This window comes from Anomaloglossus baeobatrachus, chromosome 11, assembly GCF_048569485.1.
Source record: "Anomaloglossus baeobatrachus isolate aAnoBae1 chromosome 11, aAnoBae1.hap1, whole genome shotgun sequence".
In the NCBI taxonomy this organism is placed as follows: Eukaryota; Metazoa; Chordata; class Amphibia; order Anura; family Aromobatidae; genus Anomaloglossus; species Anomaloglossus baeobatrachus.
The window spans coordinates 150,131,540-150,275,718 of NC_134363.1; the positions used below are offsets into that span (position 1 = coordinate 150,131,540).

General features: G+C 47.6%; 2 protein-coding genes across 2 annotated transcripts; both read right to left on the bottom strand.

Annotated features, from left to right (window-relative positions):
• Positions 1-50,263: 50,263 nt before the first annotated feature.
• LOC142255880 (microtubule-associated serine/threonine-protein kinase 3-like) lies at positions 50,264-111,724 on the bottom strand. The gene is made up of 18 exons (XM_075327328.1): positions 111,503-111,724; positions 111,189-111,290; positions 109,161-109,260; positions 104,272-104,339; positions 103,843-103,922; positions 103,289-103,497; positions 102,996-103,134; positions 102,777-102,909; positions 102,438-102,603; positions 102,221-102,319; positions 101,839-101,961; positions 101,568-101,680; positions 101,393-101,484; positions 100,687-100,760; positions 99,428-99,517; positions 99,165-99,254; positions 51,078-51,164; positions 50,264-50,852 (listed from the first exon to the last, which is right to left on the bottom strand). Exons 1-18 carry the CDS (start codon positions 111,722-111,724, stop codon positions 50,755-50,757), a joined length of 2,085 nt encoding a protein of 694 aa, XP_075183443.1. The 3' UTR covers positions 50,264-50,754.
• On the bottom strand, positions 58,779-63,619 carry LOC142256673 (microtubule-associated serine/threonine-protein kinase 3-like). The gene is made up of 7 exons (XM_075328493.1): positions 63,395-63,619; positions 63,081-63,182; positions 62,342-62,441; positions 60,055-60,122; positions 59,627-59,706; positions 59,076-59,284; positions 58,779-58,921 (listed from the first exon to the last, which is right to left on the bottom strand). The coding sequence occupies exons 1-7, from the start codon at positions 63,617-63,619 to the stop codon at positions 58,779-58,781; spliced, it is 927 nt and encodes a 308-aa protein (XP_075184608.1).
• Positions 111,725-144,179: the final 32,455 nt, after the last annotated feature.

Genomic DNA, 144,179 nt, shown 5'->3' on the forward strand with positions numbered 1-144,179 from the left:
ATCTGCTCCCCCCAACCACCCCCCCCCCCCCCGACATCCCGATCCGCTCCCCCCGCGATCTGACTGCCTCCCCCATTATTTCTATTCTGCTTCTGCAGCTCCCTCTCCGGTCTCCCCCTCTGCTCTCCCCCCCTCTCCCTCTGCTCTCCCCCCCTCCCCCTCTGCTCTCCCCCTCTGCTCTCCCCCCTCCCCCTCTGCTCTCACCCCCCCCTCTCCCCCTCTGCTCTCCCCCGACGTCCTCTTACCTGTCTTCACCGGCCTGATCACATCTGCGTCCATCGCTGGGTCCTTCCTGGGCATTCTGCTGATCTGCCTGCTGCTCCTGTAAAGCTGTCCATCTCTCTGCCATCTGTTCCTCTGCAGCTCTTCTGGTCAGTGATCCTCCTGCTAGTCCTCTGGGTACTGTGAGTATAACTTTTTTTTTTTTTTCCGTATCCCCTGTCCATTTTTACACCTCATCCGTCCGTGCGTCCCGCCAAGCGCTGATCAGGGATGCAGATAACGGATCGGCATCCCTGCTCAATTTTTGGCGTGACTTTTTTTTCCGTATCCCCGACGCTTTTTGTATCGCATCCGTCCGTGCGTCCCGCCGAGCGCTGATCAGGGATGCAGATAACGGATCGGCATCCCTGCTCAATTTTTGGCGTGACTTTTTTCCGTATCCCCGACGCTTTTTGTATCGCGTCCGTCCGTGCGTCCCGCCGAGCGCTGATCAGGGATGCAGATAACGGATCGGCATCCCTGCTCAATTTTTGGCGTGACTTTTTTCCGTATTCGCGACGCTTTTTGTATCGCATCCGTCCGTGCGTCCCGCCGAGCGCAGATCAGGGATGCAGATAACGGATCGGCATCCCTGCTCAATTTTTGGCGTGACTTTTTTTTTCCGTATCCCCGACGCTTTTTGTATCGCATCCGTCCGTGCGTCCCGCCGAGCGCTGATTAGGGATGCAGATAACGGATCGGCATCCCTGCTCAATTTTTGGCGTGACTTTTTTCCGTATTTGCGACGCTTTTTGTATCGCATCCGTCCGTGCGTCCCGCCAAACGCTGATCAGGGATGCACATAACGTATCTGCATCCATGGTCAATTTTTGGCGTGACTTTTTTTTTTTACGTATCCCCGACGCTTTTTTTTATCGCATCCTACCGTGCGTCCTGCAGCGGCCGATCAGTGCACTGCGTTTGAAAAGTCAAATGGCGCTCCTTCTCTTCTGAGCCCCGCCATGCGCTCAAACAATTACTTTCCACCACATATGAGGTATCTGCGTACTCAGGAGAAAATGCACAATACATTTTATGGTGCATTTTTTCCTGTTACCCTTGTGAAAAAAAAAGCTACCTAGTTGAAGCAACCATTTTGTGGTAAAAAAAAAAAAAATTCTTTTCACGGCTCAACGCTATAAACTTCTGTGAAGCCCCCAGGTGTTCAAAGTGCTCACCAAACATCTAGAAAAAATATTTGAGGGCTCTAGTTTCCAAAATGGTGTCACTTGTGGGGGAGCTCCACTGTTTAGGCACCATAGGGGGTCTCCAAACGTGACATGGCGTCCGCTAATGATTCCAACCAATTTTGCTGTCAAATGGCGCTCCTTCTCTTCTTAGCCCCGCCATGCGCCCAAACAATTACTTTCCACCACATATGAGGTATCTGCGTACTCAGGAGAAAATGCACAATACATTTTATGGTGCATTTTTTCCTGATAGCCTTGTGAAAAAAAAAGCTACCTAGTTGAAGCAACCGTTTTGTGGTAAAAAATTTTTTTTTTCTTTTCACGGCTCAACGCTATAAACTTCTGTGAAGCCCCCAGGTGTTCAAAGTGCTCACCAAACATCTAGAAAAATTATTTGAGGGCTCTAGTTTCCAAAATGGTGTCACTTGTGGGGGAGCTCCACTGTTTAGGCACCATAGGGGGTCTCCAAACGTGACATGGTGTCCGCTAATGATTCCAACCAATTTTGCTGTCAAATGGCGCTCCTTCTCTTCTGAGCCCCGCCATGCGCCCAAACAATTACTTTCCACCACATATGAGGTATCTGCGTACTCAGGAGAAAATGCACAATACATTTTATGGTGCATTTTTTCCTGTTACCCTTGTGAAAAAAAAAGCTACCTAGTTGAAGCAACCGTTTTGTGGTAAAAAAAATTTTTTTTCTTTTCACGGCTCAACGCTATAAACTTTTGTGAAGCCCCCAGGGGTTCAAAGTGCTCACCAAACATCTAGAAAAATTATTTGAGGCCTCTAGTTTCCAAAATGGGGTCACTTGTGGGGGAGCTCCATTGTTTAGGCACCTCAGGGGGTCTTCAAACCCGACATGGCGTCCGCTAACAGGTGCAGCTAATTTTGCACTCAAAAATTCAAATGGCGCTCCTTGCCTTCCGAGCACTGCTGTGTGTCCAAACATTTGATTTCCACCACATATGAGGTATCTGCGTACTCAGGAGAAAATGCACAATACATTTTATGGTGCATTTTTTCCTGTTACCCTTGTGAAAAAAAAAGCTACCTAGTTGAAGCAACCGTTTTGTGGTAAAAAATTTTTTTTTTCTTTTCACGGCTCAACGCTATAAACTTTTGTGAAGCCCCCAGGGGTTCAAAGTGCTCACCAAACATCTAGAAAAATTATTTGAGGCCTCTAGTTTCCAAAATGGGGTCACTTATGGGGGAGCTCCATTGTTTAGGCACCTCAGGGGGTCTTCAAACCCGACATGGCGTCCGCTAATGAGTGCAGCTAATTTTGCGTTCAAAAATTCAAATGGCGCTCCTTCCCTTCCGAGCTCTGCCGTGCGCCCAAACAATTGATTTTTACCACATATGGGGTATCAGCGTACTCAGGAGAACATGCACAATAAATTGTAGGGTGCACTTTCTCTTTTCTCCCTTGTAAAAATGAAAATTTTATGGCTAAAGTAACATTTTTGTGTTAAAAAGTAAAATTTTCATTTTTTCCTTCCACATTGCTTTGGTTCCTGTGAAGCACCTAAAGGGTTAATAATCTTATTGGATGTGGTTTTGAGCAGTGTGAGGGGTGTAGTTTTTAGAATGGGGTCACTTTTGGGTATTTTCTGTCACCTCGGCCTCTCAAAGTCACTTCAAATGTGATGTGGTCCCTAAAAAAATTATTTTGTAAATTTTGTTGGAAAAATGAGAATTTGCTGATGACCTTTGACCCCTTCTAACTTCCTAACGGAAAAAAAATTTGTTTCGAAAATTGCGCTGATGTAAAGTAGACATGTGGGAAATGTTATTTAGTAACTATTTTGTGTGACATATCTCTCAGATTTATGGGCATAAATTTTCAAAGTTTGAAATTTGCGAAATTTTCAAAATTTTCGCCAAATTTCCTAAATTTTCACAAATAAACGCAAAAAATATCGGCCTAAATTTACCACTGACATGAAGTACAATATGTCACGAAAAAACAATGTCAGAATCGCCAGGATCCGTTGAAGCGTTCCAGAGTTATAACCTGTCAAAGTGACACTGGTCAGAATTGCAAAAAATGGCCCGGTCATTAGGGTGTTTTAGTGGCCGGGGGTGAAGGGGTTAAAGTGAAAGACGGATTCACTCAGAAGAATGGCAGGGATTAAAGGGATTTACCAGTACTTTTATTCTGATGGCATATCCTTTAGGAGAGTTCCTTAAGGGTGCTTTCACACATCCGATTTTTTCCATCAGGCATGATCCAGCGAAAAAACTGATACGACGAATCTGGCGAAAAAACTGAACCGTCGCATCAGTTTTTCCATGCGTTCCTTCCGTTTTTTGACAGTTCCGTTGTGATATTGAGCATGCTCAGGTCAAAAAACCAGATACGTCGTTGGATTCCGTCATATGCCGGATGACGACAGATCGTGCGCCCATAGGCTTCCATTGTACAATATGCCGGACAGCGCCGGATCCGGTGTGGTCCGTTTTTTTGCTGGAGACAAAAAACGTCGCATGTTGCGTCCCTTCCGGCAGCCGGACTAAGAAATTTCGCTGAATCCGGCGGACGGCGCATGCAACGCAAGGCCATCCGGCACAATCTGGCGCTAATACAAGTCAATGGGGAATAAAACGGATACGGCGCCGGATCCGTTCTATCCGCGTTTTGCTGGATTGTGCCTGACGGCAAAAAACGGACGCTGCAATTAATCGTGCGATTGCATTTGCGATTGCACCCGCCCCCATCGTTTGTGCGGCACGGGCAATTTGTTGCCCGTGTCGCACAATGTTGTAATCCCCCGTCACACGTACTTACCTTCCATATGACCTCGCTGTGGGCGGCGGCGAACATCCTCTTCCTGAAGGGGGAGGGACGTTCGGCGTCACTGCAACGTCACACAGCAGCCGGCCAATAGAAACGGAGGGGCGGAGATGAGTGGGACGTAAACATCCCGCCCACCTCCTTCCTTCCGCATTGCCGGCGGGAAACAGGTAAGCTGTGTTCATCGTTCCCGAGGTGTCACACGGAGCGATGTGTGCTGCCTCGGGAACAATGAACAACCGGAGTGCAGAAGTACGTTCGATATTTTGAAAATGAGCGACGTGTCAACGAGCAACGATAAGGTGAGTATTTTTGCTCGTTCACAGTCGCTCGTAGCTGTCACACGCTACGATATGTCAAATGATGCCGGATGTGCGTCACTAACGACGTGACCCCGACGACATATCGTATGATATATCGTAACGTGTAAAGCCCGCTTTAGACAGGTCATCAATAAAAATGATCACGGTTTCCAATTCCTGCCACTCCACCAATCAAGTGTTATCACAGTGACTAGATGTAACCATTGTACACAGGTGGAACAGCAGAGATCCATACACAGTTCAGTGGCTGGGTATTGCTACTATACTTTTACGACAACATTTTACAGGCTAGTCTATGTAAAATTTTTCGTTTTATAAGACGCATCCCAAATCTGAAGGAGTGAAATAGGAAAACATAATTTTTATTTTTAAAATGAGGGTCCGTCTTATAATCCTAGTGCCTCTTATATTAGCTCACCAGGGAAAAGAGGTGGTTGTGGAGTGGCTCAGGAAAGTCACAGGAGGCAGGGTTTGCGATGCTGCGGGCTTGGAGGAGGGGATGTCGCGGCTCAGGAGGGTCGGCGATGATATGTGGCTCAAGAGGATCCGTTTGGGGAGGGTCAACGATACTGCAGGCTCGTGGGGTGTCACAGCGGCGGGTGCCATTGAGCTACCGGCGGGCTCGAAGGAGAGGGTGTCACGGCTCAAGAGGGTGAGTGTGTAGCAGCGGAGGGTCGTTGATACTGCGGGCTTGTTAGGTGCCGCGGCGGCAGGCATTTTTGATCTGCTAGCAGTCTGACTCCATTGAATCTCCGGTGCTTGACGCAATGGACTGCAAGAAAATTGCCGTGCAGGTGGCGCGTGTGCAGATTGGCCTCCGCGGCCATTTTCTTGAAGTCCATTGCGTCAACCACCGGCGATTCAAAGCAGCTCTCAGTCCACCGGCAGATCAATGGCGCCTGCCGCCGCAACACCCCACGAGCCCACAGTATCGTCGACTCTCTGCTGCCACAAACTGACCCTCCTGAGCTGTTCCACTACAGTGACACCCCGTCCAACTACTCCGTTTAGCCGACCCTGCGCCACCATAGCCATCCTGGTAAGCCATATGTGGTTTGTAAGTCGCACCCCCATTTTTCCCCAAATTTGTTGGGCAAAAAAGTGCATCTTACAGTAGTTTTGGTGAGTTTGTAAACAAATTACATTACTTTTCTTGCACTCTCCATGAATTACCACTTGCGGAGCAGCATTCGTAATTCTGCAATTTTCAGACCTTTAATTGCTTGACCGTTTTGAATAGTTCAATACTTATCTGCACAAAGTTTTTTTTGTTAGATTGTCATTCGCCCTCATAAAATGTATGAAAAACTGTCACCCTACTTTGACTCTGTTACAAACTTAGCTCTGCTTCTAGCGTTGATTTAGCTTTGCCTTACTGCTGGACCAGTTTCGCCAATGAACTTCCTATTTTACACAATTCTGCTTCACTGATTTCTGGTCATTTTGGTTTAATTTTGTCTATTTTGGTACAATAGTTTTCTTTATTTCAACTCATCAGTGTCTGTGATTCCAGTTCTGCTCCACAAGTTGCCATTCAGCCACGTCTTTGTCAAGCTCCACAAAGTATCCAAATGGCGCATGGCAACCACAAGAGGGAAGGGGAATACTGCCACTACGGATAAAGAGGAACGGCAGCCCCTGACACTTACCCTAGGCAACCCTGAGCTTGCTGACGTCCCTAGATGGGTTCTTTCACCTCGTGCGACAATCATTGTCCTATCCCTGACTTACACTAAGCCCATCCCTGACTAGTGTGCAGGACAGCAGGGACACTAGTCCTGCTCTATGATAACGACACAAAGGGAATAAGACTGACAGGGATAAAAGAAGCTTCCAGGCAGCTATCTCCAGAAATAAGTACAAAGTGACATTCCTTTCCACGGCTCACACCTCTTCAACGATACCAAGGTAAAGCTGGCTATCACTGGTAATTACCCAGGCTAAGAGGTGAGCACATATAGCACAAGGGATAGGATAAAACAAAACAGTTGAAATCTCCAGAAATGAGTCGAAAGCGACGCTCAGACCTCATAAAAATCACTTGGGTCCAGATGGACATTATAGTTCTTAGAGGGCCCCTCTGCTTAGGCTGGCATCAGTTATCCAACTGATCAGTTTTCAACATTGACACTGTTTGTCTGTGCCTCAAAGTGAAACAGACACATGAATATGGGAAGAAAAATATGAACGTAGCCTCACGGTGAACACACACAGATGAGGGTCCTTGTACAAGGACAATATATGGACCCTTTGCAGCCCAATAGCTCTTCATAATGCACAATTTCACCTGTTTTGGAGGTGGTAATGGCCTGGTTACCTCTTGGGCTCCTTATGATGCTGCAAAAGTTGCACCAATGATAAAAGTGCTTTTCAATAAATTAGAATATCCTCAAAAAGTTAATTTATTTCAGTAATTCAATACAAAAAGTTAAACATATATATTATATAGAGTCACTACACACAGAGGGATCTATTTCTCAGTCTATATTATATAGTCATTACACACAGAGGGATCTATTTCCATATATTATATAGAGTAATTACACACAGAGGGATCTATTTCTATATATTATGGTATATACTGTAGAATCATTACGCACACAGTGATCAATTCCTATATATTATATAGAGTCATTACGCACAGAGGGATCTATTCCTAAATATTATATAGAGTCTCTATATAATATATAGGAATAGATCCCTCTGTGTGTAATGACTATAAAATATATAGGAATAGATCCCTCTGTGTGTAATGACTATATAATATATAGGAATAGATCCATCTGTGTGTAATGACTCTATATAATATATAGGAATAGATCCCTCTGTGTGTAATGACTCTATATAATATATAGGAATAGATCCCTCTGTGTGTAATGACTCTATATAATATATAGGAATAGATCCCTCTGTGTGTAATAACTATATAATATATAGGAATAGATCTCTCTGTGTGTAATGACTATATAATATATAGGAATAGATCCCTCTGTGTGTAAGGCTATGTGCGCACGTTGCGTACTAGCCCTGCAGATATTTCTGCAGCGATCTGAAGAGCACATGTGCGCTTTAGATCGCTGCAGAAATGTCCGTAGTGAGCGCCGATTCCATGCGCTCTGCCTGCAGCTCCTCCCATAGACAGAGCAGGAGCTGCCGGCAAAGCGCAGGAAAGAAGTGACATGTCACTTCTTTTTGCGCAGCGCTTCGGCAGTAGCCGAAGCGCTGCGCTCTTAGACGCCACGTGCGCACGGCCCCTGCACAATCTCCATAGACTGTGCAGGGGACGCAGGACGCATGCAGTTACGCTGCGCTATAAAGCGCAGCGTAACTGCATGTTTTTACGCAACGTGCGCACATAGCCTAACAGGTGCCTCATGTGACTCAGGGAACGTCATAGACTATGTTTTGACAGGAAAATTTAATCCCGCGCTTTACAGTTACTCTCCAAAAAACATGCCTTCATTAAAGTAAATGGAGCCTGGAACTACAGGTTATTAGTAGGAGCTGTGATTGGTTGCTATAGGAACAAAAGACATTCATAGTATAAGAAGCTTATATGTAAGGTAATAAGATGTAGGTGGGGAGACGTATAGAGAGAGACAGACAGAAAGACAGAGAGAGAGAGACAGACAGTGAAAGGAACAGAGAAATAGAGACAGACAAAGACAGGCAGACAGGGAAAGAGACAGACCTGGGAAAGAGACAGACCTGGAAAAAGACAGATGGGGAAAGAAACAGAGAGATAGAGACAGACAAAGAACGAGACAGACAGAGAAAGAGACAGACGGGGAAAGAGACAGATGGGGAAAGAGACAGACGTGGAAAGAGACAGACCTGGAAAGAGAAATATCTGGAAAGAGACAGACCTGGAAAGAGACAGACGGGGAAAGAGACAGACAGGGAAAGAGACAGACAGGGAAAGAGAGAGACAGGGAAAGAGACAGATGGAGCACATTACTTGGCCAATTTAGTTAAATCTGTGTGGAATATCTGTGGTGTTAAAATGTTGTGAAATGCTTCTATTAGCTTAGTTTTTGCCTTTTAATAATTACATTTCTATCTATTTGTTTTGTGGTTTGTGTGCAGAATACATTTTTGTTAATACATTCTATTTTGTTACCAGCAGTTATTAACCCGGGCGAAGCCGGGTAGTACAGCTAGTATAATATATAGGAATAGATCCCTCTGTGTGTAATGACTCTTTATAATATATAGGAATAGATCCTTCTGTGTGTAATGACTCTATATAATATATAGGAATAGATCCTTCTGTGTGTAATGACTCTATATAATATATGTGTTTCCCTTTTTGTATTGAATTTCTGAAATAAATGAACTTTTTGAGGATATTCTAATTTATTGAGATGCACTTGTATGTCTGCCTCTCCATAGCCTCCATTAGGACCATATACATGTGAGCCTTATAGAAAATGCGGAGTGCAGAATGTGTATCACAGCTGGAGTAATATATTTTCTTTAGCAATTCACAGGTACGTAGGACGAGCAACAAAAGAAATTGATTTGTAATGTAAATAGACCGCACGATGCCGGGCTGTCATTAACCTTCCAATAAGAAATAATAAAGAAAAATTAAAAATCAAATCAGAGATTAACTATACTTTATAAAACCACGAAACTCCCCAGGGAGGGAAGTAATGAAGCATATGCTCTATTGTGCTGGGTGTTAACACCGTCAAAAACATTTTATAGGATTTAAGCGGCGCACTTTTATACACAAGTACAGTAAGAGCTCTTGTAAGGAAAGCCGACACTTATAGAACAGAAGCTCGGGGGGGGGGGGGGGGGGATGGAGATATTTTAAGACAGAACATTTACATTCAAGAGGAAAGCTCTTTAGTGCATTCACAAATATGCAAAAGTTCACACACCTTAACCAAAGTTTGAGTAAGGGCTCATCCAGACGACAGATTTTCTTGTAACGTGCTCTGTGCGTTTTTCACGGATAGCACTTGAAACCATTATAGTTTTGGGGAGTTGCTAACATTTCAGTGTATTTTTGCAGATCGAGTGGTTGGAGGGAGATGTAAGTGGCAAAATGCACTTTCCCAAGGAGATATTTTGAAATAAGCACTTCAGATATGTTGTGTGTCATCCCAGAACCCAGAAGTGAAGCATCTTAATCTCTAGGGGTAAAGGCCAGATTGCTAACGACATCGTTGCTACGTTACAGTTTCTGTGACGAAACAACGACTTCACCAGCGATCTCGTTATGTTTGACACGTACCAACGATCCGCCCCCTGCTGTGAGATCGTTGGACGTTGCTGAATGTCCTGGGCCATTTTTTGCTGGTTGGAGTCCTGCCGGGCAGGATGGATCTGTATGTTTGACACCTACCAACGATCTCGTTAACGACCTAGATGAGAACTTAAAGCGTGACACGTAGGCGTGTAGTTGCGTCACCTTTTCCGCGCCCCCTCTGCACCGATTGGTTGGCGCTGAGAACAGTAAAAAAAAACACTCGGGAACGAAGGGGATGAATCCAGGTGCAGATGCAGCTTCGATCCGAAAAGCAAGCAAGAAACCGGGAACAAAGTATGAATGAATCCGGGTGGAGTCGCAGGTTCTATCCTCAAAGCAAGGCTCAAAAAGGGACAAAGGATGAAGCGATACAAAGTTGCTTTCTAGACCGGCCACCTAATCAGAATGCAGTATTGGCCACCAATCGGAGCGGAGGGGTGTGGAAAACGAGACGCATATGCACGCCTATATGGCTTATAGCATCAAACACTACACCCCTATTAGAGGTCGGAATCGTTACATGGCTGCTGTGTAACAGGGTCCCAACGACCAACGAGATCGGTATACAGGTCGCTGTATCGTTACTAAAGTCATTGGGAAAATGACTGTGTGACATCGCACCAACGATCTCACCAACGATTTAACAACGATCCAGAAACTGTGACGTAGTAACGAGCTCGTTAACGATCTCGTTATGTGTGACTGGACCTTAAGAGAATGGTTTTATCAGTTGACTTGTTGGTTCAATACAATTAGATGACAGATTATGCGTTTTCTCATAAATTTGCCAAAAGGAAACCTCCAACTGTTACGGCTGTCTTTTTGCATTTGAGACTTTTGACAATGTCAGGGCCAGAAAGCCATTGCCATGTTTATTTCTATATTTAAATGTTGTTTCCTTTCCTTTGGGGGGGAGAGGGTTAATGTCAGTATTCCTCTCCAGCAAGCAGTCTCGTTACCATCCCAGATGTTTCCGGTTTGGACCACTCTCAATCCCTTGATATACCCTCTGCTTCCAGCAGAGGGTGCCAGTTATTTTCCTTGCCATTTGGATGCTGATCCCGGTGGTGGAAGGAGCTTCTGAAACCTTCTCTTGCAGTAGCTGTAGTGGCTACAGTCTTTGTGCTGACTGCAGCAGTCTGTTGTGGTGTTTCTGTAGCACCCCTGAAGCCATCAGGCAGGTACAAGGTACTGCATCCCCACCAGGATGCAGGGCCTACCCCCAGAGAACCCAGAAAACCAGTGCCGGTAACATCCAAACACTCCAGCAATCCCTGTTTTTCCCCAAATCCCCCATAGACTGGTACCAGGCTAGGGTTGGACCAGTGGATTGCCACCTAGATGTGGAGCCAATCTAGTCTAGATGACCAGGGGGGAGTCGAGGAGTGACAGTTAAGGAAGTGAGCAGAAGGACTGTGAAGAGTGTAACAGTGACCTGCGGGCCCAGGCGGTTGGTTGCCGGTGGAGTACGGTGGAGTACTCCCGGAACTACGCACCAACAGGGTACAGTCCTAGGCTATGTGCACACGGTGCGTTTTTCGCGGCGTTTTTGCGCGTTTTTCGGGTGCGTTTTTGGCCTCAAAACTGCATGACTTTGCTTCCCCAGCAAAGTCTATGAGTTTTCATTTTTGCTGTCCCCACACAGCGTTTTTTTTCAGCTGCGTTTTTGTGGTGACCACAAAAACGCAGCATGTCAATTATTCCCGCGTTTTTCACTGCGCTTTTCATCCATTGAGTTCAATGGGATGTTGAAAGACGCAATGAGAAACGCAAATAGCTGCGTTTTGGTGCGTTTTGGTGCGTTTCTAAGACCAAAAACGCAGCTATAAACGCAGGAGGTGGGTAGCAAAGTGACGTGTACAGGAAGAGGATTCCTTCTGTCAGTAAACACAGAAGCGTGAATCCTCCCGGTACCGTCACCGTCGCTTCCACCTCCCGTCCTGTGCATGTCAGCTGCCGTGCGGCGCCATGTACAGGCAGGAGATGGAAGCGGCTGCGAAAACAAAAGTTAACAGTAGAAAAAAAAAAAAAAAGTTATACTCACCTGTCTGCAGACTCCCGGTGCCATGCCCGCTCCCATCTCCTCTCACGGTATCGCCACCCCCGCTCCGGCTGTGTGCAGACGGCCGGGAAACCTCCGATGGATGCAGGACCTGGCGATGGATCACCTGATGCAGTCACCTGACGCATCAGGTGATCGTAAGTATCGCGATGACGCGGGCGCCCGGCCGGTATCAGTGGATGCGTCAGGAGACTTCATCCCTGATAACCGGCAGCTGCTGCAGCGATCGGACAGGATCAGACTCCCGCCCCATCGCTGCAGGAGCTGCCGGTATTCAGCACATAAGTGAGTATTATTATTTATTTTTATTTTTTTTTGCGCTGATGCATCAGCTGATTGTATAAAAGTCGTTTATACAATCAGCTGCTGTGTCATGTGATTCAGGCACTTGATCCTGACACATCATCTGATCGCTTTGCCTTCCAGCAAACCGATCAGATGATATTGGATCCAGATTGGACGGCGCGGGACCCTGACCCAGGATTACTGCGGAGGGGGGCTTCTTTATTTCAATAAAGATGGAGTCACTAATTGTGTTGTGTTTTATTTCTAATAAAAATATTTTTCTGTGTGTTGTGTTTTTTTTTTTATCTTTACTAGAAATTCATGGTGGCCATGTCTAATATTGGCGTGACACCATGAATTTCGGGCTTAGGGCTAGCTGATAATATACAGCTAGCCCTAACCCCATTATTACCCGGCGAGCCACCCGTCACCAGGGCAGCCGGAAGAGTTGGATACAGCGCCAGAAGATGGCGCTTCTATGAAAGCGCCATTTTCTGGGGTGGCTGCGGGACTGCAATTCACAGCGGGGGTGCCCAGAAAGCATGGGCACCCTGCACTGTGGATTCCAATCCCCAGCTGCCTAGTTGTACCCGGCTGGACTCAAAAATTGGGCGAAGCCCACGTCATTTTTTTTTTTAAATTATTTCATGAAATTCATGAAATAATTTAAAAAAAAAGGGCTTCCCTATATTTTTGGTTCCCAGCTGGGTACAAATAGGCAGCTGGGGGTTGGGGGCAGCCCGTACCTGCCTGCTGTACCCGGCTAGCATACAAAAATATGGCGAAGCCTATGTCATTTTTTTTTTGGGGGGGGCAAAGAAATCCTGCATACAGTCCTGGAAGGAGGATGCTGAGCCTTGTAGTTCGACAGCTGCTGTCTGCTCTCCTGCATACACTATTGGATGGAGGATGCTGAGCCTTGTAGTTCGACAGCTGCTGTCTGCTCTCCTGCATACACTATTGGATCGAGGATGCTGAGACTTGTAGTTCTGCAGCTGTCTGCTCTTCTGCATATGCTGAGCCTTGTAGTTCGACAGCTGCTGTCTGCTCTCCTGCATACACTATTGGATCGAGGATGCTGAGACTTGTAGTTCTGCAGCTGTCTGCTCTTCTGCATACACTAGTGGAGAATGAAGAACACATTGAAGAAGGAAATGACATCAGACCTTTTTTTTTTTTGTTCACTGATAAAAAACGCATAAAGACGCAGTGAGCAAAAACGCAGCAAAACGCAGCAAAAAACGCACCAAATCGCGGCAAAACGCGTGCGTTTTTGCCGCGTTTTTTCGACGCAGGTGCGTTTTTGTGCGTTTTTCGCGGCCAAAAACGCACAAAAACGCAGCGTCAAAAAAACGCAGCGTGTGCACATAGCCCTAGGTCAGGCAAACGCTCCAGGCAGACCTGATAAAATCTGCACAGTGAGGGGACCATCAAGGACCTCACTGACCTTGAAGTCCGGTACACAGTAGCAACGGGAGAACCGGGAACAGGACCAGAGACTCCGACCCCACAGGGTTCACGCTACCGTCATATGGACTGCTGTACAAGACAACCAGGAGGGAACCCTCAGCGTTCCACGCCATGGACACCCACCAACCAAAGACAGGTGCAGGGGAAGAAGCCACCAGGTCACTAAACCGGCGCTGGGAATAAGGGGACATGCAAGTGAAACCAGCCGGACTCACGTGACGAGTACCAGCTTGCAGTGAGTAAAAGAACCAGTTACACTTACCCCCTTGTGTGGCCTACTTTCTTTCTAACACCCGTTACATCGCCTATCCTCTGGGGCCAACCCTGCTTGCAGAGGGCCTAACATCCAGGCTGCCACCAACACCAGCCCCAGTAGCAAAGACTGTGCAGCGGCGGCTCCATCCACCTAGCCGCAACCACAAGTGGCGTCTCGTATAAACATTTATTCAAATTATGTAAATAATCCCCCTTTTAACCCTTTAGTGATGGAGCTAATTTTCACCTTAATGACCAGACCACATTTTGCAATTCTGACCAGTGTCACTTCATGAGGTTATAACTCTGGAACGCTTCAACGGATCCCGGTGATTCTGAGATTGTTTTTTCGTCACATATTGGACTTCATGTTAGTACCAAATTTAGGACAATATTTTTTGCGTTTATTTATGAAAAAAATTGAATATTGGCAAAAATTTTGAAAATTTAGCAATTTTCAACTTTTGAATTTTTATATCGTTAAACCAGAGATTTCTGTGACACAAAATAGTTAATAAATAACATTTCCCACATGTCTACTTTACATCAGCACAATTTTGGAAACAAAATTTTTTTTTGTTAGGAAGTTAGAGGGGTTCAAAGTTTATCAGCGATTTCTCATTTTTACATCAAAATTTACAAAACCATTTTTTTAGGGACCACATCACATTTGAAGTGACTTTGAGAGGCCTAGGACAGAAAATACCCAAAAGTGACACCATTCTAAAAATTGCACCCCCCAAAGTACTCAAAACCACATTCAAGAAGTTTATTAACCCTTCAGGTGCTTCACATGAACAAAAGCAATGTGGAATGAAAAAAAGCAAAAATTAAATTTTACCTAAAAATGTTGCTCTAACCCAAATTTATTCACTTTTAGAAGAAATAGCACAACAAAATGGACCCCAAAACTTGTTCCCCACTTTCTTATGAGTGCGCCGATACCCCACATGTGGTCAGAAACCTCTGTTTGGACAAATGGGAGGGCTCGGAACAGAAGGAGCAATATTTGAATTTTGGAAAGCAAATTTGGCTGAAATAGATTGCGGGGACCATGTTGCATTTAGAGGTCCGCTAAGGTACCTAAACAGAAGAAACCCCTCACAAGTGACACCATTTTAGAAACTAGACCCCTCAAGGCTTCTATCTAGGGGTATAGTGAGCATTTTAGATCCACAGGTACTTCACAGATTTTGTTAACGTTACGTTGTCATATTGAAAATTTTAATAATTTTCTCAAAAATGTTGCTTTAGCATCAATTTTCTCACTTTTTCAAGAGGTAATTCCAAAAATTTGACCTCAAAGCTTGTTAACCACTTTTTTATGAGCGCGGTGATACCTCACATGTGGTCTGAAACCTTTGTTTGGACAAATGGGAGGGCTTGGAACGGAAGGAGCAATATTTGAATTTTGGAAAGGAAATTTGGCTGAAAAAGATTGCGGGCACCATGTCGCATTTGGAGGTCCCCTAAGGTACCTAAACAGCAGAAACCCCGCACAAGTGACCCCATTTTGGAAACTAGGCCCCTCAAGGAATTTATCTAGATGTTTGGTGAGTACCCTGAACCCCCAGGTGCTTCACAGAATTTTATAACGTTGAGCCATGAAAAAAAAATAATAAAATTTTACCACAAAATTGTTATTTCAACCAGGTAGCTTTTTTTTTTACAAGAGTAAAAGGAAAAAATTCAGCATAACATTTATTGTGCAATTTCTCCTGAGTTTGGCGATACCTTATATGTGGTGGAAATCAACTGTTTGGGCGCATGGCAGGGCTCGGAAGGGAAGGATTGCCATTTGACTGCAAAATTAGCTGGAATCAATAGCGGACGCCAGGTGGCATTTGGAGAGCCCCTGAGGTGCCTAAACAGTGGCGGTCCCCCACAAGTGACTCCATTCTGGAAACAAGACACCTCAAGGCTTTTATCTAGGTGTATAGTGAGCAGTTTGAATCCACGAATACTTCACAGAATTTGATAAGCTTAGGTTGCCATATTGAAAATTTTCATTTTTTTCACAAAAATGTTGCATCAGCATCAAATTTCTCACTTTTTCAAGAGACAACAACAAACCGTGGACCCAACAGGTTGTTATCCAATTTCTTGTGAGCACAGGGATACCCCACATGTGGCCAAAAACCTCTGTTTGGATAAATGGGAGGGCTTGGAATGGAAGGAGCACCATTTGAATTCTGGAAAAGTTGAAATAAATTGCGGGCACCATGTCACATTTGCAGGGCCCCTTGGGTACCTATACAGCAGAAACCCCCCACAAGTGACCCCATTTTGGAAACTGGATTTTATTCAGGAGTATAGTAAGCATTTTGAATCCACAGGTACTTCACAAAAATGTTGCTGTAGCAACAAATGTCTCACTTTTAGGCTATGTGGCCATGATCCAGCGACACGGCGTCTAGTACACAGTGTCAGCCTCCTGCAGAGATGTGAGTGTTGTCCACGGGAGAACGCAGCTGCCCATGCCCACGATTTGGGTTCAGGCCGCTGTGGAGCTCTATGCTACCTGCAGAGAACACTCATCTCCGCAGCATAAATTGACATGCTGAGGCTCGGGAAGCTGCGCCACAGGTCGGTTTATGCTGCGGAGAAAAGAAGCACATTGGGCAAGCACATTGGGCATGGGATTTCTAAAAATCCTTCCACTGTGCTTCTACTGCACAACGCAGCACTATGGACACAGGGACACACTATGGACACACTCTGCGCCCAAAACGCTGCAAATCCCGATTATGGGCGCACAGCCTAAAATGGTACAATGGATGAATGGATACATGTCAAACATATATAACGTCCCACCCCCTGCATATTCTAAGCTGGCGCCCTTTAGTGCCTTTCATGTGGCACTAAAGGGTGCCTAGCCTTGTATTTAGCCCCCCCAAAAATTAATAATTAAAATAAACGACGTGGGGTCCCCCCTATTTTTGATAGCCAGCTAGGGTAAAGCAGACAGCTGTAGCCTGCAAACCACAGCTGACAGCTTCACCTTGTCTGGTGATCAATTTGGAGGGCTCCCCAGGCGTTTTTTAAAAAAAACAAAAACGTGGGGTCCCCCCCAAATTAGATCACCAGCCAAGGTGAAGCGGACAGCTGGGGTCTGGTATTCTCAGGGTGGGAAGAGCCATAGTTATTGGACTCTTCCCAGCCTAAAAATAGCAGGCCGCAGCCGCCCCAGAAGTGGCGCATCCATAAGATGCGCCAATCCTGGTGCTTCGCCCCAGCTCATCCCGCGCCCTGGTGCGGTGGCAGATGGGGTAATATATGGGGTTGATACCAGCTGTAATGTCACCTGGCATCAAGCCCTGGGGTTAGTGATGTCACGGCATCTGAACAGATACCCGACATCACTAACCCAGTAAGTAATAGAAAAAAATAAAGACAAAAAAAAAATTTATTTGAAAAAACACTCCCCGAAACATTCCTCTTTCCCCAATTTATTGAAAATAAAGAAATTCCGGTCGCTGTAATCCATTTTGGAGGTCCCACGCCGACTCTGGATCTTCTAGAATATGGAGGGCACGTTCAGGGAACGTATCCCCCATTTTCTGGAAGAGCAAGCTCTCCATGAGCAGTGTGGGTGCAGTAATCTGAGAATTACTGCACTCACACTGCCCCGGTCCAACTTAGGGCAGAGTGACCTGCAGTAACCTCATTCCAGAATATGAGGGGCACGCTCACAGAACGTACCCCCCATTTTCTGGAACAGCAGTCTCTCCATGTGAGGACCACACTCCTCACATGGAGAGACTGCTGATTACTGCACTCACTCTCCCCCGGTCCACAGTGGAGCAGCCTGTGCAGCAGCGACGTCAGCGTCCCAGGGATCCAGCTGACAGCCGCTGTCTGCGCATGCGCCGCCAGCATTCAAGAAGGAGGCGGCGTGATCGCGGGACGGATCACCAGACAGGTAACGTATTACCGGGGCCTGGGGCTGGGGGGGGTGACGGGGGGTGACCTAGCGGGACCTGGGGACTTGGGGACACCTTTCTGTCGCATGTGACGTGTCACATGCGGCAGAAAGAGCAGAATGAATGCGGCCGCGCGCCGCCATCTTCCACTCTCTGGAGGGGGGAGGGGGGAGGCGGCTCTGGAGACCGGAGGGGGCTCCGGGGACCAGAGATCTCCGGTGTACCGGAGGAGGGGTCAGGGGGAGGACATTTCCCTCCGATCTGAAATGTTTGATCATTTCAGATCGGAGGGAAATGAATGCAGAGCCGGCAGCAGTTTTCTGTGCGCTTCGGCGCCATTTTGGATGTCCGGTGGGGGTAGGGGTGGGGGTGTGGGGACTCTCCGGTACCGGGGGCTTTGGGGGCACTAGGGGTTTCGATTTCTTTCTCATCTGACATGTTTGATCATGTCAGATGAAAAAGAAATCAGTTTTACCGGCCATTTCTTTTTTTTTCATGTGTTCGTCGGTATACAGTGTATACCGCCGATCACATGATCGGGGTCCAAAAAAAACACCCCGATTCATAATCTGGGGGGTCTCAGCTACCCCCGGTAGCTGAAACCCCCGAGATTTTCGGTCGCTGGGGGGAGCTACAGGGTTTTTTCGGGCCGCCGCTTTAAAGCGGCGGAACAGAATAAGTACCCTGTTTTGCCGCCGCTTTAAGTCATACGGCCGTCGTTATGAGGTTAAAAAGCACTCAGGGCACGGAACCGGGCAACGGCCACCAAAGTGACATTCCCCAGTTATACACTGCCCGGGACCGAGGACAACCTTGAGCAACACATTTCCCTCCTGTCTGTTTACCTTTGCCGGTGTGTTGTTTCAGGGCAGCAGTAGGGCTAGCGTCCCTTACCTGCCCATTCCTTAGCCAGAGACTATTGTAGGGATTGTAAGGGCTTTAGGTTCCTGCTCGGCGACTGGTGAGGAACCTGTATAGGGATTGGCTAGGAGTGCAGGGTACAGTGGCAGGTAAGTGGAGGAGGTGTCCATCTTCCCTCTCACTAGTCCTAGGGCCCTCTGTGGTTAAAGTGGCCCTGTCTCCCACTTGTTTGTAGCTGGTATAGCCCTTGTTGTGGTGTGTTCTGGCTTATTTGGGACCTTCCCCAGTACGTGTCATGACACAAACCTGGAGAATGATCCTTTCCGCAACCTTCAGGGCTCGTTTGAAAACAGCCATCTCCTTTAAGGCTATGTGCCCACGGGACTATGTACCTGCGGATATATCCGCAGGTTTCCCGCAGCAGGCCCCCGGAATCCGCAGCTATCCATTGCTGCGGGATTGCAGCGAAATATCTGCGGTAAACCTGCGGACATTCATGCGATTTACCTGCGGAACTCCCGGCCTCTATCTCCATAGTGAAGAGGTGGGAATTCCACAGGTAATTCCGCAGAAATAATTGACATGCAGTCACGTGCGGGTGCGAGACATCCGCAGCATATTCCGGAGCCGCACATATCCGCACTATTGATATAGACACTCCCCATGTCCCATAGGATAACATGGAGAGTGTCTGTACTTGCTAAAACCTGCGGATTTATCTAGAAAATCCAGATAAATCTGCAGGTTTTCGTGGCAAAATCCACGGGTACATAGTCCCGTGGGCACATAGCGTAAGAATACATTTCACCCTCTAAAATATCTTTAGGGTGACTTCATGAAATGAAGACTGGTGAAGTGGGAGAAATCGCCGGTGGGGGATGAAGTGGTGGAAATCACTGCTGCTTTTATGGATTTACTTTATTTCTATCCTGAATCCACAAGTAAATATGGGGAAAGATAAGAAAAAAGGTCAATCTATAGCTAATGCTATACATATCTGTGCCCTTTAAGTGACATTTACGTTTCCCATCTGTATAGTTTGTTTGGCTACTGTCACTTCTGTGCATAACTTGTATTTTTTATTTACTAACAGTTTAGATTAAATAGTCTAAACCTGAAACTTGAAAGACACAAGAAAGAGAAGTTAAATTCGTAAGAGTTGGGACTTGTTGGAATTTCACATTTTTTCACACTTTTATTTTATTAACTGGCTGTAGCACCTGGCATTGCCCAGGATAGTAACTGTCTTTCTGTTTCTCTCCCAGGCTCTGTCTGTCTCTCTTTGTCTTTCTCTCTCTGTGTCTCTCTCTATCTCTTTGTCTGTCTCTCTGTCTCTTTCCTTGTCTGTCTGTCTCTATCCCTGTCTGTCTCTCTGTCTCTTTCCCTGTCTGTCTCTATCTCTTTCCCTCTCTGTCTCTCTTATTTCCCTGTGTCTGTCTCTTTTTTCCCTGTGTTTGTCTCTTTGGCTGTCTGTCTCTTTCCCTGCCTGCCTGTTTCTTTCCCTGTCTGCCTGTTTCTTTCCCTGTCTGTCTGTTTCTTTCCCTGGCTGTCTGTCTCTTTCCCTGGCTGTCTGTCTCTTTCGCTGGCTGTCTGTCTCTTTCACTGGCTGCCTGTTTCTTTCTCTGTCTTTCTGTCTATCTCTTTCCCTGGCTGCATTGTGACACGCCAACATTCCATTTAAGGGCGTGGCTGCGCATTCTTCTGAAGTTTTGGCTGCCTTGTAAGGCTAGGTTCGCACACAGCGTCTTTTTGACGCTGCGTTTTTGTGCGTTTTTGGCCGCTAAAAACGCACAAAAACGCACCTGCGTCGAAAAAAACGCATAAAAAAACGCATGCGTTTTTGCCGCGATTTGGTGCGTTTTTGGCTGCGTTTTGCTGCGTTTTTGATCTCTGCGTTTTGCTGCGTTTTTCAAATGCATTGCATGGGCGAAAAACGCAGGAAAGAACTGACATGTCCATTTTTTTTTTTTTAACTCAAAGACGCAGGTAAAAAAAACAGATGTGTGCGGACAGCAAAAATGAAAACTCATAGACTTTGCTGGGGAAGCAAAGTCCTGCAGTTTTGAGGCCAAAAACGCAACCGAAAAACGCGCAAAAACGCCGCGAAAAACGCACTGTGCGCACATAGCCTAACTCCGACATCCATTGACTTTAGTGGAGGCAGGTTTTTTGGCGAATAACTGTAAAGCGCGGAGTTAAGATTTACCCACAAAACATAGTCTATGACGTTCCCTGAGTCAAATGGAGTGTTGTTAGGGCCAGGTGGACGGGCAGACCCAGGAGGTGGATCCACTGGGCCGAACACCTTACTGAAGGCAAGGGGTCCGATAGCCGGAGCACTACAGGTAGCAGGACAGTCCGTTCAAAAGAGTGGAGTGGAGAAGTCCCTGGGACCACGGAGTCTCTGATGGTAGTCCGGGTGACGGAGCTCAGGTTCGGAGGCCGAGATGTTGTCAGGCAGAGTCCGGAACCAATGGAGCGAGAGGACAGATCACCACAGGGATCAGAGATGGTACGGACTGACGGGATGGCAGACAGTCAGCGTTCGGGGTTCGGGAATCGTCAGGACCGGATGGCGAGGCAGGAGCGGCTCTAGAAGAGAGATAGGTAAGTATACCAGCAGACACAAGGAGACCTGACTCCTAGCTTAGGAAAACACGAAGAACAGGCCCCGCCCACTTGGACATTAAACCCCTTTATACCCTGTACCTGTGTGTTCAATATCCTGTCAGTGGACGCTGGCCCTTTAAGAGAGGGTCAATGACCGTGCGCGCGCCCTAATGCGCATGCGTGAGGCCCGGGTGCCAGAAGCCAGGGCAGGGAGCGGTGAATAGGAAGCAGGGGAGCCGGCCTGGAGCAGAGCTGCCGAAGGGCGCCGGGAGCGGGGACCGGGCCGCCTGGGGACCGCAGGTGATGGGGGCTGGAGGCTGTGGAGCGGGGGACGCCTAACAGAGGAGCCGGGGAGCGAAGCAGGGAAGCCGGGGAGCGTGGCAGGTGAGCCGGGGAGCGAAGCAGGGGAGCCGGGAAGCAGAGCAGGGGACCCGGGGAGCGTGACAGTACCCCCCCCCCACGCCCCCCTCCCCGCAACCGGGACAGGAAGGCACGTATCAGAAGAGTACCCACATTCTCCCGGGGTTCCCAGGACCTATCCTCAGGACCATACCCTGCCCAGTCCACCAAGAAGAACTGCCGGCCCCGGACGGTTTTCATGGCCACGATATCCCTTACCGCATAGATGTCATCATCAGCAATAGGAGGAGGAGCCGAACTGGCAGCAGCGGAGAAGGGACCAAGGACAACCGGCTTGAGCAGGGAGACGTGGAAGGAGTTGGGTATCCTCATCGTGGCCGGGAGCTGCAGCTTGTAGGAGACCTCGTTGATTTTGCTGAGGACTTTAAACGGCCCGATGTAGCGAGGACCCAGCTTGTATGATGGTAGCTTCAATCGGACGTACTTGGAAGCAAGCCAGACCAGATCTCCTGGAGAGAAACACGGAGGATCCAGACGCCTCTTGTCTGCGTGTCTCTTCATCTGCAGGGAAGCACGTCCAAGGGACGCCTTGACAGAGTCCCAAATTGTTGCAAAGTCACGGGCTACAGCATCAGCAGCAGGGACATCCGAGGAAGAGGATACAGGTAATGGGACGGAAGGCTGAAGTCCGTAAACGACATGGAAGGGAGAGCTGGAGGAGGACTCACTGACGTGATGGTTATGGGAGAACTCAGCCCAAGGAAGAAGTGTGGACCAGTCGTCGTGATGGGCGTTGACGTAGTGACGTAATAAGGAGGTCAAGATCTGATTGACTCGTTCCACTTGGCCATTCGACTGAGGATGGTAGGCTGAAGAAAAGTCCAGAGTCACTCCCAGATGTTTGCAGAGAGCCCTCCAGAAGCGGGAGGTAAACTGAGTTCCTCTGTCGGACACAATGTGTGATGGAAAGCCATGCAACCGGAAGATGTGCTGTATGTAGGCGTCAGCGAGTTCCTGGGCTGAGGGCAGTCCAGCCAAAGGGACGAAATGAGCCATTTTGGAGAACCGATCCACCACGACCCATATGACTGTGTGTCCGGAGGACAGGAGCAAGTCCATTGCAATGTGTTGCCACGGAACAGAGGGTATAGGCAAAGGCAGAAGACGGCCATATGGCAGATGTTTGGGCGTCTTGTTCCTGGCACAAGAGGAGCAGGCTGAGACAAAAGAAGCGACGTCCGTGCGAAGGGATGGCCACCAGTAGTGACGTACAATCGTAGTCCATGTTCTCTTCTGACCAGCATGGCCGGCTGTTTTCGAGGCATGGCCCCAGTGCAACACTTTTTGCCTGTCAGTCTCAGAGACATAGGTCTTCCCGGGCGGTATCTGGGCCAGGGTGACAGGGGCCACCGGAATGATTTTACTAGGGCAGATGATGGGCTGGGATGTCTCCTCCTCCTGCTCCATGGGCATGAATGACCTGGACAAGCCATCTGCGCGTACATTCTTGTCCGCAGGTCGGAAATGGAGCTGGAAATCGAACCTGGCAAAGAACAAGGACCACCTGGCTTGCCGTGGGTTCAGTCGCTGAGCGGACCGCAGGTATTCCAGGTTCTTGTGGTCCGTGTAAATGATCACGGGGTACACTGCTCCCTCCAGAAGGTAGCGCCATTCCTCCAGAGCCAGTTTGACTGCCAATAGCTCTCGGTCACCGATGGTGTAGTTGCGTTCAGGCGCTGAGAAGCTCTTGGAGAAGAAACCGCAAGTAACCATCTTCCCGGAGGAGGACTTCTGCATGAGCACTGCTCCGGCTCCCGAGGAGGAGGCATCCACCTCCAAGGTGAACTGTCGGTTTAACTCCGGACGGTGGAGCACAGGGGAGGAAGCAAATGCCCGCTTCAGAGAGCCAAACGCGGCGTCGGCCGCAGGTGTCCAGTCTTTTGGATTAGCCCCCTTCTTGGTCAAGGCGGAGAGAGGTGCAGTCAGAGCAGAGAAGTGAGGGATGAACTGACGGTAATAGTTTGCGAATCCCAGAAAGCGTTGGATTGCCTTCAGTCCAGAAGGAGGGGGCCAGTTGAGAATGGAAGAGACCTTCTCCGGATCCATCTGCAGGCCGGTATCGGAGATTACGTAGCCCAGAAAGGGAAGAGAAGACTGCTCGAAGACACACTTCTCGTACTTGGCGTACAAACGATTCTCCCTCAGTCTTTGTAGTACCAGCTGCACGTTCTCTCTGTGGGTCTGGAGGTCCGGAGAAAAGACCAGGATATCATCAAGATACACCACCACACAGACGTAGAGAAGGTCCCGGAACACGTCGTTTACCAATTCCTGAAAGACTGCTGGTGCGTTACACAGGCCGAAGGGCATCACACAGTATTCATAGTGCCCATCGCGAGTATTGAACGCGGTCTTCCATTCGTCCCCAGAGCGGATGCGGACCAGGTTGTAGGCACCCCGAAGATCCAACTTGGTAAACACACGAGCTCCTCTAAGCCGATCAAACAATTCGGGGATGAGCGGCAGGGGGTATTTATTTTTCACGGTGATTTGGTTCAATCCCCGGTAGTCAATGCATGGGCGTAGGTCGCCCTGTTTCTTCTTAACGAAGAAGAAGCCTGCTCCAGCAGGAGAGGAGGATCTCCGAATGAATCCCCTTGCCAGGTTCTCTGTGATGTAGGTAGACATGGCCCTTGTTTCGGCAGGAGACAGCGGATATATCCGTCCTCGAGGTGGTGTAGTTCCCGGGAGCAGGTCGATGGCACAATCGTAAGGACGATGTGGCGGCAGTACCTCTGACTCCTTTTTATCAAAGACGTCCGCGAAGGACCAATAGGCCGAGGGCAGTCCCGGTAGGGACTCTGGAACCGGAGGTCGTCGGATGGGTTGTATAGTCTTCAGACAGTTCTCGTGGCAAGAGGAGCCCCATCGGGTGATTTCACCAGTACCCCAGCTGACTGACGGTTCGTGTGTCCGTAACCAGGGGAGTCCCAGCAGGATTTGATGAGACGTGTGGGAGGACGTAGAGAGCGATGTTCTCGGTGTGCAGGGCACCGATACGCAGTTCCACCGGCTTGGTGATCCACGAGATGGTGTCAGAGAGGGGTCTCCCATCTACAGAGGCAATCACGAGGGGTTTGTCGAGTGGAGTAACAGGCACCTGGAACTTGTCCACCGTGGCCTGCTGGATGAAATTGCCTGCTGCCCCGGAATCGAGGTACGCCTCGGCCGTGAACCGCGTCTCTCCCGTTGTCACTTGAACAGTCCACGTAACCGGGTCTGAGAGAGTCCCAGCACCTAGGGTGGCCTCTCCTACCAACCCTAGGCTTTGGAGTTTCCCGGCCTCTCTGGACAGGAGCGTAGAAGGTGTGTACCCTCTCCGCAGTAGAAGCAGAGACCCTTGGCGAGCCGTTCTGCTCGGCGTTGTTCGGACTGCCGCAACCGGTCGATCTGCATGGGCTCGTGGACGGAGACACCAGACGACGTTGACTGAAGTACGGCGGGCTTCTGCGGAGGAGAGGAATGCCGTATCGGACGTCTCTCACGGGACACCTCTTTTGGATCGTTCCTGAAAGCGAAGATCCACTCGAGTCGCTAGGGCAATCAGGGCATCCAGGGTGGACGGCACGTCACGACCAGCCAGCTTATCTTTAATTCAGCCCGAGAGTCCTTCCCAGAAGGCGGCGGTTAGAGCCTCATTGTTCCACCCGAGTTCCGAAGCCAAGGTGCGAAAACAGATGGCATATTGGCCCACCGTCAGAGTCCCCTGACGTAGCCGGAGGAGAGATGAGGCAGACGCGGAGGCGCGTCCGGGCTCATCAAAGGTGCCACGAAATGCCTGCAGGAATTCCTGGATGTTGGTGGTCACCGGATCCTCCTTCTCCCACAAGGGGTTCATCCAGGCCAGTGCCTCTCCCTCTAGATGGGACATCATGAACGCGACCTTGGCTTGGTCGGAGGCAAACAAGTGCGGCAGCAGCTTGAAATGGAGAGAGCATTGATTGATGAATCCCCTGCAGGTCTTGGGATCTCCGGCGTACCGGGGTGGTAAGGCCAAACGAAGACTGGAGGCATCCGAGGAGGCTGCCACGGGAGCAGTGGCCGTGGATTGTACAGTGGAAACCCGAGATGCCGAGGATGTGGCCGCTGCTTGTAGCGCGTTCAGGCGGGTATCCACAGAAGACATGAAGTTCAGCATGCGGGTCTGGGTCTCACGCTGGCATGTGAGTTCCTGCTGCAAGGCCGCTAGTGCTTCGGCGGGATCCATGGCCTGTTCTTACTGTTAGGGCCAGGTGGACGGGCAGACCCAGGAGGTGGATCCACTGGGCCGAACACCTTACTGAAGGCAAGCGGTCCGGTAGCCGGAGCACTACAGGTAGCAGGACAGTCCGTTCAAAAGAGTGGAGTGGAGAAGTCCCTGGGACCACGGAGTCTCTGATGGTAGTCCGGGTGACGGAGCTCAGGTTCGGAGGCCGAGATGTCAGGCAGAGTCCGGAACCAATGGAGCGAGAGGACGGATCACCACAGGGATCAGAGATGGTACGGACTGACGGGATGGCAGACAGTTAGCGTTCGGGGTTCGGGAATCGTCAGGACCGGATGGCGAGGCAGGAGCGGCTCTAGAAGAGAGATAGGTAAGTATACCAGCAGACACAAGGAGACCTGACTCCTAGCTTAGGAAAACACGAAGAACAGGCCCCGCCCACTTGGACATTAAACCCCTTTATACCCTGTACATGTGTGTTCAATATCCTGTCAGTGGACGCTGGCCCTTTAAGAGAGGGTCAATGACCGCGCGCGCGCCCTAATGCGCATGCGCGAGGCCCGGGTGCCAGAAGCCAGGGCAGGGAGCGGTGAATAGGAAGCAGGGGAGCCGGCCTGGAGCAGAGCTGCCGACGGGCGCCGGGAGCGGGGACCGGGCCGCCTGGGGACCGCAGGTGATGGGGGCTGGAGGCTGTGGAGCGGCGGACGCCTAACAGAGGAGCCGGGGAGCGAAGCAGGGAAGCCGGGGAGCGTGGCAGGTGAGCCGGGGAGCGAAGCAGGGGAGCCGGGAAGCAGAGCAGGGGACCCGGGGAGCGTGACAAGTGTCTCTGGAACCTTTCGTGATTGTACATGCGACGGTCTGTATTCCTTTAGCGGATATGCATGCAAACATACATGCATACATACACTCAGATTTATATATAGCAGATTTCACACTTTTCTTATTTTTGTTACACATAGGCACAATGATCTTAGTGGTTTGTATTAAATTTGCTGGTTCCACTCATTTTTGGTGTGAAACTTCAACTTGAACAAAGGAATGAGTTGCAGAATAACGGAATAATAGGCTGCATTTACACTGTCTGATTACGACTCTTTAACAACCAATAGTCGCCTACATGTTTGTGCCTGTTTGGAACTGCCAACCGCACTTTCATGATTTTAGAATATCATTGTTTTCAGCAGTGCGACACTGATTATAAAGAATGATGTTCTGCCGAAGACAATGATTTTTAAGTAAGTCTAAAAATCATTTCACCCAACAAACAAGTGTTTTTCACGTTTGTTGGGTCATCAGCCTGTTTAGGGAAAAGAGAGTTCTTCAGATTGCACGCTCTCGATTATTGACCAGTATAAATCCATCTGCACACGAGGTTTAGTTCTGAACTCGTCGAGTGTCAGGGCGGCATATGACCCTGTTCACACAGCCGGGTCTGACACTGCACTCTAGATCTCTTGTTAGGCTATGTTCACATTTCTGTTGTTTATGATCAGTCACAATCCGCCACTCGGATAAACAACGCAATCCATTTGGCAGATTTCGTTTTTTTCCATAGACTTGTATGAGCGGCGGATTTCGACTTGCGTTGCATCCGCCGCCCAACTGATCAGTCGTGGAACGACTGACCATCGGGCGGCAGGAAGGCAGCATGTAACGTTTTTTGAGCGGCGGAATCCTTATGTTTTCACTGCGCATGCTCAGATCTAGTGTTTAATCATTCAAATGAATGTCTCTCTCTCGGCGGCCGAACGATCAGCTGATCTCCCGGCGGACGACTTATTTGAGCGATCAGCTGATCTCCCGGAAGCCGGCTTTTGAGAGCAATCAGCTGATCTCCCAACGCCGGCTAATGAGAGCGATCAGCTGATCTCTCGGCGGCCGGCTAATGAGAGCGATCAGCTGATCTCCCGGTGGACGGCTTCTGTGAGTGATCAGCTGATCTCTTGGAAGTCGGCTTTTGAGAGCAATCAGCTGATCTCCCGGCGGCCAGCTTATGAGAGCGATCAGCTGATCGTTCACAATAGCCGGCCGCCAATAGATCAGCTGATCGCTCGCATAAGCTGGCCGTTGGGAGATCAGCTGATCGCTCTCATTAGCCAGCCGCTGGGAGATCAGCTGATCTCTCTCATTAGCCAGCCGCCGGGAGATAAGCTGATCGCTCTCAAAAGCCGGTGGCCGGCTATTGTGAACGATCAGCTGATCGTTCTCTCTCTTTCTCGTTTTACAACGGAATCCGCTTTCTCATGACAATGAATTCCAATTCTCGTCACCCGTTGTGCAACGCATCAGTCACAAGCGTCAAGCAACGCATGTGACTGATGCAAAACAACGGAAATGTGAACATAGCCTTAGGCTTCTGAGTTTCAAAGACAAACTTGGGTGTCGACAAAGCTGTGTTCTCTTTCTTTCAGGCTTGCAGGAGTTAATTTCTGCTAGCATGGTGATTGTCTCTGGAGTCACATGTTGTGAGAGACCTATCACTATACCTATAGCTCTGCCCTGCTCTTTTTAGGATGGTGGATGTGATCCTCCCATGCTGCTTATAGCTTATTGTGATACCGGTCCTTGTGCTGTGCTGTTACAGTTTCTAACGATTTTCTGTGCGTTATTTGGTGTTTTGTGGAAATATTCTTGTTGCCTGTTTATTTCCTCCCTATTCTTTATTTCCCCCTGAGCATGTATTGTGTGTGCACTGAGTTTGAGTTTTGTTTTTTCCCTGTCTGTTTTTTGTGTGGGATTAGTCACTTCTGTCACAGCCCTCCCCGGGGGATGGGGCAGAGGGGGTATTAGAGCAGGGCTGGCCAGGAATAGGGCTAGGCTGGTGGTCCAGACCTCTTTACCATCAGAGGTACCTCTGTGATAAGGGACCGCTAGGGCTCCCTAGCCTGAGGGCCATTTTAAGAGCCACTGGTTATCCCCCTACAGTGCATGAGACAACCATTACTCCTGGCAATGAGGGCAGTACGTTTCACCACTAGAGCCCCTGGAAGGCCAGGTTGCACCTTAGATGGCTGATTGGTTTGCATTCCTCTCCAGTTTACAATAGCTCAAGCACATCTAAGAGTCCCACCCCAAACGCTAGGCCCCTACCTTCCTCAAAGACAACCCACTGACATTTTGAAATACTTGTGTTATCACGCATGTAGTCAAGACAGTCCAATACCAAAAACTTTTTAGGAACACAGCCTCCTTTAAATCTTAACTGGTTTGTTCAATAGTGGTGGACACGTTTTCTTTAGTCCTACAATCCTCACACAGTTAGAGAGCTTTCTGTTAAGACCCTTGAACGGGCCATCAGGCAACCGGTCCTCATCACAACCTGTACCCTTTTTTCCAGGTGTTATGGTTTTTGCACATACTAATTCTACAGTTTCTTCCATACCTTTACAACCATGACTAAGATTTACATGGTGTCTCTTAAGATGGAGCTGAAAACATCATAAGGGACGTTACTTAACAATATATGCCACATTTTTTAAAAGGCATACACACATATTTCTCTTAAAGAAGACTGGTCACCAGAAGTGTGCAGTTTTTGCTTTCATTTTAGTCCCGCTGCTTCCCTGAGTATTCTATTATATTTTATTTTTTTAAATCCGTTATACAGTTCCAGTGATAATGACCTTTTTATTCAGTGCTAATTTTTATGGTCTTTACTAGGAGGGTGTGGCTCACAGGGTAATTATGCAGTACAGCCTAAGGGCACGCCCCCGAGGATCTTGGGAGCTAACCCCCCCCCCTTCATAAAGAACATAAATTAGCACTAAGTAAAAAAGATGAAACTGTATGGCAGATTAAAAAAAAGGGAATACTCTTGTCAAGCTACCGCTAGGAGGCGCTGGGGTAGACGCAGGTAGAAAGAGAACTCCTGAGTGCAGTAAGACAGAAGCCCACAAGAGGTTGCTAACACAAGAGCAGGGATAGTTTATCAGTCAGGGTCTATACCAGGATGTCACGTCTGTACCGAGGAGAAAACAAGCCAGAGTCAAAGAATAGAGCCGAGGTTGGATACCGGGAGAGCAAGTAAGCACAGGGGAGGGGGTGGAGAACATGGAACAGGACCGGAGTCCAGAGGACAGGGAGGAGCGGAGATAAGGTTAGGAAGGAGGGATGGAGGTCAGGATGGGCAAGAAGGACGGCGGTCAGGACAGGCCGGGGAAAAAGAGGTCAGGTCAGGTTGGGGAAACGGAGGTCAGCTCAGGCAGGAGGGACGGAGGTCAGGATGAATAGTACCGAGTAGCAGGACAAGAAACAGAGAACTTCTCTCTTGAACAGTGCATGCAGCAGAGCTAGAAATATTACTGTCAGAGTCCTGGAGGTAGCAGCACCAAGATATAGAAGGGTTAACAGTTTTTCTATATTTCTAATACCTTATTAGTACATTTTACTACATTGTGTTTAGTACTTACCAGCATCGTAGTCTCATATTCAAGGTTCTATTTTTGTTTAAATATTTTCTTATCTCATATGTCAGCCTCTAAGTTTCTGTGTCTCTAAAGCGGGCTTTACACACTACGACATCGCTGAAGCAATCTCGTTGGGGTCACGGAATTCGTGACGCACATCCGGCGATGTCGTTGCGTGTGACACCTATGAGCGATTTTGCATCGTCGCAAAAACGTGCAAAATCGCTCATCGGTGACATGGGGGGTCCATTCTCTAATATCGTTACTGCAGCAGTAACGAAGTTGTTCCTCGTTCCTGCGGCAGCACACATCGCTCCGTGTGACACCGCAGGAACGAGGAAGCTCTCCTTACTTGCCTCCCGGCCACAATGCGGAAGGAAGGAGGTGGGTGGGATGTTCATCCCGCTCATCTCCGCCCCTCCACTTCTATTGGGCGGCGGTTCAGTGACGCTGCTGTGACATCACTGTGACGCTGAACGAACCGCCCCCTTAGGCGGGCTTTGCACACTACGACATCGCAGGTGCGATGTTGGTGTGGTCAAATTTAAAATGACGCACTTCCGGCATCGCATGCGACATCATAGTGTGTAAAGGCTCGATGATACGATTAACGAGCGCAAAAGCGTCGTAATCGTATCATCGGTGCAGCGTCGGCGTAATCCATGATTACGCTGACGCGACAGTCCGATGTCGTTCCTCGCTCCTGCGGCAGCACACATCGCTGTGTGTGAAGCCGCAGGAGCGAGGAACATCTCCTACCGGCGTCACTGCGGCTTCCGTAGGATATGCGGAAGGAAGGAGATGGGCGGGATGTTTACATGCCACTCATCTCCGCCCCTCCGCTCCGATTGGCCGCCTGGCGTGTGACGTCGCTATGACGCCGCACAACCCGCCCCCTTAACAAGGAGGCGGGACGCTGGCCAGAGCGACGGTCGCAGGACAGGTGAGTCCATGTGAAGCTGCCGTAGCGATAATGTTCGCTACGGCAGCTATCACAAGGAAATCGCTGCTGCGACGGGGGCGGGGACTATCGCGCTCGGCATCGCAGCATCGGCCTGCGATGTCGCAGAGTGCAAAGTACCCCTTAGGCTATGTGCGCACTAGAAAAGTGATTTTTCTCAAGAAAATTTCTTGAGAAACTTCTGGGAGCTGAAAATTACCGAACCTGCAGTAAAAAACCGCACCAAATCCGCGGGAAAAATGCATGCGTTTTTGCCACGATTTTGCCGCGGTTTTGCCGCAGGTTGGTCCCTGGGGTTTTTTATGCTGAACTGCAATAAATAATATAGATAATAGATAGATAATCGATAGACAGATATTAGATAGAGGGAAAGATAGATGAATAGATAGATAGATAGATAGATGAGAAAGACCTATATAATGTCCCACCTCCCTGCATTTTCTAAGCTGGCACCCTTTAGTGACTTTCATGTGGCACTAAAGGGTGCCTCGCCTTGTATTTAGCCAAAAAAAAACCACAGCTGGCAGCTTTACCTTGGCTGGTAATCCAAAGCAGAGGGCATCCCACGCTCTTATTTTACATTAAATAAATAATTTAAAACAAAAAACGTGGGGTCCCCCCCAAATTGGATCACTAGCCAAGGTAAAGTGGACAGCTGTGGTCTGGTATTCTCAGACTAGGGAGGTCCACTGTTATTGGACACTCGCCAGCCTAAAAATAGCAGGCTGCAGCCACCCCAGAAGTGGCGCATCTATTAGACGTGCCATTCCTGGCGCTTTGCCCCAACTCATCCCGTTGCCCTGGTGCGTTGGCAAACGAGGTAATATATGGGGTTGATGCCAGATGTGTAATGTCACCTGGTATCAGGCCCTGGGGTTAGTGATGCCACGTGTCTATCAGATACCTGACATCACCAACCCAGTCAGTAAGAAATAAAAAATAGGCTATGTGCGCACTAGAAAAGTGATTTTTCTCAAGAAAATTTCTTGAGAAACTTCTGGGAGCTGAAAATTACCGCACCTGTGGTAAAAAAACGCACCAAATCCGCGGGAAAAACGCATACGTTTTTGCCGCGTTTTTTCCGCAGGTTGGTCCCTACGGTTTTTTTATGATGAACTGCAATAAATAATATAGATAATAGATAGATAATCGATAGATAGACAGATAATGGATAGAGGGAAAGATGGATAGATGAATAGATAGATAGATAGATAGATAGATAGATGAGAAAGACCTATATAATGTCCCACCTCCCTGCATTTTCTAAGCTGGCACCTTTAGTGACTTTCATGTGGCACTAAAGGGTGCCTAGCCTTGTATTTAGCAAAAAAAAAAAATGACGTGAGGTCCCCCCATCTTTTGTAGCCAGCTAGGGTAAAGCAGATGGCTGCAGCCTGCAGACCACAGCTGGCAGCTTTACCTTGGCTGGTAATCCAAAGCAGAGGGCATCCCACGCTGTTATTTTACATTAAATAAATAATTTAAAACAAAAAACGTGGGGTCCCCCCCAAAGTAGATCACCAGCCAAGGTAAAGCGGACAGCTGTGATCTGGTATTCTCAGACTAGGGAGGTCCACTGTTATTGGACACTCCCCAGCCTAAAAATAGCAGGCTGCAGCTTCCCCAGAAGTGGCGCATCCATTAGACGTGCCAATCCTGGCGCTTCGCCCCAACTCATCCCGTTGCCCTGGTGCGGTGGCAAACGGGGTAATATATGGGGTTGATGCCAGATTTGTAATGTCACCTGGCATCAGGCCCTGGGGTTAGTGATGTCACGCGTCTATCAGATACATGACATCACCAACCCAGGTCACTAAGAAATAAAAAATACACAACAAAAAAAGTTTTATTTGAAAAAACACTCCCCACATTCCCTCTCTCACCAATTTATTGACAAGAACAATCAAATCCTGGTGCGGCGTAATCCAATAAGGGGGGGTCCCACGGCGATCCATACCATAGTCCCTGTCCCAGTCAATGAAGAACAGAATGTTCCCCATTGGCTGGGAGAGCAATGCAGTGACCTGAGCTAACATCAATAGGTCAGCCCAGGTCACTGCAGGGGATGACGAGTGCTGCTGTCAGGTGGCTAGATGAGATCATTACCTGCTATGATGATCTCCTGCAGTCCTGCCATCAGCGCTGTCACTGACTTCTATGCCCGCAGCGTTGTCGGCAGTATCGCGAGAGCCCGTGACGTCACCGCTAGTGACAGTCTCGGGACGCGGGCATAGACGGCAATGACAGCGGTGACGTCAGGAGGCAGGAGATCGTCACAGCAGGTAATGACCTCATCTCACCTCCTGACAGCAGCGCTCGGCATCCCCGCGGCTGCACGCACTGCTGTGTGTCAGTGTCTGCCTGCGCTGCAGGGTGACAAGCTGCAGATGCTGCGGGCAGACACTGATGTGGCGCCCTGGACAAGCCAGGGGCCACACAGAACAACACAACACACCCCACACTCCCAGCAAGCACACCGAAGTCAGACACAAAACCCTTGTTGCCTTCCTCCAGGGGCTGATGTCCACACCAGGGGGGTGGGCCAGGCGGTTGGTCCCTCCCACCGAGGAGTTCACAGTCCTGGAGGCAGGAAACTGTAGTCAGTTTAGCTCAGGCAGAGCTTGAGTGCAGAGAGATTAGTTTTGGAGGTGAAAGTGGAAGGAAGGAGAGAAGTAGCAAAGGAGCAGACTGAAGTTGGTCCGGGTGTGTGGCCCGGGCGAGACAGCAAGGTTGGCAGACGGTGGTGACCGTCTGCAGGAGTGGCCTATCGGAGTCTACTGCAAGGACCGTGGACAGGCGGTGGCCCGGCGGTACCGGACCGGTACACGAAGAGAAGCCAGCACCATCTGGCAGGGGCCTACGGACCCCGGCAAGGCTAGGAGTCGCCGTGAAGTTGCCGAATCCGTTAGTGAAGGGAACCTCCTGGATTTCCCAATGACCAAGACCCGACAGAAGGCAACAGTCCAACCAAGTGAGGGAGACACCGCCACCGCCAAGGCAACCGTTTCCCAGGGCCAGAGCCTGCGGGCAAAAGGGGCTCCTCCAGCCCACATCCAAGCCGGGGAGCGGGTTACCGGTGGGAACTCATTGGAACCATACACCGTATCTAGGTGCAGGGAAAGGCAGTCATCACCAACCTGCCGGGAGGAAACAACCGCAGCCGTCTGTGGGACCCGTCCATCCAGCCGTGTGTTTTACTGAGAACTGTGTCTTCATCATTGGGCTGAGTGAGTACCACCGTGCCGTGCGGCACAGCGCTGCCCCCGCGACCCTGCACTTCGTCAGGCCCCGTAGCCCGCCTGCACCAACCATCCCTACCCCCATCACCGGGCCCCGGGACAAACAACCCCCTACCCACGGAGGGGAGAAATAAAAACCAAGCTGCTCACTGTCACCGCTCCCGGGATCCCCGTCTAGAGCAGCGGTGGTGTCACCAATATCACCACAACCGTGGGTGGCGTCACGGACAATATTCAAAACCCCCACAATCAAAATCCCCTTTTCACTCACGGGCGAGGAGCGCCGCTCGAGTCCCCGGGATCCGGCCTACCGATTGAGCCACCACCGAGCAGCCGCAGCAGCAAGCCGGACCCGAGCAGTGGGAGAGCGCAGCGTCCCCTCCTCCACCCGCGACAACGTGGCGTCACGAACAGGATTTTACCGCTCTGCCGTTGGGTAGAGTTGGTCCTTGTTACCGCCGGAGGTGTCCGGCCGGAAAATTTCAGAAGCCGCCATCTTTGGCGCGAAAGATTCCCGCTCGAGCGTCTCCTCGAGTAGTGAAGGCGCGAAGGCCAAAACCCCGCCCCGATAGAGGAGGAGCCGGAAAGAGGCTAAGGGGGACGGAAACAAGATGTCTGCGCCCGACGAAGCCGCTGGAGGAGCTGCGGACGCAGCCGCAGGAGTACCCGTAAATGGGAATAGGCCTGCCCAGGTCCCGGCCACATTGGCGGGGGGCGCCGCGGCCCCAGCTCTTGCTCAGGTGATGCCGTTCTCTTTGCCCTATGTGCCCGGAGCTGACTGGCTACCGCAGTACGATGGGAAACCTGATGCCTTGCAGGTTTTCCGGAAAAAACTTAGTCCGCTGCTGGAACTGTAGCCCCTGACTGATAAGCAACGTGCAGCGCTAGTGCTGGGGCAGCTAACCGGCGCAACTGAGCAAGAGGCGGAGACCTGGGCCGAGGGGGACTGGTCTTCCGTAGCCACCATATTTGAAAAGCTGCAGACTGCATTTGAGACCCGTACCGAGGCAGAGTTGCGGATGCAGTTCTATCAATGCCGACAACGGCCCGCAGATAGCATTCGGGACTATGCTCTGCACCTGCAAACCGCACTCCGCACACTGAAGCGGGTGGACACCATCAGCAGTGTGGACAGTAACAAGATGTTAAGTGAGCAGTTTGTGCAGGGGATGAGGTCCTCAGAGGACCGTAAGCAGCTTCGGCTGTGGGCCCTAGAAAACCCTGACGTGGACTTTGCCTTATTAAAGGAACGGGCCATCAAAGCTCTGCAACCCCCAGCATTGGAAGCTCCTGAGCCAACCCCGTGGCCAGTTGAGACTGCTCCTGTTGTAGTGGCTCCTACCCCACCGGCACCTCCAGTGCCTGCAACCCCAAGCGGGACGATGGAAGAGCTCGCTGCTCGAGTACGCCGCATGGACGGGGACCTTGCTAAGATTCTCGCCGCACTCCAGCCTTCAACCAGATCCCAGGCACCGGTGAAGATGCAGCTCGCCGACAGCCCTGAGGATGTCCCCTGGATGCAGCGGAGAAGGGCCAATGACTCCCGGAATAGGCCCCCAATCTGTTACAGGTGCAGCAAACCCGGCCACTACTCCCGACGGTGTCCGTTAAACGAGCAACCCCTGGGGCTACGGGCCAATCCTCAGGATTAGAACCCCATGGCCCCCCAGACTGGCAGGACCGGTACATCGGGGCCCGGCCCATCATCCCCGTGGCTGTGGACGGCATACCGGTGATGGCTCTCCTGGACACTGGATCACAGGTAACCACCATACCATACACATTGTATCAACGGTATTGGGGGACAGACGAGCTGGCTCCCCCAGATGCTAGTATAACACTGATTGCTGCTGATGGACTCCCATTGACCCAAGTAGGATACAAACAAGTGGCCATGACCGTGGGGCGAGCTGAACTGCAACACCAGGGTATGATTGTGATAATGAATGAACCCAGTGATCATGACCCGAAGATAGTGCTGGGAATCAATGTGATGGAGCACTGTATGAGTGATGTGTTGACCCTACTGCAGCAGCTGGCCGCCACGGCGGCGGGGAGCCGACAGAGAGCTGTGCAGCGTGAGATCCGAGCCTTGATGTACCGCTAGCATGTGAACTCGACAGGAGGAGAGATTGGTGAGGTGAGAGTGATGGATGTTGCCTTTTTGATTGTGCCTCCCAGGAGCGAGATGATGATTTGGTGTAGGGCAGCGGTAGGGCCCCAGGGGCGTGATTACCCTGCCATGATAGAGCCCATGCCCTCCGAGCACTGGCCCACAGTAATGGCCGTCCGAGGGGTGGTAGATGTAAAGAAGGGGAGAGTGCCCGTGAGGGTGCTAAACTGTGGGGAGGAAGAAGTCAGGCTTCCCCGGTATGCTACACTTGCCAAGTTGCTCACTCTGGATCCCCACACCATCCGCGAAACAGTTCCCCCAACCTCACCACCGACTGCCAGCACTCACCCGCCCCAAGGGGAGTTAGTGAGTGGCACCGACAGTTACATGTAGGCACTGACGATACCCCTACACATCACAAAGAAGGGGTATACCGGGTGGTACGGGAGTATGAGCAAGTTTTTAGCAAACATCCCCTAGACTTTGGGCAGATTAAAGGGGTCCAACACCATATCCCCACCGGTGAACACCCCCTATCAAAGAGAGGTACAGGCCTATTCCCCCTGCACACTACCAATGTGCCAAGGACATGTTGAGGAACATGAAGTAGGCAGGGGTTATCAGGGACAGCTGTAGTCCCTGGGCCGCCCCGTTGGTACTGGTTAAGAAGAAGGATGGCACCATGCGGATGTGTGTGGATTACCGGAAGATTAACCAGATAACGCATAAAGATGCTTACCCATTGCCCCGTATTGAAGAGTCCTTGGCCGCACTGAGAACCGCGAACTACTTCTCTACCCTTGTCTTCACCAGCGGGTACTGGCAAGTGGCCGTGGCACCCGAGGACCAGGAGAAAACTGCCTTCACCACCCCAATGGGGCTCTGTGAATTCAATAGTATGCCGTTCGGGCTGTGCAACGCCCCTGGAACCTTCCAACGGCTGATGGAATGCTGTCTGGGGCATCTAAATTTCGAGACCGTCCTGTTATACCTAGATGATGTGATTGTGTACTCCCAGACATATGAAGCCCACCTGGAGCACCTGGCCGAGGTGTTCGCGTCCCTTGCCAAATACGGGATGAAGTTGAAGCCCTCCAAGTGTCATCTGCTGAAACCCAGAGTTCAGTACCTGGGGCATGTGGTGGGTGCAGAAGGTGTCGCCCCCGACCCCGAGAAGATCACTGCCATCCAAGACTGGCCGAGACCAACCACCGTGAGGGAAGTAAGGCAGTTTGTGGGTCTGGTGGGGTACTACCGTCGCTTCATCAAGGGGTACATGAAGATGGCTGCCCCCATGCAAGACCTCCTCGTGGGACAGACCAAAGGTGGTAGACCCCTCGGCGCCCCACTGGTGTGGGAAGAGAGGCATGAGGAATCCTTCCGCCAGCTGAAAGCAGCCTTGACCGGAGAGGAGATCCTAGCGTATCCTGATTACAGCCGGCCGTTCATCCTCTACACCGATGCCAGCAATGTGGGCTTGGGGGCAGTCTTATCCCAGGTCCAAGACGGAAAGGAAAAAGTGATTGCTTATGCTAGCCGACAGCTCCGACCGACTGAAAGGAATCCTGAGAACTACAGCTCTTTCAAGCTTGAGCTCCTGGCGCTGGTGTGGGCTATCACCGAGCGGTTCCGCCATTATCTGGCCGCAGAAAAATTCACCGCTTTCACGGATAACAATCCGCTGACCCACCTGGACACGGCCAAGTTGGGCGCGTTAGAACAGCGGTGGGTGGCCAGGCTAGCCAACTACGACTTCACCATCAAATACCGGGCCGGTCGTGCCAACGTTAATGCTGATGCACTCTCTCGGATGCCCCACTTGTCGGAAGAAGGGTGCGAGGATGACGACCTCGAAGAGATCGAGTTGCCTGCATTTCACCAGCCACCAACTGAGAAGGTACATGTCCACCAACAACGGGTGAACCTGGACCCGCTGCCCAGTCAGGAGTGGCAGGAAGCTCAAAACCAGGCGCCCGCTGTCCGCCTAATCAAGATCCTGGTGGAGCAAGGTGCTGCTGGGATAGACCCTGCCGCCCCAGCTGAAGCCCAACGCCTGTGTCGAGAACGGACCCGGCTGTATCTACACCAAGGGAAGTTGTACCGTGAGCTGATTAACCCAAAGACTCATGAGAAAATCCACCAGTGAGTAATTCCCCAAGCTAATGTGCCCACCGTTCTACAAGCGTACCATGATGGTGCCGGACACTTCGGATGGAAGAAACTGGAAATGCTGTTGAGAGAGCGGTTCTATTGGAGCGGGTTGCGGGAGTCTGTAGAGGCCTGGTGCCGAGAGTGCGGCCCTTGCACGCTGAGAAGGAAGGACGAGGCCAGCCAGAAGGCGCCCCTACACCCGATAGTTACACATCAACCGCTGGAGCTGGTCGCCCTGGACCATGTAAAGCTCACCCCCAGCCGAAGTAGGTACACCTACGCTCTAACCATTGTAGACCACTACTCAAGGTTCATGGTGGTTGTCCCAGTCAAAGACCTAACTGGCCGTACCGCCGCTAGAGCGTTCCAGGCTTATTTCTGTCGACCACATGGATACCCTGAGAAGGTGCTTACTGACCAAGGCCCGGCCTTTGAAGCGGAGGTGTTCCATGAGTTTTGTCAGTTGTACAGCTGCAAGAAGATCCGGACCACGCCTTACCATGCCCAAACCAACGGCATGTGTGAGAAGATGAACCACTTGGTCCTTGGCCTCCTCAAGACGTTGTCGCTAGAAGAGCGGAACCTGTGGCCGGAGAAGCTACCTGACTTGGTCGATATGTACAACAATATCCCTTCCAGCTCAACAAAGTGCACCCCAGCATACCTGATGAGGGCTCGTCCCGGCCGGCTGCCGGTGGACCTGGAAATGGGATTGGAATCCCCAGAAGCACTCCCTTCGACAGCTGAATGGGACACCCGGCGGAGGGTGCAGTACCGACAGATTCAGGAATATGTTGAGAAAAACTTGAGTCGGAGTCAGGAACAACAGGAGCAGCGCTTCAACCAGAAGGTGTCTGCTGGCCCTTTCCAGCCTGGAGATGTAGTGCTGAAGCGGAAGAGGAGGACCCACAAGTTGGATGATCAATGGGAGCAAACCCCGTATGTCATACAGCCCACAGGATGGAAAGATGGGAATGCCTACCAGATCAGTCGAGACCAAAGGGGCACGTTGGCCACGGTTTCCCGGGAGCATCTAAAGAGATGCCTACCAGCATTGAGGGCAGCGGCTGAAATTCCGATTCCTAAACCGACAGAGAAGGCAAAAGAGGTAATCCACACCGTGATGGGTGACTTCCCAGCGGACTGGCCTACACAGAACGGCGCGGTGATTCTTCCAGTGATACTGTTCCCACAACCCGTGGATGAAGAAGTGATGGAGGCGGTCAACCGTGAGCCAGTGCCAGTGCCCAGGGATGAACCTGTGCCCAGCTCCCCTATGCCTCCGCCTGCCCCACACGATGACAGGGAAGAGGAACCGATTGTTCCCTCTCCCCCGCTGCCTGTCACCACTGATACCGGACCCCGGAGGTCCACTCGTCCCAACCTAGGTAGACCCCCACTTAGGTACAGGGAAACTACTATTTAGAAGGGGGGGGAACATTGTGTGTTAAAAGTTTGAAAGTTTGAAAATGAATGATAAGAAGATGATTACCGAGAAGTTCACCTGATTCAGCTGTGATTGAAACCGGTTGTTGCCGGCACCGTTGTCCCCGTGGGGACCGTCTGAAAAGTTACATAAGGAACTAGCAGGGCAACCACAAACTTAGTGGCTTGTAAATAAAAATGTTTCATGGCTTCTACCGTTACCGCCTCCGGAGAGGCAGATTGGAGGAAGGGCCCGCAGTGGAGTAGGCTGGGGCCCAGCCACCACCTGAACCGGTGGAAATCCTCTGGGGGTTTCAGGGGTTCCCCATGGACGTGGGTCCCCTGAAAAGGACAGAACCCGCTCGGGCAACTTGTGCTGGACTGGGGTCAAGGGGTGCTGCCTGTTTCTTAGGGACAGCATCAGGGCCAGGTTGCTTGGGTGGGAGAGAGCGGAAGCCGTTTACCGTTTGCAATGTTTAAGTAAGAGTACCTCCCGATGTGGGAAGATGTTATTTTACTTGTAAATATGTTTACCGTTTTTCTATCTTTTTACAGTTAAAAAATAAAACCGGTGATGGATGGGCAGCCCGCGGACGGTCTGCATTTAACTAAGGGGGAATGTGGCGCCCTGGACAAGCCAGGGGCCACACAGAACAACACAACACACCCCACACTCCCAGCAGGCACACCGAAGTCAGACACAAAACCCTTGTTGCCTTCCTCCAGGGGCTGATGTCCACACCAGGGGGGTGGGCCAGGCGGTTGGTCCCGCCCTCCGAGGAGTTCACAGTCCTGGAGGCAGGAAACTGTAGTCAGTTTAGCTCAGGCAGAGCTTGAGTGCAGAGTGATTAGTTTTGGAGGTGAAAGTGGAAGGAAGGAGAGAAGTAGCAAAGGAGCAGACTGAAGTTGGTCCGGGTGTGTGGCCCGGGCGAGACAGTAAGGTTGGCAGACGGTGGTGACCGTCGGCAGGAGTGGCCTATCGGAGTCTACTGCAAGGACCGTGGACGGGCGGTGTCCCAGCGGTACCGGACCGGTACACGAAGAGAAGCCAGCACCATCTGGCAGGGGCCTACGGACCCCGGCAAGGCTAGGAGTCGCCGTGAAGTTGCCGAATCCGTTAGTGAAGGGAACCTCTTGGGTTTCCCAACGACCAAGTCCCGACAGAAGGCAACAGTCCAACCAAGTGAGGGAGACACCGCCACCGCCAAGGCAACCGTTTCCCAGGGCCAGAGCCTGCGGGCAAAAGGGGCTCCTCCGGCCCACATCCAAGCCGGGGAGCGGGTTACCGGTGGGAACCCATTGGAACCATACACCGTATCTAGGTGCAGGGAAAGGCAGTCATCACCAACCTGCCGGGAGGAAACAACCGCAGCCGTCTGTGGGACCCGTCCATCCAGCCGTGTGTTTTACTGAGAACTGTGTCTTCATCATTGGGCTGAGTGAGTACCACCGTGCCGTGCGGCACAGCGCTGCCCCCGCGACCCTGCACTTCGCCAGGCCCCGTAGCCAGCCTGCACCAACCATCCCTACCCCCATCACCGGGCCCCGGGACAAACAACCCCCTACCCACGGAGGGGAGAAATAACAACCAAGCTGCTCACTGTCACCGCTCCCGGGATCCCCGTCTAGAGCAGCGGTGGTGTCACCAACATCACCACAACCGTGGGTGGCGTCACGGACAATAATCAAAACCCCCACAATCAAAATCCCCTTTTCACTCACGGGCAAGGAGCACCGCTCGAGTCCCCGGGACCCGGCCTACCGCTCGAGCCACCACCGAGCAGCCGCAGCAGCAAGCCGGACCCGAGCAGTGGGAGAGCGCAGCGTCCCCTTCTCCGCCCGCGACACTGACACTGCAGGGCAGGTAGCGGCAGGGCTGGGGCGGGACACAGACTGCACGGGCACCCGCCGGACGTCACACGGAAGTGCTTCTGTGCGGCGTCCAGGGAGTGTGACGTGTGTGTTTACTCTGCTCCGCTTCCTCTTCTGTCATAATGACATCACTCCCTGCAAAACCGCAGGCAGCGATGAGCATTACCGCAGGTAAATCGCGGCTATACCGGGGGTATACCGCACATCATTTGCTACCTGCGGTATACCCCCGGAATTTCGCGATTACATTACAGTGAATGGAGTGCAATTCCGGGGGTATACCGCAGCTACCTGCGGAAAAGAATTGACATGCTCATTTTCTCGAGAAATTTTCTCAAGAAAATCTTCACAAAGAATTTTCTTGAGAAAAAAACACAGCGTGCGCACAGCTATTTTTTGTCCCATAGGTTTTGCTGGGAAATGTCTGTACAAAGATTTCAAAGATTTCTCAAGAAATTTCCGCAGCAAAACCGCGGGTAAATCCGCGGGTAAAACGGCCTAGTGCGCACATAGCCTTAGAAAGGAGGCGGTTCGCCAGTCACAGGAACGTCGCAGGGCAGGTAAGTAGTGTGACGGGTCTGGGCGATGTTGTGCGCCACGGGCAGCGATTTGCACATGTCCCACAACCGATGGGGGCGGGTACCCACGCTAGCGATATCGGTAACGATATCGCAGCGTGTAAAGCGGCCTTAAGACTTAAAAGTCATATATGATGCACGGGGGGGGGGGAACTGGTGAACCTTCAAATGAAACATTTCATGCAGTATTACATTGGTTTGTAAATTTATATAAGTTATGCGTGCAGAGGTAAACTGTCATGGTTCCGATGTGCGGAGCATTTTATCTTGTTATGTTCTGCCATACTCTCCTGCAGAGCCACTACTTGCTGTTCCATCTCGCAGAGCCTTTTGCAGGTTGGAGGCTCCGCTGTTTGCCTTGAACACCTATGGACGGGTTGTCTCTCTGCTCTGGGTTCTACGCTGGTCCTGGGAGGTGCCTACGCAGATGCTCCTTGTTCCAGGTGATTGCTCTGCTTCATTAGGGAGCATACTCACCCGGAATGTCGCCAGTCGTAATTCCTGGTTACAGTAGTGCTCTCGGCTCCCGTAGTGTTTAGTGATCTGATCTTGGCTTTCGACTCTGGACTGTTGTTGACTCCTCTCTGCCTGTCTCCCTGTTTTTTTCGTTACCTCCTGGCTTCTGACCTCAGACCTCCTCCTGACCAAGACACCACCTGCTCCCTGTATCCTGTATGTACTCTAAAGGAATCCTGACCCTCGGCTTGTATCTTGACCTCGTCTCTGTTTGCTCCCAGTGTCTTCTCGTTACCTCCTGGCTTCTGACCTCGGCTTGTCTGACTACCTCTCCATTCAGTGCACACAAGTGTGTTTAGCTCCACCTAGTGACGGACATCACATAAATAAACAGAAACTGAGTGTGCTTTCCTTTCTCTAAGCGCTTGTTATCTAAGAGGCCTAATTCAATTTGGTCCTCACTGGTGATTTCATAATCTGATGTTTGTTCAGAACAGAATAGCTACAAGAATGACCAGTGGCCAATCTGTGTGGATCTAAAGATGGTGAATATTCTCCTGGGACAGCAGAATGGATTCAATGCGTTAGCGGTCTCTGGGATACTAGGTCAAAGAGGGTGAGAAATCAGTGGCCTCTCAGAGAACACATGGTAGTAGGAGAAAAGAAAGTAGTTCCAGAACCATTAGGTAACAAGAATAAGATCATTTTACCTCCACTGCACATCAAATTAGGTTTAATGGAGCAGTTTGTAAAAGCTCTAACCAAAGAGGGAAGATGCTTGGACTACATATGCAGAAAATTTCCTGAACTGACCATGTAGAAGCGAAAGTTATTTTTGATGGGCCGCAATCAGAGGACTCATGAAAGATCCACACTTCAAAGATTCATTGAGCGATGCTGAGGCAGATGTATGGTCTTCTTTCACATACGGTATATTAAAAAGGACTGACCCGCGCATCCAATCGGTGGGAACAGGTGCCAGCTGAAAACACAATTTAGCTACAAAACACATACAGCTGCACTCTAGAATGCTAACAACGAATAAAGGAACTCTGGTATTGCATTACTGCTATGGGAATATTTGAAAAAGGAGACACTTATCTCATGTATTGGCCAATGCATGTGAGCCCGATAACCACGACATGGTGATCTCTTATATATTCGGACCCTAACTTGAAATGCCGCTATCTGGTTTAAAATCCTACATGTATGGGCAGAAAGGATTCAGCTATAAAGGAGGATGGACACAGCCTGGTTATACGGCCGAGTGCTCAGTCAGAAGGAAATGAACTACAAATATATCACAAAAGACTAACCCACACATCCAATAGGTGTGAACAGGTGCCAGCTGAAAATACAATATAACTATTGATAGGCGGACCCCGACAGTGTCTTAAGCCTGCTTTACAAGGGACGACCGATCGTGCAATTTCACGATCGATCGTACCCGCCCCCGTCGTTTGTGCGTCACGGACAATTGATTGCCCATGGCGCGCAAACTCGTTAACCCCCCCGTCACACGTACTTACCTCCCGGGCGACGTCGCTGAGGGAGGCGAACATCCACTTCCTGAAGGGAGAGGGACGTTCGGCGTCACAGCGACGTCTCGCGGCGGCCAACCAATAGAAGCAGAGGGGTGGAGATGAGCGGGATGTAAACATCCCGCCCACCTCCTTGCTTCCACATAGCTGGCGGGAGCCGCAGGACGCAGGTAAGCGATGTTCATCGTTCCCGTGGTGTCACACGGAGCGATGTGTGCTGCCACGGGAATGATGAACAACCGGCGCCATGTTTCATAAACGATTTTATGAAACCTAGTGACAAGTACACGACTCACGATTTGTGAGCAATACTGCGTCGCTAGGAGGTGTCACACAGGTCGACGTCGCAAGCGATGCCGGATGTGCGTCACAAAAACCGTGACCCCGACGATCTATTGCACGATAAATTGTCTCGTGTAAAGCACCCTTGACTGCTTGCGATCACTGACTTTCATGGAGACTCCAGACTTTATTCACATTGCAGAGTCTGTCAGGCAACCTGATGCTTCTTAGTTGCTCAGTCGGAGTCGGGCGTCGACTGTTTTGTGCTCTCTGCTCTTCGGTTTAGCAGGAGTTAATTCCTGCTGGCTGGTGAATGGCTGCAGAGGTCACAGGTTGCTGACGTCCTATCACAGCCGCCTCCGCTATTTAAAAGATTTTGGAGCTTAGCCTCACATGCCGAAGATAGCTCTAGCTTTGCTCCAGCGTTATCAGTCTTTGTGCGTGGTGACCCAGTTGTTGGTGAACAATTGTATGCTTTTAGGTGTACTGTGGAAATATCCTTGTGGTTTGTTTATTTCCTCCCTGTGCTTTATTTCTCCCTGAGCACGTATTATTTCTTCCCCTGTGTGTGCTTGCAGTGTGTTTGAGCTTTGGTTTTCCCGTATGTTGGTATTTGTAGGATTCTTTACACCGATCCCAGCCCTCCCCAGGGGGTGGGAGAGGGGGTGATAGACCAGACTACTCAGGAGTTAGGGTAACGTTGGTGATCCAAGCCTGGCTACCATCGAGCTTACCGCTGGAATAAGGGACATTTCGGCCGGGGGTGAAGGGTTAAGCACAAGGGGAATACTGATAATCAGTAGCTGGGCGGAAGGCGACCTCCTGCTGGGTCCTAAAGAGGGAGAAATGAAAAACCATCAGGAAAGCTACTGAGTACAATGAATATTAACAGCAGGAACAATAGAAAGTCAAGGATCATTTTGCACAGCCAAATGCTGTGACATTCTGTTTCCAGAAACCACCCATGAAAGTGTGATGCTATGATGGATCTGTTCCTTCACTGACCGCACTATGTTTTGGCACGTCCGGATACCCTGATCATAAATATGGGACACATGGAGATTAGTAGTAGTCTCATCAATGAGTGCAGTTGGCGCAATTTTTTAAACAGTGATCTCCTCCCCAAACACACAACTCCCTGTGTGGTCACTAATGCATTGTGGGAACAGTGATGGAATCAGGGACGCTATTGGCTCAGAGGAGGGATCGGGGATGGTCTTATGGGATGTGACAATAGTAAATATACAGACGTGTCCCTTCTTTTTGCTGATCTGATATCATTTTGACTATGTTTGTAGAGGGCGATGTAAGTGACATTTATATCTAGTGATGCTCTTTGTACAGTCATATGAAAACGTTTGGGCACCCCTATTAATGTTAACCTTTTTTCTTTATAACAATTAGGGTTTTTGCAACAGCTATTTCAGTTTCATATATCTAATAACTGATGGACTGAGTAATATTTCTGGATTGAAATGAGGTTTATTGTACTAACAGAAAACGTGCAATCCGCATTTAAACTAAATTTGACCGATGCAAAAGTATGGGCACCTCAACATAAAAGTGACATTAATATTTTGTAGATCCTCCTTTTGCAAAAATAACAGCCTCTAGTCGCTTTCTGTAGCTTTTAATGAGTTCCTGGAGCCTGGATGAAGGTATATTTGACCATTCCTGTTTACAAAACATTTCCAGTTCAGTTAAGTTAAGTTTGATGGTCGCCGAGCATGGACAGCCCACTTCAAATCATCCCACAGATTTTCAATGATATTCAGGTCTGGGGACTGGGATGGCCATTCCAGAACATTGTAATTGTTCCTCTGCATGAATTCCTGAGTAGATTTGGAGCGGTGTTTTGGATCATTGCCTTGCTGAAATATCCATCCCCTGTGTAACTTCAACTTCGTCACTGATTCTTGCACATTATTGTCAAGAATCTGCTGATACTGAGTTGAATCCATGCGACCCTCAACTTTAACAAGATTCCCGGTGCCAGCATTGGCCACACAGCCCCAAAGCATGATGGAACCTCCACCAAATTTTACTGTGGGTAGCAAGTGCTTTTCTTGGAATGCCGTGTTTTTTTGCCTCCATGCATAACGCCTTTTTGTATGACCAAACAACTCAATCTTTGTTTCATCAGTCCACAGGACCTTCTTCCAAAATGTAACTGGCTTGTCCAAATGTGCTTTTGCATACCTCAGGCGACTCTGTTTGTGGCGTGCTTGCAGAAACGGCTTCTTTCGCATCACTCTCCCATACAGCTTCTCCTTGTGCAACGTGTGCTGTATTGTTGACCGATGCACATTGACACCATCTGCAGCAAGATGATGCTGCAGGTCTTTGGAGGTGGTCTGGGGATTGTCCTTGACTGTTCTCACCATTCTTCTTCTCTGCCTTTCTGATATTTTTCTTGGCCTGCCACTTCTGGGCTTAACAAGAACTGTACCTGTGTTCTTCCATTTCCTTACTATGTTCCTCACAGTGGAAACTGGATAAAAATTAAACAAGGGAGCGCATGTGAAGGTTCTGGGAGATAGCGGTGAGGAGAAGAAAAGGAATCTGCTCACCTGATGTGGTTGTGCAGCCCTCGCACAACTACGGTATAAGGCAGGAGTGTGGAGTCAGTGATCTTCTGACCTGTTAGCCCATGATGTCCATCCAGGGAAGCAAATTCCTGAGGAGCTGGTCACATGACAGATCACTGGGCGTCTCTGGTAATCTGACCTCCGTACCAAGCAGCTCTTGCCGTGAACCCACAGGGGGGAAGATCAGCAGTAAAGTATAGAAGCACGGTCTAATAGAGCGCTAAGGAGGCCACAGTATTAGATTAATTTTTTTTTTAGAATTTATTGTTTTCTCAGCCTGGCTGAGAAAACAATAAATTCTAAAAAAAAAAATTAATCTAATACTGTGGCCTCCTTAGCGCTCTATTAGACCGTGCTTCTATACTTCACAGTGGAAACTGACAGTTTAAATCTCTGAGACAACTTTTTGTACCTTCCCCTGAACAACTATGTTCAATAATCTTTGCTTTCAGATCATTTGAGAGTTGTTTTGAGGAGCCCATGATGCCACTCTTCATAGGAGATTCAAATAGGAGAACAAATTGCAAGTGGCCACCTTAAATACCTTTTCTCATGATTGGATACACCTGCCTATGAAGTTCAAAGCTCAATGAGGTTACAAAACCAATTTAGTGCTTTAGTAAGTCAGTAAAAAATAGTTAGGAGTGTTCAAATCAAGAAATTGATAAGGGTGCCCATACTTTTGCACCGGTCAAATTTTGTTTAAATGCGGATTGCACATTTTCTGTTAGTACAATAAACCTCATTTCAATCCAGAAATATTACTCAGTCCATCAGTTATTAGATATATGAAACTGAAATAGCTGCTGCAAAACCCCAAATTGTTATAAAGAAAAAAGGTTAACATTAATAGGGGTGCCCAAACGTTTTCATATGACTGTATATATATATGTTTTTAGCTGTGATTTTAGTTGTATTTGGCCTTGTGATTACAATGGAGGCCGGATCTGTGGGAGGGACTGAGGGGAGTGACCTACAATCACACCTCTATATAAAGCAGTGTTTGCGGTGCTATAGCTATGTATACCTTTTTATTAGCTTGAGAAAGGCCCTGTGTTGGCCAAAACGTTGTGTATGTTACATATGTATTTTTCTAAACAAGAGAAGGAATGATGGTGTCGCGGGCGGGGCGTGCGCTGCTCGTCTGCGCTTGCTGCTCTGGTCCGGCTGCTGCTCGGTGGCTCGAGCGGTGGGCCGGATCCGGGGACTCGAGCGGCGCTCCTCGCCCGTGAGTGGAAGGGGTTGGTTTGGTTTGAGGATTGAGTTCGTGACGCCACCCACGGGTCGTGGTGAGGTTGGTGCACCACCGCTGCTGGGATCCCGGGAGCGTTGTTAGGGAGCAGCTGGGATGTTTTCTCCGTGGGTAGGGGTTGGTGGTCCCGGGGCCCGGTAAGGGGTGATGGAAGGGATGCAGGGCAGGTGGGGTGCAGGGTCGCGGGGGGCAGCGCGGTGCCAGACGGCATGATGGTACTCACTCAGCCAAGGACGGACACAAACGGCTGGATGGACGGGTCCCCGCAGCCGGCTGCTGTGGTTACTCCCGGTCGGTTGATGGTGGCTGCCTTTCCCTGCACCTGTAGTGTGTCTTTGGTCCCGATGGCGTCCCACCGGTAACCCGCTCCCCAGCGTATAGGTGCCGGAGTAGACCCTTTTGCCCGCAGGCTCTGGCCCTGGGAGCTCTAGCTCTGGCGGTAGCTTTCTCTCCCTCACGGTTTGGACGGTTGCCTTCAATCGGGACTTTGTCGCTGAGAAACCCCGGAGGTTCCCTTCGCTAACGGATTTGACCAGTTTAACGGCGACTCCCAGCCTGGTCGGGGTCCGCAACCCTGCCGGTTTGGTGCTGGCTTCTCTTCGCTCCCCGGTTCGGTATCGGTGGGCCACCGCCCAACCCCGGCCCTACGGTTCCGCGACGATAGGCCACTCCTGCAGACGGCCACCACCGTCTGCCAACCTTGCTGTATGCGCCCGGGCCACGTACCCGGACACGGTCAGTCAGTTGCTCTCCTACCACTTCACTCTCCTCAACTTCCAAACTGTTCTCCCTCCTTTTCCCACCTCCAGGGCTGTGAACTCCTCGATGGGCGGGGCCAACCGCCTGGCTCCGCCCCACCTGGTGTGGACATCAGCCCCTGGAGGGAGGCAACAAGGATTTGTGTGTGCAGCTGATGCGCCTAACCGGGGTGTGGGGTGTGTTGTTGCAGTACCTGTGACGTCCTGGCTTGTCCAGGGCGCCACAATGGTGTCTTGGATTCTCTGATATCTGCTTGAAGTTTCCTGCTAATGGAGCGCGGTGCCAAGTAGCACGCACAGCAGAGTGGTGCATGGATACACGATGACTGCAATATATTCAGAGAGTAAACCCTTTGATGGGAATGCTTATTTAGGTCTGTCACAAGCCCCAAAAGGCAACCTCAGACGGACATGGGTGAAGGCACCCTATTCTAGCAGATTCCAGTGGATCCCCGGCCTTCACACCCCTGCTATACATGTCAGATGTGTGAGTACACTGCTTGATGTAAAAAAATTCTCACTAATTTTTATTATTAGCAAAGAATGGTCAAACGAAGTCGCATCAGTATCAGTAGAGACCATGGCTAAAAGAGCGCCCTTCCCTTGGGCTTTACATGTAAAATGTAGAGAGCAGAGACCGAGTCCAGAATCTGTCTCTTTATGCAGCAAATAATAATATAATAATGATAATAATATTTATTAATTTATATCATGCAATTAATTCCCTATCAGTATGTCTTTGGTGTGGGAGGAAACCGGAGTACCCGGAGGAAACCCACGCAAACACGGGGAGAACACACAAACTCCTTACAGATGTTGTCCTTGGTGGAATTTGAACCGAGGACCCCAATGCTGCAAGACTGCAGTGCTAACCACTGAGCCACCGTGCCGCCCAGTCACTAATTAGTGAATATGTCTGACTGTAGAAAGTCTTGTCAATGGGTGAGAGCAGAGACCGAGCCCGGAAACTGCCTCATTATGCAGCAGGTAAGTCACTTGTCTGTGAACACTTCTGACTGCGGAAAGTCCAGTAAAAGTCATATCCATGGGTGAGAGCAGAGACAAAACCATTAACAGAATCAATAGACAAAATCGTAGTCAGGGAAATAGCCGGGGTCGGAGTCAAGAGGGGTTAGATAATGGAGTCAGGGCTACAGGACAAAAAGTACAGCATTGATAGTGGATGTGCTGTACTTCAGGTGTCCTGTCCTCTAAGTGAATTCAGAGAAACAATCACAACACAGAAATGCGCGAGCAGCCCTGACTAATCCACGTCGGCAGGATGATAAGATCCGGCGGAAGATGAAACCTAAGAGAAAGAAATATAAAGTAAGTGATGGGACTCCATATTACATGATACTACTGTGCAGTCACTGTGGCCGAACAGCCGAGGAATCTTCTCCATACAGAGGTGCGGTATCATTGTCAGCCATCACACATGTGACAATCCCATCACTGACGGATGACATCTACTCCACATGGAGTCCTCTCACTGACCGACATCACACAACATGGAGGAGGTCCTCACACTTACCTCGTCTCTTTTTGTCCTGTTCATTTTCTGCTTTTGGTTCTTCCCTCAGATTTATTGCTGATTTTGCTTCTTCCTGAGCTGGAGATTCTGATCAGAAAGGAAAAAAACACATTTAGTTGATTCTTATAGGATTCTTATAGAGCAGATCCTATGTTCTTATAGGATCTGCTCTATTTCTTCCCTGTATATTAAAGAATGTTTTGGCCTGACTAAGGCCAAAAAAGCCAAAACGCGTGTCGGGATTTTAGCACCAGCAGGAGGAGATGCCACTAAGTCTTGTATACACCCATTTGTGTGTTTATTGACACTGTCCTTTATACTATTGTATTCTTTAATGAGCTGCACACTATTTGTATCTGGTGTCTCATTCTCACCGGAGTTAGATTGACTCACACATATGATTTATATATTTAACCTTCTAGTGCTATATGAGCTTTGTTTAGTAACAGCTTCTATGCGGCTGCATTCCTTATCTCTCCCCCTGATGTGTTGTGCTGCTGCGTTTCTTTCAATCACTTTATCACAGCTTGTATTTTAATTACTCCAAATAAAAAATGTATGTTTTATTTCTGGCTATATGCCCTGGTTTTTCATTAGGGCTTCCCTGTATCTAGTAGAATTATTCTCCTCCTTTCCCCTATAGTTCTGCGTATTAGTGAGGCAGAATAAGTCCTATATACTGTATATAGCCTCATCTCAGGGGCATTAGACGTATCACTAAAATGGAGCAGTAAGTGCCCTGTGTGCCGCCATGCGGTGCATCACTAATGAGCAATATGCTACTATAGGGGACAATGTATGACGACATAGCTTAATAGATGCCACAATGTATCACACAAAATCCATAATAAAACTACAAATTAGGGGAAAATAAAGGTACAACATGGGTGAAATGGCGACATATTTGAGATCATGAAACTTGGATAACATATGAGGCCCATTACAGAGAAAACCTGTGGAATTATCTGAGCCTTGAAGTGAACATCCACATTTTTGGTTCTGTAGACGTGTACATACCTGAGAATGGGAACGAGGATATCCCGCTGCTCACAGCATCGTCTCCATCAGATACCGGAGGAGATTCTTTCTGCCTGTTTTGTGGAAGAAAAACATGTAAATCACTAAACTAAAGCATTACCGTATTTTTCGGACTATAAGACGCACCGGACTATAAGACGCACCCTGGTTTTAGAGGAGGAAAATGGGAAAATAAAACTTTAAGCAAAAAATGTGGTCATGACACACTGTTATAGAGCGAGGATCTGCTGCTGACACTGTTATGGGGGTAATGTCCCCAAATTCTCTACTAAGGTACCCCATCCTGGTAATGATCCTCTTGCCTTGTATATGATCCTGCTATAAACCCCCATCCATCCTGTTCACATGCCCCCCCCCCCCCATCCAGCCTGTTCACATGCCCCCCCCCCATCCAGCCTGTTCACATGCCCCCCCATCCAGCCTGTTCACATGCCCCCCCATCCAGCCTGTTCACATGCCCCCCCATCCAGCCTGTTCACATGCCCCCCCATCCAGCCTGTTCACATGCCCCCCCATCCAGCCTGTTCACATGCCCCCCCATCCAGCCTGTTCACATGCCCCCCCATCCAGCCTGTTCACATGCCCCCCCATCCAGCCTGCTCATATACTCCCATCGTGCTCATATACCATCCTGGTATATGGCCTGTATCCTATAGCACAGAGAAAAAAATAAACGTTTATACTCACCTTTTCCTCACTCCCTGCAGCACCGATCACATCTTCCTCTCTGGCACGCTGACCTGTGTGTGTGTGGAGCCGTTCCCCTGCTTCATCGCGATGTCTTCCTGTCTGTGCCGATCAGCTGACCGGCTCAGCACAGATCAGCTGACCGGCACAGACAGGAAGACATCGCGTGCTGCAGGGAGACGGCTCCACACACGGTGACGGGTGAGTACACTGATTCACTGCACCCCGCGCTGGTAATGACGCGCGGGGGGCAGTGAATACAGCCGCACATGATCACTCCAGGCTGTAATTGCCAGGGGTGATCATGCCGGCTCTTTGCAATGCGCGCGTCCCCGCTCATCCGTCCGCCCACCTGTCAGCGCCGGCTTCTGCGCTGAGAGATGGGCGGGAGGATGGGCGTGCATATGTAATGAGCGGGCCCACGTGGTCACGAGCAGGCGCTGCTGCTGCCTGCTCGTGCCCCCGATGACCTGCAGCACCCTCATTCCCAGCCGCAGCCCTAAGTCAGACCATAAGACGCACCCCCAACTTTCCCCCAACATTTGGGGGGAAAAAGTGCGTCTTATGGTCCGAAAAATACGGTATATAAGGGATCATCTGACCAGAATAACACCTGACTACAAGGCATAGGAAAGTCATAGTGGGGAACGTCTCCTGCTCAATACTACCTCATATGGAGCATAATGGAAAACCACTACCAAGAACGTCCGCCATGTAATATCACATCTCACCTGCAGTGGGGGTAATGCTAAAAATGCAGGACTGGCTGCAAATATTTATTTTAGGGGCCTATATAGCGCCATTATTTTGCAGAACACTTTACAGACATCATCACTGACCCCATTGGGGCTCACAATCCGATCTCCCTATCAGTATCTCTTATGTGTGGAAGGAATCCCACAAAGGGAGAATGCCTTGCAGACATTATCTTTTGAACCCGAGACCCAGTGCTGCAAGGCTACAGTGTTTACCACAGAGCCGCCATGCTGCCCCATTTACGAGTTGCTAGCTATCCCCAACGGTTTCTGGAGCGAAAACCACAATGACCGCTAATCATGGGGTGGTTGATGCTGCTTTTACTATTATGTTATTCATGTCCTATGTTTGGTGTTGGGTACATACAGTATATCAGCTGGAGATCCCAGTAATGACCCCTTCATCTACTCACATTTCTGAGGATTTTGTGTTGGACTCTTCAGAACTCTCTGGAGGCGACTTGGGATCCTCTTTGCTCATCGTCCTGATAACGCTGGTACAGAGCTAAATGGGGATAAAAGAAAACCATAAAATACCCTTTTCTTACTTTTTTCTTACATGTTTTATGTATTGATCTCATACTTACTTTAGAAAGCCTTTCAGAAGATGATGTGAAGTTTTGAAACTCACGGTTCTCATTGTCCTCTCTTCTCTTGTCCTTATCCTCTGAGCCCATAGGTTGGTATATATCAGAGTCATCTACAAGACATAAGTAATGAAATGTTAGAAGTTGTAGAAGTTGTCAGAATGACTCTTGGTCACAGATTGTCACCATATTATCACTAGTATTATTGGGAAGTGAGAGTCACACATTAGTGAAGACCATCAGCCACTTAGCCTGGATGATGTCTCCATCTACTTACTGTCAGAGAGGCAGCTGTACACATCTGATGAACGCTGAGGAACGTACTCCGGCTCCTGACTTAGAAGGTTCTCAAAGTCTAAGTCTTCAAGGAATGGCTGACACTTGATCTCATCTGCTCCTCCTGGAAAAAAAAGATCAAAAGTGATGTGGACATTGTCAGAGACTGCTCCATATCTGGAGAGAGATCGGAACTATTGACATGGACATAGCATGAAGGAAACCTACTGAGAGTCATAGTAAGGATAGACAGGTAAAATATATCTTTGTACCATGTTAGCCAGTAGATAGAAAAAAATTGTATAAAAAAAAACATAGAAAAAACTGAGAGAACTTTCCATTTATAAGGACAATGGACAAGATAAAGATTCCCAGCTCACATCAGGACTACAAGATCCTAGGTACCTTCAGCTGCACCACAACTAATGGGGTGTACTTAATTATATGTACCAAATGTCCAACTGGGGGTCTGTATGTAGAGGAGACAGGACAAAAGCTAAGAAGGAGGAATTATCTTCGCCACACAATTAAATAAAAAGGATAGATCTACCTGTGGCCACACATTTTTGTAACCCTGATCACAGCATCATGGACATGAAATTGCTGGTATTGAAAGGAAACTTCAAATCCCAGAGAGATAAAAGAGTCTGGGAATACAAACTTATGATGGCCTTTGACACATTCAGAGAAGGAATGAATGTGTCTCATGGATTTATGTCTTTTTATACCAATTATGGAACGTGCCTCCTCAGAGCATCTGGGGTCATCAGAACTCTGGACCAGACCTCAATCAATAAAAGACAATAAAACTTTCACACTTCTTATCTATGAACTGCTCCAATGTTTACTGCCACAACTGTTTGTCCCCTTCCCATACTGATCGTTATACTTCACGTCACTTGTCTTATTTACTGCTTTACTCTATGTGCTGTTGGGTAGAAATCTCTGACTCTTCAGATTTTGTCAAATTGTCTCGTCAGGGAGAAAGAAGACGAACTCTCGTGCCACCTATTAGAGGTAGCAATCCTAGAAGTCAAAGTGATCCTCCAACGAGTCTTTTCGTATGACTAAGGGGCACTTTGCACATTACGACATCGCAAGCCGATGCATGCGATGCTAAGTGAGATAGTCCCCGCCCCCGTCGCAGCAGCGATATCTGGTGATAGCTGCCGTAGCGAATATTATCGCTACGGCAGCTTCACATGCACTCACCTGCCCTGCGACGTCGCTCTGGCCGGCGACCCGCCTCCTTATTAAGGGGGCGGGTCGTGCGGCGTCATAGCGACGTCACACGGCAGGCGGCCAATAAAAGCGGAGATGGGCAGGACGTAAACATCCCGCCCACCTCCTTCCTTCCGCATAGCCGACGGGAGCCGCGGTGATGCAGGGAGATGTTCCTTGCTCCTGCGACTTCACACACAGCGATGTATGCTGCCGCAGGAACGAGGAACAACATCGTACCGTCGCGTCAGCGTAATTATGGAATTCACCGACGCTGCACCGATGATACGATTACGACGATTTTGCCGCTCGTTAATCGTATCATCTAGGTATTACACACTACGATATCGACTGCGACGCCGGATGTGCGTCACTTTCGATTTGACCCCATCGACATCGCACGTGCTATATCGTAGTGTGCAAAGTGCCCCTTAGGATTTATGACAGATCACATTGTTTCGGGATGGTTTTCCCTCATCAGTGCAAAATATGAGATCTGATCTGGTTATATGAGAGGCTAAGACATGGTCTAAAGTGGAAGCTATTCTCATTACAGATACTGACACACCATTATAGTGTGACGCCCTGGACTCCAGGGGTCACAGGTAACAACACACTCACACACCCCCACCCCTTGGGAGGACACACCCGTCACCCGAAAGGGAGACCTGATGCCTCCCTCAGGGCCAGTAGGGCACACCAGGTGGGCGGAGTCAGGTGGAAAGACATGCCCACCGAGGAGACTACTGTCCTGAGGCAGGAAATACAGTAGTTGTTGGTTTAGAGTTGACAGTGACAGGAGGTGTGGAAGGAAAAGCTGTCAGGGACACGGGTTGGAGCCTGGGACCCCCGAAAACGTCAGGCAGGCAGACGGTGGTGGCTGCCTGCAGGAGTACCGGTGTAACGACTGGCGGAACCGTAGGGACCGGGCAGGGTTGGAGCCCACCGGACCTGAATTGGGGAGTCAACCGTTAACCGGAGCACCAGTAACCGGGTACTCAGACCCCGTCCTAGCTTAGAAACCACTGAGTTTAGGCAAATTCACTGATTGCAGTCTGGACCTCACGGGTTCATTCTCACCCAAAGTCCCGAAAGAAGGCAAAAGCCCACCAATACCGGGTGAGCGCCACCGCCAAGGGCCAAACATCCGATGGGCCAGCGCCTGCGGGCAACCAAGGGCTCTTCCGGCAGCTAAACGCCGGGGAGCGGGCTACCACTGCCCAGGCAGGGGAGCCAAAAACAGAACACCAGGAGGTGCAAGGGAAAGGGACCACCATCAACCCCACAAGGGACACAAGTAGTCGGCTGCGGGCCCTGACCATCCTCGAACTTTGGTTTACCAGTGCCTCTGAGTGTGAATTAATAGTGAGTACACCAGTGCCATCCGGGCATGGCATCGCGACGCAGCACGACACGTTGCACCACCTCTCCATCACCTTCCCCATCGGGCCCCGGGACACACTGCCCCTACCCATAGAGGGGCTAACATCAAGGCTGCGCCACCAACTCTGATCTCGGGAGTCCCCTTTACTCTCGCCGCAGCGGTGGTGCACCCCGTCACCACGACCCGTGGGTGGCGTCACGACTCACCCAACAACAACGCGGCCCCAGGCTGCGAATCCCATCGTACACCACCACCCCCACTGCCTCCCCTTGACAGAGTGACGTGGCTCCCGGTCCGGAGGCGCTTGAGCCACCGACCACCCGAGCCCGGGCCTCGAGCGGCTCGGCCCGGCAGGAAGCAGCCGAGCCCACTCAGGGCGGTACACTAGCATGGCAGTGAGGAAACTTTTAGGCCGCAATGCTCCTCCTGGTAAATATTCAAATCGTCTCTTCAGGGAGGAAGAAGACGAACTCTGGTGCCACCCATTGGAGGTAGTAATCCTAGAAGTCAAAGTGACGTTCCAATGAGTCTTGTCGACAAGACTTAGACGAGTCATACGACAAGACTCGGAGGGTCAGTTTGACTTCTAGGATTGCTACCTTCAACAGGTGGCACCAAAGTTTGTCTTCTTCCTCCCTAAAGCAACAATTTGAATATTTCCCAGAGAAGCATTGCAACTTAAAAGTCTCCTCACTGGCATGCTGGAAAGGTGTATATGTCTCCGTTAAGAGAATAGCTTCCCCTTTAGACTTCAGATTTTGTGTTATAAAATGCCTCATGAAGACATCTGAGGAGTCTCAAAAGCTGTGATTTGCTTCCATCTTTTCAGTTAGCCATTAAAAGGTATCAGCCACTGAGGACTATCAGTTTTTTTTAAAGATTTTTTTAGAAATGGACAAGCAGAAGAAGAGCTGATCCTCGTGGTGATGATTGGTATGTCCTGGGTGTAATAAGTAAGTGTTAATACTGTTATATACATTACCTGTCCCAAGTCTTTCTACAGGATTTCTTCTCAGCAGCTTAGTGATGAGGTTCTGAGCATTGAGAGGAAGAGCAGGAAAACACTTAAAAGAAATGTCACCTATTGTATAGAAAATGACAAAAAATAAACGTTATTGAACCGTATTATACAGTAAAGCTGCACAATTATAAACCAAGTAACTAAGCAACCCGAGTAATGAGTGGATTACTCTACTTACCTCTGACGATCTTTTTATAAAGCTCTTGTGTGTCCTTATCATGAAATGGTATATTTCCTACGAGGAATTCGTATAGGATGATCCCCATTGACCACCAGTCAACAGGTCTTCCGAAGCCTTTCAACAGGATGACCTCGGGGGCCATGTAATATATGGTGCCCCACATCTGGAAACCAAAAGAAGAAAGAGGAGATTCATTAAACTATTTTTAGGAAAAGATCTCTCGATAAAAACACAAGGACAGAAGATGAAATCTCAGCGGAGAAATTCTCCAGAGAAGAAAGAAAAGGTTGGTGAGATTTATCGTGAAGAAGTCACGTTCCAGTAGGTGATGCTGACCTCACGATCGCGGAACTCTCTGGCGATGTTCTCAGGTGATTCCTGGTAGATGTTGGTTTTTGGCATCATGAGGCCAAATTTTGACAACCCAAAATCTGAGACTTTAATGTGTCCTGCAGATGTTATCAGGAGGCTGTGAAAGAAAAGATGGTTTTAGCCATGCAAGCCATGTAATAATATGTGATAACCCCCCTATATTATACTACAGTGGTCACTTACTTGTCCGGTTTCAGGTCTCTATGCACCACACCATAGCTGTGCAGATATTCCACAGCAAGCATGGCCTCCGCAAAGTACAAGCGGGCCAAGGAGATAGGTAAAACTTTCATGGTTCTTAGAAGGTTTCCACAGTCTCCACCTATAGAAGAAAGGAAATATGGCCGGTGAGGGACGATACAGCAGATCACACATGGTGTATAATGAGAAGAGAGCGGAGACATTGGGGCAGGATAGAGAAGGTGATGAGATGTAAGCAGACATGGGCTGAATGTAATACAATGTACATGTCCTACCTTCTACATACTCCATAACCATACACAGATGAGATTTGGTTGGAAAGGAGCAAAGCATGGAGACCACAAAGGGACAATCAGCGAATGTTAAGATGTCCCTCTCCAGGAAAGCTTGTTGCATCTTTGATGGAGTATTAAGCTCCTTTTTGTCCAGTTTCTTCATGGCAAAGATCTTTTTGGAGTCTTTATGGCGCACTAAGTTGACCGCACTGGAGAGAAGGAAAATGCATGGTTTATAGAACTCGTCATATGATCCTCTGTACTAGGGGTTAATACTAGAAGTCCAGTCTCATTAAACATTCATATAACACTGTATGAAAGGTCACCTATTGGATGTCAGTGCCACGTCTGCCACGTCCTCATCCATGTCCTCAAAAATTCAGATTCACTAGTAGCTAACTGAATTTGTTACAATTGAATAGTGACAATTAGACGTGGACAGTGATGTGGACTCGTCACTTGTCTATGGTCACACTGGATGGCAGAGCACAGACGCAGAAGAACTGTCATAGGGACCTGAGAAATGTGCATAATCCCAAAGGGAAACTCACCCGAATGCTCCCTTGCCGATCAGTATGGACATCTCATAATCGCTCTTACTCGGCGTTCTCGCTCGGGTTGCGATTACGTTCTATAAAAAAAATTAGAAATTATTTTACGATCTAGAAACTGCAGGAAAAAAGCTCCAGACGCAGAAACGTTTCCGTCTATTTTATGTCCCAGCTGATTATACCGATCCGATGTAGAGGAGGATACAAGCCGGACGCTCGGCAGACACCTATGTAATGGGGGATCCTCCATACACCGGGATCACTGTACAGCGCGGGATAATATGGGAGATCACACCGGGGGGAACGGACTATAAATGCTGTTATCTGCTTAGAATAAAGATATCCCATGGGTATATGGGGGATATTAGAGGAGTCATTCACACCCCGGGATCTGATAATATACAGACAGATCCCTCTATGATACTTACACTGGCAGATTCATGGATCTCCGGGATCTCACAGATTCCACTATCTGGAGTCGACAGCTCAGTTTTTTCTAAAATAGGGATAAAATAATGAAGAAATCAAATGTATCAGATAATATTAATCTTAGATAAATAATACAATATAACGGAGAAAATGACGAGACGTCTGAATATGGGATTGATGCTACTTATATGGGAACATGGAAATCAGCAGGTAGGGGGTATGGCTGTATAGGTGCTTGTCCTCCAATAAAAAAAAAATATTTTTGGAGAGATCTGATGTGCCAGTAATGTGAAACCAATAATATAAGCCATATGTAAATCAGGCTGCAAGTGCACAAGGGGCAGGTCACTGCAATGGGGGTGAGTCACTTCAGCAGGGCGGGTCACTGCAGCGGGGGTGAGTCACTGCACAGGGGGCGGATCACTGCAGCTGGGGTGAGTCACTACAGCGGGGGTGGGTCACTGCACAGGGGGCAGGTCACTGCAGCTGGGGTGGGTCACTGCACAGGGGGCGGGTTACTGCAGCTGGGGTGGGTCACTGCACAGGGGGTGGGTCACTGCAGTTGGGGTGGGTCACTGCACAGGGGGCGCGTCACTGCACAGGGGGCGGGTCACTGCAGCGGTTTTTCCTTCAAGTCTACTGTGCACTTCCAGCCTGATATACATACGGCTTCTACATTCCCATGACTGTATACTGGATCTATATATAAAAAGATTTTGGTTTATGGTGGCTGTACAGCCATACCACTACTTCCTTATGTGAAAATATGATGACAGATTCCCATTATAAAGAGTAGAGACAGTTATTCTACAGATTATTACCTTTTCTCTACAATATCTAGATCACAGGTCTCAAACACGCGGCCTGCATGTGGCCCCTCAGGCTGCTTCTTGTGGCCCGCAGGCACGTACCCTCTTGTACGATCGCGGCCAGTGCAGGGGCTGCAGCCATCGCTGCTTCATTTCAGATGAACGTTTTGCCTCCAGGGCGAAGAGTGAAGCTCTCTCTGCACTATTCCAATGGCAGCTGCTGACCAATCAGAGGCAAACAACTGATGCGTATGACGTCATCTACTTGCATCTGATTAACTGGTTGCTACCATTAGAATAGTGCAGAGAGAGCTTGACTGCACAATGGCAAAACGTTCATCTGAATTTTAGATGAAGCGCGGCAGTTTTGGAATGTGTGTGTGTGTGTGTGTGTGTGTAGAATGGCACAATAGAGGACCAGGATGGGACATTGCTAAAAGAAGAGGATCAGTAAAGGAGACATTACTACAGGATGGGCACATTAGTAACAGAGGACAGGGATGGGAACATTACTTTAGAACAGGGACAAAGATGGGGCACAGTACTACAGGATGGGGACAAGGAATGGGGCACGTTAGTAAATGGGGATGTAGAGGGGGCACATTATTACAGGATGGGGTACATTACTACAGGATGGGGTCAAGGAGGGGGCACATTACAACAGGATGAGCACATTGCTAAAGGAAGGGGGGGATGGGGCACATTAATTAAAAGAGACAAGACTGGGGCACGTTACTACAGGATGGGCACATTACTAGAGGATGGGAACAAGGATGGGGCACATTAGTAAAAGGGGACAATGTTGAGCACATTACTACAGGAGGGGGCACATTACTACAGGATGCGCATCTTACTACTCGACTGAGGACAAGAATGGGGCACATTAGTTAAAGGGGACAAAGCTGGGACACATTACTGCAGGATGGAGACAAGGATGGGGCTCATTACTACAGGATGGGCTCATTACTACAGGATGGGCTCATTACTACAGGATGGGAATATGGATGAGGCACATTTGTAAAAGGAGCAATTATGGGCACATTACTACAGGATGAGTACATTACTACAGAATAGAAACGTGGATGGGAACATTACTTCAAGAACAGGAACAGTATGGGGGACATTACTAAAAGATCTTGGCCAAAATTATTATGGTGCTAATTGTAAAACTGTATTATTTGCAAGAAAGGGATATGTAAACAAAAAAAAATGCATGACTTTTTTAACATTAAAAATGTTTTTGTCTTTATATATATATTTAAACAAAAAAGTGAAAGTTTGTTAAAATAAACAAGTTACAAGTGTTCAAAAACAGCGATCCAAAGGTGTAGAGAAAAACAAAATGGTACCAATTAAAATGTCACTTTGTCCTGTGATCAATGCGGCCCCCCAAATTATTTTTTCCTATGTGCGGCCCATACACCCAGCCGAACTTGAGACCCCGATCTAGATATTTCTTGTTGCATGATCGGCTTACCTGTAATCAGATGGCTGTTTAGCTCCCGCTGACTCCCTTTAGGGTCAGGGATTTTGGTATTTATATTTTGCCCACGTCTGGAGTCACCTTTTGCTGTTATCTGAAAGTTATAATACATATAGTTAATATGTGGAACCTTTGACTTAATAATCATATACATAAATCAGGAAGGACTACATTTGGAGTTATTTGATTAATTTCAGTATTGGGTGTAATTACTTTACACTGCAGCTCCTCTCCAGTGAATCCAGAATAATATACAGATGTAGCCAAGTTTAACTTGACAAATAACACCTAAGATATTTAAGATAATGTGTGATTGCACAAGCCATTGACCGATATCGGTAGGGGTCACATTATAGTATTTTGCCCCTGATATCCCCGCACTGTGTTATCTGTGTTAAGGTAACCTTGGCTACATCTGTATAAGGGACTTGTTACACAATGTTTCTGTCATCACCTCTATTATCTCTTCTGCAGCATTTACAAGCAGGAAGACTCTGATAATAGAGTGAGACAGGCAGAATACAGACTGCCCACCACTGAGCTGTGACCACATCAGCAGAATACAGACTGTGATCACAGAGGATGGAGCCGCACAGACAGGCGGCCATAACATATCCTGCCAAGAGCTGACAGGGAGGCCTGTAAGACCTAACACCAGATCTGCTGATGTCTGACCGGTGATCTGGAGAAGATCAGAACACAAGGCCATGAAGGAGAAGATGGGGCTCCTTACCTGGTGTCTCGGTGGGCGGGCTGGACCTTCTAGTACAGACAGCACTTCTTGGGCCAGTTCATTAAAAAAACCCAAATCTCCATTTTGAGATCTAATTTGAGCCTAAAGATAAAAACAAACAGGAAGGAAAATGGTGAGATGAGAAAGGGCAGAATGGAGGACGCCATTTATGTGACCATTTACTGCTCTTTCTGCAGATACAATTACTACATATCTGGGGATCAGTCATGTAATATATTGTATTCCGCCTAAAGAAGAAACAAGGGGGAGGAATCCATTATGGAGAAGTTTTGTGCGGAGCGTCCCCCACTTACCTGCTGTAGTAAGGTCCTGATGTTCTTACATACATCGTTTAGATACTTGGAGGTGGGGTCACCTCGCTGGTATTTGGTCAGGCAGTCCTTTACTAGCTCCAACACTAGCTGGTAAGTGAAGCTGAGGATGCCATCGGGGGGTAGAAGCTCAGAGTCACGGGAATAGGTGTCAAGAATCCCGGATAGTGCTGCTACCTGAGGTTTGCGTTTAAAAAATCGATACATAGCGAACAACTAACTGCAAGTTTAGTCACCAACTATAGAACCAAAAAATGGTAACTATGACTGTGTGTACATTCTATATATAGGGAATGTCAATTGTTATGTCATAATAGCCGACATTCCGCCATCCATGATATCATCATTGCTGACATCATCAGAGATGTCTTGATGGAATCTTAAAGGGGCAACTCTACACAAATCTAATTATTTAAAGTGGAAACACCATAGAATTAAATATGTCTTCATGTTAGGACAACTGTTTTGTTTTCAATTAGAGCACTATCAGGATGAAGATCCGTACCCAAGTGTAAGTTGCACCTTGTGTTCCCGAAAACAACACGGATATTAGTATTGCACTTTATTGCATCTATTTATTCTTTGATATACCTTTTTATGTCCTTTGTTGTGTTATCAGGTGGTCTGCATAGATTGTTGGTCATTATTGTGGGTATATCCCCATATTTACATATTACTATTATAGATTGGCGAACCCACAGATATTTGAGTTTGGCAAGTACAGCCGTATTTAAAAAAAAAAGAAAAAATCCGGTTTGGAATCAGACTTGCGTCCGGATGCTGAACCCCATATAAGTCTACGGGGATCAAAACATTGTGCTGTAAAATGGGGGTGAAAGGTAGAAATGGCTAGGTGGCTAGGGGAATTAGAGCAGCAGCGTTATATGTACCAAGTCTCCTGTGTGGCTGTAACACTACTTCTGGGTCCGCTCATTAACCCTCATACATATTCATTGCTTTCTCTGCCCACTGGCAGTCCCGGCATCAGTGATTGGCTGCAGTCAGACCGCACCCCCACTCTGTGTGACAGTGTCTGGGATTGCTTGGCATCACACATGTTGTCTGCATAGCTGTAGTGTAAAAATAAATATATGAATGAATTGGCATAGGGTCACACCATATTATGACACCCAGCACAGATAAAGCATACGGCTTTAGGCTGCAGCCCCCAGCCGTGTGCTTATCTTGGCTCTGTATCAGAATAAGAATAAGTGGGACCCTATGTGGTTTTTGTTTTAAATATTTAAATAAATCATTTTAAAAAATGAACTTGTAAGGACAGATAATGAATGGGGTCACTAACAATTATCTCAAGAAAAACTATATTTACCCCAAGTATAAAATGTCATCTTTATTAATCTCTTAAACAAATTCAGCCATAGAAAAATACAAAAATGTATATCAGAAATATGTACAGATATATATCCAGACCCTATGGTGGTCCACCCCATATATTAGGTTCAAAAACTGTATGATTTCAATAACAATATCAACATACAGTAATGATACAATAACGATCTTAAATATAGCCAATACTTATCATTCCATATTAGGCCATATGGTGTTCCCCCATATATTCAGTTCCAAAGCAATATAATTGCAATATTGATCTTAAATATAGCAAATACAGTGTAGATACAATAATGATCTTAAATATAGCAAATACTTATCATTCAGCAAAACCTCAAAACAGTATAGATACCTCAACGGTCCCAAATATAGCAAATATTGTTCTATTCACAAAATAACTTATAGGAAAGATATCTGGATCCAGCCTCTTTCAGATGTTCTACCTCCATAATATCATTTATAGGGGTCCATTGAAGGTCATTAGCAGGCTTATATACAAACTGCCCTTTTCCTGACCCTCAAAAGATAGAGCAATTGACAAAAAACACCAGTAAAAAGGAGCCTACTTAGATAACCAATTAGGAGTACCAGTAATTAGTGTCCAAATTCATAATGAATGGATTAAATGTTCATCCACTTCACAATCCTTCACCGTCTCAATGGGGGCTCCATGGGTCTTCAAGGAATTTGGTTGGATAAAGATTAAAAACGTCCAACTCCAATCACCCTCATTTTGACCATATATATATACTGTGTTCAGTTGGCAATGTGCAAACATCAAGACAACCTTCACCTCGACGCATTCCTCCCACCTTGTAAAATCAAAACAAGGGGTTCATCAGGAGGATTTATTAATTGGATCCTTGGTCATGCCAAATTTCATTATGGATCCCAAATGCCTTTGATACACCCATGCAGCGAAAAAGCTCAATGAGCGATTGTTCAGATAGATAATAAAGGTTCCACACGCTTGGCAGGCCTGTTAGCCATTTTTCCACAGGTTTGATAATCCAAAAAGAAGCAGCATGCAGCACATTCTCAGGCTTAGTGGGCCCATTGTTATTGGCTCCCCAGCTTAAAAATAGCAGCCTGCAGCTGCCTAGAAGTGTCGCATCCATTAGATGCAACAATGTAAAACTTAGCCTGGCTCATCCTGATTGCCTTAGTGTGATTGCAATTAGGGTAATATAAGGGATTAATAACAACTCACAGTTGCCACTAAGCCCTAGATTAGTAAGGGGAGGCATCTATAAGATCCCCCATTACTAATACTGTAAGTGAAAAGAAATACCAAAAACACCAAAAAATCCTTTATTTGAAATAGAATACAAAAACCCTCATTCTCAAATTTATTAACACCCAGCTCCAATGTATTAACCAGAAGAGAGAGCTGGGAATCATAGTCTGCACATATAATAATAAGGCATCAAAGCTGAAATCTTGCATTTAAAAAGGTTTTTTTATTTTACCAAGAAATATTATTAGCAAGATTATAAGTACATTACATTAAATAGTAGTTAAATCACATACAGGTTAATACAAGAGGGAATCCTGACATAATGCACTATGGTCCGACACCAAACATGGCAAAATTCCAATATCCTATAATGTTCATAAAAGAAGGCCTCACATATGGTACTATCATCAAGGACATATATTCCAATATCACAAACATAAATGCATTGTGGGCATTCAGAGAATCAATAAGGATTAGTATGCATGCTGCCGTAGGAGAAGGTGAACTTCAAATGGTCATTATAGTGATAGAATCACAGAGTAAATTAATTAATCCCCGACAAAACATGCAGCCATACAAGTTTAAACATAATTACCCATGTTCAGGTGGATGCCAGTGTGGAAAACGTGTCCAATGTAATCCGCATGAGGTCCAACGACGATCTCGGCTCTGCTACATACTGAAGTCACAAGGCGTGGGCACAGACAATGACCTGACTTGTGAAGTTCCTACGGTATTTCCCCTTTGACTGCAGCTAAACTGACCTCAAGTGACCTAATTGAACTCAGAGACCTCACCATGAGTGAACTGAGTTCAAACAGTTAGTCCCAAAAGGAGAGGAAAGTCCAGTACAAATGACTCAACACACCCAGCTCAACCATGGAGCCGGCAGTTATATGTCTCCTTTGTGCACAACATTTTGCATGTGTAATGCTTTGCGGTGTTTCTTCAGTATTTGCTGACAGGTTGTTTTCCTGCACAAGCTTTCCTTGCTGGTTATGGGAGGTGCTTGCTCAGATGCTCCTTGTTCTTGGTAATTGCTCTGTTTCATTACTGAGCATGCTCTCCCAGAATTTTGCCAGTCATACTTACTGGTTCTTCAGTTGTGCTTTTTGCTCCTGTTTGTGTTAATGTTTTGATTTTGACATCTGACCCTGGACTATTTATTAACCCCTTTAGGCCCACTCCCTGTTCTTGTCGTGTTCTCCAATTTCTAATTCAGTATGAGGCTTAGCCTGTTCGGCTCTGAGTCGGTAACACAAGCACTTTCCCCAAAATTTGGCAATGTTCAGTTTTGTTCGATAACTGATTATGTTTTCCAAAAATGCTTTTCTAATAACATGTTATGTTTTTGGATAGGATTGTGGTGCTGTATGATGAACGGTGGTGTATGTGTAATGAGTGGAGGAGGTGGGGAATCGGGAGAAGCCAGAGAGGCATTGCCTTTTATGTTTCCTAACTCTATTTGTTGATGTTCCTGCAGCCAATCGCGATGCAGAAAACATCCACAAGGTTCAGACTCAAGGGCTTGTATCATTGACTGCCTAAGTCACATGTCCATCTGCATATAACATAATGACATGCGGTGTCGGCGCCATTTTGTGAATGTTAAAGATTAGGGAAGGTGCTGCCACCGCTGCTAAACAGTTATCATAGGTAGGTGTTTAATGATAGATAGTTGAGATAGATAGGAGAGTGATAGTGTAGAATAAGGACGAGCAGTGTAGGGAAAGGTATGTGCCACAAATCGGCATTTCATGATATAAATAGGGATTGCTACTTAGTGCCTGCTCAAATTTAACAAGTGAACGAAATTTCTAGGTATTATTACTTATTAGTGCCTGTCACGGATCTGTCAAGGTCGGCTGACAATCCTGTGGCAGCGAGTGGCCATAGATTGGCAGCACGTGTTGTTATCTAAGAGTTCCCCGTGTTGTGAATGTTAGTTATGTTTTGGCTGCTGGGAGGCTCCCTCTGGTGGCCAGGAATGGTTTGGACTTGGACCAGGTGTGTTGTGCAATGGGCGTTTCCTTTGCTAACTCTGCTTATTTAAATCCTGGTCTGATTGCAGGCTGTTGCCGGATGTCAGTTGTTCTTTGTATCTCTAGCCTGCTTCATCCTGCTCTACACCACATCTACTCCAGATAAGTGCTTGCTCTTTATTTATTGTCTGGTTCTTTTGCTCTTATCTGAGTTTGTCATTTGCTGTGGTTGCTTGCAGTTTATTTGCTTGCAGGGATTTTTCCCCTCAGTGGTTTGTTGGGGAACTCCCTGCAGTCCTGTGTGGAGTAAAGCTCCTTTGGGTCCATGTGTTTGTGGCTTGTTGAATTTGTTATGATTCTTGTTTTCTGTTCATTGGTATGACAAGGGCACCTGGTATAGGACAGAGTTCAGATCGTGCGATCTGAGGGCCTTTTTGTACTATCAGGAAGTTGGTATTTTGCAGGGTTTTTCTCTGGCCACCATCAGTCCCTTTCCTGTTCTTTCCTATTTTAGTCAGCGGATGCCTCACCTTTTGCTAATCCTGTCATCTACCTGTGTATTGTGTTTTTCCTATATCACCGCAGTCTTTGAATGTGGGGGGCTAGCTATTCTTGTCTATTTTCTGAGGCAGAGAGTTATTCATCTTTCCTACCTTTAGGATAGTTAGTTCTCCGGCTGGGTTCACGGTGCACAGGATGTTAGTTCACCCCTCGGCTACTTCTAGTTGTGATGGTTAGTAAGGGGATGGCGGCCAGATTAGTTGCCAATGCTCTTGTCACCTTTTGCCAATGATTTGTGGTGGTCTTCCATGGTTCCGGATCATAACATCCCCGTTTCTGCAGCTGCAGACTCTAGGACCCTGGTAGTCTGTCAGTTATTCCTCTCTGTTGCCAGCCTCTGACTCTCTTTATAAACCTCACATTGGGGATACTTGGGTGCGGTTTATAGTTTGTTCCTGACTGAGCTGTGGAGCAGTCGTGTTGTTCTGTTGCTCCAGACTCCTGTGGTTGCTGCAGCTCAGATAAGTGTTGTCTTTGCTATCTACCAGGGATCTGGTGATTGCTGTTGAGTTTCCCTTGTATTGTTCCCTTTGTGTCCTCCTTTAATGACAGTGCTGTTGACAAAGAGCTTATACCCTCCATCCTTATTTAGGGCCCATTTGCTAGGGTGAAATAGGGCCACAGGTTTTCCAGCTCGGTGACACTTGCGGAACCTGTATAGGGTCTGTTAGGACTGTGAGGGTGAGCTGCAGGTCATAGTCAGGGGTCACCACTTCCCCCATTCCCCAACTATAAAGCATTCCTTCCCCCTTCCTGTGTGTTATCCTTTACAGCCGGTATAGGTTGCATACACGGCTGTGACAGTGCCTGCTCTAAATTACCCAGTGACCCACATTTCCTATTATTGGTACTTATTAATGCCTGCTCAAAATTTGCCAGTGAACTATCTAAATATCCAAATCAGTATGGTGCACCTCCGCTGGTAGGTAGGTAAGAGGGAGAAACAGCTCGGTCCCTGCTCGCCCATCCCCTGCTACTGCCTTATAGCAATCTGGTAATGTGTGTGTCGGCTGATATTTATTTCCCACTATCCCTTCACCAGTTGTTCGCCCTCTTTTTGCACTCACCTCACGTGACTTTGTCTGAAGTATAGGGGCTATCAATAAACCTACTTAGTTTTATTACTGTCTTTTAATAATTAAATTAATATTATCTTTAGGAGTTTTTTTCTTTGGTCTTTATAATAGTTTCTCCTTGTACTTGAATAGTTCAAGCCCGACACAGGCCCACTAATGCATAATGTCTGGGTTTAAAAAAAAATAAAATATAATACAAAAAAAGGCCCACAGCCTATGTGTTTGGTGGACTGTAACTCCTGCTGTGTGAAAGCCCTATGGGGAGGGGGCAATTCCCTATGGAGGGGAAGCAATTGATGTATTAATAAATCAATTAATAAAGCAATAGTGGGTATTAATAAACCTACTAAGTTTTATTACTGTCTTTTAATAATTAAATAAATAAATAAATAAATATTAGTTTTAGAAGTTTTTTTCTTTGGTTTTTATAATAGTTTCTCGTTGTTGTACTTGAATGATCTAAGACTGCCACAGGCACACACTATATATATATATATATACATACATACATAAAAAAAGGTCCACAGCCTATGTATTTGGTGGACTGTAACTCCCTGTGAAAGCGCTTTGGGGAGGGGGCACTTCCCTATGGAGGGGAAGCAATACATGGTACTGGACTGTTGTTTTTAAAGGCAGAGACTAGAAAATGGGTCTCCTCATGTTGTGGAGAGGTCGCTGCCAGGGTTCAGACCTGCCACAGGCCCACTAATACATATCTTGATTTTTTTTATCAGGTCTGGTGGTTCTGCACCTGAGAGGGTCCGTCGCGCTCCTATGTGTGCTCTGGATCCCTGACGGGACATCCGTCACCTTTCGCTGGCCACAAGGGGCGAGGTGTTACCGTCAGGGAGCACAGCTTGCATGAGTGCCCACTCTGACCGGAAACGTCGTGCCCTGGGAGGTGGGACGTTGCTGCTCCCAGCAGTGATGTCACTCAGGGACCCCAAAATGCTGGGTCCCCTGGTGTGAGCTGTTCCAGCAGATATGGGACCCTGTATCCTCTGACACAGCCAGATGGTGGGAGGTTCCCTCCATTCCACTCTTCTCCTCTCCTTCTGATGTTCTGTGAATAGAGGGTGGGGAATGAACGTTGCCTCAGAGTGACATGAGCCCTGGGGGGCAGATATAACCCTGCGATCTGTCTCCTTACTTGCTGATGAGTTCAGTGGTGCGGGTGGTTGGGTCTCTTGTGGTAATTGCGCTGTTTTCCTTGAGTTTCTCTGCTGTGGTTACGGCTTCTCCTTGGTTATAGCTGAGTTCAGCTTTCTCTTAGTTTGGTTATGGCTGGTTCAGCTCCCTTTTGTTTCTGCTGTGGTTTCTGCCTTGTGTCTTGTTTCCTTTTCCATTAGGTTATATTGAGTTGGTGTGCTTTTCCCATCTGCCGCTGTGTGCCCGGTCGCCAGCTGCCGCACTGTTGCTGCCTGGGAAGGGCTCTGTTAAAGTCCCCCCTCGCCAGGACCGGCAGGCGGGTGAAGGATATCCCCGGCCCTTAAGGGTGTGCTGCAGTGCGACAGCTAGCGCCAAGTGCGACCGTCACATTGCACTTGCTAGCGTGCAGCGGGTCTGGTTCCACCATCCCGCATTACAATTTTAACCAAAAAATACAAAAAAAGGCCCACAGCCTATGTGTTTGGTGGACTGTAACTCCTTGCTGTGTGAAAGCCCTTTGGTGAAGAAGCAATTGATGGTACTGGACTGTTGTTTTTAAAGGAGGAGACTGGAAAATGGGTCTCCTAATGTTATGGATAGGTTACTGCCAGGGTTCAGACCTGCCACAGGCCCAATAATGCATGGCTTGATTTAAAAAAAAAATATGTAAAAATGAAAAAATATCGGCCATAGCCTGTGTCGCATGGACCGTAACTTCGTGGCGTTTTAAAGCCCTATGGGTAGGGGGGCAATTGATGTTATTGTACTTCTGTGTCTATGGAAGGATAATAAATGACCAGACTACTACCTAGGTCTCCAAGTTGTGTCTTGTCTGTACTGGCCGGGGTGTGGGAGCAGCAGCCATACACCTGTCTCTCATCTACCTCTATATTTCTTCTGTCTATAGCCTAGGAAGGTAATGTCTGGGCCAAAACAGTGGTACTGTACTGTAAAATGTATTTTTGCTGTTTTGGAAGCCTTTCAACCCCCCTAAATGTGTTTTCTATTGCTTATTTTTTGGCCTCCCATTGAATCCAATGTGGTTCAATAAAAGTTTGAAGTTCGCTTCAGGTTCGGTTCCATAAAATTTCGCGAGCGCACTCCATGCTCGGTTCAGTCTGACAAACCAAACTCCAGGGGTTCACTCATCTCTACTCATTAGCATATTATAAAATACTTTTTCTAAAGATCTCTTTATCTATGCTACCAGATAAAGAAAACCCAAAATAAGAGTAATATGAACATATACCCTGCTGTAACTAAATAAAAGCATAGTGCATAGAAATGAACATAGGGGACTTAGTAAACACTATTTTTGATCAAAAAAGCACTAATGGGCACTGATTTTGTAAATTAGGAAAGGTACAAATTACTCCAGATACAGAGCGGTGCCCGGACACACTTTAATACGTAAACGTTGTATAAATTGTAGAGAAATGCTGCCGTACACCGGAATAAGACATATACAGGGACAACCATCCAATACCTGTCACGCTCCCCGGGTCCCCTGCGCTGCTCTCCGGCTCACCTGTCACGCTCCCCGGTGCTTCGGTCCGGTCTCCGCCGCTCCCCGCTCTCCAGCGTCCATTGCCTGCGCTTCCCAGGCGTCCTGGTCCCCGCTCCCGGCGCCCGTCGGCTTCTCAGCCCCAGTCCTGCGCTGCTGCTTCCTCCTCTCAGCTTCCTGCTCTGGCTTCTGGCACCCGGGCCGCGCGCATGCGCATTAGGGCGCGCGGTCACTGACCCTTTCTTAAAGGGCCAGCGTCCATTAGCAGGAAATGAAGCACACAGGTACAGGGTATAAAGGGGTTCAATGTCCAAGTGGGCGGGGCCTGATCTTCGTGTTTCTCAAGCTAGGAGTCAGGTCTCCTGGTGTTCTCTTGAGATACTCACCTCTCTCTCTTCTAGAGCCGATCCTGCCTCGCCATCCGGTCCTGCCGAATCCCGAAACCCGAACGCTGTCCATCTGCCATCCTGACAGTCCATACTATCTCTGATCCCTGCGGTGACCCGTCATCTCGCGCCAAAGGTTCCGGACTCCGCCTGACATCATCTCGGCTTCCGAACCTGAGCTCCGTCACCCGGACTACCGTCAGTGACTCCGTGGTCCCAGGGACTTCTCCATTTGTGCACGGACTGTTCTGCTACTTGTAGTGCTCCAGCTACCGGACCCCTTACCATCATCAAGGAGTTCGGCCCAGTGGATCCACCTCCTGGGTCTGCCCGTGCACCTGGCCCTAACAGTAAGATCAGGCCATGGATCCCGCTGAAGCACTAGCAGCCGTACAGGAGGAACTCACACGTCAGCGTGAGACACAGACCCGCATGCTGCAATTCATGTCTTCTGTGGACGCCCGCCTGAACACACTACAAGCGTCAGTTACGTCTGTAACATCCCGGGCTTCCACTAGACAATCCACGGCTCCAGCTCCCGTGGTGACTTCTTCAGACGCTTCCAGACTTCGTTTGGCTTCACCATCCCGGTACGCCGGAGACCCCAAGACCTGCAGAGGATTCATAAACCAATGCTCCCTCCATTTCACGCAGCTGCCGCATTTGTTTGCCTCCGACCAAGCCAAGGTCGCCTTCATCATGTCCCATCTAGAGGGTGAGGCACTGGCGTGGATGAACCCCTTGTGGGAGAAGGGGGATCCTGTGACCACGAACATCCAGGAGTTCCTGCAGGCATTCCGTGGCACCTTTGACGAGCCCGGACGCACTTCCGCGTCTGCTTCCTCTCTTCTCCGGTTACGTCAGGGGACTCTGACGGTGGGTCAATACGCAATCCGTTTCCGCACCTTGGCTTCGGAACTCGGGTGGAACAACGAGGCCCTAACCGCTGCTTTCTGGGAAGGACTCTCGGGTCGAATCAAAGATGAGCTGGCGGGTCGTGACGTACCGACCACCCTGGATGCCCTGATTACCCTAGCGACTCGAGTGGACATTCGCTTTCAGGAGCGATCTAAAGAGGTGTCCCGTGAGAGACGTCCGGTACGGCATTCCTCTCCTCCGCAGAAGCCCGCCGTACTTCCGTCAACAGCATCTGGTGCCTCCGTCCACGAGCCCATGCAGATCGACCGTGTGCGGCAATCTGAACAACGTCGAGCAGAGCGGCTCGCCAAGGGCCTCTGCTTCTACTGCGGAGAGGGCACACACCTGCTACGCTCCTGTCCAGAGAGGCCGGGAAACTCCAAAGCCTAGGGTTGGTAGGAGAGGCCACCCTAGGTGCTGGGACTCTCTCAGACCCGGTTACGTGGACTGTGCAAGTAACAACGGGAGAGACGCGGTTCACGGCTGAGGCGTACCTCGATTCCGGGGCAGCAGGCAATTTCATACTGCAGGCCACGGTGGACAAGTACCAGGTGCCTGTTACTCCACTCGACAAGCCCCTAGTCATTGCCTCTGTGGATGGGAGACCCCTTTCTGACACCATCTCCTGGATTACCAGGCCGGTCGAACTGCGGATCGGTGCCCTGCACACCGAGAACATCGCTCTCTACGTCCTCCCACACATGTCCCATCAAATCCTGCTGGGACTTCCCTGGTTACGGTCACACGAACCATCAGTCAGCTGGGGCACTGGTGAAATCACCCGATGGGGCTCTTCGTGCCATGAGAAGTGTCTGAAGACCATACAACCCATCCGACGACCTCCGGTTCCAGAGAACCTACCGGGACTGCCCTCGGCCTATTGGTCCTTCACAGACGTCTTTGATAAAAAAGAATCTGAGGTACTTCCGCCACATCGTCCTTACGATTGTGCCATCGACCTGCTCCCAGGAACAACACCACCTCGAGGACGGATATATCCATTGTCTCCAGCCGAAACAAGGGCCATGTCTACTTACATCACAGAGAGCCTGGCAAGGGGATTCATTCGGAGATCCTCCTCTCCTGCTGGAGCAGGCTTCTTCTTCGTCAAGAAGAAAGAGGGCGACTTACGCCCATGTATAGACTACCGGGGATTGAATCAAATCACCGTAAAAAACAAGTACCCTCTGCCGCTCATCCCCGAATTGTTTGACCGGCTTAGAGGAGCTCGTGTGTTCACCAAGCTGGATCTTCGGGGTGCCTACAATCTGGTCCGCATCCGCTCTGGGGACGAATGGAAGACCGCGTTCAATACTCGCGATGGGCACTATGAATACTGCGTGATGCTTTTCGGCCTGTGTAACGCACCAGCCGTCTTCCAAGAACTGGTGAACGACGTTTTCCGGGACCTTCTCTACGTCTGTGTGGTAGTGTATCTGGATGATATCCTTGTCTTCTCTCCGGACCTCCAGACCCACAGAGAGAACGTACAGCTGGTTCTACAAAGACTGAGAGAGAATCGTCTGTACGCCAAGTACGAGAAGTGTGTCTTTGAGCAGTCTTCTCTCCCCTTCCTGGGTTACATCATCTCCGATACAGGACTGCAGATGGATCCAAAGAAGGTCTCCTCCATTCTCAACTGGCCTCCTCCTTCTGGACTGAAGGCAATCCAACGCTTCCTGGGTTTCGCCAACTACTACCGCCAGTTCATCCCTCACTTCTCTGACTGCTCCTCTCTCCGCCTTGACCAAGAAGGAGGCTAATCCAAAGGACTGGTCACCTGCGGCTGACGCCGCGTTTGCCTCTCTGAAGCGGGCATTTGCCTCCTCTCCGGTACTCCACCGTCCGGAGTTAAACCGACAGTTCACCTTGTAAGTGGATGCCTCCTCCTCGGGAGCCGGAGCAGTGCTCATGCAGAAGTCCTCCGGGAAGATGGTGACTTGCGGTTTCTTCTCCAAGAGCTTCTCAGCGCCTGAACGCAACTACACCATCGGGGACCGAGAGCTATTGGCAGTCAAACTAGCTCTGGAGGAATGGCGCTACCTTCTGGAAGGAGCAGTGTACCCTGTTATCATTTACACGGACCACAAGAACCTGGAATACCTGCGGTCCGCTCAGCGACTGAACCCACGGCAAGCCAGGTGGTCCTTATTCTTTGCCAGGTTCGATTTCCAGCTCCATTTCCGACCCGCGGACAAGAATGTACGCGCTGATGCCTTGTCCAGGTCATTCATGCCCATGGAGCAGGAGGAGGAGACATCCCAACCCATCATCTGTCCTAGTAAAATCATTCCGATGGCCCCTGTCACCCTGGCCCAGATACCGCCCGGGAAGACCTATGTCTCTGAGACCGACAGGCAAAAAGTGTTACACTGGGGCCATGCCTCGAAAACAGCCGGTCATGCTGGTCAGAAGAGAACATGGAGTACGATTGTACGTCACTACTGGTGGCCATCCCTTCGCACGGACGTCGCTGCTTTTGTCTCTGCCTGCTCCTCTTGTGCCAGGAACAAGACGCCCAAACACCTGCCATATGGCCGTCTTCTGCCTCTGCCTATACCCTCAGTTCCGTGGCAACACATAGCGATGGACTTCATTACGGACTTGCCATTGTCCTCCGGACACACTGTCATATGGGTCGTGGTGGATCGGTTCTCCAAAATGGCTCATTTCGTCCCTATGGCTGGACTGCCCTCTGCTCAGGAACTCGCGGACGCCTATATACATCACATCTTCCGCTTGCATGGCTTTCCATCACACATCGTGTCCGACAGAGGAACTCAGTTCACCTCCCGCTTCTGGAGGGCTCTCTGCAAACATCTGGGAGTGACTCTGGACTTTTCTTCTGCCTACCATCCTCAGTCTAATGGCCAAGTGGAAAGGGCCAATCAAATCCTGACCTCCTTCTTACGTCACTATGTCAACGCCCATCACGACGACTGGTCCGCGCTTCTTCCTTGGGCTGAATTCTCCCATAACCACCACATCAGTGAGTCCTCCTCCAGCTCTCCCTTCCATGTCGTTTACGGACTTCAGCCCTCCGTCCCATTGCCTGTGTCCCCTTCTTCGGACGTCCCTGCTGCTGATGCTGTAGCCCGTGACTTTGCAACCATTTGGGACTCTGTCAAGGCGTCCCTTGGGCGTGCTTCCCTGCGGATGAAGAAACACGCAGACAAGAGACGACTGGACCCTCCATGTTTCTCTCCTGGAGATCTAGTCTGGCTTGCTTCCAAGTACGTCCGATTGAAGATACCATCCTACAAGCTGGGTCCTCGCTACATCGGGCCGTTTAAAGTCCTCAACAAGATCAATGAGGTCTCCTACAAGCTACAGCTCCCGGCCACGATGAGGATACCCAACTCCTTCCACGTCTCCTTGCTCAAGCCGGTTGTCCTTGGTCCCTTCTCCGCTGCTGCCAGTTCGGCCCCTCCTCCTATTGCCGATGATGACATCTATGCGGTAAGAGATATCGTGGCCATGAAGACCGTACGGGGTCGACAGTTCTTCCTGGTGGACTGGGCAGGGTATGGTCCTGAGGATAGGTCCTGGGAGCCCCGGGAGAATGTGGGCACTCCTCTGATCCGTGCCTTCCTGTCCCGATTGCGGGGAGGGGGGCGTGGGGGGGGGGGTACTGTCACGCTCCCCGGGTCCCCTGCGCTGCTCTCCGGCTCACCTGTCACGCTCCCCGGTGCTTCGGTCCGGTCTCCGCCGCTCCCCGCTCTCCAGCGTCCATTGCCTGCGCTTCCCAGGTGTCCTGGTCCCCGCTCCCGGCGCCCGTCGGCTTCTCAGCCCCAGTCCTGCGCTGCTGCTTCCTCCTCTCAGCTTCCTGCTCTGGCTTCTGGCACCCGGGCCGCGCGCATGCGCATTAGGGCGCGCGCGCGGTCACTGACCCTTTCTTAAAGGGCCAGCGTCCATTAGCAGGAAATGAAGCACACAGGTACAGGGTATAAAGGGGTTCAATGTCCAAGTGGGCGGGGCCTGATCTTCGTGTTTCTCAAGCTAGGAGTCAGGTCTCCTGGTGTTCTTGTGAGATACTCATCTCTCTCTCTTCTAGAGCCGATCCTGCCTCGCCATCCGGTCCTGCCGAATCCCGAAACCCGAACGCTGTCCATCCGCCATCCTGACAGTCCATACCATCTCTGATCCCTGCGGTGACCCGTCATCTCGCTCCAAAGGTTCCGGACTCCGCCTGACATCATCTCGGCTTCCGAACCTGAGCTCCGTCACCCGGACTACCGTCAGTGACTCCGTGGTCCCAGGGACTTCTCCATTTGTGCACGGACTGTTCTGCTACTTGTAGTGCTCCAGCTACCGGACCCCTTACCATCATCAAGGAGTTCGGCCCAGTGGATCCACCTCCTGGGTCTGCCCGTCCACCTGGCCCTAACAATACCTGACTGGTATCATGCCTGCGTCCCATTAATTGGTTATATGAGAGATTGCAGCGCTGTCCCATGCGGATTATACGGCTGTGTGCCCATGATGAGTTCTTAGTGAGTTCTTGATGCTACACATGAAAAATGCAGCGTCTTACAGTTCCAGCAAAAGTGTCTGGGAGTTATAGAAATCTCACACCCTCTGGGCTTTTTTTCTTTAGTGTAAACTGACCTGCGGTGCATGGTTGAAATCCGCAACATGGCAACTTCTCTTTTAGTTATGTTAGGGTGAACTCTTAACCAGAGATCACTAGTTGCCTACTGCCTGGCCAAATTGGTATAGGCCAAGTGCATGCATAAAAGAATTCACACCAGACACAGTCGGATATGAAGTCTCTTCTTGGTCACTAGAAATGGCATCGAACAGAACAGTACAGAGCATGCATCCTCTTTATATATGCTAGGGGCGTACACAAGTTTGGATATGCCCATTTAGTGGGACAGTTCATGGGCTAGCCAATGGGGAGATCTGTGTTGCTGTTGATGGGCGGGTCAATGACGTCATCGGATGGATCCATGGTGATGGGAGGGACGTCATCTGGAGGATCCATGCTGATGGTTTGGTCTGTGATGTCATCGGGGGCCATCTTGGCTTTCTCTGAAGAGTGACTGGCTTATGTATAGAGAATTGATTTAATTGAACACACTTCTCACAGTGCTCTATGTCCAGAGGTTAATTAAGTATTTAATCTTATGGCCCTCCTCAACAGTCCCCCCTAAATACTTTATTAACCTTCTGACCCTATCGTGGTCCTCTAACACATCAGCTCTAATGCTTTAACTGCAACTTTTTCATTTTTCTATCCGCTATACAAGCAATGCTAAGCCTTTGCCCCCGCTGGTACAGACTGCTAATCAGAGAGTTGATCACATCCCGCACACACAGTTCACAGAGGCACAGGTAACGAACCAGTCCTTAGAACAGACTATTTAATACCAAAGATTTTGAGATTAATCGATAAGAAAGAGTAAGGCAATTGTAAGAATAAGCTTCTTACTGTTATGCTGCAGCTTTTAGCGTTACTGTTTCTGAAAGACTGAATCTCAGTCAACATCTGAGTGCTGTCCGCGTCTGGATATCTTCTTGTCTCAGGTCCACAATCTACCACCAAGAGGCCTTTAACTAGATTTCCCTTACGCATGGATCCGATTACCTTCAGTAACACAGAGTAGCACTTTTACGGCTTCAAATACCAACAAATAAGACAATACCAGTTACCTACAAGTGTATGTTATCCTTAAAAAGTCACTTAAACCCTTAAAATAATTGGTTGGTTCAGGTCAGATAATGTCTTTCCCACCATGAGCCCTTATTTGTGGGATGTTCCTGTACCCATTGTTCCCTTATCATGGTTATTTCCCATGTTTCATCCCCAATCTAGAAATTCTCCATAAGGTTCTATGTGAGATAATCCAGCACTATGTGTGTTGTGACCCTCATTCTGCTAGTACGATGGACTCTTTACAGCGGCTGTTGTCTCCAGATGGGTTTTCCCTCAAGCTTCATGAAAGTTGCTGTGGTCGGGAAAAGCTGGATCTGATTCTGACTCAGGGATCATTCTGACTTGTCTTTTTAGGATCACCCAGTCTCCTGGCTTGAGACCATGTGCTCCTAACACTGATTTAGAATCTGGAATTGGAGGATACACATGTTTAACACACTATACAGGCAGTTGTATAAGGCTCGTACATCACTGGTCAGGATATCACACTGTATCTGCAGTATCTGTGAGAAATATAATCACGTTCTAGGTACTAAACCAAAAATACCTTATATAAAGATCTAATTATTAAGGAAAACGAACATTTGTTACATGATTTGCCAGCGTCCACCATTATCTTGTGGATCGTTACATGTTTATGTTATGATCATTAAAATTCCAAACAACATACACCCATTTGACTATAGACACAATTAAATATTCCAATAAAGGAGGGGCAGGGATTGGGGCAATAGCCCTAAACTCTCCCTGCCTTGCAGCGGAGGTCGGCACCCTATAAGGCGAATTGGCGCCCCCGCTCACCGACGGCTCACCCTCTCTATCCCTACACTGCTAAGCTAATACGTACTGCTAATGTCAGTAGAAACCATGAGATACAGGGGATAAAGAGGCGTCAATATGCAAGTATATATATCCAATTCATTCCCAAAGATTAAATATTCACTCTCTATATTTTACATAGCTGTTTGGTAGCTTAAATCAATATGATAAAGCAAATTCAAGGACCAAACCCTAAAATAAATTAAATATCTCACATGTATAACATGTACCCACTGTATAAATATAATAATAATTATAATAATAATAATAAAAAAGCCAGGTAAAGTCATGAGGAGATCTCGTCCAATCACAGACTCTCCACTATCCAATTCACACTCAGGCTAATAAAATAAATGCATTTTTGTCAGACACTTAGCATGAAAGAAGCCCAACGCGTTTCTCCCCTCGTCACAGTGGCGAACAGGGGTTCATCAGGGGCATCCCCAGGTACTGTAGGATCTCTATAATGACCTGTGCTATAGAACATGTACTTTTACCACTTTTTAGGAACTCCATCTTTACATACCACCAGCACCATGAGTTTTTCAGCAGTAATGTTTTCCATACTGGATATGTTTCACAGCAGGTCTGAAAAGAAATTCACACAACACGCACAAAACTCATATAAACCTACTCATGGTAGATGTATATGACTAATCTGCAATCACCGGAGCAGTAGAGCGGATGAGGGGGGTGTTTCTACGAGGTCTTTACAATTTCTCTACCTTAATAGACACACGTCTTACAAGACTGGATGTATGTGGTCACCTGGGAACTGAGCAGTGGTGCTGCCCAGATCTTGTCCACCACTACACTATTTGTCACGTGTTCATGGGTTACCTGGGCCATTATTGAGTAGAGCGCTCATGGCAGAGAAAGCTTACCGCCCTTTATCCACAGACCTTCCTCAGTCACTGGCTCCCTGCGTCTCACACTCCGTTCCTTGCTGAATCGCTTGTTCCTGTAAGGATTTAAGAACACAAGGAGTGACAGATGTCACGGACGACGTGACAGGAGCCACCGAGGTACTGGTACTAGTCTGCATTGGTAAAGGACTCTCAACTCTAGGCCCATTCATTGCTTCTTTGTTGTCTGCTCCATCAGTCACCGGCTCTTTTGATAACAGGAGAGCGCCTCCACCTGGGTTTATACACACTCTACGGTCTTTATAGGTTTATCACGTCACAATCCACATTTGACTATCTTACCCCACTCCGCTCTACGAACCACAGTGATCGCAAATCTTCATCTCATTTTCCTATTCCGATGGGAGAGGAGCGAGTGGTTTGATTTTTATTACCTCATGTTGCGTAACCTCAGCATATCCAGTGCGGAATCAACCAGCATCTTGGTATCTGGATCCATCTACGAAAAAAACTCAAAATCTGCATTAGCAATGGGCTCATCTGATACATGTTCAAAACCTGACATATCTTGTTACAGCAGAGCAATCATGAGATATGTCTGTCTGCTGTATCCTCCTTACAGATAAAAATATAAAGAAAACTTAATAGAAAAACTGAATCAATGAACAAATTAAAACCTTAAATAATGTGTGACTTTCTGCATCATCTTTCCCCCCCTTTTGAATCTATTATCCAAAACATAATTAGATTAAAAAAAAAATGTGTGGCCTCGGAGCTCTACATTTAGGCATGAAAGTCACATTGTATAGATTGTACCTAACGGGGAACACCATAAATATTATGTTATGTATAATTTCATAATGGAAATCCATTTCAATGGCTTTTCAACTTTCGCTTGAACCACAGAAATCTGCATTACAATCTTTCTTTCTATAAAAAGAAAAGAGATTATTCAATACATTAAATATAAAACACAGAATTCCATAAATAATCCACATTCCTTAAATCAAATTATTGAAATTATTAATAAATATATTAATAAATTATAATAATAATAATAATAATAATAATAATAATAACTATAATAATGTAGCACAACCTTTGGATATTGGATGTAGGGGCGTTCATATTTGAAACATTGAGGAGATTATCAGCATCTCTGTGATACTGTCCTATAACTTGAAGGGATAAAAGAATATAGAACAAATAAACTGGCCATGTGGGAAAACAAAATGTTGATTTGCCATAGAAAAATTATCTAACAGACTTCTATGCTTGAAAAGCTATCAATGAATCTAAACATGTCCACAGTTGACTTTTATTTCTTTGGGATAAAATTAGTAAAATAAAACTATTGTCAATGACCTTTTTCCAATATAATTTGCAATGAATTAAAAGCAGGAAGCCCCTTTTTTTCCCCTCTTGGGCTGCTCTCACAATAGATCGAAGGTGAGATGAAAAGCCTGCCCTACAGGTTGTTTGTTTTTTTTTTTCTAAAAGTTGCTCCTTCCCCCAAAAGCCAAAAGCACACTGTTCATTTTCCCTGGACACGAGTGATATCTCCCTCCTTCTGTTGGATTTTTTTATTATTATTTATTTATTTTCCTTTCTGCAAGACATGGATATCCCATGGATATATTTATCTATTTATTTTTTTAAAACATTCAACTCTCAGGATTATTCGCCACATTCGTAATTGGAATATGTATTATTTATCATGACATCTGCCGCAAAGGTACATTTATTGTAAGGTTTTTCTCTTATTCTTTTATTGCTTATTAATTAATAAGATATTGTTCCTTTTGACTGTCCTGACTCAATCCAACCTGCACACTGGATCTATATTAAGTGTCTTCCACAACTCCCCAATCATACAATATTCAATCTTTAGTGCTATAAACATTTACTAACACTTCATGTTATTCAGTGGCTGCAGTTTTGTCAGCTCCACTGAGGCCTATAGAAAATGGCCCCACAGTACGTGATTTCCTTCTCTTTGTTGGGATTGCAGCATCATGTGGGGGGAGGGGAAGGTAAACTTTTTTTTTTTTTTTTCTTTCTCAACTTTTTCCCCATATATTCTATAGTCTGGATTTTATACATACACGCCACACATACATTTATATATCTCATATACACACATTCAGATATCTACAGTCCTGATCCAACTACAGTTAAAAACACTCATGTTTCTGTCTAAGTATATAGTACTCCATCCAATCCATTGCACATCCCCCTACTCACTCTCTGTCTTGTCTCAATCATGCCTCAGCCATGTGCGTCATCCACCATTTTAAAATCTGTAGGAACATGTGGCAGAGAAAAGGGAAAACTGACCTCACATCTGCTCAAACTCTGTCTCCCCATTTTCTATAGTCTGTACTTATACATATATATTTATACACACACACACACACATATGTCCTAGATCTAAGTATAATTGTAGATTAAAAAAAAACCTTATTTTTCTGTCTAAGTATATAATAGTCCACCTAGTCTTTGTTCAAACATTTACAGAGCACATGGTCTTCACACATCCCCCGACTCACTTCCTGTCTTTGTTTCAATCATGCCTCAGCCATGTGCTTCGTCCACCATTTTAAAATCTGACCTAAAATGTCTGCAACCAAAAATAGCACATGGTTTCCGGATTTTTTCCGACTACAACTACACACAACTTCATCAATTTCTCCATCTTTCTCTCAAGATAAACAACACCAAACAAGTAATCTTTCTCTATGCATACCAAGATAAGAATAACAGACACAAAAAGAGATGGGGAGATGACACAACTGAAACACTAAAGAAAGCCTAGGGTTTGCAGCATACACTTCCAAATCCTTCCTTACTCTGTCATGTGGTCCCTGTCTGATTTCTGCGTTCTGTAATTCACAAAGACACCAATGGTGTCACCCCTGGCTACAAGGTGTCTATACCAGCCAATTCACTCCAGGAAAACACTTTAAAAAGGTTAGATTTATGTATAATGTAAGGCTCTGCACTCAGTCTAGCCAAAGCTGGCCCCTTACATATGGCTCTGCACTTAAGTCTAGCTGATCTTGGCACTTACATCTGGCTCTGCACTCAGTCTGAGCTTGGCACTTACATCTGGCTCTGCACTCAGTCTGAGCTTGACACTTACATCTGGCTCTGCACTCAGTCTGAGCTTGGCACTTACATCTGGCTCTGCACTCAGTCTGAGCTTGGCACTTACATCTGGCTCTGCACTCAGTCTGAGCTTGGCACTTATATCTGGCTCTGCACTCAGTCTGAGCTTGGCACTACAAAAAGCTCTGCACTCAGTCTGAGGTTGGCACTACAAAAAGCTCTGCACTCAGTCTGAGCTTGGCACTACAAAAACCACAAACCATATCACAGGCAACCACAAACCATGTGACAGACAATATCCTTTTTGTTTCCAGACACTGTTCACAAACCCACTTGCTCTTTTAACTACCAGTCAATTTCCCCTTGAGACAAACAGGCAGCAGGCAACTGAACACGTGATGGTTATTCCGCAATTAATATGGCCAGCAGCCGTGAGACCCGTCTGCTGTGTACAGAGACCCTGAAAACCGGACACAGTCAGGCAATCAGTGCCACACACCCCGAGATCACACAGGGAAGACTACAGATTATAAAAATCAGCAGACTTACCGTGCAAAATAATGTTAGGAAGCGATCAATCTCCTTTCTCAAGGTATAGAGCTCGTCCTTCCGTTCCAATTGCCGATTCCAAGGGTTTTCGTGTGTTGACGTCTGATGGCTCCACGTTGGCGCCAATAATGTTAGGGTGAACTCTTAACCAGAGATCACTAGTTGCCTACTGCCTGGCCAAATTGGTATAGGCCAAGTGCATGCATAAAAGAATTCACACCAGACACAGTCGGATATGAAGTCTCTTCTTGGTCACTAGAAATGGCACCGAACAGAACAGTACAGAGCATGCATCCTCTTTATATATGCTAGGGGCGTACACAAGTTTGGATATGCCCATTTAGTGGGACAGTTCATGGGCTAGCCAATGGGGAGATCTGTGTTGCTGTTGATGGGCGGGTCAATGACATCATCGGATGGATCCATGGTGATGGGAGGGACGTCATCTGGAGGATCCATGCTGATGGTTTGGTCTGTGATGTCATCGGGGGCCATCTTGGCTTTCTCTGAAGAGTGACTGGCTTATGTATAGAGAATTGATTTAATTGAACACACTTCTTACAGTGCTCTATGTCCAGAGGTTAATTAAGTATTTAATCTTATGGCTCTCCTCAACAGTTACATTGAGTTTTATGTGCAGATTTAAGTGCACTCACCGGCCTTGTCACTATTCAGGGTAAGTGAAGGGACAGTAAAAGACTAGGCACATGACGGCGGCGGGAGGAAGGACCAGCTTAGGGACATTACTGAACTTAGGGTGCAGGCACAGGTTAGTGTCAGGTGGGACACGACTCCCCTCTCCAAACTGTAAGGGCCTATCTACCCCCTTTCCATCCCGTTGTAACCTCTGTGCTGCGCGTGCGCCAAACATCCCCTAGTCTGTGTGCAACACATATATACTAGGATAGGAGAGATAAATACCAAGATGGGGGACATATATACCAGATCTGACCAGGATGCGGAAGATATATACCAGGATGGGCCCAGGATAGGAAACATACACCAGCATGGGGGAACATATACACCAAGATGGGGGCCAAATACAAAAGGATGTGGGGCACATATACCAGAATGGGGGAGATATATACTAATATGTGCGCAGGATAGGGAGCATATATACCATGATGAGAGACATACTGTATATACCAGGATAGGACCTGGATGTGGGGACATACAGTTGTGCTCAAACGTTTACATACTTTGGTATGGTCAGTGGTTGGGTGAAGCCATTTATTGTCAAACTACTGTGTTTTTTTCTTTCTAAATCATAATGACAACCAAAAACATCCAATAGACCCTGATCAAAAATTCACATATCCCAGTCCTTAAAACTGTGTATTGCCCCCTCTTACATCAATGACAGCTTGAAGTCTTTTGTGGTAGTTGTGGATGAGGCTCTTTATTTTCTCAGATGGTAAAGCTGCCCATTCTTCTTGGCAAAAAACCTCTAGTTCCTGTAAATTCCTGAGCTTTCTGGCATGAACTGCACTTTGAAGTTGTCCCCAGAGTGGCTCAATGATATTGAGGTCAGGAGACTGAGATTGCCACTCCAGAACCTTCAGTTTGTTCTACTGTAGCCAATAGTAAAGGTATATATGGTGTGAACACTGCTCTATTAAGGGTGGTATAGAGGTGCTAGTGAGAGGACCAAGGTCCGGACTATAGAATGTAAATTCAAAACACTGCACTCTCTTCAGCATGAGGTAATAGTAAAAGAAAGTCAACAGATTCGTTTTTATCGTGCAAACCAAGTGTCTTTATTTATGAACAAAGTTAGTGGGAGGGACTAAGGGACGTTTCGGCCCAAGCTGGGCCTTCTTCATACCAAGTCACACTGGGGAAGGGTAAAGAAAAAGAAATAACTATTTACATATATCACAAGAATATCAACAGATCATATACATATATACATAATTACATGGAAAATCATGTCCTAGTTGGTGTAAAAGGCACAGTAATAGCATATCAGCAGTTGAAGTAACTCTCCAGTCGTCACAGCCAATATGTGCAATGACAATAAGATGAAAGGCAAGATTTGACAATACATGAAAAATTTGCATACCTCCAATCATAGATGAACTAATATCACAGAGGGAATTTTTTTCTCTCTCCTTTTTAGGGGGTTTTTTGGTATAGAAATGGTGAGGCACTCCACCCAGGATAGAAGGATTGTGGTAGTAGCAAAACGCAAGCCCTGCAGATAAAGGCATGATTATGAAAGGGTAGTATTTCTATAAGGGGAGTAGCACTATGGGGGAGGGGGGATAACTGATTACCTTGCTCGTGCTAGCAAATGAATAACTATTGGAATTTGTCCTTTTAAGTTGGGAGAGTTCAATAACTCGTGGTCCCTGAAGGATGAGAACGTATGTGGTCAGCAGGTAACACATGATATATAGCACCCCCATGTAGTGGATCCCCTGTATACCATTACCTTAGGTTTACAGTAAGTGGATAAGGTCACGTATAATGCACTTTTGTCTAGAAGCATAGGGGGCTTACTTGCATCTGTAATCACGAGGGATAAGTCTTAGTAACAACATTACATGTGAGAGGAAAATACAGCCGTACTTGGAAGTTAATGAAGTGACACATATTACCTGCAGGCTTTAGGATAGGAATGTAGCAGTGGGTAATGGAGTCCTCTGAAAAGCAGAAGGGGGAGTATGGAGTTAACAGATTGGAGGTTGAAAGGATTAGGGACAGATAAGATTATCGCATACCTTTGCAGCCGTCTTCCCAGACTGTGGCTTAGAGCAGTGAGTTAACAGGTTTGGGAGCTATTTAACTCCTGAACCCGGAAGTGCACGGAGACGCCGGCACCTGCGTATTGGTGACCTGCGCTGCTATTAGTGTATTGGTGGTACCGTTAAGTCTTGAATAGAGGTGCCCGCACATGTGCAGTAGGGCTAAACTCGTACATAGACGTGGGAGGATGTTTATCCTCAGTGTGTCGTTCGAGATCAATGCAGGGATAGGGGGCGGACACTGCACATGTCAGTCTATTGGTAGTGAACGACTGATGATACCAGAGGGGGTATTATCTATCTAGTCAATGTATAAGGCAGTAGTGTATGAAGCATTTGGAAGTATGGGGACATAAAGGCAACTGCAATGTAATACACAGGCATATACATAATAAATTCCTCATTTTGTCAAAGATCAATAGTGATTAGTTTACATCCAATCATTTTAAGGTATGACCTAGGAAAAAAAACATAAACAAAGGAAGGGTCCCAATATACTAATAGAGTGAACTAGCATTACCATCTATACATGACTAAAATAGAGAGTGCTGATTTTATACATTACCGTCTAATAGTGAGTGTACGATGGAAGAAGGAAAGGTGAGGATGGTATTTCTCAAGTTTTCTGTAAAAAATGTACCATAACATAGTTAGTGCGGTTTAGGGCAAATACAAAGGTATAGTACCATCATTATATTAGCCAATCTATCTCTCTATTAAGACCTTTAGGTGCTAGAGTTTGTAACTTATGGATCCAAAAGCTCTCTCTTTTTTTGAGAAGCTCAATATGATTTCCTCCGCGCCTGGGCCTATATACTTTATCAATAACCTGGAACCGTAACTGCGCTACATTATGCTTAGCTTCGTGAAAATGGTGTGGAATGGGTAGCCATAATTTTCCACACCTAATGGTGGATTTATGGCTTGCAATGCGGTCACCGACATGTTGGATTGTTTCGCCGACATACAATAGTCCACAGGGGCATTTGATGATGTACACCACAAAATTGCTCAAGCAGGTAAAGTATTCTTTTATTGGGAAGCTTTTGCCAGATCTGGGGTGCGTAAAGTGGTCTCCTTTGATCACGTTCGAACACGATGGACAATTCAAGCAAGGGAAGGTACCCGTACGTTTTGGTGCTAACAAGGTTTGTACATTTTTCTTGTCGCTGCCAATATCCGCTTTGACCAGGGAATCTTTTATGTTTTGGGGTCTTTTCTTACACATGATAGGTGGAAGTATAAACGGCCCTATCTCTGGATATGCTTTTTTTAGAAGCGGCCAGTGGCGATTGATAATATTGTAAATCTTAGGCATAGACGGGTGATACGTATGAACAAATGGTATCCTTTCCACTGTTGCTGTGTCTATCCCTGAGGGGGTGGTGAAAGATAGTCTTTCTCTTTCTGTCTTAAGCAATGTTATTGGGTAATTACGTTCTATGAACCGATTGGACATTTCTTCAAGTCTCTGCTCTCTTGTGTTCTCATCCGATACTATCCTTGTAACTCTTGCAAATTGAGATCTAGGTAGACTATTCTTAGTCGATTTAGGATGACAGCTACTGTATAGGAGCATACAATTCCGATCGGTCGGTTTACGGAATAGGTCTGAGGATAGATTGCCCATTGTGTCTTTTTTGATGTACGTGTCCAAGAAACTAATTTCTTCCTGATGATGATTTAGCGTAAACTTGAGCTCAGGCCACACTTTATTAATATGGTCATCAAATAAAAGCAGGCTTTCCAAATCTCCCTGCCAGATGCAGAATATATCATCTATGTAGCGAGCCCATAGAAACGCCAGTTCATCAAAGGCTGGGTATGAATACACAAAGCGCCCCTCAAAATAGTCCATAAACAAATTTGCATACGCCGGGGCTACATTCGAGCCCATCGCGGTCCCGTGTTTCTGGATATAAAAATCGTCCTTAAAAAGGAAATAATTTTCATTGAGGACTATCTCGAGGAGGCCTATAGTGAAGTCAATCGAGTCCTGGCTCAGATTAGTCTTATTGAGCGCGATTTTGGTTGCCCTAATGCCTTTGTGATGGGAAATTGAAGTATATAGACTGCTTACGTCCCAGGTGCACAGGAAGCTGTTAGGGGGGACCTGTTTTAGATCTCTGACCTTTTGTAAAAAGTTGTTGGTATCTAAGATAAAAGATTTGGTATTTTTAGCCAAGGGGGTAAGGACTTTCTCTAGATAAATTGATAGAGGGGAAAGAACGGACTCTGTCGATGCTACTATGGGCCGGCCAGGAGGATTAATGAGAGATTTATGGATTTTAGGTAATGAGTAGAATACCGGTGTTATGGGATGTAGTTTAGTGAGAAAGGTGCGGGTGGTTTGATCAATAGTACCTTTGTCGAAGTGAATAGATAGAAAGCTTTGGATTTTCTGTTGAATTTTGAATATCGGGTCTGAAGATATTTTCTGATATGTCATAGTATCATTAAGTTGGCGCTTAATTTCATTGATGTAGTCCTGTGTATTTTGGACCACGATCGCTCCACCTTTGTCAGCGGGTTTTATAGTTATGGCCTTGTTGTCCCTTAAAGAAGATATAGCTAATTTTTCTGAAGTATTAATATTACTTCGTGTCGGGTAAAAGCCCAATTCATGTTCATGCATATTGTCTTTAATGTCACGGTCCACTAAAGCTATAAATGTTTCTACAGCATGATGAGTTTTAGGTGGCATAAAGTGACTGGGATTGTGAAGACCCAACGTCTTAATGTTGGTTTCTTTAAGGACTGGTTGTTGATCTATGTTATGGAGTGTAGTAGAACCAAAGTGAGTTTTGAGCCTAACTGACCTATAGAACCGTTGCATGTCATTTTCAAGGGTAAAGGAGTCCCATTTAGGTGTAGGGCAAAAGGTCAAGCCTTTGTTGAGTAAGGACAGTTCATTAGGTGACAAAGTATAGTCAGAGATGTTGACAACTAAATTGGGACCCTTACCTGTGAGCGCAACGTCATCCCCCAGTCTCCTCCTCCTCCTCGACCTCCTCGTTGGTTTGTTCTTCTTTTTATTGGTCCTAAAAAAGAGGTTGAATGGCTGCCACTGGACTCGCTTCCTGAGGAAGCGGATTGATTGTGAGTAGGTGGTCTTCTCCATTGTCTTGTATTGCTGGTTTGCCAATCGTTCCATCTGTACACTCGGTTTGACAGATAGTCCTCTGTGTCCCTCTGGAACTTCTGTCTTTTCTTCTCCTCCAAGTTCCTTTTAAATTCTTTTAAAGAATCTTCAGCTTTTTTCTTATAGGCAGCTAAGTCCGCAGGGGTCAACGCATCTGCCAGTTGTGTTTCTATGGTTAGAATTTTCTCTTTCGATTCCCTTATCGCTGTTTGTAGATGTTCAACTGTGAGTACGATCAAATCCAGGGAGCACTTATTCAGAATCTGTTGAAATCTTTTACAGTACTCCTCGTTGCCCGAAAAGAGAGTGGGTCTTAAATTACACCTGAGGCCCCTTGGAATGCGGCTCTGCCGATAATATTCAGCTAGGGTAGTACAGTGGAGATCCAGGGAAATAAATGTCCGGTTCTCCTTCTCCCAGTCCCTGGTCCTAACCTCTCTAATGGGAGTTTTCAAAAACTCAGTAGAGTTAGTCACTTGTGCTAAAATGCTATTACTGGTAGTGTCATCGTAAGCAAAAGTATCGGATGACATGAGTGGGCAGGTTCAATCACCAAGAAAAGCTATAGTAAAGGTATATATGGTGTGAACACTGCTCTATTAAGGGTGGTATAGAGGTGCTAGTGAGAGGACCAAGGTCCGGACTATAGAATGTAAATTCAAAACACTGCACTCTCTTCAGCATGAGGTAATAGTAAAAGAAAGTCAACAGATTCGTTTTTATCGTGCAAACCAAGTGTCTTTATTTATGAACAAAGTTAGTGGGAGGGACTAAGGGACGTTTCGGCCCAAGCTGGGCCTTCTTCATACCAAGTCACACTGGGGAAGGGTAAAGAAAAAGAAATAACTATTTACATATATCACAAGAATATCAACAGATCATATACATATATACATAATTACATGGAAAATCATGTCCTAGTTGGTGTAAAAGGCACAGTAATAGCATATCAGCAGTTGAAGTAACTCTCCAGTCGTCACAGCCAATATGTGCAATGACAATAAGATGAAAGGCAAGATTTGACAATACATGAAAAATTTGCATACCTCCAATCATAGATGAACTAATATCACAGAGGGAATTTTTTTCTCTCTCCTTTTTAGGGGGTTTTTTGGTATAGAAATGGTGAGGCACTCCACCCAGGATAGAAGGATTGTGGTAGTAGCAAAACGCAAGCCCTGCAGATAAAGGCATGATTATGAAAGGGTAGTATTTCTATAAGGGGAGTAGCACTATGGGGGAGGGGGGATAACTGATTACCTTGCTCGTGCTAGCAAATGAATAACTATTGGAATTTGTCCTTTTAAGTTGGGAGAGTTCAATAACTCGTGGTCCCTGAAGGATGAGAACGTATGTCTGTTGACTTTCTTTTACTATTACCTCATGCTGAAGAGAGTGCAGTGTTTTGAATTTACATTCTACTGTAGCCAATGACAGGTCGACTTGGCCTTGTGTTTTGGATCGTTGTTATGTTGGATATATACCAGATCGGACCAGGATGCGGAACATATGCACCAGGACGGGCCCAGGATAGGACATATATACCAGGATAGGAGGTGTTTTATATATATATAATGCAAAAAATAGGAGCAGCACTTAACTTGTTGTGGTGCAAAGTCCTTCCAATCAGTCTCACCCGATTTCAATGAGCAGCAAAAAAATGAAGGCAGCACACAGCTTCAATCTTGAATGAAAAAGCCTATTTAATGGCCCATATGATACAGCACGACATTTCAGTCACAAGTGACTTTTTTCAAGCAGTACCTAGGACATACAGTCAGGGCCAGAAATATTTGGACAGTGACACAAGTTTTGTTATTTTTGCTGTTTACAAAAACATGTTCAGAAATACAATTATATATATATAATATGGGCTGAAAGTGCACACTCCCAGCTGCAATATGAGAGTTTTCACATCCAAATCGGAGAAAGGGTTTAGGAATCATAGCTCTGTAATGCATAGCCTCCTCTTTTTCAAGGGACCAAAAGTAATTGGACAAGGGACTCTAAGGGCTGCAATTAACTCTGAAGGCGTCTCCCTCGTTAACCTGTAATCAATGAAGTAGTTAAAAGGTCTGGGGTTGATTACAGGTGTGTGGTTTTGCATTTGGAAGCTGTTGCTGTGACCAGACAACATGCGGTCTAAGGAACTCTCAATTGAGGTGAAGCAGAACATCCTGAGGCTGAAAAAAAAGAAAAAATCCATCAGAGAGATAGCAGACATGCTTGGAGTAGCAAAATCAACAGTCGGGTACATTCTGAGAAAAATGGAATTGGCTGGTGAGCTTGGGAACTCAAAAAGGCCTGGGCGTCCACGGATGACAACAGTGGTGGATGATCGCCGCATACTTTCTTTGGTGAAGAAGAACCCGTTCACAACATCAACTGAAGTCCAGAACACTCTCAGTGAAGTAGGTGTATCTGTCTCTAAGTCAACAGTAAAGAGAAGACTCCATGAAAGTAAATACAAAGGGTTCACATCTAGATGCAAACCATTCATCAATTCCAAAAATAGACAGGCCAGAGTTAAATTTGCTGAAAAACACCTCATGAAGCCAGCTCAGTTCTGGAAAAGTATTCTATGGACAGATGAGACAAAGATCAACCTGTACCAGAATGATGGGAAGAAAAAAGTTTGGAGAAGAAAGGGAACGGCACATGATCCAAGGCACACCACATCCTCTGTAAAACATGGTGGAGGCAACGTGATGGCATGGGCATGCATGGCTTTCAATGGCACTGGGTCACTTGTGTTTATTGATGACATAACAGCAGACAAGAGTAGCCGGATGAATTCTGAAGTGTACCGGGATATACTTTCAGCCCAGATTCAGCCAAATGCCGCAAAGTTGATCGGACGGCGCGTCATAGTACAGATAGACAATGACCCCAAGCATACAGCCAAAGCTACCCAGGAGTTCATGAGTGCAAAAAAGTGGAACATTCTGCAATGGCCAAGTCAATCACCAGATCTTAACCCAATTGAGCATGCATTTCACTTGCTCAAATCCAGACTTAAGACGGAAAGACCCACAAACAAGCAAGACCTGAAGGCTGCGGCTGTGAAGGCCTGGCAAAGCATTAAGAAGGAGGAAACCCAGCGTTTGGTGATGTCCATGGGTTCCAGACTTAAGGCAGTGATTGCCTCCAAAGGATTCGCAACAAAATATTGAAATTAAAAATATTTTGTTTGGGTTTGGTTTATTTGTCCAATTACTTTTGACCTCCTAAAATGTGGAGTGTTTGTAAAGAAATGTGTACAATTCCTACAATTTCTATCAGATATTTTTGATCAAACCTTCAAATTAAACGTTACAATCTGCACTTGAATTCTGTTGTAGAGGTTTCATTTCAAATCCAATGTGGTGGCATGCAGAGCCCAACTCGCGAAAATTGTGTCACTGTCCAAATATTTCTGGACCTAATTGTATACCAGGATGGGACCAGGATGTGAGGACATACTGTTTATACCAGGATAGGAGATATATACCAAGATAGAGGATATATGTTCCAGGATGAGGACATCTATACCAGGATGGGCCAGGACAGGAAACTTAGATACCAGCATGGGAGGACATATACACCAAGATGAGGGTCAAATACACCAGGATGGGGGACATATATACCAGCATAGGACCCGGATGAGGAACATATAAACCAGGATAGGAGACATACCAAGACGGGGGATGTACAATATATACCTGGATGAGGACATAAATACCAGTATGAGGACATATATACCAGGATGGGCCAGATTAGGGAGACATATATATCAGGATTGGCTCACTGTGGCCCAGACTGAGCCGATTTCCCAGATGTCAGGCAGTCACTCACTGTGGCCCTAATTAACCGTTTCTCCTGCCTTGAGTGACCAGGTGGACATCACCTCTGTCATCCACAGTCTGTTCATCTCTAGTACCTGTATTGGAGGGAATATGAGCTGCGGAGGTGCCACAGACTGGAGGACATAGGAGACATCCACCATGTCAAGCAAGGCAGGAGGATGGCAATTGTTGGGTCAGAGGACGTGACGTGATCTCAGAGCAACTATGGGTTACCATGAAAGCCGGGGTCTGCTGAAGACCCCTGTTCCTGTCATGACTGTTCTGTGAAAGCCGACATTTAACTGGCGTTCATAGGAGACTGTGATTTTCACTATACATTGCAATGCTAATGCACCGCTCTGTACACCACGAGCGATCAGATGCAGCTTCAAGTTCCCTAAGGGAACTACTAAATACAGTAAAAAGTAAAGAACAAGTTTAAAAATACGAGGAACAAACCACAAGTTCACATCACACCAGCAAAAAAAAAAAAATACATATTTGGTATCGTCCAATCAAAATATAACAAAAAATGTATTTGATTGGTAAACAGTGTAACGAGAAACAAATCGAAACACCAGAATTATGGCTTTTTTTGGTTTCCGCAACACTGCAATGAAATGCAAAAACCAAGCCCCAATAGCGCTATGCAGGAGCAAAGATAAACAAAAGTATGGCTCTTGGAAGAAGAGGAGGAAAAAATGAAAAAAAGACCCAAAAACACCCAGAATCATGAAGGGGTTAAATGAAGCTGAAAGGTGATGGTTATAGTTTATATAACTTGGTGACAGGTTCCCTTTCCTGTATTTGTCTGCCCCTGCCCCTGTATCTCTGAGTATTTCATATAAATATTATTGGCTTTAAAAACCAGCAAATCCCTACTGTATTGTGTGACCGAGCCCACGAGGAGCAGTGACCACAAACCTGTAGAAGAGCTGCTGCAATTCCAGTGATCAGTCGTGTGATTCCTGCTCTGCACCTGCGGGTGCATGACTCGCAGTCTGGCCGTATGATTGCGGGTAGGTATATATTTCTGTGAAACACTCCCGACTTTTCAGAGGCCGTACAGTCTAAAGATTCAGCCAGGGACCATAGCCGGAGACGTGACTAGTCAGACGATGTCCGCAGCCGGCTTTTCCCATCTCCAATGCAGGTGAATGATGTGTTTCGCCCTATTTATACACAAGGGGGTAGACCTGTCAATCACCTGCTGCTGGTGGACAACATCGGACATCTCCCTCTGTGGTCCACGGATCTTCAAAACCTTATAGCATTTCAGAGAATAATGTATCTGGCTGTAATCCGGGCCGCCATCAGGGCATTACTGCCCTTACTGGTGTATGGGGCCCAGAGAGCTGAAGCAAGCAGGGGGCCCGGCCGCTCACAGACAGCCACCCTCTGCCCTCCTGCTCTGCACTGGTCTGTGTGATTGGTAAAGGGCAGGGGAGGAAGCTGGACCGGACCAGAGGCTGCAGGAGGCGTGCAGCTGAAGGACCTTCTGCACTAGGAATTTCAGGACCTGTGACTGTAAAGGTGAATAGAGCCTGTAGCCTCTGTGCAGGTCCCATTAATGCCTCTCCTGTTCATGCGGTGGTCATGTGGATTCTGCATCTTGGGAAGGCGTTGCTGGGTGATGGCTTCATGAAACGGCAGTCATGAGCCTGGGCACCCTGTGGCTGTCATGTGACTGCCAAACTGTAGATGGCACCTGTTTGATGACATGGCACGTGCGTGAGCACAGGATTTAGCAATGAAGTGACCATAATCATCACCATAATCCTTTGTCTAGGGAAGGCAAAGATGGTAACCCCTGACCAAACTTACCACTGGTCCCTCACCACCCTAGATAGCTTCTGAACTTATGGGCCGAGCCGGATACCTGACCCTAGGTATCCCTAGTGCTGGCCCTTAAATAAAGGATGAATGGGATGAGCTCTTCGTCAACCCCATAAACACTATAGACGCCATAAGGAGGACACACGGGGAAAGTGCGTGAACTACTTATCCACAGATGACTCAGGTAGAAGTTTAGCAAAATAACAGCAACAACACCATAGAAGAGTACAAGCCACCTGCTTGCAACCAGAGATTGAATGAACTGAATAATATCACCGACAAAAGTCCAGGGAAGATGGGGGTAGTTAAACACAAGGGGAATAGTGATAATCAGCAGTGTGGAAGGCGAGCTCCTGCTGGGTCCTAAAAGGGGAGAGATGAAAATCCAGCAGGAAAGCCACTTATACCAATAAATACTAACAGCAGGAACAATGGAAAGTCAGGGAGCATCTTGTGACACTATGATGCCATGATGGATCTGTCCCTTCACTGACCGCACTATGTTTTGGCACGTCCGGATACCCTGATCATAAATATGGGACACATGGAGATTAGTAGTAGTCTCCACCAATGAGTGCAGTTGGCGCAATTGTTTAAACAGTGAACTCCTCCCCAAACACACAACTCCCTGTGTGGTCACTAGTGCATTGTGTGAACAGTGATGGAATCAGGGACGCTATTGGCTCAGAGGAGGGATCGGGGATGGTCTTATGGAATGTGACAATAGTAAATATACAGACGTGTCCCTTCTTTTTGCTGATCTGATATCATTTTGACTATGTTTGTAGAGGGCGATATAAGTGACATTTATATCTAGTGATGCTCTTTGTGTATATATGTTTTTAGCTGTGATTTTAGTTGTATTTGGCCTTGTGATGACAATTGAGGCCGGATCTGTGGGACTGAGGGGAGCGACCTACAATCACACCTCTATATAAAGCACTGTTTGCGGTGCTATAGTTATGTATACCTGTTATTAGCTTGAGAAAGGCCCTGTGTTGGCCGAAACGTTGTGTATTTTACATATTTATTTTTCTAAACAAGAGAAGGAATGTTGGTGTCTTGGATTCTCTGATATCTACTTGAAGTTTGCAGCTAATGGAGCGCGGTGCCAAGTAGCACGCACAGCAGAGGGGTGCATGGGATACACGATGACTGCAATATATTCAGAGAATAAAACCTTTGATGGGAATGCTTATTTAGGTCTTACAGAAGCCCCAAAAGGCAGCCTCAGACAGACGTGGGTGAAGACACCCTATTCTAGCAGATCCCAGTGGATCCCCGGCCTTCACACCCCTGCTATACATGTCAGATGTGTGAGTACACTGCTTGATGTAAAAAAAATTCTCACTAATTTTTATTATTAGCAAAGAATGGTCAAACGAAGTCGGATCAGTATCAGTAGAGACCATGGCTAAAAGAGCGCCCTTCCCTTGGGCTTTACTTGTAAAATGTTGAGAGCAGAGACCGAGTCCGGAATCTGTCTTTTCATGCAGCAAATAATAATATAATAATAATGATGATAATATTTATTAATATATATCATGCAATTAATTTCCTATCAGTATGTCTTTGGTGTGGGAGGAAACCGGAGTACCCGGAGGAAACCCACGCAAACACGGGGAGAACACACAAACTCCTTACAGATGTTGTCCTTGGTGGAATTTGAACCCAGGACCCCAATGCTGCAAGACTGCAGTGCTAACCACTGAGCCACCGTGCCGCCCAGTCACTAATTAGTGAATATGTCTGACTGTAGAAAGTCTTGTCAATGGGTGAGAGCAGAGACCGAGCCCGGAAACTGCCTCTTCATGCAGCAGGTAAGTCACTTGTGTGTGACCACATCTGACTGCGGAAAGTCCAGTAAAAGTCATAGCAATGGGTGAGATCAGAAACCGAGCCCGGAATCTGTCTCGTCTTGCAGCAGGTAAGTCACTTGTGTGTGAACACGTCTGACTGCGGAAAGTCCAGTGTCATATTCATTGGTGAGAGCAGAGACCGAGCCCGGAAACTGCCTCATTATGCAGCAGGTAAGTCACTTGTGTGTGAACACGTCTGACTGCGGAAAGTCCAGTAAAAGTCATATCCATGGGTGAGAGCAGAGACCGAGCCCGGAATCTGCCTCATTATGCAGCAGGTAAGCCACTTGTGTGTGAACACTTCAGACTGCGGAAAGTCCAGTAAAAGTCATATCCATGGGTGAGAGCAGAGACCGAGCCCTGAATCTGCCTCATTATGCAGCAGGTAAGTCACTTGTCTGTGAACACTTCTGACTGCGGAAAGTCCAGTAAAAGTCATATCCATGGGTGAGAGCAGAGACAAAACCATAAACAGAATCAATAGACAAAATCGTAGTCAAGGAAATAGCCGGGGTCGGAGTCAAGAGGGGTTAGAGAATGGAGTCAGGGCTACAGGACAAAAAGTACAGCATTGATAGTGGATGTGCTGTACTTCAGGTGTCCTGTCCTCTAAGTGACTTTAGAGAAACAGGGACAACACACAAATGCGCGAGCAGCCCTGGCTAATCCACGTTGGCAGGATGATAAGATCCGGCGGAAGATGGAACCTAAGAGAAAGAAATATAAAGTAAGTGATGGGACTCCATATTACATGATACTACTGTGCAGTCACTGTGGCCGAACAGCCGAGGAATCTTCTCCATACAGAGGTGCGGTATCATTGTCAGCCATCACACATGTGACAATCCCATCACTGACGGATGACATCTGCTCCACATGGATTCTTCTCACTGACCGACATCACACAACATGGAGGAGGTTCTCACACTTACCTCGTCTCTTTTTGCCCCGTTCTCCATTTTCTGGTTTTGATTCTTCCCTGAGATTTATTGCTGATTTTTCTTTCTCCTCAGCTGGAAAGTAAAATAACACATTGAGTATATATTCTTATAGCATCTGCTCTATATCATCCCTGTCATCAATCATACATGTGACAATCCCACCACTAACAGATGACATCTGCCCCAAATAGATTCTTCTCACTGACGTCACACAACATGGAGGTGGTCCTCACACTTACCTTCACTCTTTTTGTCCTGTTCTTCATTCTGTGATTTTGGTTCTCCACTCAGATGAATTGCAGATTTTGCTTCTTCCTGAGCTGGGGATTCTGATCAGAAAGTAAAAAATAACACATTGAGTATATATTCTTATAGGATCCGCTCTGTATCTTCCCTGTCAGCCATCACACATGTGACAATCCCATCACTGACAGATGATATCTGCCCCACATGAATTCTTCTCGCTGACATCACACAACATGGAGGTGGTTCTCACACTTACCTTCACTCTTTTTGTCCTGTTCGTTATTTTCTGAATCCAGTTCTTCATTCAGAATTATTGCAGATTTTTCTTCCTCCAGGACTGGAAATTCTGATCAGAAAGTAAAATAACACATTTAGTATATGTTCTTATAGGATCTGCTCTATATCTTCCTTGTATATTAAAGAATTTTTTGGCCTGACTAAGGCCAAAAAGCCAAAACGCGCGTCGGGATTTTAGCTCCAGCAGGAGGAGATGCCACTAGCTATTGTATGCACTCATTTGTTTGTTTATTCACACTGTCCTTTATACTATTGTATTCTTTAATGAGCTGCACACTATTTGTATCTGGTGTTTCATTCTCACCGGAGTTAGATTGACTCACAGATGTGATTTCTTTTATTTAACCTCGTAGTACTATATGAGATTTGTTTAGTAACAGCTTCTGTGCAGCTGCATTCCTTATCTCTCCCCCTGCTGTGTTGTGCTACTTTGCCACGTTCTGTATGTGCGTACATCATCTAAATTGGCTCCTATTGTCTGTTTTTTTATATATAGTTCTGTGTTTTGGTTTGGGTTTTTTTTCAAATAATTGAGTGTAGGGGCTCACAAGTGTGAGAATCCGTGACGTGGATTGCGAGCTTACATATTTTGGGCCAAAATATCAACTAATATCTCACTATTTGAGGTATTACACATTTTATCTATTTTTGCAGGATGTGTGTGGACCTTCTGAATTCAGGTGGTTAAATGGTGAGTCCGTCATGTGATATGCACTTATATAGTGCTAACTAACCGCCTGACCTGGTGTTGTGCGTCATTTATAGGCCACAATTCAGACACAGTGCATCTCGCGTATCCGTGTGAGATGCACCCATATAGTGCTGGTTATCCCGCCTTACCTAGGTTTCTGGCTTCATTTATAGGTAACAGTTCAGACACTGTGCATCTCACTCATCTATATGACGAGCTCCCAATGCAAGCCTTATTAGTGTGCATGTCCTATGCTAAACAACTGCCTCTCCCCTTTAGTGTGGAGGTTTCAGTGGCTGTATCATCAGCATCGTGCACCTGGGCTGCGGCCATCTTGTTTAGGAGGGTTTGCCACGTCCTGTGTTTGCGTACATCATCTGAATTGGCTCCTATGGTCTGTTTTTTTTAACATATTTGGGACCATGAAACATGGATAACATATGAGGCCCATTACAGAGAATATCTATGGAATTATCTGAGCCTTGAAGTGAACATCCACATTTTTGGTGCTGTAGACGTGTACATACCTGAGAATGGGAACGAGGATATCCCGCTGCTCACAGCATCGTCTCCATCAGATACCGGAGGAGATTCTTTCTGCCTGTTTGGTGGAAGAAAAACATGTAAATCACTAAACTAAAGCATTATATAAGGGGTCGTCTGACCAGAATAACACCTGACTACAAGACATAGGAAAGTCATAGTGGGAATGGGCTCCTGTTCAATACTACCTCATATGGAGCTGAATGGAAAACCACTACCAAGAATGGCCGGCATGTAATATCACATCTCACCTGCAGTGGAAGTAACATTAAAAATGCAGGACTGGCTGCAAATATTTCTTTTAGGCACTTATGTAGCGCCATTTTTTTTCAGAACACTTTACAGAGATCATCACTGACCCCATTGGGGCTCACAATCCGATCTCCCTATCAGTATCTCTTTTAAGTATGCAAGGAACCCCACAAAGGAAGAAATCCTTGCAGACATTGTCTTTTGACCCCAAGTTCCAGTGCTGCAAGGCTACAGTGTTTACCACAGAGCCGCCATGCTGCCCCATTTACGAGTTGCTAGCTATCCCCAACGGTTTCTGAAGCCGAAACCACAATGACCACCAATCATGAGTTGGTTGATGCTGTTTTTAATATTATGTTATTCATGTCCTATGTTTGGTGTTGGGTACATACAGTATATCAGCTGGAGATCCCAGTAATGACCCCATCATCTACTCACATTTCTGAGGATTTTGTGTTGGACTCTTGAGAACTCTCTGGAGGCGTCTTGGGATCCTCTTTGCTCATCGTCCTGATAACGCTGGTGCAGAGCTAAATAGGGATAAAAGGAAACTATAATATACCTTTTTTCTTACATTTTCGCACATATTTTTATGTGTTGATCCCATACTTACTTTAGAAAGACTTTCAGAAGATGATGTAAAGTTTTGGAACTCACGGTTCTCATTGTCCTCTCTTCTCTTGTCCTTATCCTCTGAGCCCATAGGTTGGTATACATCAGAGTCATCTACAAGACATAAGTAATGAAGTGTTATTAGGAGTTGTCAGCATGACCCTTGGTCATCGATAGTTACCATGTTATCATTAGTATTATTAGGAAATGAGAGTCACACATTAGTGAAGACCATCAGCCACTTAGTCTGGATGATGTCTCCATCTACTTACTGTCAGAGAGGCAGCTGAACACATCTGACAAACGCTGAGGAACGTACTCCGGCTCCTGACTTAGAAGGTTCTCAAAGTCTAAGTCTTCGAGGAATGGCTGACACTTGATCTCATCTGCTCCTCCTGGAAAAAAAAGATCAAAAGTGATGTGGACATTGTCAGAGACTGCTCCATATCTGGAGAGAAATCTGAACTATTGACATGGACATAATATGAAGGAAAGCTACTGTTAGCCATTTTAAGGTATCAGCCACTGAGGACTATCATTTTTTTCAATGAATTTTTTTAGAAATGGACAAGCAGAAGAAGAGCTGATCCTTGTGATGATGATTGGTATGTCCTGGGCGTAATAAATAAGTGTTAATACTGTTATATACATTACCTGTCCCAAGTCTTTGTACAGGATTTCTTCTCAGCAGCTTAGTGATGAGGTTTCGAGCATCGAGAGGAAGAGCAGGAAAACACTTAAAATAAATGTCACCTATTGTATAGAAAATGACAAAAAATAAACGTTATTGAACTGTATTATACAGTAAAGCTGCACAATTATAAACCAAGTAACTAAACAACCCAAGTAATGAGTGGATTACTCTACTTACCTCTGACGATCTTTCTATAAAGCTCATATTTGTCCTTATCATGAAACGGTACATTTCCTACGAGGAATTCGTATAGGATGATCCCCATTGACCACCAGTCAACAGGTCTTCCGAAGCCTTTCGACAGGATGACCTCGGGGGCCATGTAACATACGGTGCCCCACATCTGGAAACCAAAAGAAGGAAGAGGAGATTGATGAAACTATTTTTCGGAAAAGATCTCTCGATAAAAACACAAGGACAGAAGACGAAATCTCAGTGGAAAAATTCTCCAGAGAAGAAAGAAAAGGTTGGTGAGATTTATCGTGAAGAAGTGACGTTCCAGTAGGTGATGCTGACCTCACGATCGCGGAACTCTCTGGCGATGTTCTCAGGTGATTCCTGGTAGATGTTGGTTTTTGGCATCATGAGACCGAATTTTGACACCCCAAAATCTGAGACTTTAATGTGTCCTGCAGATGTTATCAGGAGGCTGTGAAAGAAAAGATGGTTTTAGCCATGCAAGCCATGTAATAATATGTGATAACCCCCCTTTATTATACTACAGCGGTCACTTACTTGTCCGGTTTCAGGTCTCTATGCACCACACCATAGCTGTGCAGATATTCCACAGCAAGCATGGCCTCCGCAAAGTACAAGCGGGCCAAGGAGATAGGTAAAACTTTCATGGTTCTTAGAAGCTTCCGACAGTCTCCACCTATAGAAGAAAGGAAATATGGCCGGTGAGGGATGATACAGCAGATCACACATGGTGTATAATGAGAAGAGAGCGGAGACATTGGGGCAGGATAGAGAAGGTGATGAGATGTAAGCAGACATGGGCTGAATGTAATACAATGTACACGTCCTACCTTCTACATACTCCATAACCATACACAGATGAGATTTGGTTGGAAAGGAGCAAAGCATGGAGACCACAAAGGGACAATCAGCGAATGTTAAGATGTCCCTCTCCAGGAAAGCTTGTTGCATCTTTGATGGAGTATTAAGCTCCTTCTTGTCCAATTTCTTCATGGCAAAGATCTTTTTGGAGTCTTTATGGCGCACTAAGTTGACCGCACTGGAGAGAAGGAAAATGCATGGTTTATAGAACTCGTCATATGATCTTCTGTACTAGGGGTTAATACTAGAAGTCCAGTCTCATTAAACATTCATATAATAACACTGTATAAAAGGTCACCTATGGGATGTCAGTGCCACGTCTGCCACGTCCTCATCCATGTCCTCAAAAATTCAGATTCACTAGTAGCTAACTGAATTTGTTACAATTGAACAGTGACAGTTAGACGTGGACAGTGATGTGGACTCGTCACTTGTCTATGGTCACACTGGATGGCAGAGCACAGACGCAGAAGAACTGTCATAGGGACCTGAGAAATGTGCATAATCCCAAAGGGAAACTCACCCGAATGCTCCCTTGCCGATCAGTATGGACGTCTCATAATCGCTCTTACTCGGCGTTCTCGCTCGGGTTGCGATCACGTTCTATAAAATAAATTAGAAATTATTTTACGATCTAGAAGCTGCAGGAAAAAAGCTCCAGACGCAGAAACTTCTCCGTCTATTTTATGTCCCAGCTGATTCTACTGATCCGATGTAGAGGAGGATACAAGCCGGACGCTCGGCAGACACCTATGTAATGGGGGATCCTCCATACACCGGGATCACTGTACAGCGCGGGATAATATGGGAGATCACACCGGGGGGACGGACTATAAATGCTGTTATCTGCTTAGAATAGAGATATCCCATGGGTATATGGGGGATATTAGAGGAGTCATTCACACCCCCCGGGGTCTGATAATATACAGACAGATCCCTCTATGATACTTACACTGGCAGATTCATGGATCTCCGGGATCTCACAGATTCCACTATCTGGAGTAGACAGCTCAGTTTTTTCTAAAATAGGGATAAAATAATGAAGAAATCAAATGTATCAGATGATATTAATCTTAGATAAATAATACAACAATATAACGGAGAAAATGACGAGACGTCTGAATATGGGATTGATGCTACTTATATGGGAACATGGAAGTCAGCAGGTAGGGGGTATGGCTGTATAGGTGCTTGTCCTCCAATAAAAAAAAATATTTTTGGAGAGATCTGATGTGCCAGTAATGTGAAACCAATAATATAAGCCATATGTAAATCAGGCTGCAAGTGCACAAGGGGCATGTCACTTCAATGGGGGTGAGTCACTTCAGCAGGGCGGGTCACTGCAGCTGGGGCGGGTCACTGCACAGGGGGTGGGTCACTGCAGCTGGGGCGGGTCACTGCACAGGGGGCGGATCACTGCACAGGGGGCGGGTTACTGCAGCGGTTTTTCCTTGAAGTCTACTGTGCACTTCCAGCCTGATATACATACGGCTTCTACATTCCCATGACTGTCTATTGAATCTTTATATAAAAAGATTTCGGTTTATGGTGGCTGTACAGCCATACCACTACTTCCTTATGTGAAAATATGATGACAGATTCCCATTATAAAGAGTAGAGACAGTTAATCTACAGATTATTACCTTTTCTCTACAATATCTAGATCACAGGTCTCAAACACACGGCCCGCATGTGGCCCCTCAGGCTGCTTCTTGTGGCCCGCAGGCACGTACCCTCTTGTACGATCGCGGCCAGTGCAGGGGCTGCACCCATTGCTGCTTCATTTCAGATGAACGTTTTGCCTCCAGGGCGAAGAGTGAAGCTCTCTCTGCACTATTCCAATGGCAGCTGCTAACCAATCAGAGGCAAGCAACTGATGCGTATGACGTCATCTGCTTGCATCTGATTAACTGGTTGCTGCCATTAGAATAGTGCAGAGAGAGCTTGACTGCACAATGGCAAAACGTTCATCTGAATTTTAGATGAAGCGCGGCAGTTTTGGAATATGTGTGTGTGTGTGTGTGTGTGTGTGTAGAATGGCACAATAGAGGACCAGGATGGGACATTGCTAATAGAAGAGAATCAGTAAAGGAGACATTACTACAGGATGGGCACATTAGTAAAAGAGGACAGGGATGGGAACATTACTTCAGAACGGGGACAAAGATGGGGCACAGTACTACAGGATGGGGACAAGGAATGGGGCACGTTAGTAAATGGGGATGTAGAGGGGGCACATTATTACAGGATGGGGTACATTACTACAGGATGGGGTCAAGGAGGGGGCACATTACAACAGGATGAGCACATTGCTAAAGGAAGGGGGGGAAGGTGGGGCACATTAATTAAAGAGGACAAGACTGGGGCACGTTACTACAGGATGGGCACATTACTAGAGGATGGGAACAAGGATGGGGCGCATTAGTAAAAGGGGACAATGTTGAGCACATTACTACAGGAGGGGGCACATTACTACAGGATGGGCATGTTACTACTCGACTGAGGACAAGAATGGGGCACATTAGTTAAAGGGGACAAAGCTGGGACACATTACTGCAGGATGGAGACAAGGATGGGGCACATTACTACAGGATGGGCTCATTACTACAGGATGGGCTCATTACTACAGGATGGGAATATGGATGGGGCACATTTGTAAAAGGGGCAATTATGGGCACATTACTACAGGATGAGTACATTACTACAGAATAGAAATGTGGATGGGAACATTACTTCAAGAAGAGGAACAGTATGGGGGACATTACTAAAAGATCTTGGCCAAAATTACTATATGGTGCTAATTGTAAAACTGTATTATTTGCAAGAAAGGGATATGTAAACAAAAAAAAATGCATGACTTTTTTTAACATTAAAAATGTTTTTGTCTTTATATATATATTTAAACAAAAAAGTGCAAGTTTGTTATAATAAACAAGTTACAAGTGTTCAAGAACAGCGATCCAAAGGTGTAGAGCAGGGGTGGGGAACCTCCGGCCCGCATGCGGCCTGCCATGACCTTTCATACGGCCCCCGGGCAGATTCCCGGGGGTGGCAGTGCTCGAGCCCTCGGCGCAGTCTTGCTGGCCGCCGGCCCTTTAAATCCCTACATGCACTGTTTGGCTTTGCACGTACCACTGAGCTCTCTCGCTGGCCAGTGCAGGAGTGCTCAGGACTTACTTTGTGGGCGGGTTACAGCCCACAGCCGCTCCACCACTTCCTACTTACAGCGGTATGTACACGTGACGTCCGCCTGCTTTCCCTTGCTGTATAGTCGGTCTCTGGCGCTGTGTGCCCTGCGCCCGCTCTCTGGCGCTGTGTACCCGGTCTCCGGCGTTGTGTGCCCTGCTCCCCTTCTCTGGCGCTGTGTGCAGCTCCGAGTGCTGTGATTTCTGTGCTCTGCAACTTCTATCCGTACCCCACAGTCTCCCCCCAGTGATGCCTGTGCCCCCCATAGTGATGCTTGTGCCCCCCATAGAGTTGTCCTCTGCGCCCCATTGATGTCTGTGCCCTGCTACTGATGCCTATGGCTGCCCATTCCTGTCTGTGCCACCCCTAATGATGCCTGTGCCCCCCCCTTCCCTAATGATGCCTGTGCCTCACCTAGTGATGCCTGTGCCCAGCGCCGACTCTCCGGCGCTGTGTGCCCGCTCTCCGACACTGTGTGCCTCCTCCTGTGCTGTGTGCAGCTCTGAGTACTGTGTGTCACCCCCAGTGTTGTGTTCCCTGCAATGCTGTGCTCCACAAGTGCTGTCCATGCCCCCAGTCTCCTCTCAGTGATGTCCTGTGCCCCCTAGTGATGCCTGTTCCCTGTACCCGCTCTCTGGCGCTGTGTGCCCGCTCTCCGACACTGTGTTCAGTTTTAAGTGCTGTGTGTCACCCCCCGTGTTGTGTTCCCTCCAATGCTCCCTAGTGATATCTGTGTTCTGCAAGTGCTGTCCATGCCCCCAGTCTCCTCCCGGTGATGCCTGTGCCCCTTCCCCTGGTGATGCCTGTGCCCCTTCCCCCGGTGATGCCTGTGCCCCCCCTCCCCACGGTGATGCCTGTGTCCCCCCCCCACGGTGATGCATTGTCCCTCCTAGTGATGCCTGTTCCCCTCCCAGTGATGTTTGTGCCCCACAGCCAAGTTTATGTCTCCCAGTGATGCCTGTGCCCCTTCCCCTGGTGATGCCTGTGCCCCTTCCCCCGGTAATGCCTGTGCCCCTTCCCCTGGTGATGCCTGTGCCCCTTCCCCTGGTGATGCCTGTGTCCCCCCTCCCCACGGTGATGCCTGTGTCCCCCCCCCCACGGTGATGCATTGTCCCTCCTAGTGATGCCTGTTCCCCTCCCAGTGATGTTTGTGCCCCACAGCCAAGTTTATGTCTCCCAGTGATGCCTGTGCCTCTTCCCCCGGTGATGCCTGTGCCTCTTCCCCCGGTGATGCCTGTGCCTCTTCTCCCGGTGATGCCTGTGCCTCTTCCCCCGGTGATGCCTGTGCCCCTTCCCCCGGTGATGCCTGTGTCCCGTCCCCCCCCCCCACGGTGATGCCTTGTCCCTCCTAGTGATGTCTGTGCCCCACAGCCAAGTTTATGTCTCCCAGTGATGTCTGTGCCCCCGCCCCTCTTATTGAATGTTCTCAGTGAGAGGAACAAAATTATAATCTTGTGATACCCCTCTTGTGATGTATATGCCCCCAGCCTTTCCTGTCAGGTATATGCCCGAACCCCCTCCGGTCATGTATATGCCCCCAGAATCTCTTGTGAGGTTTATGCCCCAGCCCCTCCTGTGATAAATCACATTGAAGATGTAAGTGGCATATACATCACAAGAGGTGATGAACCATGTACATCACATTTGAGATGCTGGGGCATATACATTACATTTGAGATGCTGGGGGCTTATACATCACATTTCAGACACTGGGGGCATATACATCACATTTGAGATGCTGGGAGCATATACATCACATTTGAGATGCTGGGAGCATATACATCACATTTGAGATGCTGGGGGCATATACATCACAGGAGGGGCTGGGGGCATACACCTCACAGGAGGGGCTGAGGGCATATATCTCACAGGAGGGGCTGGGAGCATATATCTCACAGGAGGGGCTGGGGGCATATACCTCACAGGAGGGGATGGGGGCATATACATGTGTGATGTATGTGCCCCCAGTGTTTCCTGTGAGGTTTATACAGTAGACCAAGCGTCACCTATGTGATATATATAGAGCAGTCCCTGCGTCACCTATGTGATATATATAGAGCAGTCCCAGCGTCACCTATGTGATATATATACAGCAGTCCCAGCGTCACCTATGTGATATATATACAGCAGTCCCAGCGTCACCTATGTGATATGTATACAGCAGTCCCAGTGTTTCCTATGTGATGCATATGCCCCCAGCCCCTCCAGTGATGTGTCTACTGTGATTTATATACAGCAGTTCCTGTGTGATGTATATGGTTTACCAATCTTATTATCACAAAGAGTTGACTGCTCCAGACAGAGACAAACCTGGAAAAGCAGTTGTGAGAAGTAGCATAAGTATTGCCGAACATCACAGCCGCACCAAAGAGAAGCAGCTGCAGCTACCACGGTACGGGTGAGTTAATTGTTTGACCAAATATAGCCGGGTCATTTTCACATTGATAATTTTGTGCGGCCCCCGAAGGTTGGCAGAAATTTCCAAATGGCCCCCGGCAGTAAAAAGGTTCCCCACCCCTGGTGTAGAAAAAAACAAAATGGTACCAATTAAAATGTCACTTTGTCCCCCAAATTATTTTTTCCTATGTGCGGCCCATACACCCAGCCGAGCTTGAGACCCCGATCTAGATATTTCTTGTTGGATGGTCGGCTTACCTGTAATCAGATGGCTGTTTAGCTCCCGCTGACTCCCTTTAGGGTCAGGGATTTTGGTATTTATATTTTGCCCACGTCTGGAGTCACCTTGTGCTGTTACCTGAAAGTTATAATACATATAGTTAATATGTGGAACCTTTGCCTTAATAATCATATACATAAATCAGGAAGGACTACATTTGGAGTTAATTAATTTCAGTATTGGGTGAAATTACTTTACACTGCAGCTCCTCTCCAGTGAATCCAGAATAATATACAGATGTAGCCAAGTTTAACTTGACAAATAACACCTAAGATTATTAACCCCTTAACGACCCATGACGTACTGGGTACGTCATGGATCGTGTGCCGGTAAGCCCCGCACCCTGCCGCCGGGAGGCGGCGGCGATCCGCGCACATATCAGCTGTTATCAACAGCTGACATGTGTGCTTGCTAGCCGCGGGTGGAATCGCTTCCACCCGCGGCCATTAACCCCTTACATTTCGCTGCCAAAATCTGGCAGCGATATGTATATGGGCGCCGCCATGACAATCAACTTACCCCGCCCCCACCGGAAGTCACGTGACATGATGACATGACTTTCGGTGGTTGCCATGGTAGCACAGGGTCATATGATGACGCCTGTAGCTAACATGACTCACTTCCTCTCAATGCCGGAATATAGCCGGCATTGAAAGTAAAGCAGCAAATCTGCAGTTCTCAGCTCTGTAGCTGAGATCTGCAGATAGATAATAGCGATCGGATTGCTGATCGCTATAGCCCCCTAGGGGGACTAGTAAAATAAAAAAAAAAAGTAAAAAAAAAATTTTAAAAAAATTAAAAAGAAAAATAAAAAAACCTAAAAGTTCAAATCACCCCCCTTTCACCACATTGAAAATAAAAGGGTTAAAAAAATAAAAAATACACACATATTTGGTATCGCCGCGTTCAGAAATGCCCGATCTATCAAAATATAAAATCAATGAATCTGATCAGTAAACGGCTTAGCGGCAAAAAAATTCCAAACGCCAAAATTACGTTTTTTGGTCGCCGCAAATTTTGCGCAAAATGCAATAACAAGCGATCAAAACGTAGCATCTGAGCAAAAATGGTACCGTTAAAAACGTCAGGTCGAGACGCAAAAAATAAGCCATCACTGAGCCTCAGATCCCGAAAAATGAGAATGCTACGGGTTTTGGAAAATGGCGCAAAACGTGCGCCACTTTTTTTGGACAAGCTTGTGAATTTTTTTAACCCCTTAGATACAAGTAAACCTATACTTGTTTGGTGTCTACAAACTCGCACTGACCTGAGGCATCACATAGATACCTCAGTTTTTACCATATAGTAAACACGGTGAATAAAATATCCCAAAAACTATTGTACGATCTCACTTTTTTTGCAATTTTTCCGCACTTGTAATTTTTTTGCCGTTTTCCAGTACACTATATGGTAAAACTTATGGTTTCATTTAAAAGTACAACTCTTTCCGCAAAAAACAAGCCCTCATATGGCAAGATTGATGGAAAAATAAAAAAGTTACGCCTCTCGGAAGAAGGGGAGCAAAAAACAAAAACGCAAAAACGGAAAGTGCCCGGGGGCTGAAGGGGTTAAGATAATGTGCGATTGCACAAGCCATTGACCGATGTCGGTAAGGGTCACATTACAGTATTTTGCCCCTGATATCCCCGCACTGTGTTATCTGTGTTAAGGTAACCTTGGCTACATCTGTATAAGGGGCTTGTTACCCAATGTTTCCGTCATCACCTCTATTATCTCTTCTGCAGCATTTACAAGCAGGAAGACTCTGATAATAGAGTGAGACAGAGGCAGAATACAGACTGCCCACCACTGAGCTGTGACCACATCAGCAGAATACAGACTGTGATCACAGAGGATGGAGCCGCACAGACAGGCGGCCATAACATATCCTGCCAGGAGCTGACAGGGAGGCCTGTAAGACCTAACACCAGATCTGCTGATGTCTGACCGGTGATCTGGAGAAGATCAGAACACAAGGCCATGAAGGAGAAGATGAGGCTCCTTACCTGGTGTCTCGGTGGGCGGGCTGGACCTTCTAGTACAGACAGGACGTCTTGGGCCAGTTCATTAATAAAACCCAAATCTCCATTTTGAGATCTATTTTGAGCCTAAAGATAAAAACAAACAGGAAGGAAAATGGTGAGATGAGAAAGGGCAGAATGGAGGACGCCATTTATGTGACCATTTACTGCTCTTTCTGCAGATACAATTACTACATATCTGGGGATCAGTCATGTAATATATTGGATTCCACCTAAAGAAGAAACAAGGGGGAGGAATCAATTATGGAGACGTTTTGTGCGGAGCGTCCCCCACTTACCTGCTGTAGTAAGGTCCTGATGTTCTTACATACATCCTTCAGATGCTTGGAGGTGAGGTCACCTCGCTGGTATTTGGTCAGACAGTCCTTTACTAGCTCCAACACTAGCTGGTAAGTGAAGCTGAGGACGCCATCGGGGGGTAGAAGGTCAGAGTCACGGGAATAGGTGCCAAGAATCCCGGATAGTGATACCGGACGTTTGCGTTTAAAACATCGATCCATAGCGAACAACTAACTGCAAGTTTAGTCACCAACTATAGAACCAAAAAATGGCACCGGTGACTGTGTGTACATTCTATATATAGGGAATGTCAATTGTGATCTCATTATAGCCGACATTCCGCCATCCATGATATCATCATTGCTGACATCATCAGTGATGTCATGATGGAATCTTAAAGGGGCAGCTCTACACAAATTATTTAAAGAAGAAACACCATAGAATGAAATATGTCTTCATGTTAGGACAACTGTTCTGTTTTATTTTCAATTAGAACGCTATCAGGATGAAGATCCGTACCCAAGTGTAATGCAGCACCTTGTGTTCCCGAAAACAACACGGATATTAGTATTGCACTTTTTTGCATCTTTTTATTCTTTGATCTACCTATTCATTTCCTTTGTTGTGTTATCAGGTATAGATTGTTGGACATTATTATGGGTATATCCCCATTTTTAAATATTATTATTATAGATTGGCGAACCCACAGATATTTGAGTTTGGCGAGTACAGCCGTATTTAAAAAAAAAATAAATAAAAATCCAGTTTGGAATCAGACTTGTGTCCGGATGCTGAACCCCATATAAGTCTACGGGGATCAAAACATTGTGCGGTAAAATGGGGGTGAAAGGTAGAAATGGCTAGGTGGCTGGGGGAATTAGAGCAGCAGCGTTATACGTACCAAGTCTCCTGTGTGGCTGTAACACTACTTCTGGGTCCGCTCATTAACCCTCATACATATTCATTGCTTTCTCTGCCCACTGGCAGTCCCGACATCAGTGATTGGCTGCAGCCAGACCGCGACCCCACTCTGTGTGACACTGTCTGGGATTGCTTGGCATCACACATGTTGTCTGCATAGCTGTAGTGTAAAAATAAATATATGAATGAATTGGCATAGGGTCACACCATATTATGACACCCAGCACAGATAAAGCATACGGCTTTAGGCTGCAGCCCCCAGCCGTGTGCTTATCTTGGCTCTGTATCAGAATAAGTGGGACCCTATGTGGCTTTTGTTTTAAATATTTAAATAAATCATTTTAAAAAATGAACTTGTAAGGACAGATAATGAATGGGGTCACTAACAATTATCTCAAGAAAAATTATATTTACCCCAAGTATAAAATGTCATCTTTATTAACCCCTTCAGCCCCCAGCCTGTTTTCACCTTAAAGACCCGGCCATTTTTTGCAATTTTGACCAGTGTCACTTTGACAGGTTATAACTCTGGAACACTTCAACGGATCCTGGCGATTCTGACTTTGTTTTTTCGTGACATATTATACTTTATGTCAGTGGTAAATTTAGGCCGATATGTTTTGCGTTTATTTGTGAAAATTTCGAAAATTTGGCGAAAATTTTGAAAATTTTGCAATTTTCAAAATTTGAAATTTTATCCCCATAAATGTGAGAGATATATCACACAAAATAGTTACTAAATAACATTTCCAACATGTCTGGTTTACATCAGCGTAATTTTCGGAAAAAAAAAAAATTTCGTTAGGAAGTTAGAAGGGTTCAAAGTTCATCAGCAATTTTTCATTTTTCCAACAAAATTTACAAAAAAAAATTTTTAAGGCACCACATCACATTTGGAGTGACTTTGAGAGGCCTAGGTGACAGAAAATACCCAAAAGTGACCCCATTCTAAAATCTGCACCCCTCACTCTGCTCAAAACCACATCCAAGAAGTTTATTAACCCTTTAGGAGCTTCACAGCAACCAAATCAATGTAGAAAGAAAAAATGAAAATTTAACTTTTTTACACAAAAATGTTACTTTAGCCATAAAATTTAGCATTTCTTTGTCGCTCCATTGGGAGACCCAGACAATTGGGTGTATAGCTTCTGCCTCCGGAGGCCACACAAAGTATTACACTTAAAAGTGTAAAGCCCCTCCCCTTCTGCCTATACACCCCCCGTGCATCACGGGCTCCTCAGTTTTTATGCTTTGTGCGAAGGAGGCACACATGCACGCATAGCTCCACAATTTAGTCAGCGGCAGCTGCTGACTATTTCGGATGGAAGAAAAGTGGGCCCATATAGGGCCCCCAGCATGCTCCCTTCTCACCCCACTCTGGTCGGCGGTGCGGTTAAGGTTGAGGTACCCATTGGGGGTACATAGGCAGGAGCCAACATGCTGTTTTCCTTCCCCATCCCCTAGGGGCTCTGGGTGAAGTGGGATCCTAATCGGTCTCCAGACACTGGGACCGTGCTCCCTCCGCAGCCCCTGGGGAATCTGCTGGACAGGAGCTGGGTATCGTCAGGGACAAGGCCCTGCTACTGTGAGGTACTCTGTGTCCCCTTGGGGACAGCGCATGGAGCGCTTGTGTCATACACGCTGCAGCACTGCTGGGTGTGTTAGTGCGCCGGGGCTACCGCGCTGACCGCGCTTGTTTGCCGGCCGCGCTTATAACTTTAGTCCCCGGCTTTTGCGGCCTAGTACTGCATATTCCCGCCCCCGGGCCTGTCAGTCAGGGGAAGGGAGGGACGCTGCACTGGACGTCAGCGCTGAGGGCTAGAGCATACTTTGTATCCTCCTCCCCCCTCACTGAGCACAGTGGGACACCAGATTCCCGCACTTTCTTGGGCACGCCCACGGCCCCCTCCTCCTCACAGAACGCTGGCAGCCATTCCTGTCAGCACTTCTGAAGCTACAGAGGAGAGACAAATGGCTCTGGGAGATCCAGGCAGGGAATCTGGTGGTCACACAACCGCTTTCGGCGGTCGGTAAGCCGCACCTGTTTCTAGGTGCTGGCCCCCCTGGGTGCCGAAGTGTATATATATAGGTTTATATGCTATACATTTACTCTGTACGGTCGCACTGGTTTTTGGCTATATACCCTCCCAGATTGTACTCAGAGGAGACAACAGCATGTCGTCTGCAAATAGCAAGGGTGCCAAAGCACAGGCTTACTTTGCAACCTGTACCTCATGTGCGGCTATGCTACCTGCAGGTTCCACCTACCCTCATTGTGTGCAATGCTCGGCACCTATGGTACTTACTCAGCCGGAGCCTCAGCCACTAGTGGGACCCTCGGCCCAGGTAGAAACACCGGCTGCCACTGTCCAGGTGACAGGGACGGAGTTTGCAGTATTCGCTGACAAACTTTCTGAGACTATGGATAAATGGTCTGCTAAGATACTAGAAACTTTGCAGTCCAGACCTGTAACACAGGCCCCGGGCACTGTTGAATCATTGACCCAGGCCCCCCTCGGTTGGAGCAGCAAAGTGCTCCTGGGGTGACTCATAGGTCTCAAGGTGAGGTCTCTGACACGGACCGCAGTCCCAGACCACCTAAGCGGGGTCGCTGGGAGCTTCCCTCGACTTCATCACATTGCTCAGGGTCTCAACAGGAGGACTCTCTAGAGGATGAAGCGGAGGGGGCAGATCAGGACTCTGATCCTGAAGCCGCTCTCAACCTAGATACACCAGAAGGGGACGCCATAGTGAACGACCTTATAGCGTCCATCAATCAGGTGTTGGATCTTTCTCCCCCACCTCCTCCAATTGAGGAGTCAGCTTCTCAGCAGGAGAAATTCCGTTTTAGGTTTCCCAAGCGTACAATGAGTATGTTCCTGGATCACTCAGATTTCAGAGAGGCAGTCCAGAAACACCGAGCTTGTCCAGATAAGCGCTTTTCTAAGCGCCTTAAGGACACACGTTATCCCTTCCCCCCTGACGTTGTCAAGGGTTGGGCTCAATGTCCCAAGGTGGATCCTCCAGTCTCCAGACTGGCGGCTAGATCCAAAGTTGCAGTGGAAGATGGGGCTTCACTCAAAGATGCCACTGACAGACAGATGGAGCTCTGGTTGAAATCCATCTATGAGGCTATCGGCGCGTCCTTTGCTCCGACATTCGCAGCCGTATGGGCGCTCCAAGCTATCTCAGCTTGTCACTCGCAGATTAATGCAGTCACACGTGTCTCTGCTCCGCAGGTGGTGTCATTAACCTCTCAGGCGTCGGCGTTTGCGTCCTACGCCATGAATGCTGTCCTGGACTCTACGAGCCGTACGGCGGTAGCATCCGCCAATTCGGTGGCAGTCCGCAGGGCCATGTGGCTATGGAAGGCAGACTCTGCTTCCAAAAAGTTCTTAACCGGGTTGCCATTTTCTGGCGACCGCCTGTTTGGTGAGCGATTGGATGAAATCATTAAACAATCCAAGGGAAAGGACTCATCCTTACCCCAGTCCAAACCAAAAAGACCTCAACAACGGAAGGTACAATCGAGGTTTCGGTCCTTTCGGCCCGCGGGCAGGTCTCAATTCTCCTCGTCCAACAGGCCACAGAAGGGTCAGACGAACTCCGATTCATGGCGGTCTAAGTCACGTCCTTAGAAGACCGCCGGAGGAACCGCTCCCAAAGCGGCCTCCTCATGACTTTCGGCCTCTTCACGCCGCATCCTCATTCTGTCTCACGGTTACAGGATAGAGCTCAGCTCTCGTCCTCCGACTCGTTTCTTCAGAACATCTCCGCCCCCCGAGCGAGCCGATGCTCTTCTTCAGGCGGTGTGCACTCTGAAGGCAGAAGGAGTGGTGATCCCTGTTCCTCTTCAGCAACAGGGTCACGGTTTTTACTCCAACTTGTTTGTGGTACCAAAAAAGGACGGATCTTTCCGTCCTGTTCTGGACCTAAAACTGCTCAACAAACACGTGAAAACCAGGCGGTTCCGGATGGAATCGCTCCGCTCCGTCATCGCCTCAATGTCCCAAGGAGATTTCCTAGCATCAATCGACATCAAAGATGCTTATCTCCACGTACCGATTGCACCAGAGCATCAGCGCTTCCTGCGTTTCGCCATAGGGGACGAACACCTTCAGTTCGTGGCACTGCCTTTCGGCCTGGCGACAGCACCACGGGTCTTCACCAAGGTCATGGCAGCAGTTGTAGCAGTCCTACACTCTCAGGGACACTCGGTGATCCCTTACTTAGACGATCTGCTTGTCAAGGCACCCTCCCGAGTGGCATGCCAACACAGCCTGGACATTGCTCTGGAGACTCTTCAGAGATTCGGGTGGATCATCAAATTCACAAAGTCAAATCTGACACCGGCCCAATCACTGACATATCTTGGCATGGAGTTTCATACTCTTCCAGCGATAGTGAAGCTTCCGCTGGACAAACAGCGTTCACTACGGACAGGGGTGCAATCTCTCCTTCAAGGCCAGTCACACCCCTTGAGGCGCCTCATGCACTTCCTAGGGAAGATGGTGGCAGCAATGGAGGCAGTTCCTTTTGCGCAGTTTCATCTGCGTCCACTTCAATGGGACATTCTCCGCAAGTGGGACAGGAAGTCGACGTCCCTCGACAGGAACGTCTCCCTTTCTCAGGCAGCCAAAGCCTCTCTTCGGTGGTGGCTTCTTCCCACTTCATTGTCGAAGGGGAAATCCTTCCTACCACCATCCTGGGCGGTGGTCACGACGGACGCGAGCCTGTCAGGGTGGGGAGCGGTCTTTCTCCACCACAGGGCCCAGGGTACCTGGACTCAGCCAGAGACCTCCCTGCAGATCAATGTTCTGGAGATAAGGGCAGTGTATCTTGCCCTAAAAGCGTTCCAGCCGTGGCTGGAAGGCAAACAGATCCGAATTCAGTCGGACAACTCCACAGCGGTGGCATACATCAACCACCAAGGCGGCACACGCAGTCGGCAAGCCTTCCAGGAAGTCCGGCGGATTCTGCTGTGGGCGGAAGCCACAGCATCCGCCATATCCGCAGTTCACATCCCGGGCGTAGAATACCACAGGACGTGGAGAATATTCTTATCCTGGTGCGCTGATCAGGGTTTTACTCCCTGGCCATTTGCCTTGCCCACTTTTCTTTCCTTCCTTCAATCCGGATTGGAAAAGGGTTTGTCGCTCGGTTCTCTTAAGGGACAAGTCTCAGCGCTCTCTGTGTTTTTTCAAGAAGCGCCTAGCCAGACTTCCAAAGGTGCGCACGTTCCTGCAGGGGGTTTGTCACATAGTTCCCCCTTACAAGCGTCCGTTAGAACCCTGGGATCTGAACAGGGTGCTGATGGCTCTTCAGAAACCACCTTTTGAGCCAATGAAGGATATTTCTCTTTCACGCCTTTCGCAGAAAGTGGTCTTCCTAGTAGCAGTCACATCACTTCGGAGAGTGTCTGAGCTAGCAGCGCTGTCATGCAAGGCTCCTTTCCTGGTGTTTCACCAGGACAAGGTGGTTCTGCGTCCGGTTCCGGAATTTCTCCCTAAGGTGGTATCCCCCTTTCATCTCAATCAGGATATCTCCTTACCTTCTCTTTGTCCACATCCAGTTCACCAATGTGAAAAGGATTTGCACTTGTTGGATCTGGTGAGAGCACTCAGACTCTACATTTCTCGTACGGCGCCCCTGCGCCGCTCGGATGCACTCTTTGTCCTTGTCGCTGGCCAGCGTAAAGGGTCACAGGCTTCCAAATCAACCCTGGCTCGGTGGATCAAGGAACCAATTCTCGAAGCCTACCGTTCCTCTGGGCTTCCGGTTCCCCCAGGGCTGAAGGCCCATTCTACCAGAGCCGTGGGTGCGTCCTGGGCTTTGCGGCACCAGGCTACGGCTCAGCAGGTGTGTCAGGCGGCTACCTGGTCGAGTCTGCACACTTTCACGAAACACTATCAGGTGCATACCTATGCTTCGGCAGATGCCAGCCTAGGTAGGCGAGTCCTTCAGGCGGCGGTTGCCCACCTGTAGGAAGGGGCCGTTTTACGGCTCTATTACGAGGTATTATTTTACCCACCCAGGGACTGCTTTTGGACGTCCCAATTGTCTGGGTCTCCCAATGGAGCGACAAAGAAGAAGGGAATTTTGTTTACTTACCGTAAATTCCTTTTCTTCTAGCTCCAATTGGGAGACCCAGCACCCGCCCCTGTTCCCTTCGGGCTGTTGTTCCTTGTGTACACATGTTGTTCATGTTGAATGGTTTTCAGTTTTCCGAACTTCCTTCGGATTGAATTACTTTAGACCAAATTATAAGTTTCCTCCTTCCTGCTTTTGCACCAAAACTGAGGAGCCCGTGATGCACGGGGGGTGTATAGGCAGAAGGGGAGGGGCTTTACACTTTTAAGTGTAATACTTTGTGTGGCCTCCGGAGGCAGAAGCTATACACCCAATTGTCTGGGTCTCCCAATTGGAGCTAGAAGAAAAGGAATTTACGGTAAGTAAACAAAATTCCCTTCTTTCACAAGGGTATCAGGAAAAAATGCTCCATAAAATTAATTGTGCGTGTTCTCCTGAGTACACCGATATCTTTTATGTGGTGGAAATCAATTGTTTGGGCGCACGGCAGGGCTCAGAAGGCAAGAAGCGTCATTTGACTTTTCAAACGCAAAATTGTCTGGAATAGTTAGTGGATGCCATGTTGTGTTTGGAGACCCCCTGAGGTGCCTAAACAATGGAACTCCCCCACAAGTGACCCCATTTTGGAAACTAGACCCCTCAGGGAATTTATCTAGATGTTTAGTGAGCACTTTGAACCTCTGGGGGCTTCACAAAAGTTAATAACGTTGAGCCGTGAAAATAAAAAGAAAAAAAATTACCACAAAATTGTTACTTCTACCAGATAGCTTTTTTTTTTACAAGGGTATCAGGAAAAATTGCACCATAAAATGTATGGTGCAATTTCTCCTGAGTACACAGATATCTCATATGTGGTGGTAATCAATTGTTTGGGCGCACAGCGGGGCTCAGAAGGCAAGGAGCGTCATTTGACTTTTCAAACGCAAAATTGTCTGGAATAGTTAGTGGATGCCATGTTGTGTTTGGAGACCCCCTGAGGTGCCTAAACAATGGAGCTCCCCCACAAGTGACCCCATTTTGGAAACTAGACCCCTCAGGGAATTTATCTAGATGTTTAGTGAGCACTTTGAACCTCTGGGGGCTTCACAAAAGTTAATAACGTTGAGCCGTGAAAATAAAAAAAAAAAATTACCACAAAATTGTTACTTCTACCAGATAGCTTTTTTTTTACAAGGGTATCAGGAAAAATTGCACCATAAAATGTATGGTGCAATTTCTCCTGAGTACACAGATATCTCATATGTGGTGGTAATCAATTGTTTGGGCGCACAGCGGGGCTCAGAAGGCAAGGAGCGTCATTTGACTTTTCAAACGCAAAATTGTCTGGAATAGTTAGTGGATGCCATGTTGTGTTTGGAGACCCCCTGAAGTGCCTAAACAATGGAGCTCCCCCACAAGTGACCCCATTTTGGAAACTAGACCCCTCAGGAAATTTATCTAGATGTTTAGTGAGAACTTTGAACCTCTGGGGGCTTCACAAAAGTTAATAACGTTGAGCCGTGAAAATAAAAAAAAAAAAATTACCACAAAATTGTTACTTCTACCAGATAGCTTTTTTTTTTACAAGGGTATCAGGAAAAATTGCACCATAAAATGTATGGTGCAATTTCTCCTGAGTACACAGATATCTCATATGTGGTGGTAATCAATTGTTTGGGCGCACAGCGGGGCTCAGAAGGCAAGGAGCGTCATTTGACTTTTCAAACGCAAAATTGTCTGGAATAGTTAGTGGATGCCATGTTGTGTTTGGAGACCCCCTGAGGTGCCTAAACAATGGAGCTCCCCCACAAGTGACCCCATTTTGGAAACTAGACCCCTCAGGGAATTTATCTAGATGTTTAGTGAGCACTTTGAACCTCTGGGGGCTTCACAAAAGTTAATAACGTTGAGCCGTGAAAATAAAAAAAAAAATAAATTACCACAAAATTGTTACTTCTACCAGATAGCTTTTTTTACAAGGGTATCAGGAAAAATTGCACCACAAAATGTATGGTGCAATTTCTCCTGAGTACACAGATATCTCATATGTGGTGGTAATCAATTGTTTGGGCACACAGCGGGGCTCAGAAGGCAAGGAGCGTCATTTGACTTTTCAAACGCAAAATTGTCTGGAATAGTTAGTGGATGCCATGTTGTGTTTGGAGACTCCCTGAGGTGCCTAAACAATGGAGCTCCCCCACAAGTGACCCCATTTTGGAAACTAGACCCCTCAGGGAATTTATCTAGATGTTTAGTGAGCACTTTGAACCTCTGGGGGCTTCACAAAAGTTAATAACGTTGAGCCGTGAAAATAAAAAAAAAAAAATTACCACAAAATTGTTACTTCTACCAGATAGCTTTTTTTTTACAAGGGTATCAGGAAAAATTGCACCATAAAATGTATGGTGCAATTTCTCCTGAGTACACAGATATCTCATATGTGGTGGTAATCAATTGTTTGGGCGCACAGCGGGGCTCAGAAGGCAAGGAGCGTCATTTGACTTTTCAAACGCAAAATTGTCTGGAATAGTTAGTGGATGCCATGTTGTGTTTGGAGACCCCCTGAAGTGCCTAAACAATGGAGCTCCCCCACAAGTGACCCAATTTTGGAAACTAGACCCCTCAGGAAATTTATCTAGATGTTTAGTGAGAACTTTGAACCTCTGGGGGCTTCACAAAAGTTAATAACGTTGAGCCGTGAAAATAAAAAAAAAAAAATTACCACAAAATTGTTACTTCTACCAGATAGCTTTTTTTTTTACAAGGGTATCAGGAAAAATTGCACCATAAAATGTATGGTGCAATTTCTCCTGAGTACACAGATATCTCATATGTGGTGGTAATCAATTGTTTGGGCGCACAGCGGGGCTCAGAAGGCAAGGAGCGTCATTTGACTTTTCAAACGCAAAATTGTCTGGAATAGTTAGTGGATGCCATGTTGTGTTTGGAGACCCCCTGAGGTGCCTAAACAATGGAGCTCCCCCACAAGTGACCCCATTTTGGAAACTAGACCCCTCAGGGAATTTATCTAGATGTTTAGTGAGCACTTTAAACCTCTGGGGGCTTCACAAAAGTTAATAACGTTGAGCCGTGAAAATAAAAAAAAAAATAAATTACCACAAAATTGTTACTTCTACCAGATAGCTTTTTTTACAAGGGTATCAGGAAAAATTGCACCACAAAATGTATGGTGCAATTTCTCCTGAGTACACAGATATCTCATATGTGGTGGTAATCAATTGTTTGGGCACACAGCGGGGCTCAGAAGGCAAGGAGCGTCATTTGACTTTTCAAACGCAAAATTGTCTGGAATAGTTAGTGGATGCCATGTTGTGTTTGGAGACTCCCTGAGGTGCCTAAACAATGGAGCTCCCCCACAAGTGACCCCATTTTGGAAACTAGACCCCTCAGGGAATTTATCTAGATGTTTAGTGAGCACTTTGAACCTCTGGGGGCTTCACAAAAGTTAATAACGTTGAGCCGTGAAAATAAAAAAAAAAAAATTACCACAAAATTGTTACTTCTACCAGATAGCTTTTTTTTTACAAGGGTATCAGGAAAAATTGCACCATAAAATGTATGGTGCAATTTCTCCTGAGTACACAGATATCTCATATGTGGTGGTAATCAATTGTTTGGGCGCACAGCGGGGCTCAGAAGGCAAGGAGCGTCATTTGACTTTTCAAACGCAAAATTGTCTGGAATAGTTAGTGGATGCCATGTTGTGTTTGGAGACCCCCTGAAGTGCCTAAACAATGGAGCTCCCCCACAAGTGACCCCATTTTGGAAACTAGACCCCTCAGGAAATTTATCTAGATGTTTAGTGAGAACTTTGAACCTCTGGGGGCTTCACAAAAGTTAATAACGTTGAGCCGTGAAAATAAAAAAAAAAAAAAATTACCACAAAATTGTTACTTCTACCAGATAGCTTTTTTTTTTACAAGGGTATCAGGAAAAATTGCACCATAAAATGTATGGTGCAATTTCTCCTGAGTACACAGATATCTCATATGTGGTGGTAATCAATTGTTTGGGCGCACAGCGGGGCTCAGAAGGCAAGGAGCGTCATTTGACTTTTCAAACGCAAAATTGTCTGGAATAGTTAGTGGATGCCATGTTGTGTTTGGAGACCCCCTGAGGTGCCTAAACAATGGAGCTCCCCCACAAGTGACCCCATTTTGGAAACTAGACCCCTCAGGGAATTTATCTAGATGTTTAGTGAGCACTTTGAACCTCTGGGGGCTTCACAAAAGTTAATAACGTTGAGCCGTGAAAATAAAAAAAAAAATAAATTACCACAAAATTGTTACTTCTACCAGATAGCTTTTTTTACAAGGGTATCAGGAAAAATTGCACCACAAAATGTATGGTGCAATTTCTCCTGAGTACACAGATATCTCATATGTGGTGGTAATCAATTGTTTGGGCACACAGCGGGGCTCAGAAGGCAAGGAGCGTCATTTGACTTTTCAAACGCAAAATTGTCTGGAATAGTTAGTGGATGCCATGTTGTGTTTGGAGACTCCCTGAGGTGCCTAAATAATGGAGCTCCCCCACAAGTGACCCCATTTTGGAAACTAGACCCCTCAGGGAATTTATCTAGATGTTTAGCGAGCACTTTGAACCTCTGGGGGCTTCACAAAAGTTAATAACGTTGAGCCGTGAAAATAAAAAAAAAAAATTACCACAAAATTGTTACTTCTACCAGATAGCTTTTTTTTTTACAAGGGTATCAGGAAAAATTGCACCATAAAATGTATGGTGCAATTTCTCCTGAGTACACAGATATCTCATATGTGGTGGTAATCAATTGTTTGGGCGCACAGCGGGGCTCAGAAGGCAAGGAGCGTCATTTGACTTTTCAAACGCAAAATTGTCTGGAATAGTTAGTGGATGCCATGTTGTGTTTGGAGACCCCCTGAGGTGCCTAAACAATGGAGCTCCCCCACAAGTGACCCCATTTTGGAAACTAGACCCCTCAGGGAATTTATCTAGATGTTTAGTGAGCACTTTGAACCTCTGGGGGCTTCACAAAAGTTAATAACGTTGAGCCGGGAAAATAAAAAAAAAAAAATTACCACAAAATTGTTACTTCTACCAGATAGCTTTTTTTTTACAAGGGTATCAGGAAAAATTGCACCATAAAATGTATGGTGCAATTTCTCCTGAGTACACAGATATCTCATATGTGGTGGTAATCAATTGTTTGGGCGCACAGCGGGGCTCAGAAGGCAAGGAGCGTCATTTGACTTTTCAAACGCAAAATTGTCTGGAATAGTTAGTGGATGCCATGTTGTGTTTGGAGACCCCCTGAAGTGCCTAAACAATGGAGCTCCCCCACAAGTGACCCCATTTTGGAAACTAGACCCCTCAGGAAATTTATCTAGATGTTTAGTGAGAACTTTGAACCTCTGGGGGCTTCACAAAAGTTAATAACGTTGAGCCGTGAAAAAAAAAAAAAAAAAATTACCACAAAATTGTTACTTCTACCAGATAGCTTTTTTTTTTATAAGGGTATCAGGAAAAATTGCACCATAAAATGTATGGTGCAATTTCTCCTGAGTACACAGATATCTCATATGTGGTGGTAATCAATTGTTTGGGCGCACAGCGGGGCTCAGAAGGCAAGGAGCGTCATTTGACTTTTCAAACGCAAAATTGTCTGGAATAGTTAGTGGATGCCATGTTGTGTTTGGAGACCCCCTGAGGTGCCTAAACAATGGAGCTCCCCCACAAGTGACCCCATTTTGGAAACTAGACCCCTCAGGGAATTTATCTAGATGTTTAGTGAGCACTTTGAACCTCTGGGGGCTTCACAAAAGTTAATAACGTTGAGCCGTGAAAATAAAAAAAAAAATAAATTACCACAAAATTGTTACTTCTACCAGATAGCTTTTTTTACAAGGGTATCAGGAAAAATTGCACCACAAAATGTATGGTGCAATTTCTCCTGAGTACACAGATATCTCATATGTGGTGGTAATCAATTGTTTGGGCACACAGCGGGGCTCAGAAGGCAAGGAGCGTCATTTGACTTTTCAAACGCAAAATTGTCTGGAATAGTTAGTGGATGCCATGTTGTGTTTGGAGACTCCCTGAGGTGCCTAAATAATGGAGCTCCCCCACAAGTGACCCCATTTTGGAAACTAGACCCCTCAGGGAATTTATCTAGATGTTTAGCGAGCACTTTGAACCTCTGGGGGCTTCACAAAAGTTAATAACGTTGAGCCGTGAAAATAAAAAAAAAAAAAAATTACCACAAAATTGTTACTTCTACCAGATAGCTTTTTTTTTTACAAGGGTATCAGGAAAAATTGCACCATAAAATGTATGGTGCAATTTCTCCTGAGTACACAGATATCTCATATGTGGTGGTAATCAATTGTTTGGGCGCACAGCGGGGCTCAGAAGGCAAGGAGCGTCATTTGACTTTTCAAACGCAAAATTGTCTGGAATAGTTAGTGGATGCCATGTTGTGTTTGGAGACTCCCTGAGGTGCCTAAACAATGGAGCTCCCCCACAAGTGACCCCATTTTGGAAACTAGACCCCTCAGGGAATTTATCTAGATGTTTAGCGAGCACTTTGAACCTCTGGGGGCTTCACAAAAATTAATAACGTTGAGCCGTGAAAATAAAAAAAAAAATTACCACAAAATTGTTACTTCTACCAGATAGATTTTTTTTTTACAAGGGTATCAGGAAAAATTGCACCATAAAATGTATGGTGCAATTTCTCCTGAGTACACAGATATCTCATATGTGGTGGTAATCAATTGTTTGGGCGCACAGCGGGGCTCAGAAGGCAAGGAGCGTCATTTGACTTTTCAAACGCAAAATTGTCTGGAATAGTTAGTGGATGCCATGTTGTGTTTGGAGACCCCCTGAGGTGCCTAAACAATGGAGCTCCCCCACAAGTGACCTCATTTTGGAAACTATACCCCCATGGCATAAATCTAGATGGGTAATGAGCACTTTGAACCCTCACGTGCTTCAAACATTGAGCCGTAAAAACAAACAAATACTGTTTTTCCACAAAAATGTTGTTTTTGGCTCAATTTTTTAATTTTTACAAGGGTAACAGGATAAAATAGACTGCAAAATTTGTTGGGCAATTTGTCCTGAGTATGCTGATACCTCATATGTGGCAGCAGACCACTGTTTGGGCGCACGGCAGGGCTCCAAAGGGAAGGAGTGCTGTACATTAGCAGGGACCTGGTATGTCAATTTCATAGTGTGGTATATTTGTGTACGGTACATCAGGCCGTCATGTGTGTGCTGAGTAGTGTACGTCAGGTCCTCCCCCCGTCTGTGTTGTGTGGTGTATACATCAGGTCCCTCCCCCCTTGTCTGTGTGGTGTATGGCAGGTCCCCCGTCTGTGTGGTGTACGTCAGGTCCCTTTGTGGCGTATGGAAGATCCCCCCCCGTCTGTGGCATACGTCAGGTCCCCCCCCCCCCGTCAGTGGCATACATCATGGCCCCCCCCCCCGTCTGTGGCATACATCAGGGCCCTCCCGTCTATGTGGCTTATGGAAGATCCTCCCCCCGTTATGTGGCGTACATCAGGTTCCCCCCGTTTATGTGGCTTATGAAAGATCCCCTTCCCCCCGTCTATGTGGCGTTCATCAGGTCCCCCCCCCCCGTCTATGTGGCTTATGGAAGATCCCCCCTCCCCCCTCTATGTGGCTTATGGAAGATCCCCCCGTTATGTGGCGTATATCAGGTTCCCCCCGTTTATGTGGCTTATGGAAGATCCCCCTCCCCCGTCTATGTGGCGTTCATTGGGTCCTCCCCCCCCGTCTATGTGGCTTATAGAAGATCCCCCCTCCCCCCGTCTATGTGGCGTTCATCAGGTCCCCCCCGCCCGTCTATGTTGCTTATGGAAGATCCTCCCCCCGTTATGTGGCGTACATCATGTTCCCCCCGTCTATGTGACGTACGGAATGTCCCCCCCGTTTATGTGGCTTATGGAAGATCCCCCCTCCCCCCTCTATGTGGCTTATGGAAGACCCCCCCCCCGTTATGTGGCGTATATCAGGTTTCCCACCCCCGTTTATGTGGCTTATGGAAGATCCCCCTCCCCCCGTCTATGTGGCGTTCATTGGGTCCTCCCCCCCCCCCGTCTATGTGGCTTATGGAAGATCCCCCCTCCCCCCGTCTATGTGGCGTTCATCAGTTCCCCCCCCGCCCGTCTATTTGGCTTATGGAAGATCCTCCCCCCGTTATGTGGCGTACATCATGTTCCCCCCCGTCTATGTGACGTACGGAATGTCCCCCCCGTTTATGTGGCTTATGGAAGATCCCCCCTCCCCCCTCTATGTGGCTTATGGAAGATTCCCCCCCCCCCCCGTTATGTGGCGTACAGAAGGTCTCCCCGTCTATGTGTTGTACGTCGTTTTGTGTGTTATGGAGGAATGTTGGGATGGCACATGATAATTTAGTACCCGGATGAGTGATAAACTTTGAAGCAGTTTATCACACAAAGTCCTGGTTTATCGGGACAAGTGTCGCATTGAAACACTGTGTCCTTCCTCACCCCCCTGCTATAGCACACCTGGCACCTTTTCTGAGATCTTCCTCTTCCGGTGGTTTGCGGTACCTCACCAGGAAAATGTTGCCCTGGTACCATGCGGGCACTTGCAGTTCCAGAGTTGCTAGGGACAGCTGCTTCTTCTCTTCCAAACATCAAGGTCTTGATGACGGCTTCCTGGAACTGAAGGAAGGTGTTGTTGGTCTGGCCTGCACCTCGTGAGAGCACGAAAGCATTGTACAGTGCCATCTGCACGATGTGCACAGCCAGCTTCTTATACCACACCTTCACCTTCCGCATGGCATTATAGGGCTGGAGGACTTGATCGGAAAGATCAACTCCTCCCATATGTTTGTTGTACCCCAAGGCGCAGTCCGGTTTGCGAACCTGTGCCGAGGTACCTCGAACACTGATGGCTGTGGTGCCCGGACCATGAATTGTGGTCAAGAAAAGTACATCCCTTTTGTCCTTGAACTTGACCACAACCATGTTGTCGCTACATTGGGCTCTACTCTCACCTCTTGGGAGCAGCTGCCCAATTAGCGTCACAAGGAGGCCCCTCTGATTTTTCCGGACAGTACCGCAAGCTGCGGTACCTCTGGAAGAGAGGGATTGGAAGAGTGGGACGCTTGTATAAAAATTATCAACATACAGGTGATAACCTTTATCAAGCAGTGGGTGGATCAAATCCCACACAATTTTCCCACTCACCCCCAGAGTAGGTGGGCATTCTGGGGGTTGGATCCGCGTGTCCTTCCCTTCGTAAACTCTAAAGTTGTGAGTGTACCCTGAGGTACTCTCGCACAACTTATAGAGTTTAATGCCGTATCTTGCCCTTTTACTGGGCAGGTACTGGCGAAACTTCAGTTTCCCCTTGAAGTGGATGAGGGATTCATCCACACAAATTTCCCTCTGGGGAACATACACTTCAGCAAACTTACTTTTGAAGTGTTCGATGACCGGACGAATTTTGAACAGTCTGTCAAAATTCGGGTCATCGCGGGGAAGACTGTCTGCATTGTCCCTAAAATGTAAAAATTTGTGCATGGCCTCAAAACGCTTACGGGTCATAACCATGCCAAATACTGGAGTGTTGTATAAAATATTAACACTCCAATATTGGCGAAGTTGTGGCTTCTTCACCAGCCCCATGTGAAGAGTGAGACCCCAATACTTCAACATTTCTACTGAATCCGTCGGGGTCCAGCTAGAAAATGCTGAGTCAGCATTTTGGGCCAAATATCGTTGGGCGTTGAGATTCGTTTGCACCACCATGAGACTGACAAACTCTTCAGAGAAATAGACTTTGAAAAAGTCTATTGCTCCAAGGTTTGTAGTATCAAACTGGATTCCTGGTTGGGGAAGAAACTCAGGAATCTGTGGTGCAAAGTTTTCAGGGACTGGGGTCCATACCCGGTCACTAGCGCTAGGTTGGGGGTCCCTAGCACTAGTGCTGGGCTGGGGTTCACTTACGCTCTGCTCCGAGTCTTCTCCACTGGGCTCCGGCTCTTCTCCACTGGGCTCCGGCTCTTCTCCCCTGGGCTCCGGCTCTTCTCCCCTGGGCTCCGGCTCTTCTCCCCTGGGCCCCGGCTCTTCTCCCCTGGGCCGTGACTGATACCTCGTCCTACGACGTCTTCGCGGTGGTCCTTCGTCACTGGAGGAGGAATCGGCTTGGGAGGAACAGAGGAATGTGGGGTCATCTCCCTCGCTATCAGGCTCGGAGGCAACAAAGGCATATGCCTCCTCATCTGAATACTGTCTCTGGGATCGGGACATTGTATGTGTGGTGTGTGTACAAAAACTTTATTTAGTGTTTGTGTGTGTGAGAAAAAAAATACTTTATTTAGTGTATGTGTGTGTTTGTGTCTCTGACGAACAAGGAAAATCTAGAAAGAAAGAGAAAATACAAAAAAATATTAGTTTGGCGAAATAAAGACGTCCGTCAGAAAAAAAAAAATGAGTGCCTGCCATTATGCACGAGTCTTGCATCGCATCATCCGCTCCTGTCTGGAAGCGAGCAACTGCGCTGGATAATGCGATGCAAGAGGGCGCGGCAGCGGATGGAGGGGCGGCAGATGAGAAAGGGCGCAGCGGATGGTGGCTGGGAAAAGGCGCAGCGGATGGAGGAGCGGCAGAGGATGGGAAAAGGCGCAGCGGATGGAGGAGCGGCAGAGGATGGGAAAAAGCGCAGCGGATGGAGGAGCGGCAGAGGATGGGAAAAGGCGCAGCGGATGGAGGAGCGGCAGATGAGAAAAGGCGCAGCGGATGGAGGAGCGGCAGATGAGAAAAGGCGCAGCGGATGGAGGAGCGGCAGATGAGAAAAGGCGCAGCGGATGGAGGAGCGGCAGATGAGAAAAGGCGCAGCGGATGGAGGAGCGGCAGATGAGAAAAGGCGAAGCGGATGGAGGAGCGGCAGATGAGAAAAGGCGCAGCGGATGGAGGATGGGAAAGGGCGCAGCGGATGGAGGAGCGGCGGAGGATGGGGGGGTGGGAGGTGAGATTGGGGATAGCTACCTTACAGGATAGATCTAGGCAGCAGGATCACAGCAGACAGAAAAGGCAGCAGATGAAGGAGGGTGAAAAGGATGGGAGAGAGCAGGCAGCAGATCAGGGAGGGGGGCAGAGTCTGATGGGAGAGAGCGATGGCACATGGAGGGGGGGGAAGGCAGCACATGGAGGGAGGGGGGGAAGGCAGCACATGGAGGGAGGGGGGGGGGGGAGGCAGCACATGGAGGGAGGGGGGGGGAAGGCAGCACATGGAGGGAGGGGGGGAAGGCAGCACATGGAGGGAGGGGGGAGGGAGGCAGCACATGGAGGGAGGGGGGGGAGGCAGCACATGGAGGGAGGGGGGAGGGGAGGCAGCACATGGAGGGAGGGGGGAGGGGAGGCAGCACATGGAGGGAGGGGGGAGAGGAGGCAGCACATGGAGGGAGGGGGGAGAGGAGGCAGCACATGGAGGAAGGGGGGAGGCAGCACATGGAGGGGAGGCAGCACATGGAGGGGAGGCAGCACATGGAGGGGAGGCAGCACATGGAGGGGGGGAGGGGAGGCAGCACATGGAAGGCAGCAGCCGATTAGGTGCTGTGGCAGCCGATGGAGGCGGCGGCCGATCGGGTGCAGCGGCGGCTGAAAAAGGTGGGTGCGACTGAAAGGGGACGGTGGCGGCGGGGACAGCGGCGTGTAAAGCGGCGTGGCGGGCAGGGACAGTGGCAGGAATAGCGGAGTGGCGGGCAGGGACAGGGGCGGGAATAGCGGCGTGGCGGGCAGGGACAGCGGCGGGAATAGTGGCGTGGCGGGCAGGGACAGCGGCGGGAATAGCGGCATGGCGGGCAGGGACAGCGTCGGGAACAGCGGCGTGGCGGGCAGGGACAGCGGCGGGAACAGCGGCGTGGCGGGCAGGGACAGCGTCGGGAACAGCGGCATGGCGGGCAGGGACAGCGGGGGGAACAGCGGCGTGGCGGGCAGGGACAGCGGCGGGAATAGCGGCGTGGCGGGCAGGGACAGCGGCGGGAATAGCGGCGTGGCGGGCAGGGACAGCGGCGAGAACAGCGGCGTGGCGGGCAGGGACAGCGGCGGGAACAGCGGCGTGGCGGGCAGGGACAGCGGCGGGAACAGCGGCGTGGCGGGGAGCAGCGGTGAATCGGCGGGCAGTAGCGGTGGATCGGCGGCCAGCAGCGGTGGATCGGCGGGCAGCAGCGGTGGATTGGCGGGCAGCAGCGGTGGATCGGCGGGGAGCAGCGGTGGATCGGCGGGGAGCAGCGGTGGATCGGCGGGGAGCAGCGATGGATCGGGGGGGGGTTAACTTACCGATGGGCACCTACAGCGACCGCTCTCATCAGCTTTCACGGACGGAGTGAAGCTGAGGGTAGCGGTCACATACAGGTCACTGGCACAAGATCCACAGTGATTGGGAGAGATCGGTCACAAGGCCGGTCTCTCCAATCAGAGCTGGGGGCGGGTGAAACAAAGTTCACCCAGCTCCAGCCAGTCATCAGTGCTACAGCAGCACTGATTTTGGCTGGATTTTAATGTGTCAGCCATTTTCAATGGCTGACACATTACAGTGACTGTAATTGGCTAAGCGGCGTTTGTCAGCCAATCACAGCCTCTGTAGGTTCGGGGAGGAGACACCACCCCTCCTGAGGTCAGGCAGAGGTCCCCTCCTTCCCGAATCTACCGTTTAATTAAACAAATTTCACTCCCCGGGGCTCCGGGACCGCGATTTCGCCATGACGTACTGAGTACGTCATGGGTCGTTTAGCACCATGTCACCATGACGTACTCAGTACGTCAAAGGTCGTTAAGGGGTTAATCTCTTAAACGAATTCAGCCATAGAAAAATACAAAAATGTATATCAGAAATATGTACAGATATATATCCAGACCCTATGGTGGTCCACCCCATATATTAGGTTCCAAAACTGTATGATTTCAATAACAATATCAAAATACAGTAATGATACAATAACGATCTTAAATATAGCCAATACTTATCATTCTATATTAGGCCATATGGTGTTCCACCCATATATTCAGTTCCAAAGCAATATAATTGCAATATTGATCTTAAATATAGCAAATACAGTGTAGATACAAAAACGATCTTAAATATAGCAAATACTTATCATTCAGCAAAACCTCAAAACAGTATAGATACCTCAACGGTCCCAAATATAGCAAATATTGTTCTATTGACAAAATAACTCAAACCCAATTCTCTGCTTTTCTCTTTCCTTATCCCCAGTAACCTCATTCAATGTTATTACAATAGGGAAAAGGAAAGATCTGAAAAAGGGGATAGTAGAGAGAATATAAGTCAATCAATGTTTTGAGACCCCATTGTAAATTTACAAATATATAGAGACCCTGCATAAATTCATTACATTTATACATGTACATTAGTAATACCTAATGCCACAAAGCTTCCATAGTCTAGATATGTACATATTAGTGATATCAGATACACAAACTTTTTTTTTTTATAAAAAACAAGAGAGTCTGCCTTCCCAAATTTTTATATCTTGGTATTAGTAACCATTAGCCAATATTCACATTGGTGTGGCCATCACACAATGCAGGAACTTATAGCAAAGATATCTGGATCCAGCCTCTTTCAGATGTTCTACCTCCATAATATCATTTATAGGGGTCCATTGAAGGTCATTAGCAGGTTTATATACAAATTGCCCTTTTCCTGACCCTCAAAAGATAGAGCAATTGACAAAAAACACCAGTAAAAAGGAGCCTACTTAGATAACCAATTAGGAGTACCAGTAATTAGTGTCCAAATTCATAATGAATGGATTAAATGTTCATCCACTTCACAATCCTTCACCGTCTCAATGGGGGCTCCATGGGTCTTCAAGGAATTTGGTTGGATAAAGATTAAAAACGTCCAACTCCAATCACCCTCATTTTGACCATATATATATATACTGTGTTCAGTTGGCAATGTGCAAACATCAAGACAACCTTCACCTCGACGCATTCCTCCCACCTTGTAAAATCAAAACAAGGGGTTCATCAGGAGGATTTATTAATTGGATCCATGGGCATGCCAAATTTCATTATGGATCCCAAATGCCTTTGATACACCCATGCAGCGAAAAAGCTCAATGAGCGATTGTTCAGATAGATAATAAAGGTTCCACACGCTAGGCAGGCCTGTTAGCCATTTTTCCACACGTTTGATAGTCCAGAAAGAAGCAGCATGCAGCACATTCTCAGGCTTAGTGGGCCCATTGTTATTGGCTCCCCAGCTTAAAAATAGCAGCCTGCAGCTGCCTAGAAGTGTCGCATCCATTAGATGCAACAATGTAAAACTTAGCCTGGCTCATCCTGATTGCCTTAGTGTGATTGCAATTAGGGTAATATAAGGGATTAATAACAGCTCACAGTTGCCACTAAGCCCTAGATTAGTAAGGGGAGGCATCTATAAGATCGCCCATTACTAATACTGTAAGTGAAAAGAAATGCCAAAAACACCGAAAAATCCTTTATTTGAAATAGAATACAAAAACCCTCATTCTCAAATTTATTAACCCCCAACACCCAGCTCCAATGTAATCCGCATGAGGTCCAACGACGATCTCGGCTCTGCTACATACTGAAGTCACAATGCGTGGGCACAGACAATGACCTGACTTGTGAAGTTCCTACGGTATTTCCCCTTTGACTGCAGCTAAACTGACCTCAAGTAACCTAATTGAACTCAGAGACCTCACCATGAGTGAACTGAGTTCAAACAGTTAGTCCCAAAAGGAGAGGAAAGTCCAGTCCAAATGACTCAACACACCCAGCTCAACCATGGAGCCGGCAGTTATATGTCTCCTTTGTGCACAACATTTTGCATGTGTAATGCTTTGCGGTGTTTCTTCAGTATTTGCTGACAGGTTGTTTTCCTGCACAAGCTTTCCTTGCTGGTTATGGGAGGTGCTTGCTCAGATGCTCCTTGTTCCTGGTAATTGCTCTGTTTCATTACTGAGCATGCTCTCCCAGAATTTTGCCAGTCATACTTACTGGTTCTTCAGTTGTGCTTTTTGCTCCTGTTTGTGTTAATGTTTTGATTTTGACATCTGACCCTGGACTATTTATTAACCCCTTTAGGCCCACTCCCTGTTCTTGTCGTGTTCTCCAATTTCTAATTCAGTATGAGGCTTAGCCTGTTCGGCTCTGGGTCGGTAACACAAGCACTTTCCCCAAAATTTGGCAATGTTCAGTTTTGTTCGATAACTGATTACGTTTTCCACAAATGCTTTTCTAATAACATGTTATGTTTTTGGATAGGATTGTGGTGCTGTATGATGAACGGTGGTGTATGTGTAATGAGTGGAGGAGGTGGGGAATCGGGAGTAGCCAGAGGGGCATTGCCTTTTATGTTTCCTAACTCTATTTGTTGATGTTCCTGCAGCCAATTGCGACGCAGAAAACATCCACAAGGTTCAGACTCAAGGGCTTGTGTCATTGACTGCCTAAGTCACATGTCCATCTGCATATAACATATTGACATGCGGTGTCGGCGCCATTTTGTGAATGTTAAGGATTAGGGAAGGTGCTGCCACCGCTGCTAAACAGTTATCATAGGTAGGTGTTTAATGATAGATAGTTGAGATAGATAGGAGAGTGATAGTGTAGAATAAGGACGAGCAGTGTAGGGAAAGGTATGTGCCACAAATCGGCATTTCATGATATAAATAGGGATTGCTACTTAGTGCCTGCTCAAATTTAACAAGTGAACCAAATTTCTAGGTATTATTACTTATTAGTGCCTGTCACGGATCTGTCAAGGTCGGCTGACAATCCTGTGGCAGCGAGTGGCCATAGATTAGCAGCACGTGTTGTTATCTAAGAGTTCCCCGTGTTGTGAATGTTAGTTATGTTTTTGCTGCTGGGAGGCTCCCTCTGGTGGCCAGGAATGGTTTGGACTTGGACCAGGTGTGTTGTGCAATGGGCGTTTCCTTTGCTAACTCTCTGCTTATTTAAATCCTGGTCTGATTGCAGGCTGTTGCCGGATGTCAGTTGTTCTTTGTATCTCCAGCCTGCTTCATCCTGCTCTACACCACATCTACTCCAGATAAGTGCTTGCTCTTTATTTATTGTCTGGTTCTTTTGCTCTTATCTGGGTTTGTCATTTGCTGTGGTTGCTTGCAGCTTATTTGCTTGCAGGGATTTTCCCCCTCAGTGGCTTGTTGGGGAACTCCCTGCAGTCCTGTGTGGAGTAAAGCTCCTTTGGGTCCATGTGTTTGTGGCTTGTTGAATTTGTTATGATTCTTGTTTTCTGTTCATTGGTATGACAAGGGCACCTGGTATAGGACGGAGTTCAGATCGTGCGATCTGAGGGCCTTTGTGTACTTTCAGGAAGTTGGTATTTTGCAGGGTTTTTCTCTGGCCACCATCAGTCCCTTTCCTGTTCTTTCCTATTTTAGTCAGCGGGGGCCTCACCTTTTGCTAATCCTGTCATCTACCTGTGTATTGTGTTTTTCCTATATCACCGCAGTCTTTGAATGTGGGGGGCTAGCTATTCTTGTCTATTTTCTGAGGCAGAGAGTTATTCATCTTTCCTACCTTTAGGATAGTTAGTTCTCCGGCTGGGTTCGCGGTGCACAGGATGTTAGTTCACCCCTCGGCTACTTCTAGTTGTGATGGTTAGTAAGGGGATGGCGGCCAGATTAGTTGCCAATGCTCTTGTCACCTTTTGCCAATGATTTGTGGTGGTCTTCCATGGTTCCGGATCATAACATCCCCGTTTCTGCAGCTGCAGACTCTAGGACCCTGGGAATCTGTCCATTTTTCTTCTCTGTTGCCAGCCTCTGACTCCCTTTATAAACCTCACATTAGGGATACTTGGATGTGGTTTATAGTTTGTTCCTGACTGAGCTGTGGAGCAGCCATGTTGTTCTGTTGCTCCAGACTCCTGTGGTTGCTGCAGCTCAGATAAATGTTTGTCTTTGCTATCTACCAGGGATCTGGTGATTGCTGTTGTGTTTCCCCTGTATTGTTCCCTTGTGTCCTCCTTTAGTGATAGTGCTGTTGACAAAGAGCTTATACCCTCCATCCTTACTTAGGGCCCATTTGCTAAGGTGAAATAGGGCCACAGGTTTTCCAGCTCGGCGACACGTGCAGAACCTGTATAGGGTCTGTTAGGACTGTGAGGGTGAGCTGCAGGTCATAGTCAGGGGTCACCACTTCCCCCATTCCCTAGCTATAAGGCATTCCTTCCACCTTCCTGTGTGTTATCCTTTACAGCCGGTATAGGTTGTATACACGGCTGTGACAGTGCCTGCTCTAAATTACCCAGTGACCCACATTTCCTGTTATTGGTACTTATTAATGCCTGCTCAAAATTTGCCAGTGAACTATCTAAATATCCAAATCAGTATGGTGCACCTCCGCTGGTAGGTAGGTAAGAGGGAGGAAACAGCTCGGTCCCTGCTCGCCCATCCCCTGCTACTGCCTTATAGCAATCTGGTAATGTGTGTGTCGGCTGATATTTATTTCCCTCTATCCCTTCACCAGTTGTTTGTCCTCTTTTTGCACTCACCTCACGTGACTTTGTCTGAAGTATAGGGGCTATCAATAAACCTACTTAATTTTATTACTGTCTTTTAATAATTAAATTAATATTATCTTTAGGAGTTTTTTTCTTTGGTCTTTATAATAGTTTCTCCTTGTACTTGAATAGTTCAAGCCCGACACAGGCCCACTAATGCATAATGTCTGGGTTTAAAAAAAAATAAAATATAATACAAAAAAAGGCCCACAGCCTATGTGTTTGGTGGACTGTAACTCCTGCTGTGTGAAAGCCCTATGGGGAGGGGGCAATTCCCTATGGAGGGGAAGCAATTGATGGTACTGGACTGTTGTTTATAAAGGCAGAGACTAGAAAATGGGTCTCCTAATGTTGTGGAGAGGTCACTGCCAGGGTTCAGACTGCCACAGGCCCACTTATGCATGGCTGGACTTCTTGTCAGGTCTGGTGGTTCTGCACCTGAGCGGGTCCATCGCGCTACTATATGTGCTTTGGGTCCCTGTTGGGACATCTGTCATCCTTCGCTGGCCACGAGGGGCAGGGTGTTACTGTCGGGGGATGCACCTTGCATCTATGCACACGTCGTGCCCTGGGGGTCGCTGGGAGGTGGGACGCTGTTGCTCCCAGCAGTGGTGTCACTCAGGGACCCCAAAACGCTGGGTCCCCTGGTGTAAGCTGTTTCCAGCAGATACGGGACGCCAGATGGTGGGAGGTTCCCTCCATTCCACTCCCCTCCTCTCCTTCTGATGTTCTGTGGACAGAGGGTGGGGAATGGACGTTGCCTCAGAGTGACCACCAAAGAAGGCTTGGGACCACCTATATTCCTGGAAAAAGCTATGTGCCAAATAACCAACACTCTTAAAGAAAAAAGTACATAAAAGGCACCATGCTCTCATATTATAGTGAATAAATAATACCTGACATGGATCTATGTTGTGCAAAAACATGTATAGATTTTATTCATATAACAAGTGGCAAACAGACAGACATTTAAAATCATTTAAAAAATACGAATACAAATCAGCTGTCATCCTGAATAACCCTGCATAATCGCAGAACGTTCCGAATAAAGGGTCCCTGTGTATACCAGTAATGGTTAAATGCCAACACACTGCAGCCATATTAATGCAGAATCCCACGTGTAATCATGGTACATACGATCATAGGGTAATTAGATCATTATAACATAACAATACCTCCCAGTATCTTAAATGCAATGAACCAGTTCCCATATACAGTGCCACAGATTAAATGCTATTGCCGCTATGTGGCTGAGATACCTTAAGCGGGCTTTACACGCTACGAGATCGCTACAGCGATGTCGGTGGGGTCACGGATTTTGTGACGTACATCCGGCCGCTGTAGCGATGCCATTGCGTGTGACACCTATGAGCAATTTTGCATCGTCGCAAAAACGTGCAAAATCCCTCATCGGCGACATGGGGGTCCATTCTCAAATATCGTTACTGCAGCAGTAACGAAATTGTTCCTTGTTCCTGCGGCAGCACACATCGCATCCGGTGTTTGGACCTTTTGAATTCAGGTGGTTAAATGGTGAGCCTGTCATGTGTTATGTACTCATATAATGCTAACTGACCCGCCTGGACCTGGTGTTGTGCGTCATTTATAGGCCTTAATTCAGACACTGTGCGTCTCGTGTATCCGTGCGAGATGCACCTATATAGTGCTGTTTTGCCCGCCTGACCTGGGTTTCTGGCGTCATTTATAGGTCACAGTTCAGACACTGTGCATTTCACTCATTATATGATGGGCTCCCAGTGCAAGCCTTATTAGTGTGCATGTCTTATGCTAAGCAGCCGCCCCTCCCCTCTAGTGTGGAGGTTGAGTGGCTGTGACATCAGCATCTTGCACCTCGGCTGCAGCCATCTTTATGAGGAAGGCTCACCACATTCTGTGTGTGCACATATCATTTGTCTTGGCTCCTTTTTGGTGTTTTTTTAAAGTCCCCCCTCGCCAGGACCGGCAGGCGGGTGAAGGATATCCCCGGCCCTTAAGGGTGTGCTGCAGTGCGACAGCTAGCGCCAAGTGCGACCGTCACATTGCACTTGCTAGCGGGCAGCGGGTCTGGTTCCACCATCCCGCATTACACTTTTAACCAAAAAATACAATGAAAGGCCCACAGCCTATGTGTTTGGTGGACTGTGACTCCCTGCTGTGTGAAAGCCCTTTGGGGAGGGGGCAATTGATGGCACTGGACTATTGTTTTTAAAGGAAGAGACTAGAAAATGTGTCCCCTCATGTTGTGGAGAGGTCACTGCCAGGGTTCTTCTTCCATAGCCGGCTGTTCTCTTTCCACATCTACTATAGAATGAATATGTCATCAGGAATATGCAGCTGCTCCTCTCTCGGTACTTTGGTGAGCGAGTTGGATAAATGTCTGGCTGCACTGAACCTGGAGCTATGGAAGACCAAGTGCGATCAGGCTGACAACCTAATGGTGACACTACGGCCAAGTGATGCAACGTCTGGGCAACATCACATGTGCCCTGCATGGATCAACCTGGTTGTACAGCAATTTCTAGAGCAGGATTATGTGCTAGATGCAGTGCTGCAGAAGATCCGGTCGTATATCATCACTTTTGAAATTAAAATGCCGGCCCACAGCCTTTCCATGGGCCGTAACTCCCGGGTGTTTTAAAGCCCTAAAGGAAGGGGTAAATTCCCTATGGGGTGGGGGCAATTGCCTTCCAAAACAGCAGTGCAATACCATCGGAGACTAAAATATGTGTCTCCAAATGTTGGGTAGAGGTTACTGCCACTGTTCTTGGAAAGATGGGCCTATGCCTGCCACTGGGCCACTAACGCATGTCTTCATTAAAATAAAAAGACCCACAACCTGTGTCGCATGGACCGTGACTCCCTAGTGTTTTAAAGCCCTATGGGGAGGGGAGCAATTAATGTGATTGTATTGCTGTGTCCCTGGAAGGATAATGAATGTCCAGACTACTACCTAGGTCTCCAAGTTGTGTCTTGTCTGTATTGGCCGAGGTATGGGAGCAGCAGCCATACACCTGTCTCTCATCCACCTTTATATTTCTTCTGTCTATAGCCTAGGAAGCTAATGGCTAGGCCAAAACAGTGGTGCTGCACTGTAAAACGTATTTTTCCTGTTTTGGAAGCCTTTCAACTCCCCTAAATGTGTTTTCTGTTCTTTATTTTTTGGTCTCCCATTGAATCGAATGCGGTTCAATAAATTTTCGAAGTTTGGTTCAGGTTCGGTTCGATAAAGTTTCGCAAGCGCACTAAATGCTCGGTTCGGTTTGGCAAACCAAACTGCGGGGGGTTGCTCATCTGTACTCATTAGCATATTATAAAAGATCTTTATCAATACATTTTCTAAATATCTCTTTATTCATGCTACTCGATAAAGAAAACCCAAAATAAGAATAATATATATACCCTGCTGCAACTAAATAAAAGCATAGTGCATATAAATAAACATAGGGGACTTAGTAAACACTAATTTTGATCAAAAAAGCGTAAAGCCATCCCACCGCGTCAAGGTGTACCCAAATCGGGATGGTACCTACACTCTAATATTAAAACCTCACCATGTGTCAACAGACATCAATCTGAATAAGGGCAGAGAATGGCTGGGTCCTGACTATAGGCACACAGCCATGGGATGCAATGGATGAATTGCTCGGCTCATTTGAAAAAGATGCCACACCCTATTTGTACTGAGTACAAGACACTAGAGAAAAAACAAAAGAAAAATGAGCCGGAGCGTAAGTTAATACACATGCATGTTATAAGCGCATGTTCACACTGGCCATGAGACAAAGAAAACCCAAATAAGAATAATATGAACATATACCCTGCTGTAACTAATGACCAGCTGAGGGAGTATTCTCCGGTCGTGATGTCTGTGTTACCAAACCCCTTATACTATAAATAAACACACGAACTTCATGCGACTTGGTTCAAATGGCCACAGCAGCCTTTTTATTGCCTATTGTTCACAAACTAAGCACCTTAGGGACGCCGTCCAACGGGCGACCCAAAACAACACACAGATAACAATAGACAATGCCAATTACATGACCCTCCCGGGGGCAGGCCCAGTCCATAACTACTACTCCCCTTGCCCCTGGCCGCAACACACCGACCCAGAGACGAGGTGCCAATCACCCCCGGATTGACACCCCCACACCTTGGCAGAACCCCGTGCCTGCCACATCCCGGAACCGAGAGCCACCATACCGAGACAATGACTCCTGGTCCAGTTACCAGTCACTTCCAACCTCTGGACCAGACCTACCCCCCCCCCGCCACAGGACAGACCACGTGACACCTTACGTGGCCTGGACCCGCCACACACCAAAAGCTCGCTCAACACCATCCTGCAGGCCCAATGCCCATAAATCCACTCCAATGTCGTTGAGGTGCACTCCGTCACCCCTCCGAAACCGCCAATCTGCCGGCTTCAACTCCCTGTGCCTCACCACAATCCCGCCGTTCCTGATCACAAACCTGGCAACCACCCGATTCACCTGGGCCCTGGCCTTATTGACCTTTTCCACCGACCGAGCCCCCCTCCACGACAACCTGGTCACTATGTCTGACCACACGACAATCAAACCCGGGTACTGCTTCCACAACCGCAGTAAGTCAATCTTTATGTCCCGGATCAGATCCCATGACGCCCGGACTCCCAGATCATTACCTCCCACGTGTAATACCAGCACATCCGGAGGCCGGTCAACCTTACAATAACGACCAAATTCTGGGACCACCCTGCCCCACTCCATGCCCCGAACACCGATCCACCGAACAGTCGCCTGCCCACGATCCAGCCCTAGCTGCCGACCATTCGGGCGAACCGCCGCCCGCCGAGCACCCCAGAACACGAAGGAATGCCCTAGAATCCAGATTAGGCACATCCCTACAACAAAGAAAGACAACGAAAACAGAAATTAAAACCAATATCACCACCATCAACGCCTCTCAGAAAACACATTCTACCTCCGTCCTCTAACACTTGTACATTACCCCCTCTTTTTTTTTTTTTTTTTTTTTTTTATATATAAACCACTTCCAAACCGCCAGACCACCTGTACCTAGACCAAAGTTACCATAATGCTACAACAGCTGCGGCCTCACGTACCGCCGAAAACAAGAAGATTCCCATCTACCAATACGCTTTACCACCTCATCTCCAAGCCCCCAACGAGCGGCCTCCGTAGCTGCCCCTATCCGAAAGGAATGCGACCCGAAATCCTCCGGGCGCTCCCCCACGTTCCGCAAACTACGCCGCAGAACCGCTACAAACTGGAACCTTGATAAAAAGGACCCATCCACGTGCCGCAAAAATGGGCCCGGTAAACCCCCCCTCACGGCCATGAATTGCTCCACCAAACGCACTGGGCACAACTCCTCCCCCGGGACCGCGTATAACACCACCAACCTACCCCGGCCCAGCTGATCCGTTTTCGACCGACTAATCCGGCACTCCACCTGATCACCGCCCACTCGCACATCCTCAAGCAGCAACCCGCCGCCTGTCACCCTGAACGGGCTTACCAACTCACCGATCCGGAAAGCTCCATAAAAAGCAAGACCGAAAGCCGTTGTAAACAAAACAGTCTCGTAAACCGACTCACAAATGCCGCTCAGGCCCCCCACCAACCGCCTCAACAAACCAAACGATACGAGACGCCTCTTGTCCCTCTCCCGCACACCGCGGCGGAACCCCCGCAAGGCCCGTCGAACCCGAAAATCCTGCGAAACATCTTGTTCCCCTCTCATTTTTAACCAAAACGCCACCGCCGCCACTCGATGCGCCACGGCCGACGCCGATCGCCCGGCCGAGAAATCCACACTCACCAACGCCAGTAATGCCACCAAGTAATCCACGCCTACCCCATCAAACATCCGACCCAGCAACTCCTCCCATTCAGCCCACACCTTAGCATATCGGCACCAAGTCACCTCAGTCACCGAATTCCGAATCAATTCTGAAATCACCGCCTCACCAGATTCCATAAATCCACGGGACACTCCACTCCGACTTCGTCCGCCCAAGGCAGTAGCGCCCGAAACCTGCTGAACTGAAAACGAGACAAAGCGTCAGCCACCCCATTGTCAACTCCCGGAACGTGCTTTGCCACCACCTGTACATTCAGCTGCAGACATCTCAACACTAAATGCCGCAAAAACACCACCACTGGCTCCGACTTAGTCGACAAGTTGTTAATAGCAAACACCACCGCCTGGTTATCACAATGGAAGCAAACCTTCCTCCCGGCAAAACGCGACCCCCACAGCTCCACTGCTACCACGATAGGAAATAGCTCCAACAGAGCCAAATTCCTGACCAAACCGCTCTCCCGCCACGCCTGTGGCCACCGACCCACACACCAGTGACCTCGAAACATGGCCCCAAACCCTGCCGACCCAGCCGCATCGGTGAACAGCTGTAACGCCCCGTTAGACGCCACCTTCTCCATCACCAGGGCCCGGCCATTGAAACACTGCAAACATTGATCCCATACCAAAAGATCGTCCTTGATCGCCTTCGTGATTCGCACGAAATGTGTCGGCGACCGCACACCTGCCGTCGCCGTTGCCAAACGTCTCGCAAAAACTCTCCCCATCGGCATAATCCTGCAAGCGAAATTCAATTTCCCAAGCAAGGACTGCACCACCTTAAGCCGCACCTTCTTTGCCGCCTTCACCCCTGCCACCGCGGCCCTCAAATCACGAACCTTCTCCTCCGGCAACCTACATTCCATGGCAATAGAATCAATCTCAATCCCCAAAAAACGCATCACAGGCGCCGGGCCTTCCGTCTTATCGGGAGCCAAGGGAATCCCGAAGCTGTCTGCGACTTTCTGCAACGCAAATAACAACCCCGCACAAACCATTGAACCCGCCGGCCCAACACAAAGAAAATCGTCCAAATAGTGAATAATGGACGTAAGCCCAGACACATCCCGAACCACCCACTCTACAAACGAACTAAACGCCTCAAAATACGAACACGAAATTGAACAACCCATTGGCAAACAGCGATCAACATAATAACTGCCATCCCACCAGCAACCTAACAAATGCTGACTATCTGGATGAACCGGTAACAACCGAAACGCCGCTTCCACATCAGCCTTTGCCATCAACGCCCCCCGACCCGCAGCCCTGACCAGGTCCAACGCCTTGTCGAACGACACATAATATACCGCCGCTAACTCCGGTGCAATGCCATCATTCACCGATAACCCCTCTGGGTAAGACAAATGATGGATAAGCCGAAATTTGTTCAGCTCTTTCTTCGGCACAACCCCCAACGGCGAAACCACCAACTTCGAACACAGCGGGGCGTCATAAGGACCGCCCATTCTGCCCAAAACCACCTCCTTTCTCAGCTTCTCATCCACCACATCCGCATGATCCCGAGCAGAACGTAAATTACGGTACGGCGGGGGCAATGGACTAACAGCCGACGGGATACGGAAACCGTCAGAAAAACCAAACCATAACAACGCCGCTGCCTCGCCATCCGGATACCTATTTAAAAAGGGGGCCATCGCTTCTACCTTCACCGGCGTCATCCCTTTTTCCAACCCCGTCACCCGCTTTTCCTTTCCCCTTTTTAAAGCACTTGGACAGGCTATGTCGTCCCCCACAACCTGAGCATTCATGCTTAAAGCGGCATGCCGCTCCAAACCTGCACTGCCCCTCATTATATTGCCAACAGAAACCTTTTTTCTGACTTGCCGGGGACTCGGCCCCCGGTCCCCCGGCACCCCCCCGAAAGGGCTGAGTCGGTGCCGACATCAGTCGCATCCATAAGGAAATATCCTTATGGTGCCATCGCATATCCGGCCGCAACGCCTTCCGCTGCCGGAATTGCTCGTCGTAACGCAGCCACGCCAGCCCGCCATAAACCCGATAAGCCTCCCCTATCGCATCCATGTAACCAAACAAGGCCGAACAATGCTCCGACTCCTTTTCCCCGACCACGCTCGCCAAAATCGCAAACGCTTGCAACCAGTTTGCAAAAGTCCGAGGAATAAGCCTATAACGGCGCTTTTCCTCCTCGTCCTTCTCCTTTTTGGAGTCGCTCGGCTTAACCCTATCCAAATTAAATTTCTCCAGGGGAAGCAGAGA

Excerpts from the sequence above, each read along its gene's own strand:
- LOC142255880 (XM_075327328.1), bottom strand. The coding sequence starts at position 111,724 with ATGGATCGATGTTTTAAACGCAAACGTCCGGTATCACTATCCGGGATT. Across the intron at positions 103,498-103,842 it reads ATCGGCAAGGGAGCATTCGG|TGCGGTCAACTTAGTGCGCC; the intron begins GTGAGTTTCCCT and ends CCTTCTCTCCAG. Across the intron at positions 99,255-99,427 it reads ACAGGACAAAAAGAGTGAAG|AATCCCCAGCTCAGGAAGAA; the intron begins GTAAGTGTGAGA and ends CTTTCTGATCAG.
- LOC142256673 (XM_075328493.1), bottom strand. The coding sequence starts at position 63,619 with ATGTATCGATTTTTTAAACGCAAACCTCAGGTAGCAGCACTATCCGGG. Across the intron at positions 63,183-63,394 it reads TCAGGACCTTACTACAGCAG|GCTCAAATTAGATCTCAAAA; the intron begins GTAAGTGGGGGA and ends TTTTATCTTTAG. Across the intron at positions 60,123-62,341 it reads AAACAGCCATCTGATTACAG|AAAAAACTGAGCTGTCGACT; the intron begins GTAAGCCGATCA and ends TCCCTATTTTAG.